General features: G+C 47.9%; 4 protein-coding genes and 2 pseudogenes across 8 annotated transcripts; 3 read left to right on the top strand and 3 right to left on the bottom strand.

Annotated features, from left to right (window-relative positions):
- Positions 1 to 27,630: 27,630 nt before the first annotated feature.
- Positions 27,631 to 32,074, bottom strand: LOC136335499 (dehydrogenase/reductase SDR family member 2, mitochondrial-like; annotated as a pseudogene).
- A 13,274-nt stretch (positions 32,075 to 45,348) lies between these two features.
- On the bottom strand, positions 45,349 to 46,022 carry LOC136335249 (THO complex subunit 7 homolog pseudogene; annotated as a pseudogene).
- A 32,035-nt stretch (positions 46,023 to 78,057) lies between these two features.
- JPH4 (junctophilin 4) lies at positions 78,058 to 87,815 on the top strand. The gene is made up of 6 exons (XM_066277495.1): positions 78,058 to 78,678; positions 79,202 to 79,751; positions 80,479 to 81,250; positions 84,292 to 84,410; positions 84,734 to 85,266; positions 86,194 to 87,815. The coding sequence occupies exons 2-6, from the start codon at positions 79,373 to 79,375 to the stop codon at positions 86,275 to 86,277; spliced, it is 1,887 nt and encodes a 628-aa protein (XP_066133592.1). The 5' UTR covers positions 78,058 to 78,678; positions 79,202 to 79,372; the 3' UTR covers positions 86,278 to 87,815.
- Positions 87,816 to 88,556: 741 nt separating this feature from the next.
- AP1G2 (adaptor related protein complex 1 subunit gamma 2) lies at positions 88,557 to 95,971 on the top strand. Of its 2 annotated transcripts, XM_066277493.1 has the most exons (21): positions 88,557 to 88,761; positions 89,179 to 89,303; positions 89,448 to 89,589; positions 89,711 to 89,807; positions 89,971 to 90,047; positions 90,166 to 90,261; positions 90,635 to 90,715; positions 91,008 to 91,106; positions 91,245 to 91,300; positions 91,468 to 91,581; positions 91,729 to 91,869; positions 91,954 to 92,008; positions 92,091 to 92,213; positions 92,866 to 92,955; positions 93,052 to 93,179; positions 93,436 to 93,540; positions 93,884 to 94,004; positions 94,086 to 94,221; positions 95,154 to 95,317; positions 95,525 to 95,623; positions 95,711 to 95,971. In XM_066277493.1, exons 1-21 carry the CDS (start codon positions 88,558 to 88,560, stop codon positions 95,810 to 95,812), a joined length of 2,355 nt encoding a protein of 784 aa, XP_066133590.1. In that variant the 5' UTR covers position 88,557; the 3' UTR covers positions 95,813 to 95,971. The 2 variants fall into 2 exon arrangements, with proteins under 2 accessions (XP_066133590.1, XP_066133591.1); XM_066277494.1 differs by lacking the exons at positions 88,557 to 88,761; positions 89,179 to 89,303; positions 89,971 to 90,047 and having other exon boundaries at positions 89,451 to 89,589.
- A 125-nt stretch (positions 95,972 to 96,096) lies between these two features.
- THTPA (thiamine triphosphatase) lies at positions 96,097 to 140,040 on the bottom strand. Of its 3 annotated transcripts, none has more exons than XM_066277497.1 (4): positions 139,897 to 140,040; positions 138,788 to 138,967; positions 98,098 to 98,649; positions 96,097 to 96,820 (listed from the first exon to the last, which is right to left on the bottom strand). In XM_066277497.1, the coding sequence occupies exons 3-4, from the start codon at positions 98,642 to 98,644 to the stop codon at positions 96,675 to 96,677; spliced, it is 693 nt and encodes a 230-aa protein (XP_066133594.1). In that variant the 5' UTR covers positions 98,645 to 98,649; positions 138,788 to 138,967; positions 139,897 to 140,040; the 3' UTR covers positions 96,097 to 96,674. The 3 variants fall into 3 exon arrangements, with proteins under 3 accessions (XP_066133594.1, XP_066133596.1, XP_066133593.1); XM_066277499.1 differs by having other exon boundaries at positions 138,788 to 138,943; XM_066277496.1 differs by lacking the exons at positions 138,788 to 138,967; positions 139,897 to 140,040 and adding an exon at positions 98,759 to 99,376.
- On the top strand, positions 101,743 to 132,811 carry ZFHX2 (zinc finger homeobox 2). Of its 2 annotated transcripts, XM_066277491.1 has the most exons (10): positions 101,743 to 102,041; positions 118,504 to 120,590; positions 120,793 to 121,310; positions 121,860 to 122,100; positions 123,346 to 123,420; positions 123,855 to 123,913; positions 125,549 to 125,749; positions 126,173 to 126,299; positions 126,471 to 129,935; positions 130,191 to 132,811. In XM_066277491.1, exons 2-10 carry the CDS (start codon positions 118,553 to 118,555, stop codon positions 131,159 to 131,161), a joined length of 7,695 nt encoding a protein of 2,564 aa, XP_066133588.1. In that variant the 5' UTR covers positions 101,743 to 102,041; positions 118,504 to 118,552; the 3' UTR covers positions 131,162 to 132,811. The 2 variants fall into 2 exon arrangements, with proteins under 2 accessions (XP_066133588.1, XP_066133589.1); XM_066277492.1 differs by lacking the exon at positions 101,743 to 102,041 and having other exon boundaries at positions 118,464 to 120,590.
- Positions 140,041 to 141,512: the final 1,472 nt, after the last annotated feature.

The following is a 141,512-nucleotide window of genomic DNA, read 5'->3' as shown; positions in this document are numbered from 1 at the left end:
GTATGCAGCCCATGGCAAGCCATCTGTTCTGTGTTTGGATGCTGGGACCTTTATGGGAAGGGGGCGTGCATTGACCTACGTTCATTTTTTACAATCAAAATGGAACTGTGTTTAACAGCACCTGGAAGGTCTCTGTAACACAATGGGAGGGAAATGACATCCTGAGCCCTAGGAGGAATTCCCTGTTTAAGACCCCTGTTTTGCCTGACCACGCAGTGGCACAGTGGATAGAACATCGAACTGGGATGTGGAGGAGCCAGGTTCAAGACCCCAAGGTCACCAGCTTGAGCGCGGGCTCATCTGGTTTGAGCAAGTCTCACCAGCTTGGACCCAAGGTCACTGGCTCAAGCAAGGGATTACTTGGTCTGCTGAAGGCCTGCAGTCAAGGCACATATGAGAAAGCAGTCAATGAACAACTAAGGTGTTGCAACGAAAAACTAATAATTGATGCTTCTCATCTCTCTCCATTCCTGACTATCTGTCACTATCTGTCCCTCTCTCTGACTCTCTGTGTCTGTAAAAAAAAAAAAAAAAGACCCCCGTTCTATTTCCTAACTAGTCAAACATTACAGAAGCTTGCCTCATTGTTTAATCCAGTTAATCTATTAGCATATAGTATAATAGATATTATAGTTGTTTTAGTTCTACTAGGGTTCCGTTGCATAATGCGTAGCATTCGGAAGCTACAACAACAGCAAACTATCATTCATCAAGTCCAATTGGCCCTAATTAAAAGAGAAGGGGGAAATGTGGGTGGAGCACAGAGCACATTCCTAGCAGCTGTGGCTGATACAATGCTGTGAGAACACTCCAGCACTTGAAACCCTCCTAGGCACACCCAGGAGGGAACTCGCCCACTATAAGGAAGTGACTCAGCACCAACCACGCAGCTCCCTGACCTTTTCAGCCATTGGCTTTGAGGACCACTCTGTAACACCCTATAGGCTGAACCTGTGTATATAAGCTGGCTTACTTCCTGAATAAAATGGATCTGCGTCACTGAACCTGGTCCCCAGAGTCGAGTCTTTGCATCTCTGTCGTCCTCACCCCCCGCAGGACTGATCCACAGCTTCCTAGCACAAAGCTGTTATAACAATATTGTGCACCTCATATAGTGATATGCTAGAGTTTTAGTATATGTCTGGCACATAGTAGAGATCCAAAAATATGTCAAGAAAAGGAGTGTTTTGACTTAGAGCCCTTCTACCCTGGGCTGGTTCTGTGTGTTCTCACCTCTGTTCCTTCCCTGTGGCCACCAGCCACTCCAGGTCCTTCCCATGGTTCATGTTGCCAGGAACTCAGCCCCACCTCCTGCAGCACTGCCAGTGTCATGCAGTGCATGGATCCAGAAGCGTCAACCCCTAGACCTCATGGTGGATGGAGTCATGATGCTAACAGCCCTGATTAAGACCCCTGTAATTGCTGTGTGTTGTCCCATTTCTGTTTTCAGCCAGGTCAAGCCAGAACAACACTTGTCTCTGTTTTGTAAGACCTTACTAAAAGCCGCAAGAAACAGTCAATGTCTTCTACCAGCCTGGTAGTTTTCTACTGTGTTTTCTAAAGCTCCAGCTTCAACAGACCTTTGGTCTGAGACAGTTAAGCTGCAGTAGGAAGAGTTTCAACAGCTACGTAACCATCACATAATAAGGAAAGAGGGCTTCTCACTCAGCCAATTTCACATTTTGGAGTCTTTACCCTTTTAAATCTTCATTTAACTGAGAGGTTCTTTCTGCCTTATTTTTAGAAATATGAAATAACTTTCAGTGCAATGAAATGTAGAATTTAATTGGACTTTAAAATTTAAAACCTTTTTCAAGGCAACGAGACAATGATGAACTTTGTAGATAGGTTGACTTTCATTGAGGTCCTGCATAGAATATTAGGTGGTGATAAGGGCTAGGAAGAAAAATGAAGCCAGGAAAAGGAACATGGTAGAGGGGTGTAGTTTTATATAAGGTGTCACTAAAAAGGTGATATTTAAGTAAACACCTGGATTGGGTAAAGTTGCAAACCATGCAGTTATCTTAGGGGGTGAGTATTCCAAGGAGACAGAAAACTAAGTGCAATTGTCCTAATGCTGGGCAAGGCTGGCCCATGCAGGTGACAGCACAGAGGACAGAGTGGTTGAAGTGAGGTGAGCAAGAGGAGACTGTCAGAATGCAGATAACTAACAATTTCCTTATTTGGGGGCATTCAAGCTATTTCCAAATTTTGACTTTATAAATCATTTTACACTCAATATTTTATAAATTATTTCTTTACTATTGACTCATAAGTAGAAATCCTAGATTAAATAAAGTTTTTGATTCATAGTGCCAAATTGATTTCCTGAAAAATTGTAACTCCCACTTCCACCAAAAATGTATAAATATACTTATATCATCTCTTGCATCATTATATTAGCCCTTTAATATCTTTGTCATTTTCTAAATTGTATTTATTGGGGTGACATTGGTTAATAAAATTATATAGGTTTCAGGTGTACAACTATATCAACTGTATATTGTATTGTGTTTATCACATAATGTCAAGTCTCCTTCCATAACCATTTATCTCCCCTTTACCCTCTTCTACCTCCCCTGTGTCCCTTCCCCTCTGGTAATCACTATGCTGCTATCTGTGTCTATGAGTTTTGTTTTTTTAAAATTTCTTCACTTTTTTCACCCAGTCCCGCATCATCCCTCTGCTCTGACAGCTGTCAATCTGTTCTTTATCTATGAGTCTGTTTTTATTTTGATAGTTTATTTTGTTCATTAGATTCCACATATGTGTAAAATTATTAGGTATTTGTCTTTCTCTGACTGGTTTATTTCACTTAGCATTATGCTTTCCAGGCCCTTCCACAGTGTTGCAAGAAGTAAGATATCCTTCCTTTTTAATATTGAGTAGTATTCCATTGTGTAAATGTACCACAGCTTTTTTTATCCACTCATCTACGAATGGACACTTGGGCTGCTTTCAAATCTTAGCTATTATAAATAACACTGCAGTGAACATAGCAGTGCACATATTCTTTCGAATTACTGTTTCAGGTTTCTTAGGCTATTACCAGAAATAAAATCGCTGGGTCATAAGGCAGCTTTATTTTTAATTTTTGGAAGTAACTCAATACTGTTTACCATGGTGGTTGCACCAATTTGTAGTCCCACCAACAGTGCACAAGCGTTTCCTTTTCTTCACACCCTTGCTTGTTGTTGATTTATTGATGCTAGTCATTCTGACAGGTGTGAAGAGATATCTCATCATGATTTTAATTTGCATTTCTCTGATGATTAGTGATGTTGAGCACCTTTTCATATGCCTATTGGCACTCTGTATGTCCTCTTTGGGGAAGTGCCTATTCAGGACCTTTATCCATGTTTTAATTGGATTATTTGGGTTTTTTATGTTTAGTTTAATAAGTTCTTTATGAATTCTGGTTATTAGCATCTTATCAGATGTATCATTGGTGGTATAATTCTTCCATTCTGTGAATTGTCTTCTTGTTTTCTTGATGGTTTCCTTTGCTGTACAAAAAAAGCTTTTAGAGTGATGTCACAGAAATGGCGCCGTGAGCAGCGTGTCCGACAAATCTCCCCAAAATCACAACAAATTTATCAACTAGAAACAGAAAAATTTATCCTCGGAGCATTCCGGAGTTCCACACAAACTGAAAGCGAAAGGACTGATATCACTTGAATCTGAGAGACGAGGGTGTGGAGGAAGCTAACTACTGCAGGGACGTTCATTCAAGCCGCAGAGAGAGTGCACCTGTGGTGAGTCGGCCCACACTCAGGGAGCGGCAGCCTAAGCGCTGCAAGCAGCCGCCAGCACGCGCCTGGTGCCGCGGTCCGGTCACAGAGCGAGCACCGCTAGCGTTCCCAGCGGCCCGCGCGCACTGCGAGTGAGAGTCCCCAGCCACCGGTGCCCGGAGCACCCCATTCGCGCGCCCAGAGCGCCCTACTGGCCCACACACCCAGGGTGGCCCATTATCCTGCGCCCGGTGCACCCCAGCCGCCAGTGGCAGAGCGAGTGGGAGAGGTGCCAGGGCGGTCCTTTCCTACTTGGGAGATTCTCTCCGTGGGCGGGGCACCTCACCCAGCCATTCAAGCTAACAATCAAGCATTGAGGGAGGGGCGCGCAGGCAGCCTGAAATACCTTTGGGAGCACAGCTGCGGACCCAATCACTGAAATTAGCTTAACCCATGAAATCTGCGCACCCACGGGGCTCTAATTGATAAGATCTCTCTCAGTTCAGCGATCCAAGACAAGAGGCGTGATATTTTTTAGTGCCTCTCGCTAAAGGGGCGGGGGCAACTTCTGATTGATAGAGCCTCCATATTCAGGGATAAACACTAACAAGAGGGACTTCGCAGATAAGATCTATACTACACTAGTCGCAAGCAGAGACTAGTGCCTCTTCTTCCCAGCAAAAACAGGCTACAGAGTGTGGAAAGCCTGGGTTGAGTGGTCCAACTGAATGCTAGGCACTGAACAGTCACCTTGACAACAATTAACTCCCACCCCCGCCTGATTACACTGGAGGCTCTGACTGCCAGAGCCTTTCCCAAAGCCTTGCACTGAGTGGGGATAGAGTGGGGATTTCCTAGCTCTTTGAGCCTCTTACTCCCCAGGAAGAAGCAGTAGCAGCCTTATAGCTGGATCACCAGGCTGCTAATTCAGGAAGGGGGGACTAGGAGAGAGACTCCAGGAAAGCAAACTCTCTCATCGTTGGACCCTGCAAACGCCAACAAGCCTTGATTACCAGCAAGACTAAAGCCAATTATATGACATTGCCATAGAATCCCATCAACTGCAAATCCCTACCTAAGTGTGACACAGGGGCAGAGCCTGGGGTACAGAGTCACCGACCAGGAAGAGGGAGAGAAAAGAAAAAGGAAGAAGTTAACCTCTCAAAATCAAGAAAAATCCACAGACTTTACAACTTGTTCCACTAATTTTTTTGTTGTTGTTGTTTGTTTCTTCTATCTTATTGCCTTTATTATTATTATTTCTATTTCCTCTACCTCGGTCCTTTTATTCTCTGCCCATCATATGCTTCCCTTTTCTTGAACTACACTACCCATGAGTGTTAAATTTTATTTCTTTTCTTCATCCTCACCCTCCTTTAAGGTTATAAAACACTTAAATCTCACTCTCTCCTCTTTTGGTTTTTTTTTTGGTTTGGCTTTATTTTGTTTTTTTCTCTTCCTTTTTTTTTCTTCCTTTGTTTTTCTCTTTTTCTTATTTTTTCCTTTCTATTCATTTTTTCTTTTCTCATTTTACTTTTCCTCCCATTTAATCCTCAATCACGAACAAATTATTTAATTTGGGACTCAAGGGTTTTTTTTGGTTTTATTTTTCTTTTTTGCTTTTGTTTTTGGTTTTTTTTGTTTGTTTGTTTATTTTTGTGGCATTTTGGGTACTTTTTACGTTGCTTTTTAACTCACTAGCATTCCTCCCAACCCAAGGTCTCCATTGTATTTAGTCTTTGCTCCACTTAATACAACAGATTTTTACTTATTATTTTTATTTTTTTCTTCTTTATTATTCTTTTTTTTTCTCTTTTTTTCTGGTTCCCTCTTATCCCTCTCATTATATCTCTTAGTCGACCATCACTTACAAGCAAATCATCTTATGCTTGTCTAAGATTTTCTTCTTTTTTTTTTTGCATTTAGTAGGTCCCTACTCCCTTTTTTTGCCCCTTGAACTCTTCACCCCAAATCAGGCCCTCCATTATAGGCACTTTTTGTTCCATTTAGCAAAATATAATTCACAGGTCATCACGATATTTCCCTGAGGAGGGGAGAGGAGGGAAAGAGAAGAGAGAAAAAAAGGGAAAAATAATAAATTATTACTGTTTTTTTTGGGGGGGGGTGTTTTACCTTTTTTTTTTTTTACTTTTTACTCTTTATTAATTCTAATTAGTGCTATCAACAAGACCACCCTCAGATGCCAATAAGAAAGAGGAAATCGAATATTATGGATACAAAAGAAAGAGAGGTAACACAAATAGATGTGGAAAAATCTATGGAGAAAAGACTTAACATATTGGAAGCCTTGGAGCTAAATGACAGAGAATTTAAAATAGAAATCTTAAAAATACTCAGAGATATACAAGAAAACACAGAAAGGCAATTTAGGGAGATCAGAAAACAACTCAATGAACACAAAGAATATATTACCAAGGAAATTGAAACTATAAAAACAAATCAAACAGAAATGAAAAACTCAATTCACGAGCTGAAAAACGAGGTAACAAGCTTAGCTAACAGAACATCCCAGATAGAAGATAGGATTAGTGAAATAGAAGACAAACAACTTGAGGCACAACAGAGAGAAGAAGAAAGAGACTCAAAAATAGTGAAAAACGAGAAAGCCCTACAGGAATTGTCTGACTCCATCAGAAAGAATAACATAAGAATAATAGGTATATCAGAGGGAGAAGAGAAAGAAAATGGAATGGAGAATATACTCAAACAAATAATAGACGAGAACTTCCCAAGCCTGTGGAAAGAACTAAAGCTTCAAATTCAAGAAGCAAACAGAACACCGAGTTTTCTTAACCCCAACAAACCCACTCCAAGGCACATCATAATAAAGATGACACAAACCAATGACAAAGAAAAAATTCTCAAGGCAGCCAGGGAAAAGAAGAGTACAACATTTAAAGGAAGGCCTATTAGATTATCATCAGATTTCTCAGCAGAAACTCTGCAAGCTAGAAGAGAGTGGACCCCAATATTTAAAGCCCTGAAAGAGAGGAACTTTCAGCCAAGAATACTATACCCATCAAAGCTATCCTTCAAGTACGAAGGAGATATAAAAATATTCACAAATACAGAAAAGATGAGAGAATTTATCAGCAGAAAGCCCCCACTCCAGGAAATACTAAAGGGGGTTTTCCAACCAGATTCAAAGAACAAAAGAAAACAACACCACAAGTAACAGCTCCACCAAGAACACAATAAAACCAAACTTAAACTGTGACAACAAAAGAAAAAAAAGGGGGGAGAGGATGGAGATTAACAGTAGCAAAGGACGATGAAGTGCAGAAATACTCATAAGATAGGGTACTACAATGAATATGGTAGGTACCCTTTTCATTACTTAATGGTAACCACCCTTGAAAAAACCACCACAAAAACACTTGACTTAAAAAAGGTAGCAACAGAGGAAAGAAGTATGGAACACAAACAAACAAAAACAAATGATAGAAAAACAAAAGAGAAGATTCAAACAAGATACAAAACTAACAGAAAGCAATTTATAAAATGGCAGTAGGGAACCCAAAAGTGTCAATAATTACACTAAATGTAAATGGATTAAACTTACCAATAAAAAGACACAGAGTAGCAGAATGGATTAAAAAAGAAAATCCAACTATATGCTGCCTACAAGAAACACATCTAAGCAACAAGGATAAAAACAAATTCAAAGTGAAAGGCTGGAAAACAATACTCCAAGCAAACAACACCCAAAAAAAAGCAGGTGTAGCAATACTCATATCTAATAATGCTGACTACAAGACAGAAAAAGTACTCAGAGACAAAAATGGTCATTTCATAATGATTAAGGGGAAGTTGAATCAAGAAGACATAACAATCCTTAATATATATGCACCAAACCAAGGAGCACCAAAATATATAAGACAGCTACTTATTGACCTTAAAACAAAAACTAACAAAAATACAATCATACTTGGAGACCTCAATACACCGCTGACGGCTCTAGATCGGTCATCCAAACAGAGAATCAACAAAGATATAGTGGCCTTAAACGAAATACTAGAACACCTGGATATGATAGACATCTACAGGACACTTCATCCCAAAGCGACAGAGTATATATTTTTCTCTAGTGTACATGGAACATTCTCAAGAATTGACCATATGTTGGGCCACAAAGACAATATCAGCAAATTTAGAAAAATTGAAATTGTACCAAGCATATTTTCTGATCATAAAGCCTTGAAACTAGAATTCAACTGCAAAAAAGAGGGGGGAAAAACCCAAAAAAATGTGGAAACTGAAAAACATACTTCTAAAAAATGAATGGGTCAAAGAAGAAATAAATGCAGAGATCAAAAGATATATACAGACAAATGAAAATACGACATATCAGAATCTCTGGGATGCAGCAAAAGCAGTAATAAGAGGAAAGTTCATATCACTTCAGGCCTATATGAACAAACAAGAGAGAGCCGAAGTAAACCACTTAACTTCACACCTTAAGGAACTAGAAAAAGAAGAACAAAGACAACCCAAAACCAGCAGAAGAAAGGAGATAATAAAAATCAGAGCAGAAATAAATGAAATAGAGAACAGAAAAACTATAGAAAAAAATCAATAAAACAAGGAGCTGGTTCTTTGAAAAGATCAACAAAATTGACAAACCCTTGGCAAGACTCACCAAGGAAAAAAGGCGCAGGACTCAAATAAATAAAATCCAAAATGAAAGAGGAGAGATCACCACAGACATCATAGATATACAAAGAATTATTGTAGAATACTATGAAAAATTATATGCCACCAAATACAACAATCTAGAAGAAATGGATAAATTCCTAGAACAATACAACCTTCCTAGACTGAGTCATGAAGAAGCAGAAAGCCTAAACAGACCAATCAGCAGGGAGGAAATAGAAAACACCATTAAAAACCTCCTCAAAAATAAAAGTCCAGGCCCAGACGGTTATACTAGTGAATTCTATCAAACATTCAAAGAAGACTTGGTTCCTATTCTACTCAAAGTCTTCCAAAAAATTGAAGAAAAAGCAATACTTCCAAACACATTTTATGAGGCCAACATAACCCTCATACCAAAACCTGGCAAGGATGGCACAAAGAAAGAAAACTACAGACCAATATCTCTAATGAATACAGATGCTAAAATACTAAACAAAATACTGGCAAATCGAATACAACAACATATTAAAAAAATAATACATCATGATCAAGTGGGATTCATCCCAGAATCTCAAGGATGGTTCAACATACGTAAAATGGTTAACGTAATACACCATATCAACAAAACAAAGAACAAAAACCACATGATCTTATCAATAGACGCAGAAAAGGCTTTCGATAAAATACAACACAATTTTATGTTTAAGACTCTCAACAAAATGGGTATAGAAGGAAAATATCTCAACATGATAAAGCCCATATATGATAAACCATCAGCCAACATCATATTACATGGCATAAAACTGAGGAGTTTCCACCTTAAATCAGGACCAAGTCAGGGTTGTCCACTCTCTCCACTCTTATTTAACGTGGTGCTAGAAGTTCTGGCCAGAGCAATCAGACAAGACAAAGAAATAAAAGGCATCCATATCGGAAAAGAAGAAGTAAAGCTATCACTTTTTGCTGATGATATGATCCTATACATCGAAAACCCGAAGGACTCCACAAAAAGATTATTAGAAACAATAAACCAATACAGTAAGGTCGCAGGATACAAAATTAACATACAAAAGTCCATAGCCTTTCTATATACCAACAATGAAATATTAGAAAACGAACTCAAAAAAATAATCCCCTTCACGATTGCAACAAAAAAAATAAAATTCCTAGGAATAAACATAACAAAGAATGTAAAGGACCTATATAACAAAAACTACAAGGCATTATTAAGAGAAATAGAAAAAGACACAATGAGATGGAAAAATATTTCTTGTTCTTGGATAGGAAGAATAAATATAATTAAAATGGCCATATTACCCAAAGCAATATATAAATTTAATGCAATTCCCATCAAAATTCCTATGAGATTTTTTTAAAGAAATGGAACAAAAAATCATCAGATTTATATGGAACTATAAAAAAACCCGAATAGCCAAAACAATCCTAAGGAAAAAGAATGAAGCTGGGGGCATTACAATACCTGACTTTAAACTATATTATAGGGCCACGATAATCAAAACAGCATGGTATTAGCAGAAAAATAGACACTCAGACCAATGGAACAGAATAGAAAGCCCAGAAATAAAACCACATATATATGGTCAAATAATCTTTGATAAAGGGGCCAACAACACAATGGAGAAAAGAAAGCCTCTTCAACAAATGGTGTTGGGAAAACTGGAAAGCCACATGCAAAAGAATGAAACTCGACTACAGCCTGTCCCCGTGTACTAAAATTAATTCAAAATGGATCAAAGACCTAAATATAAGACCTGAAACAATAAAGTACATAGAAGAAGACATAGGTACTAAAATCATGGACCTGGGTTTTAAAGAACATTTTATGAACTTGACTCCAATGGCAAGAGAAGTGAAGGCAAAGATAAATGAATGGGACTACATCAGAATAAAAAGTTTTTGCTCAGCAAGAGAAACTGATATCAAAATAAACAGACAGCCAACTAAATGGGAAATGATATTTTTAAACAACAGCTCAGATAAGGGCCTAATATCCAAAATTTACAAAGAACTCATAAAACTCAACAACAAACAAACAAAAAATCCAATAAAAAAATGGGAAGAGGACATGAACAGACACTTCTCCCAGGAAGAGATACAAATGGCCAACAGATATATGAAAAGATGCTCAGCCTCATTAGTTATTAGAGAAATGCAAATCAAAACTACAATGAGATACCACCTCACCCCTGTTAGATTAGCTATTATCAACAAGACGGGTAATAGCAAATGTTGGAGAGGCTGCGGAGAAAAGGGAACTCTCATCCACTGTTGGTGGGACTGTAAAGTAGTACAACCATTATGGAGGAAAGTATGGTGGTTCCTCAAAAAACTGCAAATAGAACTACCTTATGACCCAGCAATCCCTCTACTGGGTATATACCCCAAAACCTCAGAAACATTGATACGTGAAGACACATGTAGCCCCATGTTCATTGCAGCACTGTTCACAGTGGCCAAGACATGGAAACAACCAAAAAGCCCTTCAATAGAAGACTGGATAAAGAAGATGTGGCACATATACACTATGGAATACTACTCAGCCATAAGAAATGATGACATCAGATCATTTACAGCAAAATGGTGGGATCTTGATAACATTATACGAAGTGAAATAAGTAAATCAGAAAAAAACAAGAACTACATGATTCCATACATTGGTGGAACATAAAAACGAGACTAAGAGACATGGACAAGAGTGTGGTGGTTACCAGGGGTGGGGGGACGGAGGACATGGGAGGGAGGGAGGGAGAGAGTTAGGGGGAGGGGGAGGGGCACAGAGAACTAGATAGAGGGTGACGGAGGACAATCTGACTTTGGGCGAGGGGTATGCAACATAATTTAATGACAAAATAACCTAGACATGTTTTCTTTGAATATATGTACCCTGATTTATTAATGTCATCCCATTACCATTAATAAAAATTTATAAAAATAAAAAAAAAAAGCTTTTAGTTTAAGGTAGTCCCATTTGTTTATTATTTCTTTTTTTCCCCTACCCAAAGAGAAATATCATAACAATTATTTGTCATCTTGATGGACAAAAAGGTAAAGCATTGTTTTTATTTACAGTTTCTTGATCACTAAGTTGAACTTTTTCATATTGGCTACTTAAATTTTTTTATGTAATTTTTTATAGATTTTTCCCATCTGTCTACCTAGGCATTAGAATTTTTCTTACCAATTTGCAGTCTCTTTGTTGTAACTGCCATAACAGAGTTCCATAGGTTGTATAGCTTATAAACAACAGAAATTTCTCACATTTGTGGAGGCTGAAAGTCTGAGACTAGGACAAAGGCATGGTCAAGTTCTGGTGAAAACCCTCTCTGAGATTGCAGACTGCTGATTTCTTACTGTATCCTCATGGGGTGGAAAGAGAGTCAACTAGCTTTCTGGTTTTAGAGGACACTATCCCATCATGGGGGCTCCACACTCATAACCTAATTTCCTGCCAAAGGCCCACCTTTAAAATCATCACATTGGGGATTGAATTTCCACATATGAATTTGGGGAGAACATAAACTTCCAGTCCATAGCACTTATTAAATCTCATGTGTAATTTTTGCTGCATATTTTCAAATAATATACAGAAGCAACTTGAAGTCATTAGTATTCTTCTTCTCGCTGCTCCATCACCAAAGTAGGAGCCTGTAGCCAGGCACTGTGGCATGAAAGAATTCAGGCTCTTGAAGGATAAAATTTAGACTCGCTTGACAAAGTCTAATGCAGTAGATAAAACCGTCAACCTGGAACACTGAGGTCACCAGTTCAAAACCATGGGCTTGTCTGGTCAAGGCACATATGGGAGTTGATGTTTCCTGCTCCTCCCCTCACTCTAAAAAAAAAAAAAGAAAAGAAAAAACTTAGACTCTACACTTTGTCTCTCCCTTCTTAGCAGGTAAAACTTCTCTCCTTCCTCCGACTGCCCTTGCTGTCACTCAGTTTTCTGCAACAAGTTCCACTCTGTTTGCTATTCAACTTATTAGTCCATATTTTACAGCAATTTCCCTCATTATAATGTGATTTTTTTCCACAGTGAGGGTCTTGTTCCTGTGGTTATGCAAGAGAAAGTTCGTACAGAGGCGTTGCAGCTGGAAGGTTTCACTTACTTTAAGAGGTAAAAATGTTGATTGAGGTAAAGGGTCAACAGAGATTCTGAAAGTGCCCAGCAGAGGTCTAAACTTTGTGGGAAAGTCAAGTCAGTGGGAAAGCAGAAAGAACTCCTTTCTTGTTGTAATTACCTCCTATAGGCATAAAACTTTCACACCCCTCTAATATTAACTTCACCTATTCCATGATATTTTTCATGTATTGCCTTGGATTTGGTTTGAGAAAATTTTTTAGGCAAGTTAGACCTCTTTTTATTTATTTATTTTTTTTTTGGAGAGGCGATAGGGAGACAGACTCTCCACCCCCAACCAGGATTCACCCTGCAACTCTGGTCTGGGGCCAATGCTCAAATCAACCAGGTTATCTTCAGCACCCAGGGCCAACGCTTGACCCAACCAAGGTACTAGCTATGGGAAAGGGAGAGAGAGAGAAAGGGCAGCAGGAAGAGAAGATGGTCACTTCTTTTGTGTGCCCTGACTAGAAATTGAACCTGGGACATCCATATGCTGGGCCGACACTCTATCCACTGAGCCAACTTGTCAGGGCCAAGTTAGACTTCTTAAAACCACTTAATCAAATAAAAAGAAAGTATTATGTGGCACCTGCAGAATAATAAAAGATTACTGGAGAAATTTCTTTTTATAAATGAAAATTTAAATAAAGTTCACATGAAAGGTAAACAAATAAAAGGAAGTTCAGCAGTATAATTAATAAAAAATAGTTCTGCAAAGTCTAATAGCTTCTCCCTTTTGTTTACTCTTACATACAATAAATCAGTGTTTAATGTAATTTAAAAATATTGTGACTCATACAAATAAAAAATGAACAGATGTCAAAATCTTATTCAACTCAGTAATTAATGAGAGAACAAATAAGATGCTATGGCCAACACAAGAACATTTGAGAAGCTAGGTATTTATAGAAAATGTTAGAATAAGATTTTGGGCTTAGACAAAAATTAGTTAAAGAAGACAATAAATCATAACCTTTGGGGCCATTTCTGCTAGTAGAATGATTTGCATTGCTAAGAGACAAAAATCTAAAAAATTAAAAATTAAAAAAAAAGAGACAAAAATCTACACATTAATCTTTGCTCAGAGATGATAGAAAGTCAAGCCCAACACTGCACTGAAAATATCTGGAAGCTCTTCTGCCTACTTCCAAATTTCAGATGAATTTTCTGATGTAGAGTGAATGCCATTTTGTAAAAGAGCAGGGAGTACAAGTGGCTCTGGAAATAAGGGAGCCAAAAGGTCAGAAACAGTTCTGAGAGCCCACAAACTCTTCCTCCTGACTCAGGAACACAAGTGACTTGGCCAGCAGCCTCTCAAACCAGAATTGAGCAAGTAGTTACAGAACTGTCCTGCTTGGCCTCCTTACCTGGCTCTATCTCCAAAGGGAGCACAGTAATATAGGAACTAAGAGGGAGAGGTCATCAGGTGAGTCTCCTTCCTTTCCTACAGTGGAAGAAATGATTGCATGAAACATCTGCTCCAGGCAAGGAGCTTACAGCCAACAGCAGAATCCTAAATACAAAACAGCATGAAAATGACCTCTCCTGGTTGCACAGGCTCTTTGAGATCTGTGGGGCCAGACGTGGTAGATCAATTGTTCTGGTTTAACTTTGCCACTGAAGGTATTGAAGACACAAATAAGTTTAATGGAAGGAAAAGATTACTTACCATTTTAATTCACTTTGGATGTTTAGAGAACAATATAGTTAGATATACAAGTTAAAAAAGATTTAGCCAGGTAAATAAGAAGTACAAACTTCCAGTTATAAAATCAATAAGTCACACAAATGTAATGTACCATATGCAGAATAAAGTCAATAATATCATAATAACTTTGTACAGTGACAAATAGTTATTAGACATATTGTGATCACATTGTAAAGTATATTAGTGTAGAATCACTATGTTGTACATCATTATACATCTGAAACTAATATAATATTTTATGCCAGCTGTACTTCCAACTAATGAAAGAACCAAGAAAAGATCATGAATCTAATAAAGGCAAAAAAGGAGAAAAGGAAAAAAGAAATATAGAAGAAAACTTGATAAGAAGAAAAATGTCCAAATATATCGGGAATTGCAAAGAATGTGAACAAACTAAACTCCCCTGTTTAAACAAGGGGTGTCTCTGATCAGCTTTTTAAAAAATCAGCTAAATGCTGTTTGAAGAGACAGGCCTTAAACAAAGTACCTCAGGAAGGTTGACAGTGCAAAGCTCATTTATTCTTTTGGTTCCAACCATGACCTCCCAGAGAATGACAACCTTTAGGGAACCACACCATCCTCGTACCTGCAGACAGGTAATAGTGATAAGCCTACTGTTAGTGAAGGTCAGGGCAGATAATGCAAATAACACGTAAAGCTGATGAGTCAGTTCAGTTGATGCTTTCTTCTCTGTCTCGAGAGTGTAGCAACTTGAAGGTTTTGCTAAGGAAGGATGATTGATACTGGTCTGTAAAAAAAAAATGACGAGCACTGGTAAAAATCCATCTCTGGCAACATGGGAGACAATTTAGCACAGCAGTTAGGATGTGAGCTTTGTTTCATCTGGGTGTTAGCTCCCTGCACTTTAGGAATAACCTTAGCAAGTTATTTATCCACTCCAGGGCTGCTGCTTCACCCACAGAATAAAGTAAACAGTGTCTTCTCCTCCACGGACGTCTCCCTGTGTGAGACTCACTTTTCCTGTGTCAGGGAGTAGGACACTCCTGCCCTTACGAGAGCACAGCTGCACCCCCATTTCCCACACCTGTTCCCATTTCTCAGGCTGATCCTCGCAGGCAGAGCTCCTCTGCATGTGCTTCAGGGGTAGGAGGGGGCAGTTAGGAGTACCCTTGCCTGGGCCTAATCTCTGCTAGGAGTCAGTCAGGTCTGGGTATACTGGGCCATCCTGGGCCTTCTTTATAAGAGATTAGATGGTGAGGGCTCAAAAGAGCACTGCGCACAGTAGGAGGACAGTAGGAGCACAGAACAGCATCTCTCAGGAAGATTTACCTGTTGGCCCAGACTCGCTGTAAAGAAAGTGATGGTGTTGTCACGCTGACCTCCAGAGACACAGACTGTGCTCAGTAGAGCTTCAGAGTGACCAAGTACAACACTCAAACCCCTGGAGAAATTCTCCCCCACAGAATGCAGCTCTGTAGGGAAGGAATCCTTGAGACACAACTTACATTGACAGCTAATAGGACAGGCAGAATGACATCAATAGGTATGGTGGCCAGCCTCCAAGATGGTCACAAGGACCCTGCCTCTTGACATCACACCCTTCTCTCCTTTCACATGTACCATCGTTGATCTGTGTGACCAATAGCAGATGGCAGGAGCTATGGAATGCCACTTCCCTGGCTAAGTGATAAAGGACATCACAGGTTCTTGCTCCCTCTGCTCACTTGCTCAGGGGGAAGCCAGATGCCATGTCTTGAGCAGTCTATGGAGAAGCCTACCTGGTGAAGCACTGAGGTTTCCTGATAACAGCCTGAGAGAACTGAGGCTCACCATGTGCATGAACCCTCTTGGTAGGGGATCCCCCAGCCCCAGTCAAGCCTTCAGATGACTGAAGTCCTGGCCAACATTTAGACTGCAACCTCATGGAAGAGCCAAAACTTCCCAACGAAACCAGACCTGAAATCCTGACCCCCAGAAATTGTATGATGTCAACCGTGTTTGTTGTTTTAAGCCACGATAACAATGACATAACATTCTTTTAGCACAATTACAAACAAATAGCATAAGTCTTACATTGTAAATATGGGAAAAACTTAAATGCATGGAAAGCTAATGATTAATAATACTAAGATATATTCAGTATGATGGTGGAGAAAGTATATTATCCAAGAGCTATACTGGGAGGACCTATACGATTTCTTTGGAGAACGTTGATACCTTCCCAGTCCGTCATCTCCAGGGAGACGACAGGACACTACTCTCCAATATGAACCTATTGAGAGGCGCTTCCAGGGCCCACTGGAGAGCTCAGTGTGTGTTCTCTGCAGCTGGAGGGGGATCCTCCCCTGCCTATGTCAGGCCTGAGAAAGCTGACGCTGCCTGTGGCCACAGGACAGGGACTGCTTCTCCAGGGTTTGCTGGAGGGGTTGAGGGTTTTCCACGGAACAAGTGTTTGCCACTCAGCAGAGGGGAAGCTGGGCTGGAGCCATTTTAAGTTCTTCCTGAGAGGACCACATGGAGCAGGAAGAGGCTCTGTTAGTATATTGTGGACCACCAGACAAGGGCTGGGTGGGCTGGGGAGCAGCAGCCAGAAGAACAGAAGCCAGAGCGGGGTGGGAGAGCAAGAGGAGGGGAAGGAGGAGCAGTCTTAATCTATGAAGGAAGGGTCAAGTGTTATTGTATTGGTTGGACATTTCTTTTTTGCTTGTTTTGAGGGGTTTTGAGCATATAAGAAGGTGTCTATCACCTAGATTTAGTGATTGTTAATATTTATATATTTGATACATCATGTTTGTCCTAAGGTACTTTGGGATATACAGCAGACAGCTGGCCTTTCACCTTTCTGGGTATTTCAAACAGCCTCTTCAGGGAACAGGGATGTTTTATAAAATGCCACAGCAACACTGTCACATCAAGTGGGATTAATGGTGACTCCTCGGAGTGCCCTGGTACCTGATACTGACATCGTTTCCCTGTCTCCAAGATGACATATATACATATATATGTTTGTTCATGCCCAGAAAGATAAACTGGAAATATTTAACTTCTAAATTGAGGCTTTTGCTTGTGACGCAAAGTGACATAAAACTGGTTCCCAAGGAATGAGCAGAATTCTGTTCAGAACAGAGAAATATTAACCCTGCTGAGTAAATCTGAAAGAAAAGACAGAAAACAAGGGAGGAGATGTGTATTTTCATAATTTAAAAACGTATACATTTTGTGAAGGTGACAGACACTGGAAAGATGCTGCTCTAAATTTATTCACATCTTCGTAACCCAGACATTTAAGCACTGCATAGGAATCTCTCACAGTGCTGAAGTGCATGTCAGTTTTATGAACACTGCTGGATGAGGTGCAGTCTCTACCTAAATGTTAAAAGCACACATTCTTTGATCCAGCCGTCTCTTGCCTAGGAATTCATTCTGCACCTGCCCTTGCCATGTGAAATGAATAAGTAAAAGGATAGATATGCCTTGCAGCATTGTTTGTAATAGAGAAGATTGAAAACATTATTAAAAGTCCAACAGTGAGGAAATAGTTTTTTATACATTTATGTAAACATATTTATGATGTATATATTATTGTATGTTATATACAATATGTATTATATATTATATAGTTGGTATATATTAGTATGTGTCATACATGTGGTATATGTTATTATATTATATATTTTATGTGATATATAATAAATATTATATAATATGTGTTTATATATTGTATGTGGTATATATCATATTATATATTACATATGTGCTATATATTACATACCTTCTATATGTAATTAACGTGTGTCTTGAAGGGGGACACTGGCATGAACATGTGCTTAGAAAGTCTCTGGGATGCTGCACAGAGACTGCGACAGTGGGGACCACTTGGGTGGTGGGAAGTGAGGAACAAGAGGTGTATGATATATATGCGGTATAATATTTCACAACAGGAATACTATAGAATGCTCTAGGCCAGCTGAAACAATGAAGCTCTATGAACAGACAGACTGTTACAGGAAACAGCAAGTGCAGAACTAGGTGCCAGTACCTGTTCTGGTGCCATATCGCTGCTTGCTCTCCTTACTGCCCTCCCTCTCTTGGCCCACTCTCTGCCCCAGAGTGACCTCTGTAAACTACAACACACTGTCTTGTTCTCTGGCTCAGAGCACAGAGGAAGAGTGGAGGGTAAGGAGTGGCAGTTTATGCCCTGCTTCCTCCCAGGGATGCCCCAGCAGGCTGCTGGTCACACAAAGTCACTGTGCCGTCTCACTACCTGTCATGGATCCTGGTTGTTGCACTATCCCTGTGCTTTCCTGTCCTGCCCACACTTCCGTAAACAGTCCATTCAGAAAACCTGACCCACGTGACTCACTGTCTGAGGGCCATCTGTCCTGACTCTGACTGACACAGTATGTTAACACATAAGTAAAGACGTGTGTCTTGAAGGGGGACACTGGCATGAACGTGTGCTTAGAAAGTCTCTGGGATGCTGCAGAGACTGCGACAGTGGGGACCACTTGGGTGGTGGGAAGTGAGGAGCAAGAGGAAGGGTGCTCACTTTGACTACACATTTTTTATTCCTTTGAATTTTGTCCTAGATGCACGTATTATTGAAAGAAAATAAAATTTCATTTAATGCTTTAGAAAATAATAAAGACAAATATCGCAGCAGGAGCTGGTGCCTGAAGGCTGCCCGTGCGACTGACCGACTGACCGGATCCCTCCATCCCAGCAGCAGCTGCCGCTTCTGACAGGTGCTCAGGCTCAGCACCTGAACAAAGAACAAACAGCACAATTAACAAGCTTCTAGTACTATACACTACGGAAAAAAGGTGTAACATTTTGAAAAACAAATTGGGTGCATTAAGTTTTAGACCATTTTTTGATACTCATTGGCAGGCAAGGGCTTCATATTAATAGCAAAAAATTGCTATTCCATCAGCATTTGTCTGGCCACACCCTGTTCCTCCACTGTGGAGGTCAGAGGACAGGGCTACGGTCTGCATGACATTTTTACATAGGCCTACCTCTTAGTCCCTCTTTGAAATGCTTGCACCCTCTGGAGCTCAAACCCGCCTTGGGCTGTTGAGACACAGACACAGCAGGGAGTCTGGCTGGGAGACCACACATAAGGGCCCAGTCACCCTCCTCTAGGCTTGGCTTCTCTCCTGCTCCTCAACCATGGCCAGCCCATTACTTAGCAATGTCTCTGTTTTTATCATGCTCATTATACTGCTGTGCTCCTCATTTTCATCTCATCATTGATGGTACGGTCATCCGGAGGCTTTTGTGGCCAGAGACAGGGAGGAAGACTGCGGCTCACGCACAGCCAATCCATCATCTGACAACAAACTCTCTCTCCCACTTGTAGATCGGTCGTCCTGGGTCTTCCACCTTCCTGGAGTGTCTGGCTCAGTCACAGTTCCTTGCATTGAGCCTTCCCTGCTTCAACAGAAAGGAATAAAATGTGTATATTTCATAGATAGATATATAATTAATAGAGAAAACAGAACATCTACACGAATTGTCTGTGTGTCTTTCCGGGGAGAAAAATGTCTCCAGATAACTGACTGCAGTACTAGAAGCATATGGAATAAAACACTCCTGCCCAAAAGAACACTTGTCGCTGCTATTTCCCCAGCTAATGTGACACAGGGACTGTGGCTGGATGTCCTCAAAGCACATTTGCCTGAAGTCCTCAGTACTTTCATCCCAGATTCCACCATACTAACTTGAAGCCGCAACTCAAGGAGATGGTCACAGGGAAAAGAGTTGGGGGGAAGGGAGGTGCTGCTTTAGAAGAAGTGATGTTCTTGCTTCTGTCATCATCTGGTTTCCATGTGAGGGTCCTGCCCCTCCCTCCTCACACTCGGCTCTCCTAGGGCAGACACAGAGGACCCATGCCCCGACCCTCACTCCTGTGTCTTTCCCCATGTACATCTCTCTACTGGAGCGGCTCCTTCCCTTCCTGTGAAACCTCCATCTCAAATGTCACTTCCTTAGTGACCGCTTCCTGGCCCTGACCCTATACCCCTCTGGCGAAGTTAAATATGATTTCCTCAGAAGTCCCATGGCACTTTGTTCTGGGATTGTTATAGGGGGTTGTCCACTGACTGTCCCCCAGTGCTTTGATACCACTGGGTGTCTGATGCACAGAACATAGCTTAGTGGAACAGACTAAATCCAAGTTGATAATTGGAGACAGTTATGTAAGCAACTAATAATGGATGATTCACTTTGTGCCAGGCACTGTGTTAAAAACTTTCCACTTAATCCTCATCACAGCTCAAGAGGTAGTGCTATTATTTCCCATCCTAGAGAGGAGACTAGATGAGGGTAAGTAACTGACTCATGGACATATGGGTAGAAACTGATAAAAAATTGGACTTCTTTCCAAGTCTTCTAATTCCACAGTACTTAATCACTTCTTAAATTATTATTTTTTTATTTTTTTTTTGTATTTTTCCGAAGCTGGAAACGGGGAGAGACAGAGATACTCCCGCATGCGCCCGACCGGGATCCACCCGGCACGCCCATCAGGGGGCGATGCTTTGCCCCTCCGGGGCGTCGCTCTGCCTCGACCAGAGCCACTCCAGCGCCTGGGGCAGAGGCCAAGGAGCCATCCCCAGCGCCCGGGCCATCTTTGCTCCAATGGAGTCTCGCTGCGAAAGGGGAAGAGAGAGACAGAGAGGAAGGAGAGGGGGAGGGGTGGAGAAGCAGATGGGCACTTCTCCTGTGTGCCCTGGCCGGGAATCGAACCCCGGGACCCCTGCACGCCAGGTGGATGCTCTACCACTGAGCAAACCGGCCAGGGCCACTTCTTAAACTTTTAAATTGAAAAATAATGCCTGCATATCATGAGGAATAAAAAGAATCCAAACTACATTAAGGGATTAAAAAGTAAGTAACCAGGCCCTGGCCGGTTTGCTCAGTGGTAGAGCGTCGGTCTGGCGTGCAGAAGTCCTGGGTTCGATTCCCGGCCAGGGCACACAGGAGAAGCACCCATCTGCTTCTCCACCCCTCCCCCTCTCCTTCCTCTCTGTCTCTCTCTTCCCCTCCCGCAGCAAGACTCCATTGGAGCAAAGATGGCCCAGGCGCTGGGGATGGCTCTTTGGCCTCTGCCCCAGGCGCTAGAGTGGCTCTGGTCGCGACAGAGCGACCCCCCGGAGGGGCAAAGCATCGCCCCTGGTGGGCGTGCTGGATGGATTCCGGTCGGGCGCATGCGGGAGTCTGTCTGTCTCTCCCCGTTTCCAGCTTCAGAAAAAAAAAAAAAAAGTAAGTAACCACCCTATCCACATCAGCAATCCCTTTCGCAGCACCAACTACTATTGTCAACTTCCTTTGTCCTTCTAGTCATTCTATGCATATACCCCTCTATAGATTTGTTTTTACTATACATGCAATGGCACACTCTACTCATTGTTCTATATCTTGCTTTTTTCCCATGTAACTTATATTTGGAGACAGTTCATTATCATTAGTTGCAGACCTATATCCTATCTTTTTAAAAGATAAACGTGCCTGACCTGTGGTGGCACAGTGGATAAAGCGTCGACCTGGAATGCTGAGGTTGCCAGTTCAAAACCCTGGGCCTGCCTGGTCAAGGCATATATGGGAGTTGATGCTTCTTGCTCCTCCCCCCTTTCTTTCTCTCTCTCTCTCTCTTCTCTAAAATGAATAAATAAAAATTAAAATAAATAATAAAATAAAAGATAAACAATATTCCATAACTGGATATGCTATAACTTATTTAATCATCCCCCACTAATGGCCATTTCTTCTTTTATTATTTTTAAATTTCACTTTATTTAGAAAATTAACTTTAACAGGGTAACACTGATCAATAAGAGTACATAGATTTCTGATGAACACTTCCATAGTATTTGATTGACCTGTTGATTATGTTGTATACTCATCACCCAAAGTCAAATCATTTTCCGACACCTTATATTGTCCCTCTTTATACACTTAACCCCAACACCCCATTCACTCAAGTCCCCTTCTCCCTCCCATACACTCTCTTCCTGTGGTAACCCCTTCACTTTATGTTCATAAGTCTCAGTTTTATATCCCACCTATGTGTGAAATCCTGCAGTTCTTAGCTTTTTCTGATTTACTTATTGCACTCAGTATAATGTTCTCAAGATCCATCCATGTTGTCAAAGATGTCACTATGTCATTGTTTCTTATGCCTGAGTAGTATTCCATTGTGTGTGTGTGTGTGTGTGTGTGTGTGTGTGTGTGTGTGTGTGTATATATATATATATATATATATATCACATCTTCTTTATCCAATTCTCTATCGAGGGACAGTTTGGTTGTTTCCATGTTTTGGCCACCGTGAATAATGAATAATGCATATGAACATGGGGTGCATGTGTCTTTATGTATCAATGTTTTTGAGTTTTGGGGATAGATGCCCAGTAGAGGGATTGCTGGGTCATATGGTGATTCTATTCTTAATTTTTTGAGGAACTACCATACTTTCTTCCATTGTACTAATTTGCATTCCCACCAGCAGTGAATAAGGGTTCCTTTTTCTCCACAGCCTTTCCAACACTTGTTTTTACCTATGTTGTTGATAATAGCTAATCTAACAGGTGTGAGGTAGTATCTCATTGTAGTTTTAATTTGCATTTCTTGAATAGCTAGTGAAGAGGAGCATCTTTTTATATATCTGTTGACCTCTTGGGAGAAGTATCTGTTTGGTGTCTCTTCCCATTTTTTTTTCTCTTCCCATTTTTTAATTGAATACTTCCTTGTTTGATGCTGGGCTTTGTGAGTTTTTATATATTTTGGGTATTAACCCCTTATCAGAGCTATTGTTTGCAAATATCATCTCCCATTTAGTTGGCTGCCTATTTGCTTTGTTGTCAGTTTCTTTTACTGTGCAGAAGCTTTTTAGTTTGATATAGTTCCATTCATTTTCCACTTCTTCTTTTCAAACAGTGCTATGGTGTTCTTGGGGTATATTCCTAAAAGTAGATTCTATTTTTTGTAAGACTTTGAGAAGGATAGGTACCAAATGTTCTTTGAATGTTTGGTAGAATTCACTAGTGTAGCCATGTGAGTCTGGACTTTTGTTTTGGGGCAGGTTTTGGATAGCTGTTTGTATTTCCTCCCTGTTTATGGGTCAGTTTAGATTATGGGAACAGCTGCCCCCAAGAAAGGTGATGGGCATGTTTCACCCACTTTTGGAAAAAGCTAGAGACCAGGTGTCCTGGGAAGAAACTAGGAAAATGGCAGGAAAAACATAGCCTCCATGACAAGCAAGCGGGCTTGGATCCTACAACTCCTCAGGGGGCCACACCTCCCCACCCTTACGTCAGTTCTTAACCCTCAACAAGTGAAGCAAGGCAGGAAGGGCACTGAGCATTTTTGAAATTTTGCAATGAAGTGAACTGATAAGATTTAGGAGGGTGGGGAAATGAAGCGTTAAGGAGAAATCCAGAATGGTTCCATCTGATGTGGGCTGCTGGGGTCTGTTGTGAAACTGGGTGGAGGGGTGATGGTACCTTTTTCTTGACATCCCATACTCCCTCCTTCTGTTTAGTAAAAGGAACTCTTCAGATGTGGGCTAGCTGTGCTCTCAGTAAGGTGTTTAATTAACCAAGGGGACCACTTGCTTTAGATGGAAGAATAGATATCTTGGTAAAATCTGACCCATGACATTTAATACCCAAAATGCCTTGTGCTCTGGTGAGGTTACTGCTGAGGTATTCAAACACTAAACCTCAAGGACTCACATGTCAGCCCCACACCTGAGTGCTTCAGGTCACCAAGCACCCATTATTACCACCTTTGTCTTCTGTCAATTGTCTCACTCAGGTCACCAGAAGTGGGACAAACAGAGAAACTGAATTCCGCCCCTCACATTCCATCCTCACATTCTAAAACTGTCCTGACTTTTACTTTAAAAAGAACGAGAGTAGTTATTAAATTAATAAGTAAATTTTATGGTACTATTACCTTGAAAATACAATGATACCTTGAGAAACGAATTTAATTTGTTCTGTAACCGAGCTCTTAAGTAAGTCAACTCGTATACCAAACTGGCGATACTGGACCTGTGCGCCAATGCGCCAACTAGCAGCAGCTTCCCAAATCAGGACTCATATCTCAGAATTTCACTCAGATCTCGAACAAAAATACGGACCGAGTCGCAGCTCATATCTTTAAAAATTCATATGTTGGTCTCGTATCTCAAGGTACCACTTTGGTCTGTTTTTCAACAAGTAGATACCCGTTTGTTGAAAGATCCCAGCTCTTGTCATGTGATGAGTTTGTTAAGAGTTTCCTGATCTTTCTTACTAGCCTTCCCATCCATTCAAATCTCTGGTTTCTCCAGGGGAACCCCATGGAACAGCCATGTGGGCCATTCAAATCCTTAACCAGAGCTTTGAGATTTGGCAGCTTGAAAGCCTGCAGTGATAATTTCTGAAGGCTTATCACCTGGGGGAAATAGACTCATTGTCATTTTTGGAAGAGGAGAGATTGCTTTTCTCCTAGGGCCTCACAGGAACAATGAGTTGAGTTTTTTCCTATAAACATACTTGAGATCATGGACTGTTACTTCCTGTGAGCCTTGTAGGGCAGTGGTCCCCAACCTTTTTTGGGTCACGGACCGGTTTAATGTCAGAAAATATTTTCACGGACCAGCCTTTAGGGTGGGACGGATAAATGTATCACATGACCGAGACAAGCGTCAAGAGTACGTCTTAGACAGATGTAACAGAGGGAATCTAGTCATTTTTAAAAAATAAAACATCGTTCAGACTTAAATATAAATAAAATGGAAATAATGTAAGTTATTTATTCTTTCTCTGTGGACCGGTACCAAATGGCCCACGGACCGGTACCGGTCCACGGCCTGGAGGTTGGGGACCACTGTTGTTATAGAGGACATTTCGGTGTCCTGACTCACAGCCTCTTGCCGTCATCCTGATGGCTGACCTGGCTGGGTGAGACCTTCCTGAGAGCTCTGACTCATTGCAGAGTGGACAGCATCTTCCTCTTTGACTGGAAGTGTGGAGAGTTAATCATCACCAGGAGTACCCTCAATAGATGGGACATGAGAGCACACGGATCAATGCCACCCTTATGGAGGACACTTTAAGTCTGAGAGGCATTCCATACTCACCTTGGGCGATGTTGCATGTACTGGCTCCTGCCCTGTGCACCCCTATATTTCTTTCCCTGCTCCCCTCTCCCTCCCTTGCTTGTGTCACCTTGCATCTCCTGTCCAAAAGCTCTTGTCTTAGTCTCCACTTTCAAGAGAAACCAAATTAAGACAGACCTGCCAGAGAACTGGGCTGATGGAGCCCCAGCTACCACTTTGTCATGAAGGGTGGTTGTGACAGATGTGACAAACCTCAACCTTGCTTCTTACAAGTTACATATATGTAGACTAATTTCCCTGGAGCATGAAGAAATTAAAAACCATCAAGAGTCCCTGATAAAATGATCAGCAAAGGGATCATTTACTCACCAGGATTCATAAGAACCTTACTATATAGGGGCAGCATCTTTTGGTCTCTAAAGGCCAAAGGGACAGAAACTCTAAATGTGAGTCTGGCCACCCAGGGCCCACAAAACAGTCCCACCCTGCTCAGCTCTTTCAGCCCCACCATTACCTCCACACAGGGCCCCAGCGTGCCTGTAAAGAGGCCAGAGGGCGCACTAGTGCCTGTAAGCTGGTTCTGTTTATTCCTTTTCTCCATTTCCATTCCATTCCCAATCTTTCATTTATTCTGTTAAGCAACTAATGTTTACCCAGAGTTAACTGGCCAACAGGCTATTTGCTTCAGATGGAAGTGCTGTTTATCTTCTTGGTGAAATCTGACCAGGATCTTTACTGGTGAAGTCAATGGTGAATAAACACAGCCTTGGGCATTTGCCCATTTTTGTCCTCACCTCACCGCACAGAACCAGCTTCCATGAAACCTCACGTTTGACTCTTCAGCCCAGCTGCACTGCTTCAGGCTCCCCTGGGACAGCCCCTCCTGCTCTGAGGCTGCACAGGACCCTCCACCCTGACACCACCCCTCAAGCTGCCCTCCTGCCAGTGAGCCTGTCCCCTCAAGTGAGAGCAGGGCAGAGGCAGCTGGAGATCTTAATGCAGAAGTGAGTAGTACTGCAGTGTGCTGGGACAAGGGACCCACACCAGAGTGTCTGGAACAATCAATCAAATACAAACTGGTTAGAGTGCTAGAGCTTGTGGCACTTTTTATTCCTAGGGTCATAATATCCAAACAATGTGGAGCACCTCAGGGGTGATAAGGCAGAGAACCTTCAGGTTGCAATACCATCACCCCTGTTTTTGATTATCCTCACCTGCAGCCATCACTGGATGCCCTGGAATTCCCCACTACCCTGACACTTCTGTCCATATCTTTCACAGGAGATGAGAGATGAAAGGGTTAACTTGAAATGTATAAATATAGACAAAGTGGTCACAGGTGCAGCCAGATATGCCAAGTCCCAGGCCTGCTCACCCTCCCACAACTGTATAAACTAAACAGCCACACTCCCTGCCTGCCTCGCTACAGGGCCCCATCTCTTCCTCCCCATCCCTTCTAGCACTCAAATTCCCCCAAGCCAACAGAAACTCTCTGAGGTGCCAAACTTGGAGATTTTTTTAGTTTGATTTCCTTTTTGTTATTTATTACTATCAGCTCAGGAGGAATCTTCTCAGTACCACCCAAGGGCTTCTGGGATCCGTGTGAATCCTGAGGTTATTTATCCTGAGGAAGCACTTGTGTCCAGCTATTCACAATCCACTGACCAAGGCTGGAAATTTGACCTGAGAAAGCCTCTGGGGGGCGTAAGAGGAGGGAGACTGATATATATAGTTCAACCCTTGCAGGGAAGCAGGGTGACATCACAGGACTGAGCCTTTCACCTGTGGAATCTGACGCCGTGTCCAGGTAGACAGTATCAGGATTGAGTTGAACTGTTGGACATGTAGCTGGTGTCAGGGCAGCGACAGGTGGGACAGCCGAGGCCTAGCCGAGGCCGCATTAGCCTTGGTTCTATCCTTATCAAGAGTTTCCAGACTTGAGGATAAATTTGACTTTATTTTAGGGGAAAAATGTGTAAAGCATAGAGGACTGAAAGGATCCAGGATCCTTCAGGGACCTAAGCCTCTAGTCCTGTCCCTTATGATTCCTCCAAAGCACCAGCGCTATGAACTCCTTCAGTGCCACAGCCTCCCCACAAAAACCAGTATGATAGTGGAGCCCACAGCAGCCACACCTATTAGTGTCACGCAGAGGGTCCCAAGGATGAGACTATCTGGGGTTCTTCCTCAAGCCTGGCATGAGCAAGCCTCCAAATTGCTAGTCTATAGATCTCTGTCCCCAGACCTTAATAATCAACTACCTAGCCCACCCACCCTCAGGCTCCTAGGCCCAGACCCACAGCTCCGTGGCCCTCCAATGCTGTCACAGCCGACAGAAGAAGCCAGCCACCACGATGCTCTCGCCGGTGATGTAGCCAGCATCTGGAAAGCATAAGAAGGACACGACTCCTGCACATTCTTCAGCCTTCCCCAGCCTGGACAGAAGGAGGGAGGACAGAACACAACATCAGTGACCTCAGACTCTTGTTCTGCTGCTCTGAGGCTCACAAGCTACAGCGGGGAGCGGGCTTCATGGAGGGACAGGGTAGATTCAGCAGGGCAACTTGCACCCTACAAGGCTGTATAGAGCCCAGACATCAGCACAAGGAATGGCCCATAGAAGGGAGACGTCTGTGGCTGAGATAGATTCAGCCACCCCTCCCCTACTGTACCCAGACCACCAAAGCCCCAAACCCCACTTGCCTCTGGAGCTCATGCTTGTCTTTTAATTTCTTCCACAAAGACTCGTCCTGAAGCAACTGGGCAAAGGGAAGAGGTGAGAGAGTCAGTGCTGAGAAAACAAGGAGATGGCAGGGACCAGAGGGGGTCACATGGCAGGGCTGCCTTTCTAGGTTTTGATGAGTTCAGAGGACCATGATGATCTCAGCTACAATACAAAGGTGCTGATGCCCTTTATCCCTTACTCTGGGAAGGGTTTTCACTGAGCCAGACTAGGGGACAGGGGACACGCTCCAGTGTTCACCACTTGGCTGAAGTGAGTGGATTAATCCTGGAACCAGGCAGTTCACCCAGATGCCCTTAGGAACCAGCTTTCATGCCAGTGTCACGGTGAGGCCCAGCAGGGCTGTCTTACTGACATTGTAGGCACCCAGCTCCTGAGATGGGATTAAGAGAGATTAGGAGGATATGGGATGTAGAGGCAAGTATCAGCTAGATTTCTCACCTACAGGGGATCAAACTGGGCCAAGCCCAGAGCTCAGACATACTCCCCAGCCAGGCATGAGAACAGATGCTGGGTCTGAGTGACACAATGGCAACATGTACCCATTCAGCCCAGGGCAGCTGGGGTTTTAGGGGGTCTGTCCAGGCACCTCCCCTGTGGGACTTTAGGGAAAACTCACCCCCTCCCAACCAGCACTCACCATGTGTGGTATATAAGCTGAAGTGGGGGAGACCAGGATGACAGAACACCCCCTGAGAAGAGACAGACAGACACAGGAAGGAGAGGAAGCTAATAACTCAACATTATTGAAAGCATTAGAATGCAGTCACTGAATAAACTGGCACCAGATGCCGCCTCTGGGGCACTGTCATCAGTGAGGTCAACTGTGTCCTGTGACTCTAAGGATGAGACTGCACATCTGTAACTGACCAGGCCTGTCCATTGTCTTCTCCACTCATCCCAAGCCCCTCATCCCCTTGGATGTGGGCAGGGAAGAGTTTTAATAGAGTGCTGCTGAGGCCCACTTGATGACTGGTTTCCAGTGTAGGGGTGACCTCCCAGGACTACAAGAAGTGGCTCCACTGTTTAAAGGGGGACCAGTATGAAGTCCCCAAGAAGAAGAAATTGAGGATTAGTCTCAAAACAGAGACCCACCCAGAGGACAATTGACCTAAGCACCACGTGTGTCAGTTCCAAGGACGATGGGCTGAGGTGAAACCCCTCCCAGACTCAGGAACCAAACGTAAGCCAACAAACAGGTGCGAGTCCCACCCTTGCTGAGGGAAACGGCCCAATTAGCAAGGAAGAAAGCATAGCTCTGTGTGCCATGACATCTGGAGTAGGGACCATGAACCTGAAGAGATGGCACGCTGAGTGCCCCTGAGAAGGGGTGGAGGAGACAGAAGCAGGGAGAAGGTACATGGCAGGTTTCCTAACCTGCTGGACAGAATGGGGTCTGTCTGGGGTGGTGCTCACTCTGACCCAAAGATAAGATGGATGAACTGACCTGTGGTGGTGCAGTTGATAAAAGAATTTGACTGGGAATGTTGAGGTTGCCGGTTCATGACCCTGGGCCTGCCTGGTCAAGGCATGTGTGGGAGTTGGTGCTTACTGCTCGTCCCTCCTTCTCTCTCTCTCTCTCTCTCTCTCTCTATCTCTCTCTCTCTCTCTCCTCTCTAAAATGAATAAATAAATGCTTAATAAATAAATAAATAAAAATATTACAAAGATAAGATGAATGAGAAGAAATTCCCCTCGTAGAACACCCAAAGAAAATTGCATTCTGGTAAAAGCCGAGCATCAGGTAAATTTAAACTCACTTTGTAACCATCTTCCCAAGTGGTGGCAAGTATAACTGGGGGGCAGATTCTTCCCTGCGGTGCAGAACTGCATGTGCAATAGCAAGTCCTTGCAGGGGAGGGGAGAGGCAGAGAAAGCAAGAACGCTGTGGTCAGGAGCACCCACCTTCAGGAGAAAAGATTTCAAACAGCTCTGAGAAAAAGAGTCATGAGCCATGAACTTAGACACTAACAGGGCAAATGACTCGGGGGTTAGGAGACTGTCAGCAATGAAACCCCAGCTATCCAAACAAATGGTCCTTCAGAGGCATTGAGGAAGCTGGACAGCCTGGAGGCTGCTGGCAGCAGCTGTGGGAGCTCAGGTTTCAGGTGTCCTGAGGATGGAGGGAAGGACACCTGCCAAGGGCAGAGAGCAGGAGGGGCGGCCTGGGAGCATGGCCACAGAGTGCAGGGAGCTGGGGAGGGCAGAAGCAAATGCCCTGGCCCAGAGCTTGGGGCAGAGGGTTCTGCTAACGATGACAGGAGGAACCTGACTCCATCTGTCCATCTGTCCATCAGAGGGACAGGGAACAAAACACAGGAGTGAATGGAACAGGAGTCGTGGGAGAGTAATGAAGCCCAAGATGGACCTCAAGGCAAACTCAAGGTCTCTCCTGGACCCTTGTACACCAGGTGGCGGGATTGTTAAGGTGACTCGTATGGAGTTGGAACATCTGAGCCCACGGTCAGGTGATAGTTGGGTCCAGGCTTGACAGGTTCATCTGAGGATAGTGAGGAGTCCTGGTGCAGGAAAGGCAGAGACTCTCAACAGCAAGCACGAGTCACTACAGAGGAGCACCACCATTCATATAAGTCCCGCAGAAGGGTGTAAGAACATAGATTGTTGACAGAGAGGGGACCTTACGATTTGTGAGACCTGCCAAGAACAGTGACTCCCACAGCTCTGTGCCCAGAGCCTGGACCATGCCTGCTGCACAGCAAGTCCTCACTAAATATTCGCTGGATGAATAAATGCGAAGGGTGGGAGGAGAAAAGAAAGAGTGTAAGAACTAGCTTTAAAAACACAAACCAGAGCCTGACCAGGCGGTGGCGCAGTGAATAGAGCATTGGACTGGGATGTGGAAGGACCCAGGTTCAAGACCCCAAGGTCGCCAGCTTGAGCACGGGCTCATCTGGCTTGAGCAAAAAGCTCACCAGCTTTGACCCAGGGTCACTGGCTCCAGCAAGGGGTTACTCAGTCTGCTGAAAGCCCGTGGTCAAGGCACATATGAGAAAGCAATCAAAAAGCTCACCAGCTTTGACCCAGGGTCACTGGCTCCAGCAAGGGGTTACTCAGTCTGCTGAAAGCCCGTGGTCAAGGCACATATGAGAAAGCAATCAACGAACAACTAAGGAGTCACAACGCTCAATGAAAAACTAATGATTGATGTTTCTCATCTCTCCATTCCTATCTGTCTATCTCTCTCTCTGCCTCTCTCTGACTCTCTCTGTCTCTGTAAAAAAAAAAAAAAAACAACCCACAAACCAGAAAGCAGCCGGGGTAAGAGGAGGAATGGTCAGGTTGCCCCAGTGCCTGTGCTTACAATAAAGTTGGGAGGGTGAGGAAGGGTCTTTGTGGGGGCAGAGCCTCTGGAGCCAACATCAGCCCCTCAGCCAGCTCCCAGCAGGCTCTCACCTTGTCCCAAACCTCCTTACTGTCCACCAGGGTGCCCTCCACCAGGGGGTTGACTGCAGCATTACACACCAGGAAGTCAACACCCCCACTGTGCTCCAGGGCCTAATGGGAAGGGTGACATGAAGGGGTGTGTGAGTGTGGCGATGGTCTGAGGGTAGCATCCCAGGGGCATGGCGCATTGAGCCAAAGCCGGCAGAGCGCATACTGTCTCAACCATGAATGGTGACAAGGCTCCTGTGAGAACCCAACCTGCTGAAGGGAAGTGCCCTGGACAGGCCAGGGGCAGGTTCTCTGTGTGAGGGCCTCGGGGGCTCGAGGTCTTCTGCAGGAATCCCTCTGAGGCTAGGCATGGGGAAATTCCTTTAGAACCCCCTCCACCGTAGTTCTCTCAGTGTGTGGGGGGAGGGCTGAAGGGGTGAGTGTCCTCTCATGAACAGGCTATTTTCCAGAGAGCCGGTGTCTGCTCAGGAAGACTGAGAACAATCAAGATCTCAGGACCTGTTCTAGGGCCTTCAGGCCCCTGCTCCTCCCAAGGCTGAACAGTGAGAAAAAAGTTCTGCGTGTTGCCCTCCCACTGTGCTTCCACACCTTGACCCCTCACCATAACCATGAGCCACTCTCAGTCCATGGTCATCCCCACATGGTACACAGTGCCCGTCAGGCTCAGCCCCACCCCCTGCAGCACTGTCACCGCCTTGGTTTCCAATTTGTGATTGTATCTAGCCTTCTCATCTGCCCAGGTAGGTTGGAAACCACTGGAGAACCAGGACAGCTGTTTTTTTGGTGCCCCCAAGGGCTGATGCTGGGTTGAAGCATTAGAGCAGTTTTTGATTCCCAGACTGGGATGGGATGATTCTTGGAGACATATCAGAAAGACACACAGTAAAAGGATGCTGCTGGACTGGTGTGTGTATGCAGAACACACTTATGTCTTAGATAATAGTGCTGACATGGATCACACCAGTGTTGTCCAGGAAAGCATGGAAGGAGGCTCAGGCTGGCTCCCTTTTGCTACCTCCTGGGTCTGTGCCCATAACCTCGCTTCTCACCGTGGTCACCAGCCGCTCCCGGTCCTCAGCCTTTACCACAATTCTCCTTCTATCCCACCCTGGATATCAACAAGGCTGTGTCTTATTCTATAGTTGTGATAGGGTGTCAAGGAACTGCAAAACTGTTGATACTGGTATTTCAAAAAGAAAAGCCAGGCCCCCTTTACCCCTACCTTCTGAGGAGAAAAAAACCCAAGAGAAAGAGATTGAAGGGGCAAAAGTTGGTTAGTAGTTAATCATAATTTAACTACAGTTCTCTGGAAAGACTGAGGCCTCTACTTGCTAGACCAAGCAAAGAAGGTAGAACTTATCTTCCCCTCCTGAAGAGCCTTTAGGAGACAATGTTTACATATCTTAATTAAAAATTCCTATAACTCTTCCTCCCCTCCTGGAGTCATAAGAGTGATGTGTACCTTTAGACAAAGGGATCACGAGCCCACTCCCCTTGCTTGAAAAACCTGCATTCTATAACATTTTATATGCTTTCTAATATCATCCCTTTTGAAATTCTTTAGCCTGACCAGGCTGTGGTGCAGTGGATAGAGCATCAGACTGGGATGTGGAGGACCCAGGTTCGAGACCCCAAGGTCGCCAGCTTGAGCGCGGACTCATCTGGTTTGAGCAAAGGTCACTAGCTTGGACCCAAGGTCGCTGGCTTGAGCAAGGGGTTACTCGGTCTGCTGAAGGCCCACGGTCAAGGCACATATGACAAAGCAATCAATGAACAACTAAGGTGTCGCAATAAAAAACTGATGATTGATGCTTCTCATCTCTCTCCATTCCTGTCTGTCCCTATCTGTTCCTATCTCTGACTCTCTCTCTGTAAAAAAAAAAAAAAAAAATTCTTTATATGTATAAAACTTGTAAACTAAACAAGCAGGGACTAACTTATTAAGTTCCCTAATAAGCTGGCCCCAACACTTTTAGCAAAGGTAATTTCATTTAGCTTCTCTCCTTATCCTAAATTAAAACATTTTATTTCCCACTGTTGTGGCAACAAGGATAAGTGAAGATTTGGGAATGTCTGAAATGTAAAACATTTACTGTGTTGGGTATGTAAAACATTTATCACTACTGTGGTCTTGATGGCTAGGAATGTTTTCCCTTTTATTTTTTTTGTTTTTTTTGTTGTGTGTGTGTGTGTGTGTGTGTGTGTGTGTGTGTGTGTGTGTGTGTCAGAGACTGGGAGAGTCAGAGAGAAGGACAGATAGGGACAGACAGGAAGGGAGAGAGATGAGAAACATCAATTCTTCGTTGCGGTTTTTTAGTTGTTCATTGATTGATCTCTCACATGTGCCTTGACTGGGGGGCTACAGCAGACCGTGTGACCCCTTGCTCCAGCCAGTGACCTTGGGCTCAAGCTGGTGAGCCTTGCTCAACCAGATGAGCCCGCACTCAAGCTGGTGACCTCGGGGTCTCGAACCTGGGTCCTCCGCATCCCAGTCCAACGCTCTATCCACTGCACCACCGCCTGGTTAGGCTGTTTTTCCTTTTAATAGATCCTATAGATAAATGTTGTAAGCTTATCGGTAAATGACTTTTGTATCATGCTCCCCTCCTTTCCCCTCAAGTAGTATGTGATCATGTCTATATAACCAACCTCAGAGCTATGATCTAGGCTGCACAATTTGGGCTAGCTATACCCCGTGTAAGTCATCTGTAGCCAGCTTATTAATAAATCTCTTCCTAGAATTTCTTCTGTATCCTGCCTTGGTGTCTCTATGTAACCCACGGATTAAAAGTACAGTACTTTATAACATAATGTGAAGTTCTTCTGTGGAAGTGATGGTCCCTGTGAGAGAGGTAAAAACACACGAGGTAATCAGGGCACTCACTCATCAGTGGACCCCATGATGACAACTTCTAGATTGGCCAGGACACCCTTGTAGTTTGTCCCATTGCTGTTCATTTGCAAAGTAGGAAATAGGCCCCAGTTCCTGTAGGCTGCTACTGGGAGTATGGTGCTTTGTGCCTGGTCTGCTTCCTGCAGAACAGAACTTGGCCCTGGGAGAAAGAATGGATTTCACTTATCACTGCTGCCTTCAGAGAGATTGATGGTAATCTATTCAAACTCCTCCAGACAGACAGACCTGGTAACAGATGGTGGGAAAGAATCTGGCCAGTGTGAATTTCAAACACATGGGCCTCAGATCAGGAAACCTCTCTGTGAAGATTCTCTATTTATAGAACAGTCATTACATGTCATTAGCATGTCAGACCCAACATTTAATAGACAGAATTATTTTACCATTCATTCCATAAACAAGCACTGAGCACTTGCAATGTGTCAGGCACTGGGAAGTAGATGCCAGGACTTCCTGGTGAACTACAGCCTTTGACCCCCACCAATAGAGCTTCCCAGAGGAGGGAGGATGCCAAACACCAAACAAATAATTATACCCATTCTTTTTTATTATTATTAGTCTTAATTTTTTAAATTTATTGTGTTGACATGGTTTCAAGTGTCCCATTCAGTATAACACCATGTACACTCTGCATCGTGGGTCCCCATGCCCCACGCAAAGTCTCTTTCCACCCCATTCCCCTCTCCCCCCCACCTCTACCCCTCTTTCCCTTTGACTTTTTTTTTTTTTTACAGAGACATAGAGGGAGTCAGAGAGAGGGATAGATAGGGACAGACAGACAGGAATGGAGAGAGATTAGAGGCATCAATCATCAGTTTTTGTTGTGACACCTTAGTTGTTCATTGATTGCTTTGTCATATGTGCCTTGATCGTGGGCCTTCAGCAGACCGAGTAACCCTTTGCTTGAGCCAGCAACCTTGGGTCCAAGCTGGTGAGCCTTGCTCAAACCAGATGAGCCTGTGTACAAGCTGGTGACCTCGGGGTCTCTAACCTGGGTCTTCCGTATCCCAGTCCGACGCTCTATCCGCTGCACCACTGTTAAGCCTAATCCGGAGGGACTCGAAACATTGAAGACAGGAACAAAATCCATCGATTACACATCAAAGCTTTATTGTCTAGCTTGGCCAAGCGGCGGCAACTCTGACAGAAATCTGAGGGAGAGTGCGCCGGCCCTTTGTTCTACCTAGTTTTTATAGTTTTGTAAGTGGGAAGTACAGAAGCAAAAATTGCAATTAGGTGTCCTTTACCACTATTGGTTATAGTCATATGTCCTTAACATGATAGGACCATGTTCAATTTGCAAGCCATACATCATTTTGGAGAAAACAAAATTTACAAGTCAACACAATGGTAGAAAGATGTCTCTTTACATATTAAAAGGCATTCCTATATTATCTAGTGTTTATCCACCATCTCTCTGTCCAGAGTCACACATATTAACCATATACATTTACACAGGAGAGGTAGTTACAAATGCCCGCAAAAAGCTCATTACTATAAGAAAAGGTTTATTTTGGCTTTTCTCTTCCTGCACCTGGCTAGCCATTCACCCCTTCCCCCACAGGTGTTGTGGAATGTCTGGGAATCCATGTTTTTCTTCCCTTTGCATTTACAATACAATGCCAAGGGCCATCCCGGTTTTATGCCAACCACACAGTACAGAGACTATTCTCACAATTTCTCTGCACACCTTAACCCAAATTAATAAAATGTTCTTTAAACCTCTTAAAATATCAATATTGATTCTGTAGCTTTTGGTACTTTACAACACCTGTGGGTGAGGTGGCAGTGGCTCCTCAGCCACTGCATGGTCAGGCTCCCTTTGACTATTGCTACCCTATTGTTTGTATATATGTATTATCACCCATTCTTTTTTTTTTTTTTTACAGGGACAGAGAGAGAGTCAGAGAGAGGGATAGTTAGGGACAGACAGACAGGAATGAAGAGAGATGAGAAGCATCAACCATCAATCTTTCGTTGCGACACCTTAGTTGTTCACTGATTGCTTTCTCATATGTGCCTTGACCGGGGGCCTTCAGCAGACCAAGTAACTCCTTGCTGGAGCCAGCGACCTTGGGTCCAAGCCGGCGAGCTTTTTGCTCAAGCCAGGTGAGCCCACACTCAAGCTGGTGACCTCGGGATCTCGAACCTGGGTCTTCCGCATCCCAGTCCGACGCTCCATCCACTGCACCACCGCCTGGTCAGGCTTATCACCCATTCTTAATTTTAATGAACTGCTTCTTGTTGAGACAGTAGAAATCAACAGAAACTCCCATTCACAGCTTGAGGGAGTATAGCACATTGGGAAAATGGCTTGGTGATTTACAGGCAAGTAGAACACAAAACCATCCAATTCTAGTTTTACACCCCACCGAAGGGCAGCCAGGTGTGCACCTAGAGCCTGTGTGAGCATTCACAGCAGCACCCTTTGTAATAGCCTCATACTAAAAATAAGCCCAGGTATCCACTAATAGTAGAATGAATAAATGAATTGTGTTGCACTGATATCATGGAATACTATCGAGCAAGGAAAAGTAATAAACTAAAGCTACACTGCTCAATATTAAATGAATCTAAAAAAGGTATTGTTAAGGGAAAGAAGCCAGACACAAAAGAATAATACATTACCATATGATTCCACATATACAAGTTTCAGGCAAACAACTCTACATTGTTTAAAAATGAAAACAAGCCTGGCTAATGGCAGCACAGTGGATAGAGCACTGGGACACTGAGATCTCAGGTTTAGAACCCGGAGGTCACTGGCTTGAGCGTGACCTAGAGCACAGGGTCACCGTTTTGAGTGTGGGATCAGCCCAAAAGTCCCTGACTTGAAGCCCAAGGTTGCTGTCTTGAGCTCAAGATTGCTGGCTCGGTTGAAGTCCCCCAGTGGAGGCATGTACGCGAAGCAATGACTGAACAACTACAAGTTGATGCCTTTCATCTCTCTCTCTCAAAAAATAAAATAAGAGTGCAAACAAGTGATAAGAGAATAGCAAGGTAATTATTACAAAAGTCAAGATTGTATTTCTGGGGGCTATGATTAAGGAGAGGCCAACAAAGGGGCTTCTGGGATACTAGCAGTATTCTATTTTATGACTCAGTGACAGTTACATGGTATCCATTAAGATATGTGGGTCTTGTATGTGTATATCTATGCTTTTTAGGAATGTGTTATATTGTTTAATAAAAATGTTTAAAAAGTAAAGATTACCTGTAAAGCCAGTAGCCACGGCCACCATCACAGCCACCTGACTCATGCAGGTTTGCATCTGATTCAAACAGATGGTAATGAAACAACAAAGCCAAGAACTGATGGACCATTAGCTTTAATCCTAGCTTGCACCTGGTGGGCAGGAAATACACACACTGGGAAAACACTTCCCTTTCCATTCAGGGCTCCCAAAGCCACTGACTTATCTGAGTTTTTTAGAATCAAAAGTTTCTAGCCTGACCGGGCGGTGGCGCAGTGGATAGTGAGGAGCCACTGAGCCACTTCACCCACAGGTGTTGTAAAGTACCAAAAGCTACAGAATTAATATTAATATTTTGGGAGGCTTCAGAAACATTTTGTTGATTTGGGTTAAGATGTGCAGAGAAATTGTGAGAAATAGTCTCTGTACTGTGTGATTGGCATAACCAGGATGGCCCTTGGCATTGTATTGTAAATGCAAAAGGGAGGAAAACATGGATTCCCAGACATTCCACTATGCCTGTGGGGAAAAGGGTGAATGGCTAGCCAGGTGCAGGAAGAGAAAAGCCAAAATAAACCTTTTCGCATAGCAATGAGCCATTTGCGGGCATTTGTCCCCACCGAAACTACCTCTCCTATATAAATGTGTGTGGTTAACACGTCTGACTCAGGACAGAGAGATAGCAGATGAACACTAGATAATATAGGAATGCCTTTTAATATGTAAAGAGACATCTTTCTACCATTGTGTTGGCTTGTAAACTTTGTTTTCCCCAAAAGGATGTATGGCTTGCAAACTGAACGTGGCCCTATCATGTTAAAGGACATATGACTATAACCAATAGTGGTAAGGGGCTCCTAATTGCAATTTTTGCTTCTGTACTTCCCACTTACAAAACTATAAAAACTAAGCAGAACAAAGGGCCGGTGCGCGCTTTCCTTCAGATTTCTGTCGGAGTAGCCGCCGCTTGGCCAAGCTAGACAATAAAGCTTTGAAGTGTAACCGACGGACCTTGTTCCTGTCTTCAATGTTTTCGGGTCCCTCCGAATTAGGCTTAACAGATAGAGCATCGGACTGGGATGCGGAGGACCCAGGTTTGAGACCCCGAGGTCACCAGCTTGTGTGCAGGCTCATCTGGTTTGAGCAAGGCTCACCAGCTTGCACCCAAGGTCGCTGGCTCGAGCAAGGGGTCACTCAGTCTGCTGTAGCCCCACAGTCAAGGCACATACAAGAAAGCAATCAATGAACAACTAAGGTGTCGCAATGAAAAACTGATGATTGATGCTTCTCATCTCTCTCCGTTCCTTCTGTTTGTCTCTGTCTATCCCTCTCTCTGACTCTCTCTGTCACTGTAAAAAAAAAAAAAAAAAAGTTTCTAGCTCACCAGCCTCATTCACCTCTGTTTCCCATCTCCTTCTCTCTACACAAACTCTGCACAAACTGGCTTCTCTCTCAGCACTCCACCATCTTGGCTGTTTCTCCTGGCCTCCGCGTGGCCTTTCTCTGCTCTCCTTTCTCTGCTCTCTCCTCTAATGCTAATCTCAGGAACTGAGAGAGCAAGCTCCTGGTCTCCCCCCACTTTACAGTATAGAAACCAAAACCTTTAATCCAATATACAAACAAGGAAGTCTCTGATACAAAGTCACTTATCTGAGGCACAATGGGATCCCTCATGAGAGTGCACCACCCCACATCAAAAAGGGTGGGAAAGGCTTAGTCCCAAAACAAAGCCCCAGGCTACAAGGACCCTGCCTGCCCACAGCCCGCCCCCAACACACATTAATATAATCATGCCCATCCCAAGCAAGAAGGGCAACCAATACAATCACCTGGGTGACGGGCTTCCACGTGGGCAGCGCTATCTTTAACAAAAGTGAGCATAATATATTTTATCTGCCCAACATTACCTGTTCATGGTAAATTTTAAAATTCAAGCAGTTTGAAAGTGGTTCAAAAAACTGAACCTCCCAGTTCTCAGAGGCAAACTTTCCAGTGTCTTGAATACTTTGTTAGAGATGTCCTGAGTAAAGGGCTTTGCTTTAAACAGTATGTTCTGTGTATAAACACCCAATTCGTGCCCAACCAGGCAGAAGAGGAAGCAGTGGATCAGAGGGCAGCTCCACTCTCTCCCTCTCTGGGGCCTCAGAGCCCTGAGACCCAGGTGTGCTCAGGGAGGCTCTGAGTACAGGGACACACAGCTCGTTCTGATCAGGTTGGGAGAGTCACCGCTGGAGAAGGTACAGAAAGATGAGACCTGGAAAATGGAAGAAGGTCTCACAGAGGAAGTGGTGAGACAGATGCTCCAGCCTAGGGGACCAGACTGACAGGAGGATCAGAGGGGTGTGCCTGTCCAGGGTGTCTGGAGGAGAGGAGAGACATCTCTGTGGCTGGAATGCAGAGGACAGGGTGTTTGTGACTAAGGAAGGAGGCTGGGGCTTTGCATACTTACATTATGTCTCCACCAGGCTGTGCTGAATGAAGCATCCAAAGGGAGGCTGGGAGGTTCCTGGACCGGCCATAGCAGCCCCGAGCAAGGGGCAGTGTGGCAACCCAACCCATAGGATGCCCTCAGGAAGGAGAGGTATGGGTGTGCCCCTGGAGATATGCACTGGAATGAAGGCAGGATGAGGACCTCCCTGGTATGGGAGTCTCTGATGTAACGACATTTCCATTCACTGAAAATACATCAGAGATGATTGTCTAGTTGATCCTCTTTCACCTAAACCCCAAATTTCCCAGCCACTCGCTGTGAGCCAGGGTCTCCTGTCTCCCCCACGTGAGGTTCCCATGTACTTGCTCAGGGGCCTGCCTGGTCCTGAGTCCTGCGGAGGGAGGTGGGAAGAAATGGTTGGAGCAAGGGCTTATAGAGGATGCTCAGGAACGAGAGGTGTACTTTTTACGAGGGATGGTGCCAGGGAGCTAGAGAAGCAGGCTCTGGCAGCTCTGCGGCAAAAGGCCAACAGACAGGCACCTTCAGGAGGCTCAGGTGTGGGATGACTTTGTCTGCAGACATTCATCAGTTCCAGACCTGCTCTGACCACTCCATCATCAAAGGACTCCTAGTTACTAAGCAACCCCTGCTGTACCTACTGCATCTCTCCTTGTTCCTTAGCAACCCTTGCATAACCCAGTTCCAAGTTAAGGGGTTGGTATCTATAAATGATAAGTATCTGGGTGCTGCGACAGAATTGTTGAGAAATTTTAGATTAAATATCAGTCTGTATCAGTGTCATAATAAGGCCAAATGTTCTGCTTTGAGAGGGACCGCCTTGGTTTCCAATTTGTGTCTCTTCTGATAACCACATTTCCAAAACATCCTTTGCAGGTCTTAGACCTCCTCGCTGTTTTATGCTAGCTGCTTTCACTCTGTTCACTCTCGCTCTCTCCCACTCTCTCCCCTTTCTGCAAGGTCATATTTACAGACTTTCATTTCAAGGGGATCAGATGGGTTTTCACTGCTGATTGTTCTACCTTTCCTAAACAGGACACCAAATTCTAAACACTGTTATGACCCACTCCTCTGCCCTCCCCACCCCCCAGGACTCCTTTCCCCACAGCTTAGACACTGAATAACCCCATCAAGTGTCAGGAGAATTGGTCTCCTTGGCTGGGAGGGCAGCAAGAAAAACAGGACTTGTGTTTTGTAAAGACAGGCCACCCCCTGCTGGAAGACATGAGTTATTGCACCTCTGAGAAGTTGTTCACGTCTCAGCAAGTCTATGGCTGTCCCCTCTCGGCCTACAGTTCTAACCAAGCCCTGCTTGTCTAAACTTTTCATGAGGTGGTTTGCAAGAAAGCTGCCCTACTTGTAAAGAAAACCAGCTCAGGCCTGTTGCAGGTAAACTGTGAAGAGACGGGTCAGGCCTCATCAGAGTGAGGATCCCCTTCCCAGTCAAGGTCCCCCTTTCTCAGGGCCCAAGGTTGACCAGCTTCCCAGGGCTCAGGCTCCGGCTCCCTCTCCCCTCATTGTCACTTACACTTCACTCTGAAGCTGAGCCAGCTGGGCCAGAGTCGAGCGCAGGTCCGGGGAGTGGCACTCCTCACTGATTCCCCTTTCCACGCTCATCAGTCCAGAAGCCCACATGTGGAGGCGGGGAAGCCTAATGGACACACTGTCCATTTAGTCCCATCTTGGAGGTAGGTGGCCTTTGCCGCTGGGTCCAAAGAGAGAAGAGGAGAGAAAAGAAAAAAAGGAAAGAAAAGAAAAATTAAGGAGAGACTGAGACATGGAGTAGTTAGAAACACTGAAAAGCAAGAAAGGGACTTGGGAGAAGTCAACAGAAGCTGGGTGACCTTAGGCAAGTCTGTTCCCCTCTCTGGCTCCCTCTGCACTTAGGTAAGATGAGGAGCTGAGCTGAGTGGCCCTATGGGCTCCAGTAGCCTTATTATAAAAATCAGGAGAGAAATAAAGACTGAGCTGTGAACAGAGACAAGAAGAAAGGAACATCAATACCAAAGGTGAAAAGGAGGAAGCTGAGCAGTTCCAGGGTCCAGGACCCTGGCCTGGGCAGCCTCCCCTTGGGCCACACCGTCCCTGCCCTGGGCTGAGGTGATGCCAGCCTGACCTTCCCTGCCTGGCTCTCGGTAAGCCCCGGCTGCGCTGCTGTCTCTCCTGAGTGTGGTTCAGCAGCCCCTCTGCCACGAAGCTGCAGCTGAGTGCGAGGCTGTGGGCAGGCAGCAGGCTGGGTTTCAGGCACTGCTGCTGATTTTACCTGAAAAACTCTAAGATTCCTGAAATGTTCAGTTCTAGAATTAAGAAAGGTGGTGGTGATAAAAGGCCTCTTCCACAGCTGGAGAGGTGGAGAGGGGAAACTGGGGCACAGTGCTGGAACTGTCTGAGGCATACTCTGCACGATGCTGCGTGAACCATGTACCAAGAGCCCAGTCCTGTCAGTCCAGCTGTCCCCAGACCCTCATGTATAACAGAAACAGACAGACCCACAGGGTCAAGCAGGCTTCAGACCCCACACTGTGAAGAAGGAATGGGAAGGACGGGCAGCTTGCAGGTTCATCTGGCTGGAGAGGCAGAGCTGGGTACAAAGCCACAAAGACATTTCTACCAGCAACAAAAGAACCAAGGCCTCAGTCCCAAAGCCAGTGGGACAGCCCCTCCTTGCTGGATCAGGCCCTGGGCACGATACCAGGCTGATGGTTGGACAGCTCCAGGTGCCCTTCTGAGTCCAGGTGTCCACCTACCACCCAGGCAGTCACCAGGGCCCCAATATTGGATAAGTACCTACTTTGTGCTGGGCGCTGTGGTGAGTACTGTGAACAGCAAAATAAGGAAAGCACGGTTTCCACCCTCAATACATTTACAGTGTGATGGAGGTGTCAAATAAATGCAGTGCAGGGTGCTGTGTGTCAAAATGAAAGTACGTTTGAAGCTCGGGGGCATCCAAGGAGAGCATGGGACAAGCCACTGGAGATGCCTATGGGACATTTCAGAAGAGGCGCCCAGGCGGCTGGATAAATTGTTTTGACACTCAGGAAAGCAAGTGAGCTATCAGTAGAATAATTAGGAAATTACTAGTCATAGGTAGAAGCAGCTTTATAAAATGGGCAAGATACCCCTAGAACATGAATAAAGTGGAAAGAGAGGAGAGTCAGAGCTGGAAGTGTGGTAGCCTGCCTCCAAGACAGTCTCCGCGGTCCCGGCGAGCTGGTGGTCACCCCGTGTCGTCCCCTCCCACATCATACCAGAGCTGGCAGAAGTCATAGTATGTCACTTCTGAGGTTAGGAGATATAAACTGAGTGTTCCATCTTGGGCCCTCGCTGTCTCTTTCTTTGTCTCTGGATCGCTCCCAGCTGCCATGTTGTGAGCACACCTATGACAAGACCCATGTGCCTGCCACCAACCACGTGAATGAACTTGGAGACAAACCTCTCAGCACCAGCCTTGAGATGACTACAGCCCCACTAACAGCTGAGCCACCAACACATGACACAGCTACACCAGACCCACTCAGCTACACTGCCCTCGTTTCTGACTCTCAGGAGCAGTGGCATAATAAATTTTCAAGCTGCAGGCCCTGGCTGGTTGGCTCAGTGGTAGAGCATCAGCCTGGCGTGCAGGAGTCCCGGGTTCGATTCCTGGCCAGGGCACACAGGAGAAGCACCCATCTGCTTCTCCACCCTTCCCCCTCTCCTTCCTCTCTGTCTCTCTCTTCCCCTCCTACAGCCAAGACGCCACTGGAGCAAAGTTGGCCCCGGGTGCTGAGGATGGCTCTGTGGCCTCTGCCTCAGGCACTAGAATGGCTCTGATTGCAGCAGAGCGACACCCCAGATGGGCAGAGCATCACTCCCTGGTGGGCATGCCAGGTGGATCCCCTTCGGGCGCATGCGGGAGTCTGTCTGACTGCCTCCCCATTTCCAACTTTGGAAAAATACAAAAAAAAATTTTTTTCAAGCTGCTAAGTGTTAGGGTAACTTGTTATACAGCAATAGATAACTAGTACAAGAAACTCAGAGAAAATTAGCTCATTGAAGAGACAGAGCAGAAAATCCTAAAATATAAGATTTTTAAAAATAGTGTAGTCACAATTAAAACAGTTGTGCTGATATATGAACAAACAAACCAAAGGAACAAAGGGGAGATTCAGAAATAGATACAAACACACTTAATAATTTAATATGTGGTAAAGGTGGCATTTCTAACCAGTAACAAAAAAGATTTATCCATAAACAATATTGAGGCAACTGGGTAGCTCTCTGGAACAAAAGAAATTAAATTAGATCTGTGCCTTTCACACCACATACCAAAATAAATTTCAGATGGAGCAAAGATTTAAATGTAAAAAATGAAACCATAAAACCTGCAATAATTCTTTTTACTTCTGCATGGAAAATAAACTACCTAAGCAAAATCAGAATAAAAGTACAATTTATATAAAGTTGTAAATAAAACTAATATATGGTGATAGAAATCAGATTGATGATTGTTTGAACATTAGGGCACAAGGGAACTTTCTTGGGTGGGTGATGGAAATGTTCTATGTCTCAACTGAGATGGTGAATATTTATTTATTTATTTATTTATTTATTTATTTGTATATGTATATGTATATCCACTGTATATATTTGTCAAAATTCCAGGACCTGTATGTACACTTGAACTGTGTGCATTTTATTATATCTACAATATACTTTAATAGAGTTTATCTTAAATAGAAAAAAAAATAGGACAAATTGAGGGCAAACACCAGTAGGTCTAATGTCTTTTTTTTTTTTCTTTTTAGCTTGAAAAAGTTTTATTAAACATTTTTGGATATTGCTTGCTACCTTTTAAGTTTAAGAATGAAAAAGGTATTTCAATAAAAAGAAATCAATACTGAAATCACTTTCCCTTGTGTGAAGAAATATGAATGAACTGTATATTAATATTTAAAAGCCAAGTAGTTCACTGTCAAAATTTTATCTCAAGAGCAGAGCAAGCTCTAAACCAGGGGTCCCCAAACTACGGCCCACGGGCCACATGCGGCCCCCTGAGGCCATTTATCCGGCCCCCACCGCACTTCTGGAAGGGGCACCTCTTTCATTGGTCGTCAGTGAGAGGAGCCTAGTTCCCATGGAAATACTGGTCGGTTTGTTGATTTAAATTTACTTGTTCTTTATTTTAAATATTGTATTTGTTCTCATTTTGTTTTTTTACTTTAAAATAAGATATGTGCAGTGTGCATAGGGATTTGTCCATAGTTTTTTTTATAGTCCGGCCCTCCAACGGTCTGAGGGACAGTGAACTGGCCCCCTGTTTAAAAAGTTTGGGGACCCCTGCTCTAAACACATGAAGATCACATTGCTACTTCAACAGTCTCGGGAATGGCGAGCCTTAGCTTGTCTATGGCTTAGGATCTGCTTCCAAGCTTGTTTCCTGAGTTTTGTCTGCCTCTGAGAGCTTTTCGTTATTTTCCAGTGTTTGCTGAAGTTCATGAATGGTACTAAGAAGAACATGAAACTGTTTCCGTCTCAGTTCCAGCTTGTCTTCAACACTTTCTTTGATATGTGAAAGATGCTCTAATTCTTTGCCCAGAGCCTCTACTTCCTTTAATGTCTCATGCCTGTCTGGATGATGCTGAATCACTTTTGCCAAAGCATCATATTTTTGACGATTTTTTCGTATTCATTTTGCCTGAAGAATTTGCTTTTTGCACTCAGCAATTTTTTCATGTGCTCCAGCAATGCTACATTCTATTTCTTTATAATTTTTTTCATAATTTTCCATTTCTCTGAGATTCATATCATACACCAGCAAAGCTTTGCCCATTGAAAATTCACATTGGGACAGTGTACTCAGCATACGTTGGTACTGGCTATCTCCCTCTTCCTGGGATCCGGAGTTGCACCATTTAATGAAACTTTTCACGAGCAGATTAACTCTGCGATCATCTCCTGCACCATCCCCATCAATTAGGAGACGCTTCCGTATGACTTCATCGTCAGTCACAGCTCCCATGGCGTGCGCGGCGGCGGTGGAGGTCAAACTCCTAATGTCTTAAAAAAGAAAGATTTCTCCACGAGAACTGATAGCCCTGAATCCTGACCTGGACCCAATCCTTTTTCTTCTCCAGTGGTGATCCTTCCCCACCCTCTCCTGGGTAGAGATGATTCAAAGCTGATTTTCAACAGAATGAGAGGCTCTCCTCACAGAGCTGCAGTCCACGTGAAGCACAGCACCACTTTGCTTTGGCCTCTATAGCGGGTTGATGCATTTTGCAATCTTTGTAGTGTTATAAACTGAATGTTTGTATCCCCCTAAAATTCATATAGTTGAAACTTGATACCCAATGTGATGGTATTTGGAGGCGGGACCTTCAGGAGGTGATTAAGTCATAAGGGTGGAAACCTCGTAAATGGGAATATTGCTTTTATAGAAGAGACTCCAGACAGGTGCCTTGCCCCTTCTGTCAATGCGAGGACACAACAAGAAGACAGCAGTCTGTGAACCAGGATGCAAGTCCTCACCAGACATCAGTTCTGCCAGTGTCCTAATACTGGACTTCACAGCCTCCAAAACTGTGAGAAATAAATGGGTTGTTTAAGCCACCAAGTCTATGGCAACTTGGTATAGCTGCCTTAGCAGACTAAAACAGATAGTTTAGTCAGTTGGTTTAGTAGCTGGTTAATTGCTAAGAGATTTCTCTATGGACAAAATCTGAAAGAGAAAGGAAAAGAAGGGAGAAACCTAAAAATCTGTACATTTCAGGAAGCTATTGACCATAATAAAATGTAAGACAAAAAGTGAGGAAAAGAAGAAATAAGGAAAGTGATACAGTGGGACCTTGAGATACGAGTTTAATTAATTCTGTAACCGAGCTCGTAAGTCAGTCAACTCGTATATCAAACAAATATCTCCCATTTAAAATAACTAAAATAGATTTAATCTGTTCCAGCCCTGTGAAACATCCCCAAATCATCCTAAATTATGAAAAAAGACATGTTTTTAATTAAGAAACACACATGTATACTTTACCGATACATAACAAAATATATGAAATAAAAGAAAAAAGTGTTATTTAGTACTGTATTCTTACCTTGGAGACAGACAAGTGCGGCTAACGGAGGTGAATGGCGGAGGAGGAGGGAGGGAGGGAGGAAGGAATGCAGGCACTGTAGACATGTAAACTAAAACTGCACTTTCTTAACACTAAATGTAAACTAAAACTGCATTTTCTTTTTTCTTCTTTTAATAATTTTATTTTTTTAATGGGGTGACATCAATAAATCAGGATACATATATTCAAAGATAACATGTCCAGGTTATCTTGTCGTTCAATTATGTTGCATACCCATCACCCAAAGTCAGATTGTCCTCTGTCACCTTCTATCTAGTTTTCTTTGTGCCCCTCTCCCCCCTCCCCCCATAACTACCACACTCTTATCAATGTCTCTTAGTCTCACTTTTATGTCCCACCTACATATGGAATAATACAGTTCCTGTTTTTTTCTGATTTACTTATTTCACTTTGTATAATGTTATCAAGATCCCACCATTTTGCTGTAAATGATCCAATGTCATCATTTCTTATGGCTGAGTAGTATTCCATAGTGTATATGTGCCATATCTTCTTTATCCAGTCATCTATTGACGGGCTTTTTGGTTGTTTCCATGTCCTGGCCACTGTGAACAATGCTGCAGTGAACATGGGGCTGCATGTGTCTTTATGTATCAATGTTTCTGAGTTTTGGGGGTATATACCCAGTAGAGGGATTGCTGGGTCATAAGGTAGTTCTATTTTCAGTTTTTTGAGGAACCACCATACTTTCTTCCATAATGGTTGTACTACTTTACATTCCCACCAACAGTGTATGAGGGTTCCTTTTTCTCCACAGCCTCTCCAACATTTGCTATTACCTGTCTTGTTAATAATAACTAATTTAACAGGTGTGAGGTGGTATCTCATTGCAGTTTTGATTTGCATTTCTCTAGTAACTAAAGAAGATGAGCATCTTTTCATATATCTGTTGACCATTTGTATTTCTTCCTGGGAGAAGTGTCTGTTCATGTCCTCTTCCCATTTTTTTATTGGATTGTTTGTTTGTTTGTTGTTGAGTTTTATGAGTTCTTTGTATATTTTGGATATTAGGCCCTTATCTGAGCTGTTGTTTGAAAATATCATTTCCCATTTAGTTGGCTTTCTGTTTATTTTGTTATCAGTTTCTCTTGCTGAGCAAAAACTTCTTAGTCTGATGTAGTCCCATTCATTAATTTTTCCCTTCACTTCTCTTGCCTTTGGAGTCAAATTCATAAAATGCTCATTAAAACCCAGGTCCTTGAAAACTGCATTTTCTTTTCTTTAAACAAAACTAAAACTGCACTTTCTTTACTTAAAATGAAACCACAAAAACTTAATTGTAAAACAATGCACTTTTTTAACTTTAAACTTAACCTAAGCTTAACATTACATATTTTTTATTTAATCATCACCTGTTTTTGCATTTTTGGCTGCACTTTCGGCACTTTCACTTGCAGGACTTTTGAATAAAAATCTATTCAAAGAGGTTTGCTTTTGCCTGCCTTTTAAAATGTTATGGAAATGTGACAAACAAGTGTCATTAAAAAGTGCTGGAGCAAGACAGTTGAAACTTTTTCTGGATGTTTCTTTTCCATGAAACTTGAAAGCTTCTCCCACATTGCCAGCATGTCTTTAATTTCACTTGTAGAAATCACTCCCTCCGACTCTACCTCCTCCTCACTACTAATCCCTTGCAGAAGCTTCGTATGTTGCATCATCTGTAGCTCCTTCAACTCCTCAGTTGAGAGTTCCTTCCCGTGTTCCTCGATGAGCTCGTTTACATCACCCTCATCTACCTCCAGACCCATCGACTTTCCGAGGGACACAATCTCCTCCAATGCTTCTACCTCGGCCTCGGTCTTTGGTTCAAATCTTTCGAAGTCCCTGTCTGCAACAACATCAGGCCATAACTTTTTCCATGCCGAGTTCAAGGTTCTTCTTGTAACCTCTTGCCATGCCAAGTCAATAATGCGTAAACATATCACGATGTTGCAGTAATCTTTCCAAAACTCTCAAAGGGTTAGAATTGTATTCTCAGTCACCTCAAAGCAGCTGCAGAACAAATGCTTTGTGTAAAGCTTTTTAAAGTTGGAAATGACATGCTGATCCATAGGTTGCAAGATTGAAGTCGTTTTGGGTGGGAGGTAGAGGACTTTCACAAATTTGAACTCATTGAGAATGTCATCTTCAAGACCAGGTGGGTGAGCTAGAGCATTTTCAAGGATTAGTAATGCTTTCGTCGGGAGTTTATTTTCTTGAAGATATTTCTTTACTGCAGGACCAAAGACGAGATTTACCCATTCAATAAAAAACTGCCGCGTAACCCATGCCCTAGCATTGGCATGCCACATAACCTGCAGTTTTCTTTAAGAATCTTGTGAGTCTTGCCTGACCACGCAGTGGCACAGTGGATAGAGCGTTGGACTGGGACATGGAAGACCTGGGTTCAAGACCCCAAGGTCGCCAGCTTGAGCACAGGTTTGGGGCTCGAGCAAGGGGTCAGTCTGCTGTAGCCCCCCAGTCAAGGCACATATGAGAAATCAATCAATGGACAACTAAGGAACCACAATGAAGAATTGATATTTCTCATCTCTCTCCCTTCCTGTCTGTCCCTAAAAAAAAAAAAAAAAAAGAGCTTGACCTGTGGTGGCGCAGTGGATAAAGCGTCGACCTGGAGATGCTGAGGTTGCGGGTTCGAAACCCTGGGCTTGCCTGGTCAAGGCACATATGGGAGTTGATGCTTCCAGCTCCTCCCCCCTTCTCTCTCTCTCTCTCTCTCTCTCTCTCTCTCTTTCTGTGTGTGTGTCTTTCCCCTCCTCTCTAAAATGAATAAATAAATAAAAATTTTTTTTAAAAAAAGAGAGAGAATCTTGTGAATCTTAAAGGCTCAAGGATTTTTGGAATGATACACTAGCAGTGGCTTTACTTTACAGTCACCACTAGCATTTGCACACAATGCAAGGGTCAGACGGTCCTTCATGGGTTTATAGCCTGGCAGCTTCTTCTCCTCTGCGGTGATAAAAGTCTTCCAGGGCATTTTTTCCAAAACAATCCTGTTTTGTCACAGTTGAACACTTGTTGGGGGATGTAACCTTCCTTTGCAATAAGCGCAGCAAAACATGCAATGTACTCCTCAGCTGCCTTAACGTCAGCACTCGCAGCTCCATCATGCCTCACCACCAAGTGGATGCCAAACCTCTTTTTGAAATTTTCAAACCAGCTGTGACTTGCCTTAAATGTTATCTTCTGCCTCTTTTGAGGTTAATGGTTCTTTCTCCTTCAAGTCACTGTAAATAATACATGGCTTTTAGCATATTATAGTCTCCGTCACTGTATCTCCTGCCAGCTCTTTCTCTTTCACCCACACCAGCAGAAGCTTCTCCATTTCTTCATGGATATTTGTCCTTAATTGGGACAGAATTATAGTTCCTTTCACTGGATTTGTGCTTTTGATGGCATCCTTTTGTTTAAGGGTGGTACAAATTGTAGATGTATTGCAGTCGTACAGCCTTGCCAGTTCAATCACTCGTACACCACACTCATGTTTTTCTATTATTTCTTGCTTTACTTCTATCAATATCATTCTCTTCTTCTTCTCACCACTATCCTTTACACTCACTTTCTTTGGCCACATGATAGGACACAAAAAAAGTTAGTAAAAAATGCAAAAATGATGCAACATGAGTACAACGCATGAGATTCGACTTGATTCTGTGGGTAACATGTGAGAAAGAACAAGATGCTGGTGTTGTGCTGCCCATACTGGACCCGTGCGCCAACACGCCAACTAGCGGCAGCTTCCTGAATCACGACTTGTATCTCGGAATTTCGCTCAGATCTTGAACAAAAATACGAACCAAGTCACAACTCGTATCTTAAAAAAAAATAATAATAATAATAATAATAATAAAATAAAATAAAAAATAATTGTATGTTGTTCTGCTCATATCTATCTCAAGGTACCACTATATGTGTAATTCCCTTGAGGGGGAAGAAAAGAGATGATAGAGAAGAACATTCCAACAATGACCTTTTACCTTCTCAAAGAAAATCCTTAGTAGCCATGACCTTTGGTAGCCATGGGGTAATGTAATAGAAATACAGGGACCTAGCTAGAGCTCAGAGCACAGGAAATGTTACCAATATTCTGGTGGCTTACAAAAGAGTTTGCAAGCCTAATTCCAAAGAGTACATTTTATGGAAGCCTTATATGTGTTTTAAGACAAAAACAAAAATTCCCATTGCCATTCTTATAACCTCCCTCTCATACCTTTCACCACAGCATCTCACAACCTTGACAAGCTGCAAAGGTTTTTATGAGAAGAGTCAGCTTGACAGTATGACTTTGCCCCCAATATCTGGACATCCCGAGTTGTTTTATTTACTAAATTTAAATTTCAGATAAATGAAAACAATTTCTAGTATAAGTATGCCCAAATAGTGCATGGGACATACTTATATACTAAAAAACTTATTCCTGGTTTATTTGGAATTCAAACTTACTTAGGCGTTCTCTTACTTTACCTAGCAACCATACCCTTTACCCTAGCGGTGATGATTCTCCATAGAACAGTGACAACTGCAGCTTATTAATCAATCTGGAAAAAACAAAATTGTATAAATTTTGCATATCACCCAGGAGAAAGATAAAGAAAAACTATTTATTTAAATGACACTGGTAATACATGTATAGAGTCTCTTTGTGACAATTTTCTTAAAATACAGATAAAGCAAATGTTCTTTATTATTAAGCCACCAAATCCCCTTTCCAAAATTAACCACAGTTAATAGCCTGTTCTTCTAGAATTTTCTATGCATTTGCATACACATATATAAATATAGCATACATAAATCTGTGTTTTTATGTTTTACACTGTAAATACTGTTCCATTGTTCTGCAGCTTGTTACATAACAGTACATCTAGATCTACTCCATTGTCTTTAAAAGGTGCAGAATATTCCACAGGCTACACATTTCCCATCCAAGTACTAATCAGGCCCGACTCTACTTAGCTTCCGAGATCAGACGAGATCGGGCGCGTTCAGGGTGGTATGGCTGAAGACGGCTACACATTTCCTTAGTTCACCAATTCTCAAAGTGTGGTCTGGGAAATCCTTGGCGGGTCCTTTCGGGGAGTTTCTGAGATCAAAATTACTTTCTTTTTCTTTTTTTTTTCTTTTTTAGGTGAGAGGAGGGGAGATAGTGAGGCAGACTCTTGCATGTGCCCCAACCAGGATCCACCTGGCAGTCCTGTCTGGAGCTGATGCTCGAGTATGGAGCTCTTTTTTTTTTTTAATTTTTATTTATTCATTTTAGAGAGGAGAGGGAGAGACAGAGAGGAGAGACAGAGAGAGAGAAGTGGGGGAGGAGCTGGAAGCATCAACTCCCATATGTGCCTTGACCAGGCAAGCCCAGGGTTTCGAACCGGTGACCTCAGCATTTCCAGGTCGACGCTTTATCCACTGTGCCACCACAGATCAGGTGAGTATGGAGCTCTTATTAGCACCTGAGGCTAACATACTTGACTAGTTGAGCTATCCTCATCACCTGGGGCCATACTTGAACCAATCAAGCCACTGGCTGTGGGAGGCAAAGAGGGAGAGGAGGGGTAGAGGGAGGAGGGGAGAAGCAGGTGGTCACTTCTTCTGTGTGTCCTGATTAGGGATCAAACCAAGAATATCCATACACTGGGCCAATGCTCTATCCACTGAACCACTGGCCACAAAATATACTTTCAAAATATACTGATCACAAAAATTAGGGGATATTTTATCACTTCATGTTCATTTTGAAATATCCCCTAATTTTTGTGAGCAGTATAATAGTTAAGACATTATATGCTTTGCACCCTCACTTTCTTACAAACATACAGGGGAGTTTTCCAGAGACCCTGTGATGTGTGATGACATCATTGTTCTGACAGCTAATGAAATGTGTATGTGCATTTCTTATGTTTTCCAAAATATTCTAAAAAAGTAGATTTAGGGTATAAATATGTGCACTTACAGGAGATTAACTTTGTTCTTGGACTCCTACTGTTTTTCTTTCTAGCTGTTTTCCATTATACTTGCTGTAAGTTAATTATTATTGTCCAATAAACTGTTACTTTGAAATTCTGAAGTTGTCCTTGCATCATTATGGAAACATAAGATATAACCAAACTTTATCTAGTTTTTCAAAAATATTTTAAAATATTTTTAAATTTTGTAATTTTATCTAAAATTGTTATTTTTAAATGTATAATATTTTATTCTAACACATAAGATCATTTAACAATATTTTTTCTTTTTATGTTTAAGGATTCAACACTAGCTAGCTTAAGAAGGATAGAAGACTTGCTCCTTGACCCACAATTGCAGCACCTGTGTCTAAAAATACTAAAAAAAAGATGAAATCGACATATCAGAGAGTTCTCTAACTAGTGAAAAAGAGTGATATACTCCAAAGAAATTGAAAAGTTAGATAAGAAACAAAAATATGATGAAATCTATATTTCACTCAACTGTATAGATATTAATAGTTTATCTTACTATGTCTTGTGTAACAGAAAATTTTGAATAGTATTATAGCACTGAGTAAGTTGCATCATCATTTTCAGACCAATCATTGAGAGTTTAAAGAAAAATAACTGTCTATTTTAAATGTACATAAGATGAGCTTTTGGAAAGCTAAAACCTCTTTCTTACAGCTTACCAAAGTAGAAACGAAAAAGTTCCCAAAGCATCTTGCAGGGCAAGTTATCGTATTGCATTAGCTGGAGAAGTGCACACAATAGCTGAGGGATAATGTCACAGTGACATCGCTGAATGCCTGCTGGATGAAAAGTCAGTGAAAGAAATCCTGGGCTCTGCCACTTCCCAACAGTGCAATCACTCATCCAATTAAAGATTTAGCTGCAGACATGAAGACTGAGTTAGTCTCTTGCCTGAAGAACTGTACTTTTGCCTCATAAATGAATAAAACAACATACATGGGGGAAATATGCTGTCTGCTTGGACTTATCCTGTGTCAGGATAACCAATTGTTAAAGATCTTCTTTTATGTAAATACTTAGCAACGAACACGGGTGGTGGTGAAATGATCAGTGTTGACTAGCTTTTTTGAATCTCGTGATTTCTTCTGAGACAATGATTTTCATGTTTCCACTAAAGACAAAGAAGCAACAGTGGGTAAAGCAGCTGGCACTTAGCACCAAATTGTCCAAGCTATCATTATATTCTTCACTCTCAGGCACCTGCATCTTTAAAAAATGCCAGTTTCATTAAACATTATTTTTATTTAATCTTGATCCTTGAGAACACAGCTTTTTTACCTACTTTGTGAAGAAATGTGAAGTATACATAAAACACTTCTGCCACACACTGAAGAATGAAGGTATCTCAAGAAAAAGCACTGTGCAATCATCTGAGCTGCTTTTCTCGTGTAACACTATTTTTACTTAAAAGAATGACTGATGGACATACTATGATTATTCAGACCAGGGTATTTGGCAGATATTTTATCAAAAGGGGGGAAGGGCTGTTACTCCAAGGAAAATAATTGACAGTATTTACTGCCATTGATAAAATTTGAACTTTCCAGCACAAATTACAATTGTGGAAAATCTGTATCTGCCATCTTGATTTGACAACTGCCTGACACTACGAGATGTTCACAATGAGATCAGTGTTGATATTGATAACCATGTTCTCTTTATTTGTACAATGAAATGTGTCAACATTTGAAGAAAATGTGTATCTCAATGAACCAAAATTTTCCAGATGACCAATGCATGTTGTTACAAAATCAAGCATGGATAAAAGATCCACTCAAATTACAAAGATAGACCAAAAGAATTCTAATGTAACAGAGTACAAAAAATTCATTAATATGGTTTCAGATTTTACATTGCAACTAAATTTTAAGAAATCACCATTTTGGCCTGGCCTGTGGTGGCGTAGTGGTAGAGCACAGACTTATAACACTGAGGTTGCTGGTTTGAAACCCTGGGCTTGCCTGGTCAATGCACAGATGACAAGCAGTCAATGAACAACTAAAGTGAAGCAACTATGAATTGATACTTCTCATTCCCCCTACCTCTCTCTCTCCTCTCTCTGTAAAATAAGTAAATAAAATTATTTTTAAAAATTAAAAGGAAAAAAGAAATTACCATTTTGGCTCTGGCTGGGTAGCTCAGTTGCTTAGAGCATCTTCCTGATACACCAAGGTTGCAGGTTAGATCCCAGTCAGGGCACATGCAAGGGTTAACCAATGAATACATAAATAAATGGGAAAACAAATTGATGCTTCCTTCTTTTTTCTCTCTTTAAAATCAATAAATTAATATTGTTTTCAAAGAAAGTACTGTTTTGTGGGGATATAAAGTACAGCATAGGGAATAGTCAATAATATTGTAAAAACTATGTTTGGTATCAGATAGATAATTTATTGAGGGAATCACTTCGTAGGTTATACAGTGATACCTTGAGATACGAACAGACCAACGTACGAATTTTTAAGATACGAGCTGCGACTGGGTCCGTATTTTTGTTTGAGATCCGAGCAAAATTCAGAGATACAAGTGATTCAGGAAGCTGCCGCTAGTTGGCGCGTTGGTGCACGGGTCCAGTATCGGCAGTTTGATATATGAGTTGACTGACTTACCAGCTCGGCAGAACGAATTAAATGCATATCTCAAGGTACCACTGTATAAGTATCTAACCACTATGCATGTAACATCAGTATATGTTAACTCTAAAGGAAAAAAAAAGTTAAACTCATAGAAACAGAAGAAAAAAAGTTTCTAGCGTCTGGGGTGGGGGTGGGGATGGAGAATAGGAAGAGGTTGGTAAAAGGGTATAAACTTTCAGTTACAAGGCAAATGAATTCTAAGGATCTAATATATGTAAAACATGGTGACTATAGCTTATAAACTGTATTGCATAATTAAAATTTGCTAAGAGTGTAAAACTTAAATGTTCTCACCAAAAGAGAAAAAAGTATGTGAGGTGATGAATGTGTTAATAAACTCAATGGGGGGAATCCTTTCACAGTGTATACATTATCAAATCAATGCATTATACAAATTATCTTACAATTCCATTTGTCAATTATACCTCCAAAAAGCTGAAAATATTATTTATGTGAACATATAATAGGTTTATTATTTTTAATGAATAAATAAATATTTTTAATTTCTAGTTATAATTTCTATTATAGTAAATATTGACAGATGTAACTCAAATTTAAATTTTTTTTAAAAAAGCTCTTTGGAGTCCTCAATAACTTTTAGGAACATATAGGGGCCCTGAACAGTTTATTTAACTGTTCCCCTATTGATGGGCATTTAAATTATTCCTTTTTTTCCCAAAAAGCAATCCTGCAATAAGCATCTCTGTACATATCTCTCTGTGCACACTGTAAGTAAATCTTTTTAATCAAGGGAAACATTCTCAACCAGGGGGAGTCAGTGGTTATCATGGGTAGCTCTGATTCAAGAATAAGGGGCAAAGAGCAGGTAACAGCACCTGACACTGGGTACAGATAAAAATAGGAAGTCCCTGGGTTTGTCGTTTTCAGTAGAAAGCTTGGTCAGAAAGGCAATGCACCCACTATGACAAGGCCTACAGAATCAAACACAGTAACAGTTACATTGGCCGAGGCAAGCAGAACACACTGCTGACAGATGAGGAAATCCAGGCTGCAGCACATCAGTTTCCTCCTCTGCCAAAAGGAGGAGATGATACTATGCAGCATCGTTGCAGTGATTTAGTCAGGTAGTATCTGGGAGGTGCCAGGAAGCATGCTTGGAGCACAGAAGCATTGGTCAGAGGGTAACTCCCTTTCTCCCTTCTTCTCCCTTTCATTACATGGCTGGCCCCAATGCCTCTGGAAAGCCCATACTGGAGCACGGTCCAGTCCCCTGGGCCATAGGAATACCAGGAACATGCAGTCTCTTGCCCAGCAAAAGGTCAGAGAATAGAATCTGGTGCCATTGCCCCTGAATGCCTGCCCATTGAGGGAAGGGGTTTCATTTCCACTAAAGTCTTAAGCCCAGCCTGTACCTGCCTGAGACTACCCAAGCCACTCCCCTCCTGCCCTCCCACCCTCAGCCTCTCACATCTGAGAAGCCCACTCTGCAACCTGCCAGGCAGAGCAGTAAGCTTGCCATGACCCCAGGGGACAACCAAGAAAGACCCCTTGACAGAGTTCTCCTCAGATTCCTCTTACCCAGTTCCTGCCTAGGGAAAATTACCCAGCATGTTCCCCACACAGCTACCACTTCTTGCCATCCCGAAAGGGGCAAAAAGCTCCAACCTCCTCCAACTAGCAATCCCTATCTACACCCAAGGCCTCCCCAGTTGAGTACAGGTCAGGCTTCTAGAAATTCCAAGCTGTTCATGGAAGGACTGAGGGCATGTCCTCCAAGGCCGCATACTGATGAGGATTAACCTCCATCCTCCTCTCTCCTGAGAATCTATTCTGTCAATCCTAGATATTGACTCAACAAACTGTTGCTGAGTCATAAATTATTTTTTAAGAACCAGAAAGGTGTTCATTTCACAATATAATGTACAGACACTCCCAAGTCTCTGTTCACTCTCTATGCTCCCTCCCTCTCTCCCGCTCACTACTGCTCCTTCCTGAATTTCCAGATCCAGGTGCAAAGATTAAGTCAGCCTGCCCCTGAACTTCACACATATATCAAAATTAACGCAAAATGAAGCACAGATTTAAAAGTAAACATAAAATTATAAAAGTTTTAGAAGAAAACGTTAAGGAATCTTCTTTAGTCTATTATTATGGTAAATTACATGAATTGAGTTTTATTGGTTGGTGATGATGTTGATAAGATTTATTTATATATTGCTAAATTCTATTTGCTAATATTTTGTTAGGAGTTTTTGTGCCTATATTCATATTGGGCTGTTGTAGTTTTCTTTTTCTATTCTTTTTTTCTTTTTTTTTTTGGACTCTTTTTCTGATTTTAGTATCTAGGTAATGTTAGCTTCATAAAATGAATTAGGAAGTTTCTCTCCTGTTTATTTTCTTTTCTTTTTGAGAGAGAGCAGAAGGGAGAGGCGGGGGAAGAGAGAGATGAGAAACATCAACTTGTAATTGCTTTATCTTAGTTATTTAGTGGTTGTTTCTCATCATTTCTTTAAGAGATTATATAGAATTAATCAAATCTATCTAATATTCTCCAGAGGGGATAGGTTTTAACTTTTTATTTTATTGACTTTTAGAGAGAGGAAGGGGGAGAGAGAGATGGAAGCACCCATCTGTTCCTGTATGTGCCCTGACCAGGGATCCAATCCAGAGCCTCTGTAGGTCAGGATAATTCTCCAATCACCTGAGCTATCCAGCAAGAACAAGGCAGACAGGTTTTGACTTTCTTTATTTTCTTCTTTCACTCTCCTCTCTCTCTCCTCCCCCACCCCCTCTTTTCTTTCTTTCAAAGGGTTAACAATTATCTTAGGGAGGCAAGTCACTTATCTAAAGTAAAGTTTAATTTTGTCCTATTTGTTTTTATATATCTATAATCCTAGTAATTGCTTTTACTGTGTGCCAGAAACTATTCTAAGCACTATGTAAAAATTAATTATTTTAATCCTTATACAACCATTTGAGGTAAATACTATGTCCAGGCAAGAGGTAATGATGGCCCAACCCCAGGTAGTGGTTCTAGGAAGGAAAAGGAGGGATCAGTTGCAAAGTCTTACAAAACAAGATTTAGTCTTTCTAATTGTTTTGATGTGGGAAGGCGGAAACAGAGAGGGATCCATGAAGTCAGGGCTGGGTTCCAGCCTGTTCTGTGGAAGAATGGTGATGTTAGCAACAAAAATGGGGCCCTGGCTGGTTGGCTCAGCAGTGGAGTGTCAGCCTGGCATGCAGGAGTACCCGGTTCAATTCCTGGCCAGGGCACACAGGAGAAGCGCCCATCTGCTTCTCCACCCCTCCTCCTCTCCTTCCTCTCTCTCTCTCTTCCCCTCCCGCAGCCGAGGCTCCATTGGAGCAAAGATGGCCCGGGCGCTGAGGATGGCTCTGTGGCTTCTGCCTCAGGCACTAGAGTGGCTCTGGTTGCAACAGAGCAACGCCTCAGAGGGGCAGAGCCGGGTGGGCGTGCCGGGTGGATCCCGGTCGGGCGCATGCAGGAGTCTGTCTGACTGCCTCCCCATTTCCACTTCGGAAAAAATGCAAAAAAATAAATAAATAAAAATAAATAAAAGTGACTTCCACAAAAAAAAAATGGGTAACAGAGGAGAAGGAAGAAGTTGGAAAGGAAATACAAATTCTACCTATTGGACATAGTGGTTTTGAGATGAAGGGAAGGAAGGCTTCCGATTGAACTAGCCAGCAGGCAGTTGGAAATGAAAGACTGAGAAGTCCCACATGGGGTTATAGATTTGGGTTTTGGCTACAGAGATGTGGTTATTGAAGCCAAAGATGTGCACAGCATTGCTAAAGGAGAGGGTACACAGACAGAAGGGAAGGCCAAGGTAAGATACTTGGAAATTGTGCTGTTATTTACGTGCCATCTCTCAGGGCCGCAGCCACCTTATTCTGTAATGTTGGGGCTGAAAGTCTGCATACAACCTTTCCCAGATTCTTACCCCCTGGCTTCCTACTCAGTTCTACTAGTGAAGGGCACTGATGTGATTAGAAGAAAGCCAGGTGAAAGAAGGAGCTGCCATCCTGTTTCTGACTCCTCTCAATGTCCCTCCAGGTGACTCTAGCCCTGAGGTCAGCACACTCTTTCTGTAAAAGGCTGGATATGAAATAGTTTAGGCTCCGGACTATATGGTCTCTGTTACAACTACTCAGCTCTGCCGTGGTAGTGCAAAAGCAGCCACAGACAAACACAGTGAACAAGCATGACTGTGCTCCAGTAAAGCTTTATTTATGGACAGTGAAGTCTGGAATTTTAAAAATAATTTTTATGTGTCATGAATTTTTTTAAATGTAAAAATAATATTGTTAGCTCACAGTCCATAGAGAAACAAGTGGCAGCTAGTCTTGGCCTACAGGCTGTAGTTGGCCCTGCTCTGGCCTTCTGATGCTTCAGGCTGAACTTCACCTCTTTGGAGATTCCAGCAACAGTCATGCAGTGCCCGCCTCTGGGGCCCACACACCAGTCACAGTGAGTCCCCACTCAAAAGTCTGAGCAGGAGCCACCGGAGGCGGCTCCTCTGAACCTGGAGGTTCTGGTGACATTGTGTCCTCTCTCTGTGCCTCCAGCCCTGAGTAGCCGTGCTTCCTGTAGTGACCGTATCTGCTACCCCGTCCCCTACGCCGTGCTTCCTGTAGTAACCGTATCTGCTACCCCGTCCCCTACGCCCACACCTGCTGTGTTTGGGATGCCTTGCATGAACTCATTCTTCTGACTGAACCCAGACAAACATAAATCCTTTCATTTTAGGTGTGAGAAGAGGAAAAAGAAGCCCAAAAAGAGGAGTTAGAGAGGTCAGAGGCAAACCAAGAGTGTCTTGAAACTGAAGGGAAAAGAGGTACAAGAAAAAGGGCATGGTGAGCAGCCCTCAGTGCTGAGATAAGAGGCCACTTGAGAAGAAGCTGAGGAAGAACCCTATGACCCTCCAGAGGCAACCTCCAAGGATGGCAGGGCTCCAAGCAAGCGGAAGCCTGGTGGAACCTCATCCTGTGAGAGTATAAAGAGCAGGCAGCTTGAGTGCAGGGGTCTGATGTGCTGCCTGGACCGCTCACCCACGTAGGAGAGAGACTGGAGACAGTTGTGCCCGAGTGGGGACTGTTGTTCACTAACCCCCTGGCAAATGCATGGAATAGCAACCTTCAATAACCCACCCTACACTGTACCTCCCAGCCCTGCCTCTGACCACAGAACACATTTCGGTATCTAGCCAAGGGTCCCTGCTCCTGCAGATAGCCTCAGGATAGACTCAGCCCTCACAGGCAGGGAGGTAACGTGGAGAAGAGCGCTCAACCCCTGCAGAGGGCTGACCAGAGGACAACAGTCTCTGCAAGAGCTGTCGTTGCAGGTGCAGAGAGCTGTCGGTGTTTTCAAAGACTTCATGACTTTTAATTCAGCAAACATTTATTTAGCAGCTCTTATGTGCCAGGCATTTGTGTTGGGGATACAGCAGTGAATGAAAAAAAAACATTTGTGCTTTCACGGAGCCCCCATTCCTGTGAGGGGAGACAGGTAATCGACAAGGGCATATCAAGGGGCAGGTGCTGGCCAGTGCTCCAAAGAAAAATACAACAAAGTGAGGGGGCCAGGAAGTGTGCGGGGGGGGGGGGGGGGGGGGGGGGGGAGGAGGCTTGTTTCATCAAGGCCAGGTTAGAAAAGCAAAGGCCTGAAGGAAATGAGGGAATGCAGAGTGTTCCAGGAGGCGGGAAAAAGTAAGGTAGGAGGCTGTTTAGCGTCGCTCAGGAAGCAGCACAGAGGTCAGCATAGCTAGAGCGGACAGACTGCGGGGAAAGAGAGGAACAGAGCCAGAGGGCCAGGCTTCCAGGCCACAAGGAGGAATTTAGCTGTTGCGCTGAGGTTTGAGCAGAGAAGCGACACACTTGGTTTTCACTATAAAGGGTTTACTGTGACTACTGGGTGAAGGGATAACCTGTCAGGGGGCCAAGGTTATCCTTCCATTCTTAGAGCATTGTTATAAATAGGGATAGAAAGTCAAAACCCCACAAATAAAATATATATATATATATATATATATGTATATATATATACATATATATATATATAAAACCCCACAAATACAGGTTGGTATTCAACTGGCTGGGTACAAGAATTAAAGAAGAAAAGCTGTAGGTCAGAGTTGGTCACACTCTAAACATGCATTAGTAGTGTAATGCCATGGGACAAACTCAAAAGCCAGGTCACCTTGGAGTGTGTTCCTAGACATCTGACACCCAGACCGGAACGCTGACTCTGTGCCCTGTTTGGATACACGGGGCCTCCTGCCACGCAGTGTACAGTGCTTTCCACCTGCCCCACAGCCCAGGCTGCACTTGGGCCTGTTCCCTCCACAAGTGCTTCTCCCAGTGTCTTCCTGTCTCCTCTGGCCGTGCCTTTCATGCTGTCATCAATTCAGCAGCAACTATGTGTAAAACTTAATGAAGAGTGCCATGGGAGAGACTCTGATAAGAATATGAAGCTAGAATCTTTTGTTAATTGTGCCTGGAGAGCTTTGTCTGCTGTTGGCACAAATCACTCTTGTTGGCCCCTTCCGGTTTACCCTCTAACTGAGGGCTCTTCTCCACGTCTCACAGCCACACTCTTGGTGGATTTCCTATGCTGCTCACAAAATTAGGGCGGATATTTCAAAATGAATATGAAGCGATAAAATATCCCCTAATTTTTGTGAGCAGTGCATTTATGAAGCTGTAGGGGACATGTACTGCCAGACAAAGGTCTTCTCTGCAGCCAAGAATCACTGGATTTGCTTTGGGTCAGGACTGACAACCTAGTCTCTGTCTGCATACAAGTGAAGATGGGGCCAGAGTTGAACAGAATCACGCAGGAAGTCAACAGATCTTCTGTAACTCCTCCGCCCTCACATCCAAACACAGCCCTTTCTTTCCTTGCCAGCTCAAGCCTTGCCTGGTCAGAGCAAGGCCAAAGTTTGAGGGGCCCACAGCTATCCCTGTGACCTTCCCTGGTAAGTAATAGAGAAGAGAGTCCCTGTATGGCTTTGGGTCCAGAAAGAATGAAACCATGAAGCAGAAGGCTTTGGGTGGCTGAGTCAGGACAGGGTCCTGAGCCAGTTCCTGCCCTGCAGAGAGGCAGAAGCAGGCCCCTTCTCCCTCTTCCCAAGCTTGGAGATGGCAGCCTTGATGATTCCCAAGGGATTTATGGCTCAGCATCTAGCCTCCTGCTCCACAGCCCTAGGCGAAGACCTGGGGACTAGATACCACCGCATAAGGTTCCGAGAGACTGCAGTAGTGGGGGTGAGGCTTCTTGCCCAGAAACCATGACAGAGAGCCCCATGGAGCCCCCTGACTTCTAACTACATGGAGCTAGGGGGAAAAAAGGGGAAGCCCAAGAATTACTGGGCCAGTACTGGTGGCTCACATGCTGCCAGTTTTTTCCAATTGTGCAATTATTTCTCTTAGCAACTTGTAAGGCATGACTACACCCGATTCAACAGATAAGAAAACTGAGTCTCATTAACAAAACAACACACAATAGGTGCTGGCAAGGATGTGGAGAAAAGGGAACCCTCCTGCACTGCTGGTGGGAATGCAGACTGGTGCAGCCACTGTGGAAAACAGTATGAAGATTCCTCAAAAAATTAAAAATGGGACTGCTCTTTGACCCAGCTATCCCACTTTTAGGAATATATCCCCAGAACAACACATCAATGATTCAAAAGAAGAAATGCACCCCATGTTTATGGCAGCATTGTTTACAATAGCGAAGATCTGGAAACAGCCCAAGTGTCCGTCAGAGGACGAGTGGATTAAAAAGCTTTGGTACATATACACAATGGAATACTATGGGGCCATGAAAAAGAAAGAAATTTTACCTTTTGCGACAACATGGATGGACCTGGAAACTATTATGTTAAGTGAAATAAGCCAGGCAGAGAAAGAAAAATATCATATGACCTCACTCATTTGAGGAATCCAATGAACGATATGAACTGAGGAACAGAATAGAGACAGAGGCGGGATTAAAGGGTCCAGAAGGAAAGCAGACAGAAGGAAAGGGGATGATGGGAAGGGATCAGAAAAGGGAAAGAGATTGGTGAAATTATATGCACATAACGCTGTCGCGGTCCAGTACCCTGTTGGCTTATTCGGTCTCCAACATAACACAACGTTATAGAGAGCAGAAAAGCAAATCCGGGAGGGGAGGGGGGAGGGCTTTGTGGGGAGGGGGGAAAGGGAGATGTTGTGGGGAACGTGGGAGAGGGGAGGATGCAATCAGGGGAACACTAGAATCTATGTAAACACAATAAATTAAAATTTAAAAAAAAAAAAAACAGAAAACTAAGTCTCAGAAAGCTTATGCAACCTTCCTAAAGATACACAAACTACAGACTCCAGAGCTGGCTCAGACACCCATGCTACCAAGGAAGGGCTTCCGGCAGCCTCGTCATGGGCCCAGCACTTGTGCAGAACCTGTGGACAAACACAGGCCAAGTCACATCTACAGTGAGGAGAAGGTGGTTCCTGGAGAGTTGAATGTCAAGTGTTTTCAACCACCCCTTCAGGGGCCCCAAGGCTTCTGCCCTTCCACCCTGAGGCCTGTCAGATTGCAAACCTATCTGATAATGGTATTAATTAACATGAATTTATTCCAAAGGGAGAATGGGTCCAGCCCAGCTGGGGCTACCAGACGCACCTTTCCCACAACTGCTGGAGGCTCATCCCAGCTTCTAAGGTTTCAGACATCTTTGTCCCCTCCCACCAACATCCCTCTCCTTTCCGGGCCTCTGGGGCCTAGCATGAGGCAGGGTCCTCAGCGCCCATCGTGGTTCTGCAGTGTCCCACTCCCCGTCCTCTCCTCACCTGCCTCTTCCTTTCCAGAGCAGTGGTTTCGCTGGAGTTGCTTCAGATTCGAATTTCAGAACAAATGCAGAAAACCAGGCTTCTGGCAGTCCAGTGGGGCCTAGAAAGGGGTCATCAGCCCCCAGGATCATGAGCAGCCTTCACTTTTTATTGCCCCTTATCTGGTGTTGCCACAGCTGCCCGAGGCCCTGAGTGCTTGTGCTACTTGAAAAGTGATCCAGAAACTAGAGAAACTGTGACCAGACTTTGCTAGGGTAACCTAGCAAAGACGAGAGCCCAGAAATCAAATCTGAACTGAGAGCAGGAGCCAGAGGGCTTGGTGTGCTACCCAAGTGAAAACTGTCAGTCTTTCCAAAATTTTTCAGGAATCTTCTAAGTAGAGGCTAATACCACTGCCACCAACCCTTAAGATCATCCTTCTTGTCAACAGCCTGAGGTGAACACTGTCACTGGTGTCTGAAGACCAGAAAGAGAAATGAGACACTTGGCCTTGTAATGTGTTTCATGCAATGCTTGATTTATTACAGACGAAACAGCAGCCTTTTTTGGTGGCACTGGAGCTGCTGGATGTGGTGTCTGGGTCGCAACATTCATGTTGTCCCTACACAGTGTTTTCTGTATATAACAGAATCATACTACCTGCCTCCCCCCATTCCCACCCCGAGACTTTGCTCTGGTGGGGAAGAGAGGCTGGGATCACCACTAAATATCTGTACAATGCAAGTCAACTTTTTGCCATTTTCCTGTAGTTTATTAGCACAGGGACCCAGTGGTGGCTGAGGAAAAGAGAAGCCCATCTCCAAGAATGGGATTCTGACCTTAGACATATACCCTGGGAGATGAATGTCAGTCACTCCAAACATGTTCAGGGCAGCTCCTGCCTTAGCATAACAAGATGCTGTCCCTAACAGGCAGGGGCCCACCAAGATGCCAGTGATCAGGAAATCTGTACAAGAGAGGTCTCTCCATAAAGACCTCAGGCCAGGATCCTCAATCACTATTTGGTCTGGAGCATGAAGGGGAAGTCAGACCTGGAAGTGTAAAGGAGCACCCCCCCTTCCCCTGCCCCTAGCAACAGGATCACAGCAAGTCCAGCAACCACACTGCCTTGAAGTAAAGCTAGCAAATGACATTCGTTGCTCCTCCCATCCACTGGATAGGACCAGAACAGCTCCAGAATTGAGGACAGAGGAGAAGGTGAAATGATGTTGTTAGGCTGGTATTCCTGACATAGTGACAGAGCCACAGGGGAAAAGAGCTAGGAGGCTGGGACAAGTCTTCCCAGGTAGAGAGAATGCTATGGGTGTGAGCAGGATGTATAGAGAAACTGGTTAACCACCTCACCCAGTTCATCTTTTCCAACAGCAAGGTTCAGAGAATCTCCATGGAAAAGTCTATATTGAAACAATATGTGAAGCAGTTAAAAAATATAAGCTTTAGATATGAAAGGAATTGCTCTAAAGACATAACTCTACACTTGACAGCTGTATGGCTTTGGGCAGTAGTTCTCAAAGTGTGGTTCTTGGTCCAGCAGCATCAGCCTTACCTGGGAACTTACAGAAATGCAAAGTCTTGAGCACCCAGACTTCTGAAGCACACTCTGGAAGAGATGGTCCTGCACACTTTGTTGGATCAAGCTCACCAGGTGATTCTGCAGCATGGTAAAGTGTGAGAACCACTAAGCTAAAACAATTACCAAATGCTCGGAAATCACCTATGTTAGGCTTGCTTCCTTGCACTTTGCGTGATTAGTGCATGAGCACGTGGCAGAACCATGTGCGCATAGCTACGTGTATATGGCCTATGTAAGGCTATGGGTGCTTTGACTCAGGGCAGAATGCGGATTGCCTACCCACCACTGCAAGGGACCATTTTGCTATTCATTCACCTCTACCATGAAAGCAGTTTTCCGCTGCCTGTTTGTTCAGCTACCATTGCAAGACTCTCACAAACGGGAACAGTCCACTGCTTTCTGGCTCTGCAATTTCTCTACCATCTCCCCAAATCCAGTATGAACCTGCCTAGCTTCAGCCACCAGTGTTACATCTGGCATAGTGGGCAGGATTCGGATCAGATTAGTATGAAGCTGCCAACACCCTTGAAGGGTGGAATGGAGGAGTCATTGTTCTCCAGCATATGGTCCCCTGTGACTCTTCTTTTGGGGACCGTGGACTGGGTGCTTTTTATAGCCCTTCGAGAAGAAACGGAAAGCTCTGTGCAAGAGGCTGCTCCAGGTAGAAAGCTCCAGGATGAGCTGCAGACTGAGTGAGGACAACAGCATGAGCTGGAATGGTCACTGGAGAAAAAGTTGCTGATTCCAGAACTGCAGTTCAGGCTACAGGCTGAGAAACAACCTCTTAAACTGGAACAAGTGCGCCTGATCAGGCGGTGGCGCAGTGGATAGATCGTCGGACTGGGATGCGGAGGACCCAGGTTCAAGACCCTGAGGTCGCCAGCTTGAGCACAGGCTCATCTGGTTTGAGCAAAAAGCTCACCAGCTTGAACCCAAGGTCACTGGCTCGAGCAAGGGGTTACTCAGTCTGCTGAAGGACCATGGTCAAGGCACATGTGAGAAAGCAATCAATGAACAACTAAGGTGTCACAATGAAAAACTGATGATTGATGCTTCTCATCTCTCTCCATTCCTGTCTGTCTGTCCCTATCTATCCCTCTCTCTGACTCTCTCTCTGTCTCAGTAATAAATAAATAAATAAATAAATAAATAAATAAATAAACAAACAAACAAACAAACTGGAACAAGTGCTAGAGAAGGAGGCCAACCACTTTCAAGGGCTCCAGTGTGAAATGCAGGCTGAACACCAATGGTGCCTGGAAATGAACAGTCACTTGAGAAAGAAATATGGGTCCAAGAGTTACAGTTTGCCCTAGAGGCTGAATGTTGACAGAGACCATTGTTAGAGAAACAACTGTGAGTTCAAGAGATTGAGCTTCAGCTTCAGGCCAAGAGCTGGCAGCCACAAGAGCCAAAGTGATTGCTGAAGAAGGAGCTGCATTCGTGCCGATGGAGTGGCTCTGAGTTAGCAGTTATAGTTGTTTCTAACTCTTCTGAGGAGGAGGCAGTTTGAGCTGAAACTGCTGTCAGCAGACTCAGAGCCCAGCTCGTGGTCACCCAGAAGGTAAAAATCCAGCAGCCAAGAGTGCCTCAGGGGCAGGCACAACCCCTTCCACAAGTGGTTGAGCACTCTGTGGTCCGGTCCTATACCCAGACAGAGTTGATGAAGTTGGGGGCAAAATTCAGGCAGAAACTCACTGAGTCCCCAGCAGCTTGGTTGCTGTGGTTATGGGACATAGGGGTGGATGGTATTATGCTCTCTGGAACAGAGATGGAGAAATTAGCTGCCATTACCACACACTCCTCTTTGAAGCAGCATCTTCAGAACTTCCATGACAACCCAGAAAACAATACCTATTGGAATTGGTGATGGTTGCCATTCATACGGTCTGGCAGAATGCTGGAGACTTGCCCAGGGCAGTGAGACAGTGGTAGTATATACTGAGCTGCAGAAGGTCCTCTGGAACCAGGTATGAAGAATGCTGCTTTCAACCTGAGGTTTCATGGGCCAGATGAGGAAGTATTTATGGCAGGGATGAGGGATCTTATTCTCTGTAGCACCCCATCATCCCTTTTTGGGTCACTAGTGGCTATCTTGGGCCCCTATGTGGGGCAGCCCATCAACACGGTTAGACAGATGGTAGCAGATTTGGGAAGGGGGGATGGAGGCAGCACAAAATTATAAGGCTGTGTGGGCTGCTGCCCGTGCTGCCTCCCCTAACTAACAAGAGAAACGGACTTATAAAAATTACTCACACTGATGTTTCTTTATCTGCCTCTGGCAGGTCTAATAGAGTTAATGTTAGAGTTTTGGCGGCAGCTTAAGCCACAACAGAGGTTCCGGCCACTGAGAAAGCAGGGAAAGTGGGTGGCTCTGGCAGCTGCCAAGAAAATGGCTGGTGTTTGGGTTGCATGGTTGCAGGATTATATGATGGAGACAGCTGAGGGAGAGGAAGATCCCCAAGACCTGTTGTTCCAATTTGAATAGAGGGAAAGCCAAGAGATCCATCTAAAAGGTTGGGCAGGGACCAGAGGCCCCATGTGAAGTTGGGAATCCACTGGTCCCCTTTTAATGTGCAGCAAGTGCTGGCCTTAGAAGTGAACAGGTGCTTTCCTGCAGCAGCAGCTAAGAGAACTGTCAAGACGGCACAGGCCTTGACTGTGTTTGACCCTGCCAGGCCCTATAAGCTTGCGGAGGGGTTTGGACGGGGCTTGTGGCAATAGACAGAGCACTTATGGAAACTTGCTGAGGTCTGTTTTCAAAGAGCTGTATGGCTAGTTGCCTGTAATGGACTTTCACCTTGGGTGATTTGCACAGACAGCTGCGCTATCATGGACTGATCATTGAGCAGTGTAATGGACTCTTGAAGCAGGGACTTTAACAAGAGGTGGGCACTGGCTCCCTTATTGGATGGACATGCCGCTTGTGGACAATATGAGAGACCTTGATGGGGGTGGGCAGCACCTGTGGAGGCCCTCCTGCACCAGAAGCTGCTCTCACCCAGTTGTAGAGACTCATCAAGGACACTTTATGGCTTCAATGGACATAGCCCTGGACTAGACAGGCCCTCCCGCCTACTATGTGGCAGGGGGCTAAGTGGGCCTCCAGTTAACTCCCTGGAAAGAGTGCTCAGAGAGACATTGTGAAGGGCACCTTTGTAATTATTGTCATTTTGGGTATAGCTTGTGCCTTTGTAGTTCTGTTGCTGTAGTCTGTACTGTTTCTGTTTATGTAATGTATCTCACTCCTTGCACGGGGACCATCATGAAAGACACCTGTTGCATAGATTGTGAGGTGAGCAACCCTAAGGTTGGGAAGATGATTGTGTTAGGCTTGCTCACTTGCACTTTGCATGATTAGTGTATGAGTACATGGCAGAGCCACATGTGCATCCTATGTAAGGCTATGGGTGCTTTGACTCAGGGTGGATTGTAGATTGTGGATTGCCTTCCCACCACTGTGAGGGGCCGTTTTGCTGTTTGTTTGCCTGCTGTCACGAGAAGTGGTTTTCCCCTGCCTATTTGCTCGTCCGCTATTGCAAGACTCTAATAAACAGGAATGTCTCACTGCTTTCCAGCTCCACAGTTCCTCTACCGTCTGCCAGAATCCAGTATGAACCTGCCTGGCCTTGGCCACCGGCATTACACCAATCATTCCAATGCACAGTGTTCTCACCTATAAAATGCAAATAACAGTGCCTACTTCACAGGCTTATTGTGAGGATTAAAAGAGACACTGCAAATACAGAGCTTAGCGCTTGGCTTGGTACATAGTAAGCCTTCAGTGAATGTCAGTTATTATTACTATTATCTCCGACCTAATCTAGAAGAAAAAAAGTCCAAGGCCCAGTGTTGCCCTCTTCCTCGGCCACCTAGTCAGTCTCATTTGCAAAGCACCCCAGTGCTGACAGGAAGATACTGGGTGCTCCTCCCCCTGGGAGGGGAAGGGGGCTTTCCATATAGCCAGGGAAGGAGAGGTGCTAGGAAGGTGCCATGGTTCAGGCCCCAGCTGGGTACTACCAACTATGTGCAAGTGGCAGGTGTGAAGCTCCCCTTTGTATCTCCCACACCACAGACAGGACGTGCTAGCTGCTCAGTCCTCACTGAAAAGGGAAATCAACCTCAACTTCTCTGTGTCTCATGATCACTACTTATTCCAGGGCTGTTGGAAAGCTATGAATCCAAATAGATTGGACAGGTAAAAGTGCTTGTGCAGATGGAGATTTATGCAAACATAGAGCCCATGAGGAGCTAACCTCATGGTGTGAACGCCCTTCTTCCTCCAACTAACATTGTGCAGGGACACATTCTGGTCTCTATGGTAACCAAGAGCAGCCTTGCCCAGGAAGAACTGGAGTGTAAACAGCAGTAAGTGAGCCTGTGGTTGCCGTGTCTGGAAGGAGGCACAGTACAAGAGCAAGGGAGGAGGGGGTGGAGCATCTACCAGCTCCCTAGGGCAGATGGAAAAGCCTCTTTACCTGAAAATGAAGTTCACAGATACAGAAATCCTCTTGTATTTATTCTTGAATTTTGAACAGTCATTCCCATTTTTCTTCAAAGATGTCATTTTTTAAATATTTTTTCAATTTTTCTATTTTGATCAGACTGAGTCAACTTGATGCTAATCTGTCTTTAACACATGCTAATTTCCTCTTTAAAAAGTGAGTTCTGGCCCTGGCAGGTTGACTCAGTGGTAGAGCATCGGCCCAGCATATGGATGTCGCAGGTTCAATTCCCGGCCAGGGCACACAGGAGAAGCACCCATCTGCTTCTCCACCCCTCCCCTTCTCACTTCTATCTATCTATCTATCTATCTATCTATCTATCTATCTATCTATCTATCTGTCTATCTCTTTCTTCTTCTCTCCTCCTGCAGCCATGGCTCAATGGAGCGAGTTGGCCTGGGTGCTGAAGATGGCTCCATGGAGCCTGACCAGGTGGTGGCGCAGTGGATAGAGCATCGGACTGGGATGCGGAAGTACCCAGGTTCGAGACTCCGAGGTCCCGCGCGGGCTCATCTGGCTTGAGCAAAGAGCTCGCCAGCTTGGACCCAAGGTCGCTGGCTCCAGCAAGGGGTTACTCGGTCTGCTGAAGGCCCACGGTCAAGGCACATGTGAGAAAGCAATCAATGAACAACTAAGAAGTCGCAACGCACAACGAGAAACTGATGATTGATGCTTCTCATCTCTCTCTGTTCCTGTCTGTCTGTCCCTGTCTATCTCTGCCTCTGTAAAAAAAAAAAAAAAAAAAAAAAAAAAAAGATGGCTCCATGGCTTCCGCTTCAGGCTCTAAAACAAATGGCTCCAGTTGCAATGGAGCAAATGCCCCAGATGGACAGAACATCGTCCCCTAGTGGGTTTGCTGGGTGGATCCTGGGCAGGGCACATGCCTCCCCTCCTTTCACTAAATTAAAAAAAAAAAAAAAGTAAGTTCTGTGATAATTAGCAATTGCAGTTGCAAGAGTGAAATTCCTCCCTGGAAAATAAAATGGGTGAACTACTACATCCAGAATGAACATCAGAAACAAAGAAGCTTAAAGCTGGAAGTTCTATATTCACATACATCTAATAAGTGTAGCTTAAAAACTGGGTGCCAGCCAACTGCCTCCTCTTCATGCAGCTTCCAAATAGGGATGTGGGTAATGATCACAATTTGCTGTTATCTTCCAGTTATCTTTTTGTACAAATATACACCATTATTGTGAGATAAGACAGAGGAGTTGTGTGGGATTTAGAAATGATCAGGTTTGTTTCTTTATACTTGATGTTCTGGATGATTCTGGCCTTGACCTGTCAGCCTCTCCTAGTCTCAGCTCAACTTTGCACTGTAGGGCCAGCCTATACTGCTCAGAGAATCTTCTGATACCTCACCTCCCACCCACCTGTGCACAGGGGCTATGACTTGGAGCAAGTTGTGATAACAGACTTAGAGCAGTAGCATAGTCAAAAGTAACCTGGTCAAAAGTAACCTAGTCAAAAGTTACCCCTGCTGCCACCCACAGCTCAAAGGTAAGGGTTCCTAGACCACTGGTCTGGGATCAACCTCTCCTCCCCTAATGCCCTGATCTTCTGTTCCCTATGCCAGTTCCTTAAAACATACAAACACGTCCACCCCAGTGTGAATGAAGCAGGGTACCTCAGTGTGTATCCAAATCTAGTACAGCCCATGACTGCCCAGGTGATTAGAGTTCTTGCCCATTCTATCCCATCCCAGGGAACATCCAGGCTCTTTCTCTCAGCTCCATTGGATGATGCAGAAGGCCCAACCCCTTAGACCAGGGGTCCCCAAACTACGGCCAGCAGGCCGCATGCGGCCCCCTGAGGCCATTTATCCGGTCCCCACCGCACTTCCGGAAGGGGCCCCTCTTTCATTGGTGGTCAGTGAAAGGAGCATAGTTCCCACTGAAATACTGGTCAGTTTGTTGATTTAAATTTACTTGTTCTTTATTTTAAATATTGTATTTGTTCCTGTTTTGATTTTTTACTTTAAAATAAGATATGTGTAGTGTGCATAGGGGTTTGTTCATATTTTTTTTTATAGTCCGGCCCTCCAACAGTCTGAGGGACAGTGAACTGGCCCCCTGTGTAAAAAGTTTGGGGACCCCTGCCTTAGACCAACCCCCAAGACCACCTCTGTTTCAATCACCAAATTGCTCTCTTCACAGCCACCACAGGAAACAAATGGGCTTAGGAGGGAGGAGGGTGTATTAGAAGAGGCTGGGGAAAGAAAAGAAGATGCTAGACTTTGAGGACCATGAATACGCCATTTCAGAATCTCGCAAAAGCTATTGTCTTTTCCCCAGGAGGAAAAAATGGACATCCATGCTCCATTTTCATCCATGCTCCCTAGGGATTCACGGTCCCTAAGGCCTGTCTGTGGGTCCTTCAGTCCATGGACCTCAAGTTAAAAATCTTTGCTCCACAGTGAACCTAGTCCCACAGAGAATGTGGCGAAAGAAGCAGAACAGAGTTCTCAAACACTGTCTCCCTTTTCAGCAAGCCAAACCCAGGAGCAGCGAAGGGCGGGGGAGCTCAGGCAGGGAAGGACAGCCATCCAGAACATTCGGGAATCATGCTATAATGAACAGAGGGGAGCTGTGTGTCCAGCCTGCAGTGGTCAAACAGAGGAAATGCAGTGTCTGGCTACTTGCCTGCCTTACCCTCTCTCCCACCATCTGGATCTCTGGCCCCATTCTGACCTCTGGTGGCTGCCCATGGGATGAGGTGGGAGGTCTGCCCAAGCTCTTCCCTGGGAGGCTAGCTGTCCCAGCACTAGAGGAAGATGAACTCCCAACCCCAGAGGCCACACCTGGGGTCCCCAGGAGGTATCAGCATGTTTCCTAGGGGTCCTTCAGGAGGGTTCACTCCACTACAGTCACCAGATGCCTTAATATAAGTGCAGCAATCAGTCAAAGACATGTACATGAAGAAAGCATTTTTTTTACCTGTCAAGTTGCCAAAAAGGGAGGAGTGTGTGTGTGTGTGTGTGTGTGCGCGCGCGCGCAAAAACTAAAAATCAATGCCGATTAGGGTGACAAATGTCACAGGGATGTAAAGTGCAGCACGGGGAGTATAGTCAATAACATTGTGATAACTATGTATGGTGCCAAATGGGTATTGGATTTATTGGGGGATCACTTCATAAGTTATATAAATGTCTAACCACTATGTATACATCTGAAACTAATATGGTATGTCAACTGTAATTAATTTTTTTAAATCCTTTAAGTAAAAATTTAAAGGCAGGTCAGAGCGCAATGAGACCAACATTCTTATGCACATTGATGAGAGTATAAATTTGTGCACTCATTCTGGAAGTGATTCCAGCAGAGTAAATCCAAAATTTTTAAATTATTTATTGATTTTAGAGAGAGAGGAAGGACAAGAGAAACAGAAATATCAATCTGTTCCTGCATGTGCCCTGATCGGGAATTGAACCCACAACCTTGGCATAGCTGGACAATGGTCTAGCCAACCTAGCTATCTGTTCAGGGCCCAAAATCTTACAAAGTGTTTCTATCCTCTGACCCAGTAATTCTGTTAAGAACCTAACTTCAAGAAATCAATGGTCTGAAAGAACATGAAACCTGGAATTTGAAACAAACAGCAGAAGAGAAAACAAGACTAGCCAAAAGGGATCATTGCTGAAGCTAGGGAATGGTTATATGACAGTTCTTGGTTCTATTTTTTGTTTCCTTTGGTATACACTTGAAATTTCCATGATACAACATTTTTTAAAGAAAAGCATCAGAGATGCAAAGATTTGCATAAAAGACAGCAAATTTTAATAGCAAAAACTGTGCAAGTGGCATAAAAATGCTGTGCTAGAATGGCTAAACAGATTAAGCTGCATTCAAACAGTGGAATATTATGCAGTCATTAAAAATTCAGAGATGTTTTAATGATATGGAAAAATGCTTACAGTGTAATGCAAAGTGAATAAGTGGGATGCAAAATTGTATATGCAACATTTAACTAATTATGTTAAATAAAAAGTGCATAAAAGGAAAGACTATATGAAGACACACTAGAGTGTTTGTTATGCAGTGAGACTATGGATGATTTTTATTCTTGAGACTGTGTTTTATTTTCCTTATCCTTTAACGAGCATTTTATTTTTATAAATAGACCCAATAAGTGGCATTTGTTAAAGCAATACTAACATGGGAGTCTGATATATATTCAAACCAAAGGCTGCCATATATTAGCTGTGCAACATTAAGCAAATTAATTAACTTCTGGGTCTCAGATTCCTCAACTATAAAACTGGAAAAATGCCATCATATTTTTCAAGCAACCATGTACTGGACAATTACTATGCACTTGGCAGGCACCATGCCAAGTGGTTCCTACCCCACTCCCATATATTATCACACATACTAATCAAACATGATCCTTCCAATCCTCACAATAATTTCTGGAATAGGCTATGATATTCCCATCTTAGAGATATACAAACTGCAGCTCAGAAAAGTTAGGGAATATGCTCAGGCTCACCTGGCAAGTCAGCAGCACTGTCAGGGTTCAGACATGAGCCTATCCATCCTTGAAAGCCCAGCTCTTGGGCTGCTTACAGTTACAGTTTTGTTGGCAAGGATTGGTGAAGGGATGCAGGTAGAGTGCCCCATACAGTGCCTAGATCCAAGCACAAAGCTGCTCCATTCAATGTTGCCTTTCTTGTCTATGACCCCCAGACTTCAGTAAACTGTGGCAAAACAAACCAGTGTACCCTCCAAGAAAAACGGATTCTTCCCCAAAAGAAGAGGACCTGTAATAACAGACCAAGGAGGAGCTGAATGGCTACCTCACTCAAGAAGACATGAGGGGCTGGGACTGTGCACCCCAAAAGTTCCAACATAGTTCTGTCGGTGACTTCTTCAGGGCTTCCTTAGACCCCATACCTTGAATTGCAGCTGAGAATTCAGTACAGAGTCACTCTACCAACAAGGCATCAATCCCACCTCCCACTTACCCTGCCACCTTTCCACCCTAAAGAGCAGGGCACAGGCCTCACCAGGCCCAGGGACTGGGTTTTTTTTTTTTCGTTTTCCCTTTTCTCAGAGAAAAGGAGAATATTGAGGGCTGAGTAGGACAAGGAAGGCACTGTGTGGAGAAGGCTTTAACATCTAGGGGTGAGTGGTGTGATACAGCTGGGACTGCCCGAGAATGCCCTTCTGGGTTTACCTTAAATGCCTCTTGCCCTGGGAGCCAGCCTAAGTTAGGTTCTACCCCAATTCCCTATTTCTACCCCCTTGCACTATCATAGCACTAACTATACTAGAATGGCTTGTTAGTTGTCTGTCTTCTCTACTAGATGGTAAGCTGATGAAAGTAGGCACCACTGTGTTCACCATTGTATCTCTAGCCCCTAGCAATGTGCCTGGTACACAGTAAACCATGTAAATGAAGAATGGAGGGAAGAAGGAAGGAAGAAAAGGAGGGAGGGAGGGAGGAAAGGGAGAAGAGAAAACCTCTTCACCACCCATTCTGCCAAATGGACCCATAGCTGCCCTATTCCATACTAAGCACTAAGATGTGGTCCCTGCCCTAGAGGCTTAAAATTTACATGTTTCTAACCTCGTATCTACCTTTAAGGAAAGGAAGTGCAGGGAAAGTTCTGTTGATTCCAAACCTCATAACAGAGGTGTGGGCCTCCCCAGAGCCCTGCAGCACCACTTCCAGCCCTCCAGCCTCTGCTTGGGCTCTGCCTGCCTGGATTTCTCTGCCCATGTCTGTTCTTTGTTTTACCAAAATATTCAAAATGGAGCTCCTGAATCTAAGAAAGGTTCTCAAGTCCATGGAATCCTGGGAGGAATTACAGAACTCAAAAGGTCTGAAGTCTTGTGCTCTAAGCCTAGCTTTGCCACCTCTGCTGTGTGACCTCCAGTGAATGACTTCCCCCTTTGGGCTTCAGTTGTCTTCTTTGTAAAATGATGGATGAACCAGACATTGTATGAAAACCAAAGCAAGTGAGTGCATTTGACTATTTATACCGTTGGGCGTAATCATACGGTGTCCTCTTCCTAGATGTTTTGGGGCACCATGGATGCAGCATCTGTCACCTGATGGGGCAGGAAAGACAGTATGTGCCTATTTCCAGCTGTAAACAGTAAGGCCCAGAATGTGCTACCCCTCTGGTAAGTGGTCAGGGAGGGGTGGCAGGCTGCAGGGGAACTTGCCTCAATAAAGGCCCACCCTGCCTGATTTCTGGTGGCACAGTGGATAAAGCGTACACCTGGGATACTGAAGTCCCAAGTTTGAAATCCCCAGGTTGCCGGCATAAGTGCAGGCTCATCTGACTTGAGCACAGGCTCATCAACATGACCCCATGGTCACTGCCTTGAGCCCAAAGGTCACTGGCTTGAAGCCCAAGGTCACTGGCTTGAGCAAGGGGTTACTGGCCCAGCTTAAGGCCCCTGGTCAAGGCACATATGAGAAGCAGTCAATGAAAAACTAAAGTGCTACAACTACAAGTTGATGCTTCTTATCTTCCCCCCCCCCCCCATCCTCTCTCTCTGTCTCTCTTCCTCTCCCTCAAAATAAATAAATAAATAAATAAATAAAGTCCCACCCAAACATGCCTATCTGGTTCTTGCCTTTAGGTTTGCAAAAGAAAAGACTCTGAAGCCCCAGGACGTTCAAGGCACCACCAAGCATGATCCCCTGGTCCCCAGTCAAAAAACAATATACTCTCCTGCCAGCCCTCTCCCTTCAGAGGGGCTGGCTTCTCAGGGAGAAATGGTTGCTGGGTGTGGGAGGGGGTGGAAGATGGTGAGGCCAGAAAAGCACTGGTGGTGCCAGGTTTCTAGCCTCATTTCAAGCTTCCTCAGAAAGTGCAAGTGGGGAGCCTCCTGGTACCCCCACAGTGGTGTCTTAGGAAAGGCAGTGGACTTGGTGAACACAGGCATCGAAGGCCTCCTGGCTTCAGTCCAAGCAGCTGGCAGGTTCCTCCTTCTCCTCAGAGCCCACACCACCACTTCCGACCCTCCTGCCTCTGCTTGGGCTCTGCCTGCCTGGATTTCTCTGCCCATGTCTGCCCTTCCCTGTGCAGAGCTTTCTCTTTTCCTTCACAACCCTTATTTTACTCTCAATCTCCATGTATTTATATTTTTTTTTCTCCCTCCTTTTCCTCCTCCCCTGCTCCTCTCCTCCTTGCCATCCTTCACCAGACCCAGAATGGATTTCCCTCCTTCCCACCCTCTCTGCCAGCACCTCCCGCCTCGGCTCTCACCCCTGCACCTCTTCCTTTGTATTCCTCTCGCTCTCTCCCGGCCTCACCAGCATCTTTCCTCCCCCGCCTGGCTTCGGCTTCCCCCAGCCTCCCCATCTTCAGCTCCTCCCCCTTACTCCTCTCCCCTCCCTCCTGCCTCACCCCATTCCCAGCCAGAATCTCGGGGGTTTTTTCCACCGTGGGGGTCTATACGCCTCTCACTCTCCCGTGTACCTGCCTCTTCCTTCATGGCAGGCTTATCAGGCATCCACCCTTTTCTGCTTGGACATCCCCCTACCACCGTTATCATCGCCACTGTCTCATCTTCTGTCTCCTTTCCCCACCCTCTCCTCTCTCTCTTCTCCCTGCCCCTTTAAATCTGCCTGGCCCAGCCTCCCCCGTGATGCTGGGATGGAGCAAACATTGATTTGTGCTGGGATGGAATCGGAATTTTGATATATTTTTTTTCCCTCTCCCAACCATAAGAAGAAAAAACATAATAAAAACACCCCCTCTTGGTAGCCCCCTCTCCCTTCCCACCCAGCTCCTAGCTCCTCTTCCCTATCTCCATCCAGGGCAGATTTTTTTTCCCTACACTATTCTCATCCCCCCCCCCCCCGCAACCCTTGCCACTACTCGCCCCCTCCCTCACTGCCTGGTTCTCCAGCTGGGGAGAGGGGGACTCTTCTGCGGCTCCCCACCTGCGCTCTCTCTGGGTTGGAGCAGTCTCTCCGGAAGGGGTGGGGGCTTGGCTTGTCGGGGCGCGGTGGGAGTGGAGCTACCCTGCCATGGACGCCGTGCCCGGGAGGCAGCCCGAGCCCCAGCCCACATGGTGAGTAACCTGCCCACTCCCTCCTGCCTGCCTGCCCCGTCCCCACCCTCGCGTCTGCCCTGCAGAGCTCCCCGCATCCCCATTCTTTCCGACACCAAACCCTCTGCCCGCCTTGCTCAGATCTCCCCGCTACATTTCCAACATCCCTCCTTTGCCTGGGAAGCCACAGAATCGGGAGAGGGGCCCTGACAGCACCCAAGGAAGCGGATGACCTAAGACTCTACCCGGCTTCTTCTCAGGACCCTCCTCCCGAAAACTGCCATCCACGCTCGACATTTGGGGGTTCTAGATTGGAGAAGTGGGACTCCTGCTTGGGATTGGGACCCCAAGTCATGGGAGAGGCCCTCTACAATAATGGAGGGGTGGGGGAGCCCCTGTGTCTCCAAAGCTTAGGAGCCGCTGTAAAACGCTGCTGAATGTGGGGGGTTGGGGGGCGGTGCTGATGCCCCGGAGCCACTGGGCCTGAGAGCCGCGGGCAGAGAGGAGGGGCCTCGCTCACCACTTCCCCCCTCTTTCTCCGCAGCCACTCAGGATGAGGGTCCGGCCCTGCCAGCCTGCGCTGGGGCCCCCCCGCCCGGCCCCGGTTTAACTGCCCCCGCCCCCAGGCCTCGCCCGGCTCCCAGGCCCCCAGCCGGCTCTCCAGCCCCAGGATGCGCTGAGCCGCCGGGGGGCTGAGGCCGCGCCAACTACATGCATGTCCCCCGGGGGCAAGTTCGACTTTGACGACGGGGGCTGCTACGTGGGGGGCTGGGAGGCGGGGCGGGCACATGGCTACGGCGTGTGCACGGGGCCCGGCGCCCAGGGCGAGTACAGCGGCTGCTGGGCGCACGGCTTCGAGTCGCTGGGCGTCTTCACGGGGCCCGGCGGACACAGCTACCAGGGCCACTGGCAGCAGGGCAAGCGTGAAGGGCTGGGCGTAGAGCGCAAGAGCCGCTGGACGTACCGCGGCGAGTGGCTGGGCGGGCTGAAGGGGCGCAGCGGCGTGTGGGAGAGCGCGTCCGGCCTTCGCTACGCCGGGCTCTGGAAGGACGGCTTCCAGGACGGCTACGGCACCGAGACCTACTCCGACGGAGGTGCGGGGCCCTGCCCACTACTGTCTGTCTGCTCGTCTGCGTACGCCTCCCAGTCCGTCTGGCCCACGTATGCCTTTCCCCGCCATGGTTCCCCCACCCCCCATGCCCCGCGCTTTTCCCATACGCCATCCCCATCGACATGCACCCTTGCGCCCATCTTTCTGCCCTCTCCTCCCGCCATCGCACACGCCTTACTCATTTGTCTGCCCCCTGCCTGCTTTTCCCTGTCCCCAATCTACCTGCTCCTCCCCGCCCCTCCCCCCAGTCTACCTGACCCTCGCACACCCCGCCCGCCAGCCCCTTACACCGCTCCTCCCTGCCGGGCCTGCACACCTCCCTCTCCTCCTACTTGCCCCTAACACCTCTGCTCGGCCTGGCCCCTCACATTTCTGCGGTCGGCTTGCCCCTCCTAGTTCTGTTTGCTTGTCACATGGCTACCTTATTCACCCCGTCAGCCTGTCCGTCACACCCTCCGGACTGCCTGTCCTCCACACACCCAAGCCTGCCTGCCTCCCTTTCCTTCGTCTACGCACTGCCAAAAATCCAGGTGTTCTGCTACTTGTCTGTCTTCACTCAGCTTTTCCACACCTTCCGAACCAACCTGGCCTGTCCCCAGACCTAGTGCCCTTCCCCGACCTCCACGCTAAGGCTTCCAGGGATGCTTGGGGCCTGGGGCGCAAGGAGCCGCAGGTCCTGACTCTTCCTCCCTACCCTCCCCCGCCCGCAGGCACCTACCAGGGCCAGTGGCAGACCGGGAAGCGCCACGGCTACGGGGTGCGCCAGAGCGTGCCCTACCACCAGGCGGCGCTGCTGCGCTCGCCCCGCCGCACCTCTCTGGACTCGGGCCACAGCGACCCCCCGACGCCGCCGCCGCCCCTGCCCTTGCCTGGCGACGAGGGAGGGAGCCCGGCGTCCGGCTCGCGGGGCGGCTTCGTGCTGGCCGGGCCCGGGGACGTTGACGGCGCGTCCTCCCGTAAGCGCACCCCCGCGGCCGGCGGCTTCTTTCGCCGCTCGCTGCTGCTCAGTGGGCTCCGCGCGGGCGGGCGCCGCAGCTCGTTGGGCAGCAAGCGGGGCTCCCTGCGTAGCGAGGTGAGCAGCGAGGTGGGCAGCTCAGGACCCCCGGGCTCTGAGGCCAGCGGGCCCCCAGCCCCAGCGCCTCCCGCCCTCATCGAGGGCTCTGCCACTGAAGTGTATGCTGGCGAATGGCGCGCCGACCGGCGCAGCGGCTACGGCGTGAGCCAGCGCTCCAACGGGCTTCGCTACGAGGGCGAGTGGCTAGGCAACCGGCGGCACGGCTACGGGCGCACCACCCGCCCCGACGGCTCCCGTGAAGAGGGCAAGTACAAACGCAACAGGCTGGTGCACGGAGGGCGCGTGCGCAGCCTCCTGCCTCTGGCCCTTCGGCGGGGCAAAGTCAAGGAGAAGGTGGACAGGGCTGTGGAGGGCGCCCGTCGAGCTGTGAGCGCTGCCCGCCAGCGCCAGGAGATTGCCGCTACCAGGTGGGCATTGGGTGCAGGAGCCAAAGCTGGGCTACGGGGAGAAGGTACTCTGGAGACAGGAAAGGGGATTGGTGCCTAGAGAAGGCCTAGGCCAGGCAGCTGTAGCCCTGGGAGTTTGGAGCGTTTACATCTGAGGCTACTGGTGGATGTAGGTGTAACTGTGGGTGGCTGGGTGTTTAAGGGAAGCCGGGTGAGACTGTGTGTCTCAGTGTCTTTTCTGGAGACTGTCATTGTGTGTGATATTAGCAATGAGCGCTGCCTTGTGCAGGCCCAGAAACCTCTTAGAACTCAGACATGTCCCTAGTCTTCCTCATTTTACAGCTGATCCAGCCTCCAGGCCTCAGGCGGGGAGCCGCAGCCCTGGGCAGGGAGCTGGAGTGTGCCTTCCTCAGCACAGCACAGCCTGCCCACAGTCAGATACCATTCCAGCCTGGGGGACTTGGGGAGGTCTGCTTTGTACAGATGACCTATCCCCTAAAAAGATGACCCCTCTCAGCTTTGCCTCCTCTGCCTCCCATTCTTTACCCACTGATAAAGATTTGAAGGGAGGAAGGAGGCTTGCCAGAAAATGAATTTTTCTTTCTTTTTTTTTTTTTTTTTTTTTTTGTAGCTCAGATTACGTTTCCATGCATCAGGGACCTTGTTATTTAAAGCAGCACTGTCCGGTAGGAATTCTGTAGCAAATACATAATTTTAAATCTTCTAGTAACCATATAAAAATAAAAAGAAACAGATGAAATGAATTTAAATAATATATTTTATTTAGACCACTATAGCCAAAATATTATCCTTTTAACCTCTAATCAAAATAAAACTATAAATGAGATATTTTATATTCCTTTTCTTCCCCCCCCCCCTTTTTTTTACTAAGTTTTTGCAACCTAGTGTGTAGTTTACATTTACAGCACATCATTTCAATTCAGGCTAGCACATTGTAAGTGCTTAATAGCTACATCTGACTTGTGACTGCTGGAGAAGATAGCCCAGATCTAAAGAAAGCCAAAAAGCCATCTGTAATGATATTTACAGACCCCAGATTTATGCAACTGACACATGAATTTTTATATATTGGATTTTATTTAAAGGGGAGGCTACAGCTGAAGGATTTTGTTTAATTTTGAGACTGTTTCAGAGGATCATAGGTCAAGATATGTCTAAATATGCTTCAGTGGGTTTGTATATTGAGTGACAAAGGGTGTGTGTGTGTGTGTGTGTGTGTGTGTCGTGTCATATTGAGTAGATGCCTGAGCCAGAGAATGTGTATCTATACACATATCTGAGCATCTAATAGTTAGAGCCCAGGGCTTAAGCCAGGGAAGAGGGAAGGCAAAGCACCAGGCAACATTTTAGGCTAGATGGGTAATGGGCATGTGCAGGAAAAACTGATCTTAGTAGCTGTAAGATCAGGCAGTGGGAGGAGGCTGGTTGGTCTTCCCAGCAACAGGCCTGGCAAATCTGATTGGCTGCAAGCTGCCATGGAAACAGCAGAGCCTCAGCAGGTTCCTCTGCCAGGTAGCCTGAGCCTGGCCCATTGCCTAAGCACAGACTGGGTCTACTGCCTAGGACTTAATCATCCATACCCTCTCCTCTCAAAAACACACTCTCTTGTTAGTGTTGCAGGGGTTTTTTTACTGACAATAGACCTCAATGTAACCCAAGACTGCATCCTCATCCTCTGCCCTAAATCCTGAGACCAGCTGAGTTTCAGGACAGCTAAACATATAGAGTCTGAAAGCCCTAAGATGGAAGAATAGCATTATCCAAGGTTTCTCCAAGCAGGCTCTAAAGGTCCTTTAACCACCAGCTTTGATGGGAGAAGGCTGACCAGATCTTCCAAGGTACATACAAAGCAGATAGACCTAAGTCTGCAGTGGATACCACCACCTTCCTCACTATCCCCATACCCAGACTACCTTCTCGGGCCAGGTTAAACAGTCCTGGGAACAGAGGGAGTCATGGGTCGATCCATTCAGTCCCGCGGCAAGTATATCAGTCAGGATTTTCCAGAACTATAATTTAATGATAACAAGGCATCGACCATTAACAGCAGAGGCTGAAAGGGAAGGAAAATTTGAGGAAATGTCTGACATCAGAGGGAGAATTGGGAACCACAGTAGGGAAAGGATTGATAATGCTTCAAGGTAACCTGTACCTAAGGAGCAGGGCAGGATGGGACGGGGGCTGTAGAAGAGAAACGAGGAGCTTACCCAGAAGATATAATCACCGTGTTGAGAAAGCCTGCACGTTGGCAGGAAGAGGGAAGAGATAACAGCAGAAAAAGGGGACCCCTCCTTACTCTAGTTCAAGTTCAGAAAGTATAAGGAGGGCAGTGGCAGTGAGGCAGGGGAAGAGCAATGCAATAACAGAAGAGGCTTAGGAATAGCAAGATGTTAGACTCCCACGGTCAGGAAATCTGCAAGGAGAGGCAGGATTCGATAAGGGCTGACAGTGGTGAGGAGAAAAGAGGAAGAGGGTGGCTCAGAGCAAGGGCAGGGGGTGAAACTGTTAGCAGGGCAGGACTGAGGTACAGGAAAACACCCTGAACCCCACAGAGAGCTAGCTGTGTGACCCCAGGGAATGTGAAAGGAATTGATAATGACAGGAGCTACCAACAGCAAACAGGGCAGCAGGCGCAGCTTGTAAACACCAAGCAGGTGCGACTGCAGAGGGATGTGCTAAGTGAGTGAGGTCTCAGTTGTCATGGGAAGGGAGCAAGACAGGAATGGAATACCAAAGCTGATGGAAGCTGGGGAGGGCCTGGACCTGTAGCTTGAAGAAGGGAGGTGTTACTACAGGGTATAATGGTGGAAGGCTGTGAGGAGACCAGGAAGGTGTGATGACAGCCCAGGTCTAGGAGAGGAAAACAAAGACCAGCTACCCTGCCGGGTCGGGGACTGGAAGCAGCTGGCAGAGTGTGAGCAAGAGCGAGGGACTCCCAGGGGTGGGCTCAGATCTGGAGGGTGTGCTCTGGGTGGGGACAGGAGCCAGGGGCTGGAGCATCTGAGCAGGTCTGCTCAGATCCTGTACTTGGAACCTGACAGGGCAGCAGACGCTCTTCTAAAGGCAGTAGCAGCCAGCAGCGTTGCCGAGAAGGCTGTGGAGGCTGCTCGAATGGCCAAACTGATAGCCCAGGACCTGCAACCCATGTTAGAGGCCCCAGGTGAGGCATGGGCAGCCTGGGGGGTGGGGATATGGATCTCCTGGGGAGCTGGAAGGGAAAGGGGAAGGGAATCCCAACAGGGAACAGGGAATGGAAAAGTCAAAGCATGAGGGTCTCAGGGCACCAAGGGTGGCAGGGTAAGGAACAGAACTGAGAACTGATGAAATAGGTAAGAAGGACAAGGGGTTGGAGTTTTGCAATGAGAGGTTGTAAGTCTGGGAATACCAAAGTCCTGGGAGGTGCCCAGTCAGGGGGATAAGGCTGTAGCTTTTGCGGTTCAAGGCCAGTGAGGCCCCTCTGATTCTTAGCTATCCCTGCCCCAGGCCGCAGACCCAGGCAAGATTCAGAAGGTTCCGACACAGAGCCTTTGGATGAGGACAGCCCTGGGGTGTACGAGAATGGACTGACCCCCTCAGAGGGTTCCCCTGAACTGCCCAGCAGCCCTGCCTCTTCCCGCCAACCCTGGCGACCCCCTGCCTGCCGGAATCCACTGCCTCCTGGAGGGGATCAGGGTCCCTTCTCCAGCCCCAAAGCTTGGCCCGAGGAGTGGGGGGGCCCAGGTGAGCAGGCAGAGGAACTAGCTGGCTACGAGGCCGAAGATGAAGGTGGGATCCAAGGCCCAGGACCCAGAGACGGTTCCCCACTACTTGGAGGCTGCAGTGACAGTTCCGGCAGCCTTCGAGAGGAGGAAGGGGAAGATGAAGAGCCCTTGCCTCCCATGAAGACCCCAGGGGCCCTGGAACCTGAGCCCATGTCCACACTGGTCCTGAGGGGCCTGTCCTCAAGAGGGCCTGAAGCTGGGTGCCTGATGGAAGAGCTTGAGGAGCCAGCTGCAACCGAGAGGCCTGCCCAGCCGGTGAGACAGACACCCCCTTCTGGCCTTGTGCCCTCTGAGTCTCAGCTCCTTTCTGACCCCTGTTCTCCTCAAAGTGTTGCTTCTCATCCTTTCCAGAGCTCTCTCTGGTCCCCTGAAGGACTTTGATTTGGATTCAACTTTCTCTCTGCTTGCCCAGTCTTAAACCATATCCTACTTCAAAATAATTTAAAAACTTGAGAGCTCAAGAAACTTTAGGGACCTTCATGTCCAACTCCCTCTTTTGACAAAAAGGGAAACTGAGGCCCAGAGCACTTAAAGTAACTTGCCCAAAGTTACAAATGAATAATTAATGGTAGAGCCAGAACATCTTTCCCTGTTCTCCTTCCAGATCATTTCCATCTCTCAGTTTCCTACTCCACCCCCACCACCTCCACACTTTCTGTCTCTGGTGCTCAGAAATAAAAAAGGAAAAGCTTGTTCCCTCCCTACCCTGACTCTCCCTCCCTCTCCTGGGAAGAAGGGAAATAGGAAAGAAGGCAGAAAACCAGGAGGGGTGGAGTTTCCCTAGAACCCTCTACTCTGATTGGACTCCAGGCCTTCTGTTTCCTAGCAACCACATCCTCGCCCCTTCATCCCTTTCTGCTTTACTGCAGTACCAGCTGCTGTTGCCAATGCATGCTACTAAGGCCAGGCACCTTCTGCCTGAGCCACGTGACATGCTGGTGGGAGTGGAGTGAAAGGAGGTGGGAGGAAGGGCTGTTCCTGACTTCAGGGAGCCAGAGGGAAGGTGGGGCCCTGGCTGGAGGAAGTGGAGTGTTTTGCAATACAAAACAAAGGTTGGCAATCCCTCTACTCTGACCTCTGAGGACAGGTGCTTGGGACCCTTCAGTTTTTCCATCGCAGCCAAGGAAGAAAGGTGGGACCTGGTCGTCAGGGACTGAAACTGCATTTCCCTTGTCTCTCTAGGGACCTGCCAACCCCCTGGTGGTGGGAGCCGTGGCCCTCCTGGACCTCAGCCTGGCGTTCCTGTTCTCCCAGCTCCTCACCTAAGGCTCCTGCCTGGCCTAATTCTGGCTTTGGTTGCTGCCTCTTCACTCCTTTGACCTGCCTTTTTCTCTTTTCCTCCTTCTGATTGTTTGTTCTCCTTTCTTTCTCTTCTCCCTTTCCTTTCTTCTCTGTTTCCCTTTGTTTTATTCTCTTGCTTTTTCTATCCTGGTCTCTTTCAGATTCTCTCATTTATTGTCTTCCTCACTCCCTCCCCACCCCAACCCTTCCTTTCTCTAGATTGTTTACATATGAAGGGCTTTTCTTGCTCAGAGTTGCTATCTTCTCTGAGACACACAAATCCAAGTCAGACCATTGCCCCACACCCTCCCCACCTTTTCTTTAGACCTGAACTTGGATGAAGGTGGGGGTTTGATGTCCTGAGGAGTCTCCTGAAATGAGGAACAAAATGAAGGAGTGACTATACTGGGCAAGCTCCTGGGCAAGCTGCTGTGGCTCCCTAACCCAGGGGCCTGGAGTCCCTCTGAGACGTAGTGAAAAAGTGGGAAAGTGTGCAGCCACCATCTCTGACTGTGGAGGATCCTATCTCCCCTCCAAGCACTGAGATAGGTTCTTGCCTAATTCCAGCCTTTCCTGAGAGAGAAATGAGGGAAATGAAAAGTAGAATGACTCCCTAGCATCTCTCACTTTCTTTCCTCAACAGCCAGCCACTTGTCCAAACCCCTAGGGTGGCATACCATGTCAAAAGTAATGTGCAAAGGAAAGAGCCCAATGCAGCCAAGTCCACCCACTGACCTCTCCCACCCTTATTTCTCCCCTAAAAGTTTATTTGGCTGGTCTGGACTCACTTGTGGCCTTTGATTAAATTTCTAAGGGGCCTAAAGAAGACATTCCTACAGCAGAGGGTTAGAGGTGCTTGAGCAAGGACCCCACTCCCCAACTCTGGCAGCTGTGTTGGGGGAGGCAGTTTTGGGGAATGGAACCAGATCAGTTAAAAGGAGCTCATAGGGCAGCAAAAGTTGCAACAACCTTAATTTCTAAGTGGGTTATCTCTTCCCGCATCATATCAGAATCTTGCGAAATGGGTAAACAGAAGGAGAGGATCACAGGAAGACAATCTATCACACACTTTCCAGGCAGGGCAGAGCTGGATGTCCAACTGGGGTGAGAGGTAGTTAGAGAGCCCTGTTTGAGGTTGTGGCTGATCCCTGGTACTAACTTTTCCCCTGGGGGCAGGAAACCCTAGGAAGAGGGGACTGTAAGGTCCCCAGGGGATCTTTCCTCCCTCCCCTGCATGAGGCAGAGGCAAGCTGCCTGTCAAACCCCTTCCCTCAAGGAATGGCCTTGCCTGGGAATGCCCACTACACACACCTCTTTTTTTTTTTCTAGTCCAACTCTGTTTACTCCTTGGCCTGCCTCCCTCCTTCCTCCCCTCTCAACCTTTACTTCTGATTTCTATTTCTTGGAATTTGGGATTGAAGTTAAACTACAATAGTGCCGCCAACACCAAGTCTTGCAGGAAAAAAGTACAAAGAAATTTAACAAAAAAAAAAATATATTAATAAAAAAGTTCAAAAAGGGGGGGGACTGTCATCTCCTTTGGAGTGCGATGGCTTCAAACCCAAGCTCTCTGAAGATTCCGGGGCGGCGAGAATGTACGAGGAGCCCTCTTGGGGAAAACAGGCTGTGAAGCGTCTCCAGGACCCTGTGTAGCTGAGCCCTTCCCCTAAACTCCGAAGCCCGAGGTCAGAGAATCAAGACTGCTCAGCGGGGCGGCCCGGGGGCGGGGTCCCGTGATGGGGGCGGGGAGAGGGAAGGAGTAGACCAAGGCACCCACCCCCGCCCGGCCCTGAACCAGGAAACGCCGGGGGGAGAGGAACGGAGTTGAAACAGAAGCCAGGTGAGGCCGGCGCCCTGTTGTGGGGAAGCTGGGGCACCTAAGATGTGAACGTGGGGAGTATCCCGCGGGAGAAATAGCGCAGGGCCCTGGAAGGAAAGGAATGACTGAGCTACCGATGAGGAGCCAGGTGGGGCCGCGGGGGGCAAATAGGCGGGGTCCGGGCGCAGGCTCAGTAAGAACTGATGCTGGGTGGGGCGGGGACGCATGCGTAGTAGGGATCTCCTCGGCCCCAGAGAAGGGGGCGGAGTTTGGAGGCTCACGTGGGGAAAGGTGAACCCCGTGGGCTCGGTTTTAGAGTAGTGAGACGTCGGCCATCAGGATCTTAGCACAGGGCAAGCCTGGGCAAAAGGCCAGACACCCCGGCCAAGGAAAAATTACAGCCCTCTCCATTCCCGGGAATGTCCCCACCCCGCAACTCCTCCAGGATGGTGGTGCCTTCGCTGAAGCTTCAAGATCTAATCGAGGAGATTCGTGGGGCCAAGACCCAGGCCCAGGAGAGGGAAGTGATCCAGAAGGAGTGTGCCCACATCCGGGCCTCCTTCCGCGATGGAGACCCGCTGCATAGGCACCGCCAGCTGGCCAAGCTGCTCTATGTGCACATGTTGGGCTACCCCGCCCACTTTGGACAGGTATGAGTCAGGGTGTCTCCCTTCTGAGTTTGATAAGGGAGGCTAGTGGGGCTGGGTCTTGGACCTGCTCACCTATTTGTGCCCCTGTTATTTAATTCTACAATGTTCACAGCATGCACTGCAGACTTCCTTCCCTATTGGTCATCAGCTGGACTGAACCCTTCATTCTCTAGCCTGCCCCATTCAGGACACCTCCTTCTCTTCTTCCCCATTCTCCTCAACTGCTGTTTCCTTGAAACTACCCACGAACCGTGAATCTTCTAAGCCTCTCGTTTTGTTGAAGGAAGTGTGATGAGATATGGTGTCCCCACAAGGTGTTAGAGAGGTTAACCTGGTTTTAAGGAGGAAGATGGAAATAACGATGTTGTGTCTCTGGTTTCACTCTTACCCCTTTCTGGTCTGCCCCTTTCCCTATAGATGGAATGCCTGAAACTGATCGCCTCCCCCAGGTTCATAGACAAGAGGGTGGGCTACCTGGGGGCCATGCTTCTACTGGATGAGAGGCAGGATGCCCACCTGCTCATTACCAACAGCATCAAGAAGTGAGAGTGTTCTGGGAAGCATTTGGAATCAGGGAGATGGGAGAGTGGGGAACTGGGAAATCCCAGGGGGGGCTACCTGCTGTAGGGACTGAAAGGACTGGATTTCTCAGAGGCTTGACTGACTGTCCTCCCAAAACTCTGCAGTGACCTGACCAAGGGTATTCAGGCAGTACAAGGCCTGGCCCTGTGCACTCTGAGCTGCATGGGGTCTGCTGAGATGTGCCGAGACCTGGCCAGTGAGGTAGAGAAACTGCTCCTGGATGCCAGCCCCTATGTGCGCAAGAAGGTGAGATGGCAGGACCTAGGCACTTGCCCCTTCAAGAAACTGTCCCATTTGCCATGTGGCAGAGATGGGGGGGTCCATTCTAGTAAATCCCTGCCCTCTCTGAGCCCCCTGACCTCTGCAGGCTGTTCTGACTGCAGTGCACATGATCCGAAAGGTCCCTGAGCTCTCTGACATCTTTCTCCCAGTCTGTGTCAAACTGCTTCATGAACGTCACCACGGTAAGGCCATGGGGCTTCCCATCCCCTGCCTCAGCTCTGGCTATGGCCAGAGGTGGAAAATGAGACTGGAGCCTTAGCTCACTGGAGAAGGGTAGTATGTACACACACAGTAGATTCTCCTGTGCCCCTGGCCCACCATTCACTTCCCCTGCCCTGACACCAGGCGTCCTGCTGGGCACCATCACGATGATCACAGAGCTCTGCGAACGAAGCCCTGCAGCCCTCAAGCACTTTCGAAAGGTGGGCTGGTGAAGGAATAGGCCCTTGGCCAGGAAAAGCGGGGCAGTGGGGTTGGAATGGAGCTGCAAGTTGAGGCGATTGGGAAGAATGCCCAGATAAGGCTGTGCCCTCCTTCCAGGTGGTACCCCATCTAGTACAGATCTTCCGGACTCTGGTGATGACGGGATACTCCACAGAACACAGCATATCTGGAGTCAGTGACCCCTTCCTACAGGTGGGCTGGCCTTCTCTGCTGTACCCCTGGAACATAGAGCGAAAGAGCTTGGCAGTCAGTCCATGGTCAGGGTGGCAAGCACAGGACTTCCCGGGTCATCCCAGAACCAGTATGGGGAAGGAATACCTGAAGGTCAGAAAATCCAGTTTAGTAACAATTAGCAAAACAGCCTGTCCCCAAATCCCGTAGCTTATATACCTCTGATCCCCTCCCAGGACCTAAGAGACCCGTGGAGGGGAGGCAGAGAGGCAGGGAGGCTCTAGACTAGCCTGACCCATCTCAATGCTCTCCTCAATATCAGATCTTTCTCCTCAGCCCCATGATTCCTTACCCTAAGAACCCCTCCGCCTCTCAACTTTTAACCCAACCGTAGGTCCAGATACTTCGTCTGCTTCGGATTCTGGGCCGAAACCATGAGGAGAGCAGTGAGAACATGAATGACTTGCTAGCCCAGGTGGGAGACTGGGCGGGGCACTGGTTAAGTGTGTTGCTGTCTGATTCCACGAGCCCTGGGCATCCCTCACATGACAGCTCACCATGAGGTGGCCATATCATCACGCCTCCATTTCCCTCCAGACTGATCTCCATGAGGACAGGGACACAGTCTACCTCAGTATGGGGGCCCCTGGCACATAGTGGGTGGGGGCTTAGGGAACTTTGTTAACTGGGTGAGGATTGAGTGACATCCTGGAGACCTGAGGAAAGGACAGAGCCCCCTTTACACACATCTTCTCTCATCCACTCAGGTGGCCACTAACACAGATACCAGCCGAAATGCGGGCAGCGCAGTCCTGTTTGAGACTGTGCTCACCATCATGGACATCCGCTCTGCAGCTGGCCTGCGGGTATCATCTCGTGCCTCTCCCACTGTGGCCCTTCCCATCCACCCCAGCAGGGAAAATAGGTCCTGTGCCAGGCTGTCCCCACTTTTAAATGAGCAGATTGTTCCTTCCCTGACTGTCCCCGACCTCTGCCTCCTATAGGTTCTAGCTGTCAACATTCTTGGTCGCTTCCTACTCAACAGTGACAAGAATATTAGGTAAAAATTCCAGATGTCTGGTTGTGCTGTGCCACCGAACCCCTGGTCCTCTGCCTTCTTTCTCCCAGAGCCTCCCAATTCACTCCTATCCCTGCACCCAGGACAGAACAATATAGGGAGGGGGACTACAGGCCATGGCATGATGGGACCTCTCCCATTCTGTTCAGGTACGTAGCCCTGACATCATTGCTGCAACTGGTGCAGTCTGATCACAGTGCTGTGCAGCGACACCGGCCCACTGTGGTGGAATGTCTTCGGGAACCTGATGCCTCCCTCAGCCGGTGAGCAGGACAGAGAAGCCCAGCTCCTGGTGACCAAGACCTGGGCGAGCTCAGAGAAGCTGGAGTAAGGGGACTAGGAGACAAGTACTTGGGGAAGGGGAGGGCCCAGTCTACCTCATCTAGACACACACAGCTTTCTCCTACCAGGCGGGCCCTGGAACTGAGCCTGGCCCTGGTGAACGGTTCCAACGTGCGAGCCATGACTCAAGAGCTTCAAAGCTTTCTGGAGTCCTGCCCCCTTGATCTACGGGCTGACTGTGCCTCAGGCATCTTGCTGGCAGCAGAGAGGTGAAGTGACAGCGGCCCAGGAGGCAGAGAGGGTGGAATGTGGGGAGGGTCAGTGCCAGGACTGAAATGCCATATGTCCCCTAGGTTTGCCCCATCCAAGCGATGGCACATAGACACCATCCTGCGAGTGCTGACAACGGTGAGGCAGGGGCTGGTCGGAGAGAGCTGGGCAGGAGTGGGCATGGGTCACCATGCTGACTTGGCCACATTTGCCGCTCTAGGCAGGTGCCCATGTTCGGGATGACGCGGTGGCCAATCTGACCCAGCTGATTGGAGGGGCCCAGGAGCTACATGCCTACTCTGTGCGCCGCCTCTACAGTGCCCTGGCAGAGGACATCTCCCAGGTAAGTTCCCACCTCCGGGCTTGGGGCTGCCCAGCCCTTCTAGCCCTTCCTGGGCCAGCTACTCCTTAATACCTAGTCCCCAGCGCTTTTACCCTCGAAATAACAACCATCTACTTAGTGGAGGAGACACTCAAGGACAGAGTGCTGTCCTGGTTCTGGTACCTACTGGCTCTGTAACCAGACAACTAATTTAACTTTCTTTATGTTCAGCGCACTCGACTTTCTATCTTGCCCACCTCCTGGAGCTATCTTGAGATCAAAAAAGCTCTTTCTGCATGTACTAGGTTTTATTATTACCTAAATGCTGAGTGAATTAACAGATGCCAGCCAGTATCTACAGCCCCCTTTCCATATTTCTTAAGGAGGGTGGGCAGAAACCATCCACCCCTTCTCAAGGAAGGGACCCCTCACTTCATCCTAGCAGCATCCTTTGTAGTTAGTACATGTAGTTCTGATGCTTGGCCACCAGAGGGCAGAGGAAGCCCAGGAGACAGGACAGTGAGGAAACAAACGCTAACCTAACTGCTGCTTGTGCGAAGGCCCTTCCCTTTCCCCACCCCTCCAAACCCTACCACATCTAAAGGGAAGTCACAGAGTCTGCAGGTGAGGAGGGGACCCAGACATTGGCCCAGCAGTTTCTTATCCCACACAGCAACCACTGGTGCAAGTGGCAGCCTGGTGCATTGGGGAATACGGGGACCTTCTGCTGGAGGGGAGCTGTGAAGAAACTGAGCCACTTCCGGTAAGACCTGCACTGAGGGTAGACTGAGGGAGGACTTGTCATGTGAAGCAGGGCTGGCCCCAGGGTCACAACCTGTGTCCCTTTCCCCCTGCAAAGGTGGAGGAAGAAGAGGTGTTGGCATTACTGGAAAGGGTACTACAGTCCCATATGTCCCTGCCAGCCACCCGAGGATATGCCCTCACAGCCCTCATGAAGCTTAGCACCCGGCTTCGTGGGGACAACAAGTAAGAAGTGGTCCAGCCCCTCCCTGAAACCCTCTTCTTGGTGCTTCCAGTGAGGGATGTCCCTTCACTCATGCACCAGTTTCTGAGTTTATCTCCAGACACAGGCCCCCAAGCCCCCAATCCTTAGGTTCTTCCTTTCAGCCAAGTGCCATGGGTGTCTGCTGGCTCTGTGGGGCCTGTCCTTTCCCTGCCACCTCGTGGAGTCGAAGGGCAAGGCAGATTGCCATTCCCACTCACACACCATCCTGCGGCCCAGCCGCATCCGCCAGGTGGTGTCCATCTACGGAAGCTGCCTGGACGTGGAGCTGCAGCAGCGGGCTGTGGAGTTCAACACACTCTTCCGGAAGTATGACTATATGAGGTATGATTGGCACTCTGCCACAGCACAGGGCCCCAACTCCTGCCCTCTCCCCAAATGTCCTCTTCCCAAAGTCCCTTCCTGGGTATGAGGGTCTCAACCTCATTTTGTGTCCTCCTCATCTACAGTCAGAGCCTCCCACCCACAGTTCATCAGAGCCAAGCTGGCTTCCAAACCTCCTTGCTCATCTGAAAACCAGCAACAATGTGCCACCTTAGGAAATCAGAGCACTTCTGACCTACCATGTGTCCAGGGTCTCCATGTTCTTACCCCTCCTCCTATATATGCCTCTTGTAAAAAGCACAGGGACCACCCAGAGGGACACACCTGCTTTCTTTCCTCTCAGGGCTGCCATCCTAGAAAAGATGCCTCTTGTGGAACGAGGTGGGCCTCAGGATGAGGGAGCAAAGGAGAGCAAAGAGGCAGCCCAGGTTTTGGAAGCAGCCCCTGTCCCCACAGAGCCCCAGGTAAGGAGGCCAGAAGTCCCAGGGAGAAGAGGACGTGGTCAGGCTTTCCTACCTAGCCTGGTCCTTCTGCCTTTCCCTCAGGCTTCCAAGCTTTTGGATCTGTTAGATCTCCTGGACGGCACTGCTGGAGATGTCCAGCAGCCTCGCCCTGTGGACCCCTCTCCAGAAGGCACTTTAATACATCTGCTGGACCTTCCCTGTGCTCCCCCAGCCCCAGGTAAGCCCCAGGAAAACAGAGGTGTCTTGGGGGGTGGGGTAAGTATAGAAATGTGCTCCTTCTCCTTAGCCAAGGACTGAGGTTCAGGCACCCTCTTCTCTGCATGTGCCATCATATCCCCATCTTAGGAGGTAAAAGCAGTAATTAAGTCATATACAGTGGTACCTTGAGATACAAATATAATTCGTTCTGTAACCGAGCTCTTAAGTCAGTCAACTCGTATATCAAACTGCCGATACTGGACCTGTGCGCCAACGCACCAACTACTGACAGCTTCCCGAATCATGGCTCATATCTCAGACTTTCGCTCAGATCTCAAACAAAAATACAGACTGAGTCGCAGCTCGTATCTTATAAAAAAAAAATTCGTATGTAGGTCCGTTCGTATCTCAAAGTACCACTGTATTCCCTTCCTGAGCACCCTTCAATGTCTTCCCTTTGTTCCAGATGTCTTACCTGGCCTGCAGGTCCTGCTTCCTCCCAGCCCACCTCATATACTTTTCTACTGCCCACTCCACTGGTCCCTTCTTAGCTCCCCAGACCCTCACATCTCAAACCCTTGGCAATTCATGTTCTTTTTACATGGAATAGCCTTTCCCCAGCACATCAAATGATTGGCGTATTCTCATTCTTGAAGCCTTGGCTAAAAGTCTAATGCTTCCCCTACCACTCCTATTTTAGTTAGTTCCTCTCAGTTATTCTGGCTTAGTTTATTTCCTTCTAGCACCAATTCTAGTTTCTGATCATCTTGCTTTTCTTGTTTATCTCTCCCCCAACTAGAGTAACAGCTCTGGCTTCTTGTCTGCTTTATCACTAGCATCTCAGATAGTGCCCTGCACCCAGTAGGTCAGTGGGTGCACACTTCATTTTTGTTGACTAAATGAACTCATCTTTGGCCCATACAGTGAGCTGCTTCTCTCTCCCTACTCTAGCTCCCATCCCAAATCTCAAAGTGTTTGAGCGTGAAGGACTACAGCTGAATCTGTCTTTTGTCAGACCCCCTGGAACCCCTGCTTTGCTCTTAATCACTGTGACTGCTAGCAACACCTCAGAGGGTGATGTCACCCGTTTCATCTGCCAGGCCGCTGTGCCCAAGGTTCGTAGAAGACCAAAGTTCAGAGCTGGCCTGGGCACTCCAGGAGAAAAGGCTGCTATGTAGAGGTGGGTGGGAGAGAGAATGAATAACAAGGGGACTGATGTGCAGAGATGAACACTAGGGGAATTATGGGAAGAGGGTTTGAAACTATTGGGTGTTCAGGGCTTGCCTGAACCCAGCTAGCTCTGCCCAACCTCCTGTGTTCAGAGTTTCCAGCTGCAGCTACAGGCCCCCAGTGGGGACACAGTTCCAGCTCAGGGTGGCCTACCAATGACCCAGCTCCTCCACATCCTCAATCCTAACAAGGTGAGCTCCAGGAGCCCCGAATGGATAAGAGCCAAGGAAGGGAGAAGTCATCTGTGCTAAACCTGGTCTCTGCTCTCCTATTCCTAGGCCCCCTTACGGTTAAAGCTGCGCCTCACCTACAACCACTTTGGCCAGTCAGTGCAGGAGGTCTTTGAGGTGAACAACTTGCCTGTGGAGACATGGCAGTAACTCGAAAAACGTCGTGTCCCAAATCCCTGTGTTCCCAGCTACTTGGTGCTTGTATCTGAGGACTGCCAGCAGGTGGCACTCTGGTCCTGTGCTTACCATTGCAAAACTGGAGACGGCCTTACACCTCTCCCCCACGAATAAAGAAAGCCCAATAAAGCATGAGGGTGGGAGAGTCATATTTGTGTATAGTTGACGTAGAAAACATATGAATAATAGCAAGGAAAAAGTCTTAACAGGATGTATGTATTTTCCCTTGGCCTTAGGAACCTGTTTCAACAAAGGAGAGGTTTCTTTCTACCCTTCTTCAGGCTGGAGAACAAATTTGACCCCACAGGAAGCACTCTACCGCCTGGGCCAGAGCAGAGCAGAGTGGCAATATCAAACCAGAACTAGATTTCTAGCAACAATTCCCACCCTCTTCCCAACCTGCCTCCATTCCCCACACACCCAAGGCGGGGAAATCCCTGCTGCCTCCCCTCATCTCTAACTCAGCTGTAAGGTGGTTTAGGAGCCGCTGGCAGAATCAATGCCATCGACCAAGGGAGGGGGGGTGGCAAGGGATTTTCCTGTGCTTAACTACTGATCACAGCTAAGTGGAAATCCTATAAACACGAGCGGAAATCAATGGAGGCTGCTTAGCAGCCGGGGGAGAGGGGCGGCCCACAGATTGCATCTGACAGATGAGGGAGAGGAGGCAGCCTGGGAGGGCTCGACAAAGGATAGCCGAGGGTAGAGTGAGTGAACAGGCAGCTGGTGAGAGCCGAGTCACGGGACAAAGGGCAGCCAGGGGAACCGGCACAATGAGTAAAGGCATGAACCACCTCAAGCTCAGAGTTCTCTTCCCTGTTGAGGAAGTGACACCCTAGCCCAGGCTATTCTCAGTGTCTTTAGTCCCCTGTGGCTTCTCTCTGGAGCTGTGTACTTCTAGCAGGCGCTGGTAGTCCTGAGGCCGGAAGCGCTGTAGGTATACAATCAGCTTGGCAGGTGCCCTCTCCCGTGCCAGCACACCTATAGGCAAAAGGAGAATAAGGAGAGAACCAGACAGCTGCAAATGCTTTGACAGCTGGACCCCAAAGTTGTTTCCAAGGCAGCAATTGGGATTCTGAACACCACCCAATCAGCTTGTGTAACCCACTAGCCCACTCCCTGATTGGCCTGTAGAAGTGGGGCCAAAAAGGGCCCTTCAGGCAGGAATGGGGCTGGGAAGCCACGCATGAGCTTCTCCAGTGAGGAGAAACAGCGGAGAGGCTCTCAGATGCCCTGAAGACAGAGGCTGCCTGCGTATCAGGCTCATTTCAATTATTGCTCCTGTCCCCCAGTCAAGATTAAAATCCATCTAGGCCTGACCTGTGGTGGCGCAGTTGATAAAGCATCTGAGGAATACTGAGGTTGCCTGGTCAAGGCACATATGGGAGTTGATGCTTCCTGCTCTTCCCCCTGCCCTTCTCTCCCCTGCCTTACCCCTCTAAATGAATATGTAAAAAAAAAAATAAAAAAAAAATTTAATTTAAATTCTATCTAGGAGTCCAAAGCTCATTAGCTTGGTAATGTGAAGCACATGCAGAGATGCATGCAAAGAAACCCAAGGATGTAGAAGGAAGAGAGAAGCAGCTATAGCCATGGGGTAGGATTCACAGAATTCTAGCTTCTCCATGGTAGAGCCATGATGAACCAGTGTGTTAATAGTAGTACCTGACAGCATGCTGGGCACATAACAAGGAACTCAGTGTATGTTTGCTGAGGAGGTGAGAACAGCATTCCAGGGCTGTAAGGCCCCATGGGATGCACAACCCCATACTTTGTGTGGATGGACTGTTTACATGGGTGCTACACCTGGGAACAAAAAAAAAAATTGTCAATGCTTACCCTGCTGTCTGTCCCATAAATACAACATTACTGCCTTTGACTCAAAGCTACAGGACAAATTAAATGAAAATCAAGTTGTAAAAATGAGGGGATAGGAGTTGGGGGAAGGAAAGATGGACTAAAGCAGAGAACTGAAAAAATGGAACTGAAGGACACCTAGAGTGGCTAGAGGTATGAGAACTAAATTAGATAGAATAACTGAAATAGATTAGAGACGCTTGGAAGAATTAAATCCAGACTAGGCAGCTACTGCAAAAAAAGGAAACTGGATTTGACAGAACCTTAAGCAACTGGGTCCTCTAGAAAATTGCTAAAACAATTCCCAATAGAGAATAACCCTGAGACCCTCCCTGCTAACTGGCCGGGTGGGTACAGCCAGAAGAGGAATGGGGAAAGCACAGAAGGGCCTGTCCCCTCACCAAGCATGCTGCTGAGCTTGTTGATCTTCTCTAGGGCAGGTGGGACTTCGGCCTCCTCGTGCACCAGGGCCTCTATCTCACCCACAGCATAGCCAAAGTCGGCTGTATCCAGGTCCACCCTGAGCGGAGGCTCCTCTTTATCAGCTGTGGATAGCACCAGTTTCCAGGCACTACGATTAGTCACAAAACTAGCTACTTCCTGTAGCCCCAGTGTACCCAACACAGCAGTCACACCTCCAGCCCCCAAGACTTCAGCCCCCAGCACCTCATAGAGCCGGGCCACAATTGCAGGCTCAGCTGTGAGTTCCAGGTACTCAGTGTGAAGTCCTGAGACACCTGTTGTTGCAGGACATTTGAGCTCCCATCCACTATTTTCTCGCTGCCGCAGCCAGTGATCAGCCCTCATGAGGCTCAGCTCAGGGGTGTCATAGTAGCTGTCTCGGAAGGTGACTCGGTGCTCCAGGGTGCCCCCCAACTCCTGCAGCCGCTCCTCTGTTTCGGGCCAAGGAACAAACTTTCGCTCCACCTCAATCATGCCTCGAGCCATACTACCTGCAATCAGTCAATCAACAAACATTTGCTGAGCTCCCAAGCGTGCTCAGCCTTGGTGGGTAACAGCTAAGCAGAGACCCCACCTCTGGAAGGACTATGAGACACACACACTGTCACAGAGCTCTGTTGGTGCTGCAGCCTTTTCTCCCTGCCTCTGTGATGGAAGGCTTCGTCTGTCTGATGTTTTAAGACTGCAACAGTGACAGGTCTCCGGTAAGATCCCAGCTGATGATGTCCTCAATCCAAAGGGCTCCTCAAAAGCAGGCTGCGTGGCTGGTGTCCTTTCAACGCTCCCCTCTACACCTTGTTACCCTGGAAGACCGGTGGCTCATTGCCTGGGATGACTCCGCCTGACCTAGCCCTTCGCGTCCACAGCGCAGTCCAGCGGAGCTTCGGGTCTCACCCCAAAGCCCGAGTGTCTCCTTCTCGCGGGACCTGGAGATGCGGGACGAGAGCCCACGCCACGCCCGCGAAGAATGCCGGGAACAGTCCCTGGCCCCGGGCCTTGGCGGTTCTCACCGCACCCGGCCAGTCCCAGTGCGAGCGGCCATATTAGGTTCGATGAGGTGGTGCCACGAGCAGGCCGGCCTGAGAGGCCTGCTAGGTTTTAAAGGAACAGGACCTCCGCAGTGGGCCGGGAGCAAGGCGGTCCCGCTGTGCTCTGCTCCTTATCCCAGACCTTTCCAGGCTCCCGGGGGTCGGCCTGGGTCTTGGGCTTCAGGCTGAGACTGGCACCCTGGGGCCTGGGCGCATGATGGGAGATGTAGTTCCGAAAGGAGACTTAGCGCTCCACCCCACCCCACCCCACCCCCCAATACCGTCGCTATGGTAACAGGAAAGCTGCGATTAGTGCCTGGGAGACTAAAGTTGAGCTGGAGCTGTGTGGAGAGTAGGGTGAGAGGAGCTGAGGCCCCAGTCCTGTCTCCAAACCTGTCACTCCATAAGCAAGTGGGCCAGGAATACAAGCCACTCATTCAGACATTGTCCCGCAGATAGTTTATTGACTTTTAGGGCAGCCCACTAAATGCTGGCCACTGGCAAGGAGCTAGGGGGACGGAGCGTGGGAAAGCATAACTAAGACCAGTTGAGCTATTCCAGAATGTTAGACGGGATTTAATACATTCTGGCATTAGGGTGAGCGGAAACTTTCTGTCCGAGGAGGAAGTGATATTTTGGATGAGAACTAAAGCCATGAGATTTCAACAGTTGGAGACTCAGATGGAGACAGGAGCAGCCTACAAAGACCCAGAAGCTGGAGAGCACTTGGCCAGTGTGGAAGATGAAGCTAGAAACACAGTTGAGCAGAATGGAAAAGATCTCGAGTGCCAGACTGAGGAGTTTGTCACTGAGTTTCCAGTGGTCCCTGAGCAGGCTTTGTCAGGAGTAGGAGAAATATTCGTGGTCATTTAAAATACAAGAAGACATGGGGGTGGAATTTTTTTACTGCTTTGAGAGACAAACTAGAGAACCCTCCATCTCCTTACTCCCTCTGAGGACTACGATTACCTGGAGGAGTCAACCGAATGTCTGACCCTCTGAATGTGGTAGCTTGCTGAGGAACAGTGGCTCTTACCAACTCCTGGACTCCTTTCTATGATTGGTGAGAAGTGCCAGGTTCTCAACACCTGTCCTCTCCCCAGTATGTTTCTGAAAACACATGACCCATGATAAGAATTGTGGGGAGGACACTGGTTTACAGACAAGGTATTTTGAACTTGTTTTGGATGCTTCCCCCACCCCCACCCCCATGCCGTGACAAGCACCATGGGAAGGGAAGGGAGAAACCCCAGTCTTTACCTCCTCTAGCCCACTCTTCATCTGTCCATTGCTTTTCAGATTTGTTGTCCGGGGAAAGAAGACCTAATCTCTTCCCTGAATTATAAAACCCAATCCCAGTGGGCAGAGGAAGTGGCTTAATGGAAAGGAAAGACCAGACTTCAGAGCCAGCCAGACCTGGAGTTAACTCCCAGCTTTACTTTCTAGGTGTTTGTCTTTGAGCAAGCTAGCTACTCTGCCTCCCTAAACTTCTCTTTTCTCATTAGCAAAATGTGGACTGCCTTTTAGTTATGTGAGGATTCAATGACAAAATTGTCACATAATAGTGATTCCAAATATGTTAGTTTCTCCTTCGTTTCTTCCTATAAACTCCAGGATTTTTTCTTTTCTTAAGAAAAGTAGGTATAGCAGCTAATGTGAGCTGTGGAGCTGGACCATTAAGGTCTGAATCCTGGTTCTGTCACTTATTGATGGACGTTGTGACCTTGGGCCAGTTAACTTGTTTGTGCCATGGCTTTTTCTCAACTGTAAAATGGGGACTAGGTGTGAGAAGTAAATAATATATGTAAAAGTGCTTGGAACTGTACCTGTACATTACATAAATCTTAGCAATGATTGTTAGAATATAGGAGAGCTTACCAAGGAGGTATAATTTCCCTCCCCAACTCTGGGTACTCTGTGACCCTGTGGAGAAGAGCAAGCAAGCTCTCAGAGACTTCAGAGTAACTGCTGTTGAAGAGAAGGTTCTAGCACCAGTTGGAAGGGAGGAGGACTAATAAGGCAGGAAGAAGAGAGTGGAAAAAAGCTTCAGGCAACTATAGGCAGCTGGTAGAAGCCAAGGCTTGTTCTCGAGATGATATAAAACAAAAAAATGCATATGGTTTCTGTGGGAGAAGATGGAAGTTTATAGGAGCCTTTTCTCTTCACAGGCACCAGCTTGGACCTGGCACCAGAGTCGAGCAGGTGGCCTGGCTCACTGGCCAGCCTTGCGGTGGAGCCTGGGATCCTGCCCACCGTTCAGTGAGGCCGCAGGATTCCGCGCGGGCTGGCAAAGGCGGACTACAACTCCCGGCATTCACTGCGGCGGGCCAGCCGCTGCACCTGCTCAGTGGGGCTGCCCCGGGCGCCTGGGTATTGATTATTCCATTGTGTGGGACGCCTTGGCTCCAGCCAGTGAATGAGGCGGAGGAGTGAGGGCGAGGAGGAGCAGGAGGAGCAGGAGGAGCAGGAGGAGCAGGAGGAGGAGGAGGAGGAGGAGGAGGAGGAGGAGGAGGTGGAGGTGGTGGGCGAGAAGGAGGAGGAGGAGGCAGGGAGCGAGCGAGTGCCCTGGGTGAATCAATGGAAACCCCCTCACGAAGCCGGGAAAACACTTCAGCCGCAGCCAAATAGCATTGATTATTTTCCTTCACTTCCCTCACCGCCGTGAATTTATTTATTTATTTTTTCCATCTCCGTCCCCGACGCCCCGGAGCGAGCGCTGGAGGGAGGGAGGAGGAGGGGAAAAAAAAGGAATCAACACATCGGAGAAGTCCCTTCCAAGAGCCGCCCCCTCCCCTCCCCGCCTCGCGCTGCTCGGCGGCCGCGGTTCGACTCCCGTCCCTGCTTCCAGCTGAGGTGTAAGTGCATCGATTTCCGATGCTGCTGGGTTTTTTTTTTTTTTTTCTTCCCTTCTCTGTCTTCTTCCCTTCCTTGCTCTTTGGAAGCTTGAGACGAAGGGGAGAGAAAGCGCTCGGAGACTGCCGCTGGAGGGCACGGAGAGGGACGGGAAGGGGCTGGGGGAGGGGACCCGGACGGACGGACTGACAGACCTAGAGCCTGAGGAGGAGGGGCAGGGGTGTGGGAGGGAGAGGGCTTGCAGGGATGGGGGGAAAAGAGAGATGCAGGGATGGAGGAGAGATGGGGAAGGGCTGGACTGGGAGCCAGCCGGACATACGGAGGGTAACGAGAGCCTAGACGGACCGCGCCGAGCTGTGCGGGGAGCAGGGATCCCGGAGGGCAGGGGAGGCCGGGTGAGTGCGAGGGCTCGGAGCTGTCAGCCCCGAGGAGCCTGGGTCTCGGCGGCCCCCCGCCGGTGGCGGGATGGGTGAGAAGCCGTGGCTGGCGGGCAGGCTGATCGATGGGCTAGCGCGCTGTTGAGTGGGGGTGGATGGGAGGGAACGTGGATATCTTTAATCTTCTTCTTCATTTTTGCCTGAAGTTGAGTTTTGGGTTTTTTTTGTTTGTTTTTGGCAAGGTGCGAGGTGAAGGGAGGCCACTGCTCCCATTCAAGATGAAGCGTGTCTGTCCTGGCCCTCTAAGTCTCCATCTGCTCTGTCAGCCCCTCTGAGTAGCCCTATCATTTTTGAGCACTTGACCACGCGTCCTCTCGCTGTGCCTGTAACCCAGCTGATCCCTGTCCATTTGTCCCTGCCTCTTGATTTTGCCATTCTTCACCTCATTCATTCTCCCCACCCATCCATCTCTGGGTCTGTATGTCACTTTCTCTGCATGTGATTTTTCCCATTCAAGTGATCCTCTCCCTGTGTGTCCTCATCACTATGTGTCATGTCCTGGCTGCCTGACTATTCATTCAGCCCGCTAGGACTCCATGCTCTCTCCTTCAGGGTTCTTAGGATTTCTGTGGCCTTTTCAGGCTACTTTGGAGTTTGCTTATCAGTCAGAATTATTGTAGTTACTGGTCAGGGGTCTGGAAGTCAGGGGATGGAGAAGACATGTCTCCCCCAAGGACGCCCATACCCTTTCAGCATGACCAGGACATCCTCCACTTCCGCCTTCACCGGGAAGCTTTGGAACTTGGTAGCATTGTTGACTGTCCCCTTTGCCATGTGCTTGTCTCCATCAGAACCTTACCTCTTGGTCTCTTGTCATCTGCCTCTGCAGGAGCTTCCCACCACAAACCTCTTCTTGCTGACTCCCTACTTTTACTTTGCCATTGTATATTTTTTAATTTCCCCATTTTGTTTCCTGCCTTTTTTTCCATCATCATCTCCCATGAACTCCTTTGCCTATTCTCTACCTTCTCCCATAATCTGCAGTCTACCTTTTCTCTGTGGTTACCCTAAGTTCCTTTTATCCCTTATCCTCTCACCCCGCCATAGAAGGTACCAGAGAGCAAGGGTCTGGGAGAGGTTGGGAGTATGGTTTGTAAAGGCACATAAACAGGCCAAGAAATCAATTTAATGGGTTTCCAGGGGCATATAACCCCTTCCGCAGTCAGGACCATATGTCCATAACTATCAACTATGATTTTGGAAGGGGACATTCTCTAGCACTCTGAGCTCCACCTTGCTTGGTTGCCTCTTATCCTTCAGTCTATTCTAGTGGCTTCTTCACTTTCCAGTTTATCTTCATCCTGCGGCCAGGCTATTATATTTGGTTTAGCATTTCTTCCGGAGGCAGTTTTGATTAGTGTAACAGAAACTATCTTATGTGGGGGGCCAGGTTCAGTTAGCCTGAAGAAAGGGAAAGGTAGATAGAGCCTGGAAAGTTTACCTTGTTTTAAGCCCATCATTGTTTTCCCAGACATCAGGAGCTTGGAAGGGTAAAAGGAAGAGGTAAATATGGACAGAAGATGGACGATTACAGAGATGAATAGAATTACAGAAAGGAAGGAGAGGCCGGCTACAATAAATGTGTAGGGTAGAGAAATGCATGCCATGAGGAACATGCAAAGGAAAGGAAGAAAATCCATGTGGAATGAGAGGCAAGGAAGAAGTAAGGGGTGATTAATAAAAAACTAGAGGACTGAAATAAAAAAATGATTTAATAGTGATACAGAAGGAAAGAGGGAGAGAAATAATAGGATAGTCCTAAAGAAGAGGTCAACAGAAAAAGCAATATGAAATGAAAACAATGGTAAAGTGGGGGAAGGGAGGAATTGGAGAATAAGATGAGTGTAGTACAAAGAAGTTAAATGGGAGGCAAACGAGGAGTGCTGGAGCAGATCAGAGCTGTACAGAGCCTGGAAGGGAGAATGAGGAGAGGGTGAGGTATCAAAGGAAACAAATGCCTCTGGTGTGAGAAGGACACAGCGTGAAGGATGCAAAGAGAGCGCGCTGCAGGAGGGGTGATTTGGAAAAAATGCAGAGCAGAAATACCACTGGGCGAAGCCCCAAAAGACTGATGCCAAAGGAGAAGGAGAGAGAGCACGCAGAGCTATCTGGTGAAGAGAAAGGGAGAGAATGCCTCACAAGCTTCCATTCCTTTGGCCAAATCACTCAATATCCCACCAAAGGCCTTTGCATTTCATTCCTAAGCCAGGTGAACACAAGCAAAGAGATGAAAAGTAGAATTCCTGTTTACTTTAGCTGACAGGAACTTGAATCTTTCTAGCCCCCTGAGAACCAAAGACCTCAAGCCTCTGATGTCATAAATTGCTGGTGTTGCCTTGGCAACCTGACAGGTTTCCTCTCTCCATGATGTCAGAGCAGCTGGTGTTACCTTGAAACCCACAGATAGAAGAACAACTTGCTGCTCTGCTGGGGAGCTTTACATTTACTGGCTGGGGCCTGAGTCAAATCTGTAGGATTTCTGGGTCTGGTAGCTTGGCCTTGCCTTCTTGGAGCTGTACCCAGCTCAGGCAGAATGAGGTCTTGTTTGTGAGTGCCTGAGGTTCACTAGGCCCTATAGGAGCAAGAGGAAGGAACCTGGGGAGATGGGGACATGGTGAATGGGATGAGACTGAAAGGCAGGCAAAGAACTGGAAATTGCAGTCACAGAATGTGAAGGAGGGGCTTTGTGAGCAGGGAAGAGACTTATCAAAAAATGTAAACTGCACCTCTCTGGTTTCGGAATGGAGACTAAAGCTGGAAATGCAGAGAAGCTGGGATCAGAGCTGTGTGAGAGTGTAAATTGATGCAGCAATAGAGAAAAGGGAGGGTTCTGAATTGCCAGGGGGCACGTTGGAATTTGTAGAGGAAGGAAAAAAGGGACTCTGTCAGATAGAGCTGTTCAGTGACAGCCCCTGTGTTAGCCCTGATGGCTGTATGGGCAGGGGCTGCACCTGATTTCTTACTGTTTTTCAGCACCTCGCGTGGTGTCTGTCACACAGCAGACGTTCAGTAAATGTCTGCTGATCAAACGTTGAGTTAATAGGAAGAAGCTAAGGGAAAGAGTTGCTCGCCTTCCTCTTGCTCCACTCTTCAGGCCTGTGTCTGCATAAATGGGCAAGTTGGGAGGTCAGAAACTGGAGGAGCCCTGGTGGGCTCGGTTAGTTACAGTGTCATCCCCACGTGCAAAGGTCGTAGGTTCGAACCCTAGAATGGATCGGTATCTCTCTCTACCTCCCTCCTTCCCTTCCTTTCTCTCTAAAATCAATAAATAAAAATTTTTTAATCCTTAAAAAAAAAAACTGGAGGAAAGTTAAGCAAGCAACAATGAGATCTGAGCAGACTGAGAGGGCACACTTGGAGGCAGCTAGGGCATGAGCTGGGGAGTCTTACAGAGAAAATGGGAGGAAAATATGAATGAACAGTGTTAGGAACCCAAGACGAAGACACAGAGAAGGGGAGAGAAAGAAGGTGGTTTCCCGAAAAGGTTGAGTTATTTCCAAAGACGGAGTCGGCAGATTTGAATTTGGAGTAGCATCACCACCCTTCACCATCCCCAGTCATGGCATGAAACCACAGTTGAATCAGTCATACCCATAACTTATACACAAGTCACAAATAAAGAGTTCATAAATCAGTACCGGGCACATCCTAAACACCCTGTCCTAATCCTGGCAATTACACGGAAGTCAATTTTGGCCAGTGGGCCAAAAGGCAGAAGCATAAACCTGCATGTAAGGAACGCTGTGAGGGATGGCCTTGACAATGACTGTCCTTGTTGAATGAGTTCAGAGGTACCTAGGAGAAGAGGGGGAGGCAAGAAATGCAGAGTTCACCATAACTCTGAGTGAAATCTGCAGACAGAGAGCGATTCTAAATACACAGAAGCCATAAAGAAGAGAGATGCATGCAGTCGAGGATTAGAACCCATCCTGTTCCTCTGGTGATGAGTCAGACAGACCCTGAATGAGTTGAGGACTCGAGGAAGAAAGAGCCAGCTGGGGACCCCAGGGACTATAATAAGAAAGGCCAGGGCAGCTGGAGAAGGGGCTGGTGGGCGGGTGCCTGAAGGGAGGACAGTGGCGGCTAGATGCACTGTCAGCGGCCGCCTTGGACTTAGGCAACTCATATTTTGCAGCAGGCGACAGGCTGTCGACACGGCAGTCCTTTACCTCACCGTTAGAAACTCATTTCATTGATTTTTCCATCTTTCTTCTCTGGTTTCTCAGTCATCCCACCACTCATATTCCCAGAGCCCCTTGCCTCTCTGGGGAAAGCCCCAGGGGACCACGACCACCCTTCCTCCACCCCAGGCTGGTGAGACAGGGGTAAAAGATTTAGAGGTGCCTTCTAGTACTCTAAGATACTCCCATTGGTTCTCAGTGTCCCCCTCACATAGGAACTAGTCCAGCGACCAGGGCCTTTGTGTAGGGTTGTTTAGGGTGCCCATTTAAAGGGTGATAGGGCAGACAGAGGTCCATCTGGTCTCCCGTCACCAAGCTGTACAACTGCATACACTTGGAGGAAGACATCTCTTACTAACTCCTCCTGAGACAGCTCAGCACCCCTTGAATTTTTTTTTTTCAAAGTCAAATGAGAGAACAGGGGCTCACCTCTGTGTTTGGTCAGGAATATGGGATTGCATTAAAGCTACGGGTTCCAGCCTTGAAATCACAGCAGGGGAACTCACTGGGATGTTATGCAGTCTGGTCCTGTGTAGCTTCTTGACATGCAGTCAGTGGAGCAGGGCGGGTGTGGGTCAGAAATTTTTGCTTCATGTGTGCACATTTCCCTAGTGCCTTCTCCAGTCACAGCCAACTACCCCCAGCTTCTCCCTTCGGGGCTGGATTGGGCTGAAGGTCAAGAGTCAATTGCCAGTCATTTGGCTTCTCAGTGAAGGAGGGCAGAGAGTGGGACAGGAGTGTTAAGAGTGTTTCCCTGAAGAACTGATGGCGTAAATGCCATTTCCAGCCACAAATTTTTCATTCCTTGTTTTGCTGGTGACCACCTCCCACCTCAGTCTCAAGCCCAAGGCCTTCTGGCTCTGTGCTCTTTTCCTCTGGTCTTGGGAAAGCTGTTTCTCTGTAGCCCAGTGAATCCTTCAGTCTTGGATGCCCAAGTCTAGATTCTGCTAATTCCCCTGACCTCGCAGTTGTCTTCCTTTCTATCCAGCCACTTCCAAGTTCTGTGTCCTGGTCTGTTTGGGTCATAAATGCCATCTTCCTCCCATTTCCAGCTTTTTCAGGCTATGTGGTTTCTGAAACCTGGAGTTAAATCCTGGTGCTTTAGGGAAAGGAGTGCACTTGAGGTTAGGAAGAGAGAAGAAAGGAAAGGCCAAGAAAGAGGTTCAGGATGGATGCAGCAGAGAGAAGTGGGAGAAGCCAGGCAGGCAGAGGATGAGGACAGTCTAGGTAAAAACCATATGACTTCCAGCCAGCCAGGGGGAGAAGGCCACAATTTAAATGAAAAAAGGAGGAGGGCTGTAGGCTGTGAGGATTGTGCACAAAATGGAAGGAAGAGAGGAACCCGTAGCCTGAGCTCCTGCAGGGAAATGAAGGCCAGGAGGAGGATGTGTGTTTGTAGGGGAAGCCTAACACTGCAAAGGCAGGTGGTGGACTCAGCCTCCCTGTCAGTCCTGAGTTCAAGCTGTGCTGGCTTTGACCTCTGTGGGAGGAACTGAAGTGGCAAATTAACGACAATAATGAAGTCACTGCTCCTTGTTTGTCTTTGCTGGTTTCCCCCTTGAGATTTGTCCCTTTGGCCAGACGGGGCAACGTGGGGGAGGGAAGGACAGCGTGGAGAAGGGCGGGGGAAGGGCGCGGAGAGGAGGGCAGGAAATGGAGATGGGGAGGATGGACAGACCAGCCGAAGGAAGAGGGTGCCGAGTGTAGGAAAGAGAGACCAGGGGTGGAGGAAAAACAAGGGAGATGCAGAAAGAGGAAGAAAGGGAAAAGAACAATAGGGAACAGGAGAGGGAAGCCTGGAAGGAGGAGCCGAAGAACAGGGAGGAGAGGAAGAGGTGGACTGGGGAAATGGCGAGCTGGAGGGACAGAAAGTGAACTGGGCTGAAAGAGCTACAGCTGGTGGGGCCAGGGGGCGGGGCCTCATCTCCATCTCTAATGGCTGTGAAATGAGGTTAGCTCCATTAGAGGCGGTGAGAGTGTAACGAGATCACACTCATTAAGGCTGGGCCATCCCAGTAATTACCACCACCCCAAACAAGCCTGCCCATGCCATCGGGCCTCAGAGCACAAACAGGCACACAACAGGACACCCCAGGGCATCCCGCTGCTCAACAGAAGCCCAGGGCCCACATGGGTATAACCTAAGGCTGGAGGGGACAAGTCCCAGGCCTGAGAGCCAGCACCTTCCTAACCTGAAAGAGGTATTTAGACACAGGGCTACACCCAGGCCCTCAGCCACACACAATCAAAAAGCAATAAACATGCACGTATACCCCAACTCAGAAAATAAAGCATGTGGTTGAATAATTATTGTTTTTATTTATTAATCAGACAAAATGCCAATCTCAATAAAGATTATCTCAGTGGACGCAGCTCCACAAGGAACTAGTCCCCCTTCTAAATCTGCAGGAACAGGCTTTTTTTTTTTTTTTTTTTTTTTTTTAAATTTTTTTATTTTATTTATTCATTTTTAGAGAGGAGAGAGAGAGGGAGAGAGAGAGACAGAGAGAGAGAAGTGGGGAGGAGCTGGAAGCATCAACTCCCATATGTGCCTTGACCAGGCAAGCCCAGGGTTTCGAACCGGCAACCTCAGCATTTCCAGGTTGACGCTTTATCCACTGCGCCACCACAGGTCAGGCCTGCAGGAACAGGCTTTAAGTGACCCACTTGAGGTTATTTACATAATAAGGAATAGAACTAAATTTGATTCCGGGTCTGTCTGGCCCTAAAGGCTGTATTTTTAATACCATACCACTTGCCTGATAAAGTTCATATTCTTTTATGGATACACATGTATAGACTTTCAGCTTTAAGAGACATCACAAATGAGTACACATATCATCAGCCAAATAACTCAACCTTTGATATCTCCCCTCACCCCAAACACACACACACAATGGCCATGGCCCCTGCATAAATGATAATATGGATGGCACCCACTGGAGTTGCACAAAATAGTGGGCCTGTTCTGGCCCATCTAACACCTTCAAGCCCAAAGAGTAGCATGACAATCCATATGTATAAGGGCAGAGTAACAAACTCAAAGTCTTCATTCAAAATGCCTGCCAGCTGGAGTTTAAAAGCTTACAAATTGCCTGGCCTGTGGTGGCGCAGTGGATAAACCTTCGGCCTGGAATGCCAAGGTTGCCAGTTCGAAACCCTGGGCTTCCCTGGTCAAGGCACATACAACAAGCAAGCAATGAACAACTAATATGAAGCAACTATGAGTTGATACTTACCATTCCATGCTCCCCTTTCTCTCCTGTCTCTGTAAAAACCAATAAATAAAGTATTTAAAAAAAAAAAAAAAAAAAAAAAAAAAAAGCTTACAAATTAACCTAAGAGCAGAGTTCTGGAGTCAGGCTACTTGAGTCCTATCTTGATTCTACTTATTTCCAAGTGTAAGACCTTAAACATTACTTAACCCATCTAAGTCTGTTTCCATGTTTGTAAAATGGGAATGAATAGCTGTATCTTTCATTAGATTGTGGTGAAGCGTTAGGTGATGATACTTGCAGAGGGCTCAGCTCAGTGCCTGGCATATGGTAAACATTTAAAGATATTGTTGTATTACTATTACTAGTTATTGTAATAGTATTTAAATGGAGTCATTACCATCACAAGGGGTCATATAGAATCAAAGAACTAGAAGGATTTATTTATAGACACAGTCACTTACAATGGTGTCCTTCCAAAGAATTCTAGAAGAATTGCATGTGATTCCTTTCAAGCTCAGGGAGATCAAAGGTCTTTTACAGAGGTCCCCATGCCTGGGTCAGGTAAGATCCTGAATCTGAATTCAAGAGGACAACTTTCCTGTCCCTCACTCCCAAGTGCTCATATACAGTGTGTCCGTAAAGTCACGGTGCACTTTTGACCGGTCACAGGAAAGCAACAAAAGACGATAGAAATGTGAAATCTGCACCAAATAAAAGGAAAACTCTCCCAGTTTCATACCTATTCAGTGTAGTTTGATGTAGGCTCACGCACAGATTTTTTGGGGCTCCTTAGGTAGCTATCCCATATAGCCCCTACAGACTCGTCACTGACTGATGGCCTACCAGAGCGGGGTTTCTCCACCAAACTGGCGGTTTCCTTCAACTGCTTATCTTCGTTATAAACACGCCGATACTCACATTGCACTTTGGTCACGGATTCGAATTTAGCGAGCCACAGAACACACTGAACTTTCCTCTGTACCGTCCACATCTTGACTGGCATGGCCGTGGGCTGCTCCACTGTATACAAGGTGTTATGTCATCATCTGTGCATGCGCACATGCTGCCACATCATCCTACAGAAACTGAGAGGGTTTTCCTTTTATTTGGTGCAGATTTCACATTTCTATCGTCTTTTGTTGCTTTCCTGTGACCATTCAAAAGTGCACCATGACTTTACGAACACACTGTAGAGATGAAGGGTTCAGAACTGGCTTTGTGTCATTGTCAAAGCCTGTGTCTCTTCACTGCTCCACATTGGTGTCCTAACACTTGTAGCCTCACTGAGGGAGATGCATGGGCAAAAGTCTCCATTCCTCCTTGCTGCATACCTCAACAAAGCCGTGCAAATGTGGATGGATGTCCAACTCACTGGTTGTCATGTTAGTCCATAACTTCCTTTTTACTCCTCTCTGCTCCCCTGTCTGCTCCCTACCCATCCCACATCTTCTTCCTCTCTGCCTCTCCTCTCTCCTCACCCAGTTCCCTCATGCCTACCTGAAGCATCTTATAAGATGCAAAACAGCCTCCTTGCTCTGTCCCTCTCACTGGGGATAGACAACTAGTTCAATCTGATGCCAAAGCAGGGAGGCTTCAGTGAGTCAATATTTACATATGCAGATCAGGAGCCAACACAGCTAGGCCCCCCTACTTCCCTCCCTCTCCTCCCTCCCTTCTTCCCTCTTCTCTGCCTTAGCACTCTCTTTCTTTACCCTCTATGACACTCATTTTCCTGCCATTCTCATTTTCCTCTTTGGACAAAATTTATCTTGCACAAAGTAAGCACTGCAAATATTTTAGAGGGAGAGGTAGAGAGGTTTAGGAGAGATAGGTAGAAGTAAAATGGAAGGATCTTTTGTTTTCTTTTTAAATGTCGAAGGTAAGATTTACGAGAAAATGATACTTTTAAATGCAGGGAGATGTCACACTAGTTTTATCCAAGTATTAGCTGCTTCTGCACCCAGGCAGAGTGAGAGCCTGGGCCCAGCTTCCAGTCTCTGCTCTGGGACAGTGGATGTCTCTAGGCCCAGCAGTCAGGAGGGCCAACTGAGAAATGAACTCTGCTGCTGGGCAGATTAGATTTAAATTCTGCCCACTGAAGAATCTACCCTCAATTGAAAAGGGCAGAGATCAGAGGATGAATCCTGGTCAAGAAGGGGCAAGGCAGAAGGAAAGTTACCAGCCTACCTGCAAACACCTTGCTTCATTCTGTGGGAGGATATACACCAAGAAAGGAAAAGAACTAACCCAAGTGAACACCCATACTTGCACTTTCACAAGTCACCTAGTCTGGTCTTCACCACATCTGGTATGGAAGGTACTATTATTCCCATTTTTCTCAGATAAGGAAACTGAGACTCTTGGTGAGTATCTTACTGAGGTGGCACAGCTGGTGAGTGGGGGAGCCAGGACTGACCCTGGGTCTGCATGAAAACAAAGCCCAGGTTCTTCCACTGCCTTAAAATATATAGCTCGTCTAATTAGTCTGTTTGCTGTTTATACCAAACACTCCCAGCTATGCAGGGTGCACATACTCCATCTTTGTTCTCTTCCCCTCCTCTCCATGGCTGTTTACTCTTGAAAGCAACAGGTTTGAGTCAAAAGGGGGGGAGAGACAAAGGCAAAGTGAGTGTGGAAATGAGCAGTGCCTTAGGCAAGAATTTCAGAGAGGAAAGAAAAAAGGTCCTAGAAATTGGCTCTGAGTTAGGATAGCCTGAAATGGTGGAAAAGTGAAAGGCAGAAATGTTTGGAAGGCTCTGATGTGAATATCATTATATGCAAATCTTAAGCTAACCACTTGGTGCCCTCTATTAGACTTTGTTGGGAAAGCTTTTGCCTTGTTAGGTTTGGAAAAATGGAGGAAAAGGGGATTTTGGTATTTGCTTTAAGAAGAGGAGTCCAGCCCTGGACGGTTGGCTCAGCGGTAGAGCGTTGGCCTGGTGTGCGGGGGACCCAGGTTCGATTCCCGGCCAGGGCACATAGAAGAGGCGCCCATTTGTTTCTCCACCCCCCCCTTCCTCTCTGTCTCTCTCTTCCCCTCCCGCAACCGAGGCTCCATTGGAGCAAGGATGGCCTGGGCGCTGGGGATGGCTCCTTGGCCTCTGCCCCAGGCGCTGGAGTGGCTCTGGTCGCGGAGGAGTGATGCCCCGGAGGGGCAGAGCATCACCCCCTGGTGGGCGTGCCGGGTGGATCCTGGTCGGGCGCATGCGGGAGTCTGTCTGACTGTCTCTCCCCGTTTCCAGCTTCAGAAATAAAAAAAAAGAAAAAAAAAAAAGAAGGGGAGTCCAGCCCTGCCAGGTTGGCTCAGCCCAGCATGTGGAAGTGCTGGGTTCAATTCCCAGCCAGGGCACAGGAGAGGCACCCATCTGCTTCTCTACTCTTCCCCCTCCCCTTTGTCTCTCTTTTCTCCTCCCACAGCCAAGGCTCTATTGGAGCAAAGTTGGCCTGGTCTATGAGGATGGCTCCATGGCCTCAGCCTCAGGCACTAGAATGGCTCCAGTTGCAGCGGAGCAATGACCCAGATGCACAGAGCATTGCCCTGTGGTGGGCTTGCCTGGTGGATCCCAGTTGGGCGCATGCAGGAGTCTGTCTCTCTGCCTCCCTGCTTCAGGAAAAAAAAGAAGGGAACCCAGAGGAAAAAAGCCAATCCGTTCCCCTCAGGCCTGTTCCTCCTAGGTGATGTTCCCTCCTTAACCACTAGGGGGCAGTCGTGTTTCTTTTGCACTCCTGGTTGACTGGAGGTGAGAGGGGACTTCACCCAAGGGGAGTCCTGGTCTTGCTGGGGTCTCTAAAGGGTAACTCCCTCCCTAGTTTTGCCTTCAGTTCTACTGGCCAACCTGAACCCATGCCCTGGCTTCTCCTTGGTGAGGAGCAAAGTCTTTCCTTCCTCAGACTTCATGTTTTTGGTCCTTCATTTGCCCTTGTCTATTTGGCTTCTGCAATTCTCCAGTTCTGAAGTCTCCCTATAATCTCCCTGGCTTGTGTGGTCTCAGAGCCTGCCTTTTCAGCTGTCCACAACTTTACATCCAGCCTTTCTGTCCACCTCCTAGCATCTCTTATCTCAGGAGCTTTCTGGGTCCTACAGTCCATCTTGGAGCCTCCTGGCTTCTTCCTGTTCTTAGTACTATGTATCTGCCCTTTGAACGGGAAGCACATATCAAGAATAGGAATTCTTGACCAGCTATTTAGGGGGTGCCTTTCTGTCCACCACCCAAAGAATATTTGCAGTTCAGTGATTATGTTCAGTGATTAGGCAACAGTTCCCTAGCTGAGCTTTGAAAGTAGCCTTTCCATACTTCCGTTCCCATCTGGGAGGTGGAAGAGGGCCATACCAAAAACAATAAAAAAATCTCTTCTTTTTCCGTACCTTTCTCCTCCTCACCCTGTAAGGGCAGGACGCATTAGGGAAGGAGGTGGGGTGAAGGGGCAGCAAAGGGTGCTCTGCTGACAAGAGCCTTTTAGGTTACAAGTTGGAAGATTCATCTTGGGGGCTGACTGCACCCTCAGAACTCTCCAACCTCCCTTGGCTCCAGGCCTGTCTCCTCCCCTCCCCCTCGGTGGCAGCAGCCTTGTAATTTAAAGCTCTCTCTGTCGCCTCTAATGTGATCCTCTCGTTTTATTGACTCTCTCTGCCGTCTGTGGCGCCCCTTCACATCAATCTCCGTTCTAATCACACCGCCGCCACTGCCTGCTGTCTCCCCTCACCCTCTCCTCGTGGGCCCCTAGTCCTTGCCTCTACCCAGCTTTCCTTTTCACTGTCCCCCCACCTCCACCCTACACCTGGTCCACCCTCTTCCTCCTTCCCTCCTCCAGAGACGAATGCCAGGGCCCTTGCGGGATTGCCTTTCCCCTTCCCCTCTGCTAAGATGTGCCCTGAGGGAAAAGAGAGGATCTCAAGGAAGCCCTGAACTCAAAGAGGAATGGCAGTGGTCTGAGGGGGGACAGGACCCTGGGTGGGCTGTGACTTTTAGGCTTGTCGTCTGGTTCTGCATCATCAAGGAAGGAAGGGCAAAGAAAGGGACATGGAGATTCAGAGAGAGAAGGAAGAAAGATGGAGGAAGAGGAAAATGGAAGGAGGAAAAGAAGTGAAAAAATAATTGCTGCAGTTAAAGATTTGTAACAAATACCAGGTGATGGGGAGAAGCACAGAGAAGGAAGGGGGAGGGGAACTGGGGGTGCACTGAGGCAGAGATAAATTTGCAATGGAAATTCTTTCCTGAAGAGGAGCAGGTTGGGAGGTAGGGAAGAGATCTGCAAGTTTAAACAGCTGCCCTAGTGATCTGGGTCTCAGGCTTGCCCAAAGCAAACCTTTTTTCTTTTCTTTCTTTCTTTTTTTCTTTTTTACAGAGACAGAGAGAGTCAGAGAGAGGGACAGACAGGAACGGAGAGAGATGAGAAGCATCAATCATTAGTTTTTCGTTGCACACTGCGACACCTTAGTTGTTCATTGATTGCTTTCTCATATGTGCCTTGACCGTGGGCCTTCAGCAGACCGAGTAACCCCTTGCTCGAGCCAGCGACCTTGGGTCCAAGCTGGTGAGCTTTGCTCAAACCAGATGAGCCCACACTCAAGCTGGTGACTTCGGGGTCTCAAACCTGGGTCCTCCGCATCCCAATCCAACGCTCTATCCACTGTGCCACCGTCTGGTCCAGCAAACCTTTGGTTTCTAACTACAAATCAGGTAGGGTTTCTCCCTCAGTCTTAGGAAGTAGCAGCTTTGGAGAGAAGATTTGGGGCTTAGGTCTTCCTAGCCCTCCTCTGAAGTGTGACTGAGACTTGTGAGGGGGAGCCAGGAGATGGAGCAGATCAATGAAATATAGGCAGGGTGGGTGAAGGGAAGACAGCACCCACCCAGGTCAGCCCTCAGCGACAGGGCCCAGGAGAGGCCCCTCCTGCCTGCCCTCAGTCTCCCCATTAGGTGGGACAGTGAGCGGGCACTGGGCCCTGCTGCTGCAGGACAGGAAACAGTGGGCTGTCAGGTCTCACACACGTCATCCTCCGTATCTGTCCCCCAGGGTTCTGTAAGAGATGAATACCTTTCTCCCACAACTTCACAGCTTCTTTATGGTCATTTAGGATAGACTCGACTCCATCTAATTCCTTTACTACCTTCTTGGTTCTCTTGGTTCTCCAACTCCCTCCCTCCCACCATTTTCTCAACCCCTTGCCCAGGTGCTGATTTGCATTCATTAGCGCACTGATCCAGCTCCACTTGGAGCTCCGTCATGGGTTTGACTTTACATTTGGCTAACCCCAAGAGGGGGGAAAAATTGGGGATAGGGTCTTCAGGCTGGGTGGGGCCAGACCAAGGAATCTGGAGGTGAGGGTTAGAGATGGCCCAGGGAAGGAGAGGCCAAATACCTCATCCCTTCCTTGAAGCACTCTGGCCTGAGCACTCAAGGTTTAATCAATAGAGATCGCTGATATTAGGAACTGCAGAGCCTGACCTGTGGTGGCGCAGTGGATAAAGCGTCGACCTGGAAATGCTGAGGTCGCCGGTTCAAAACCCTGGGCTTGCCTGGTCAAGGCACATATGTGAGTTGATGCTTCCTGTTCCTCCCCCTTCTCTCTCTCTGTTTCTCTCTCTCTTCTTCTCTCTAAAAATGAATAAATAAAATTAAAAAAAAAAACTGCAGAGGTTGTAGGTCACTTGGGACATTGGAAGAAGTATGGGATGGTGAGGCCTGGAGAATTGGGGAGTTTGAGAAGGGGTGTCAAGATAAAAAGTTTGGGAGCAGCATATTGAGGCTTGGTACTTCTAGTCAGCTAGAGAGAGCTCAGGAATCCTGATTTCTAAACCTCTGGAGGCCCATTTTTGCCGGTAGTGTGTCTGAGGGACAGTCTGATTGGATGGAGGACCCCAGGCCAGTCTTGGGGTACACCTCTGCCCCACCGGTCCTTTTCTGGCTTCACCGCCTTGGAGCTGAGTGACCATCAGCGGCTCACTCAATTTCTCTGTGTCTCTTGGCTACCTCATCTGTAAAATAAGATTGTTGTGAGATTAAATGAGATGAAGAAAAGCATTTAGCACAGTGCCTGGACCAACCAACCATGGTATATGTACCTTTATAGTTATTAGTAATGTTATTACTATTATTTATTATCTTTTTTCTTTGGAGAGGAGGAGGCTAATCTAGTAGAAGCTGTTGTCTTTCAACTGGCCAGGGAAGCTCCCACCAATTCCACATACTTGTGACCAGAGATGGATCTGGAAGATGCCTGCAAGCAGCCTGGTGCCTACAAGCCAATGGAAATTTCACTGCAGCCTCTCTGGCAAGAGGACCTTGACTTATGGAAATTACCTCTTTAGGGCTTGGAAAACCTGAGGGTCTTGTCCAGAGCTCATTCATTCAGCAGATGTGCATTGACTATGAGACAGGCATCTTTCTGTATGCTAGCAGTAAGGCAGTAAGTGAAGCAGATGGTCCCTGGTCTCATGGAACTTCCCTTCTAGGAAGGAGACATCAGTAAAGCAGGAAATATCACATAGCATTAAATCCCTAAGAAAGTAAACCCCCAGGGTTGTTTAGCATCTGTAGAGAGGGAAGGCCTGTTAATAGAGGATACATTTAAACAGAGACTTAGATGACAAGAGCCACCAGACACAGGTCTGGGGAAGAGGATTCCAGGCATAGTAAACAGCGTGGGCAAGGCTCTAAGGCAGGAATGCACTTGGTGTGTTTGAGAAACAAGGCCAGTGGTTGGAGCTGGCCGGCCAGGCGGTGGTGTGGAGCACAGGCAAGTGCATGTCAGATTAGGCCCTTTTGCAAATCAGGGAAAGGAGTTTGGATTTCATTCACAGGATAGTGAGATATCATTGATGGGTTTTAAACAGAGTACAGTATCATATACATTTTAAAAGATGATTCTTTATGATACCTGAAATTTGCTTTAAAACCATGCAGGAAAAAGGAGACTTGGCTTGGGGTGGTGGACACTCAATGCAGTGTGCAGATGATGTCGTACAGACTTGTGCACCTAAAACCTGTGTGATTTTATTAACCAGGGTCACGCCAATACATTCAATAAAAAATTTAATTGAAGCCATACAGGAAAAGGGGGAAGTGGATAAGGATTTAGATGAAATAAGATTGGCCATGAGTTGGTGACAGTTTGGCGTTTTTCATAATTGAGAATTAAATTAAAATTTCTGGCTGCTGTGGAGGAGGGAACTGGATTGGAGGCAATGGTGGAAGCAGAGGCCAAGGTGGAACCCACTGCATTCGCTCAGGAGAGAGAGGGGAAGGCGAGGCCAGGATGGGGCTGGTGCAGAGGAAGGTAAAGGAGGGACGGACACACGTTTGAGAGGCTGCTGTTGAACTGCATATGTTGGGGCAAGAGAAAACTTTTAGGTTTAGGTTTTTATACTAAGCGACCAGGTAAATGGTGGTACCAAATTGAGGTAGGAAAAATGGGGAAAAATAAATTCAGGAGAGAAATAAAGAGTTCTGATTTTAGACATGTTAAGTTCAAAACCTATTAGACACTAACGAAGCTTTAAGTTGGCAAAGGGGTACCTGAGTCCGGTGCTCAGGGAAGAGGGTGGGGCTGGAGTAGCAGGACAGTCGGCTGCCTGCCTGCCTCCCCGGCTACCTGACAGCACAGCTCTCTCCGTGTTTCCCCCGCAGGGCACTGGCTGTCAGGCTGAAATGAACCCGCTGCACTCCTCCGTCTGCCATGGCCACCCTTAGCTCATCCTCTGCTGCTGGCACCACCCCACCCCCTGGGCACAATGCCTCGTCCCCGCCTCCGGACACCTCCTCCTGCCACAATCCCCCTGATCCTGTCACCAAAGAGTCCCCTGCTGCCCCTTCCACCTCTGAGACCATGAGGCCCTCGGAGCCAGGCGGACAGCCTCTAGAGTCAGGCTGTGGCCTTGTCCCACCAAAGGAGACTGGGGGGCCCCAAGAAGAGCCTCGCTGCGGTGGTGGCTTCCCACCAAAGGACCTGGAGGTGGAAGAGGACAAAGCGCAGGAGGAGGGAGGGGGAGGGCTCCCTCCTGTGGACCTGAGCAACCATTTATTCTTCACAGCTGGCGGTGAGGCCTGCCTAGTGGCCAAGCTGCCCCTGCCAGGTGGCAGTAAACTGTTGTTACCAAAGGGCTTTCCCTGGGGGGAGGCAGGCATCAAGGAAGAGCTCGGCCTACCCCACCCGCCCCCCGCACACCTCACTGTCCTTCACATCCAACATGGCTTTGACCCAATCCAAGGCTTTAGCTCTTCTGACCAAATTCTGTCCCATGATACCTCAGCGCCACCTCCGGCTGCCTGCGAGGAAAGGGATGGAGCCTTCTGGAGCTACCAGCTGGCTCCAGTCCCACCCGGAGATCCCAAAGATGGCCCCACTGGGAGCAGCGAGGGAAACCCCAGGGCACTGTTCTGGCTCTGCCTCCTGTGCCGCCTGGGTTTCAGCCGACCCCAGGCCTTTATGGGTCACATGCGGTTTCATGCAGTGAAGCTAACCCCTGCTCAACACCAGGGCCTGCTGGGCAACCCAGCTGTGCTCCAGGAGGGGGATGAGAGCTGCATCGCTCTCCTAAGCTTTTTGGAACCAAAACCGCCTGCTTGCCCCACTTCAGAAATACCCCTTGACAACAGCAGCAGCGTGAACCTGGAGGCGAATGCAGCCCAGACCCACGATAGCCCCCCTGAGGCAGAAACCCAGGCCCTCGTCCTGCCCAGAGAAGTCATGGACTTCAGTCCACCCTCCCCATCCACAACCCCAGCCACCTGGGACCCCAACCCAATCCAAGCCAAAGAATTGCCAACGAAAGCAGGCGAGGCAGGGCCAGATTGGTTCCCCGACGGGCAAGAAGAGGAAGGAGGACTCTGTCCCCCACTCAACCAAAGCTCACCCACCTCCAAGGAGGGGGGCACTCTCCCCGTCCCAGTGGGCTCTCTCGAAGACCCCAGCGACCCACCGCAACCCTACCGCCTAGCCGATGACTACACCCCAGCCCCTGCCGCCTTCCAGGGCCTCAGCATGTCCAGCCACATGTCCCTGCTACACTCACGCAACTCCTGCAAGACGCTCAAGTGTCCCAAGTGCAACTGGCACTACAAGTACCAGCAGACCCTGGATGTGCACATGCGGGAGAAGCACCCTGAGAGCAACAGTCACTGTAGCTACTGCAGTGCCGGGGGGGCCCACCCCCGCCTTGCACGCGGAGAGAGCTACAACTGCGGCTACAAGCCCTACCGCTGCGACATCTGCAACTACTCCACCACCACCAAGGGCAACCTCAGCATTCACATGCAGTCTGACAAGCACCTGGCCAACCTGCAGGGCTTCCAGGCGGGGCCTGGTGGGCAGGGAAGCCCCCCAGAGCCATCTCTCCCACCCTCTGCGGGGGACAAGGAGCCTAAGACCAAATCATCTTGGCAATGCAAGGTGTGCAGCTATGAGACCAACATCTCTCGCAACCTGCGTATCCACATGACCTCCGAGAAGCACATGCAGAATGTTCTCATGCTTCACCAGGGGCTGCCGTTGGGCCTGCCACCGGGGCTGCTGGGTCCAGGCCCTCCACCCCCAGCAGGGGCTGCCCCCGCCACCCCCCCTGAACTCTTCCAGTACTTCGGGCCACAGGCCCTAGGGCAGCCCCAGGCTCCCTTGTCTGGCCCTGGGCTGAGGCCAGACAAGCCCCTAGAAGCCCAGCTGCTTCTCAACGGCTTCCACCACCTCGGAGCGCCTGCCCGCAAGTTCCCCACTCCTGGTAAGCTCCCTGGGCTTTGCACCTCTTCCCTTTCCCTCCACCTTCCAGCGCCAAACTCAATTCCCTGCTCTCTCCCAAGGGTTAGCCCCCCACTTAGGTAACCCTAGTGCCCTCAGACTTATCCTCATTTACCCACCATCTACATTCCCACAGACCCTGCTCCACTCCTTCCTTAGGCCACTAATCTGCCTCTGTCCCCTAGCCCCAGGCAGCCTCTCCCCAGACACCCATCTGCCTCAAAGTCAGCTCCTGGGCTCCTTGTCCGATGGCCTGCCCACCTCGCCGCCCCCCGATGACAGCCCATCTCTGAAGGTGTTCCGCTGCCTCGTGTGCCAGGCATTCAGCACGGACAACCTGGAGCTGCTACTCTACCACTGCAGCATGGGCCGCAGTCTCCCAGAAGCCGAGTGGAAGGAGGTGGCCGGTGACACCCACCGCTGTAAGCTCTGCTGCTATGGCACCCAGCTCAAGGCCAACTTCCAACTCCACCTCAAGACTGACAAACATGCTCAGAAGTACCAGCTGGCAGCCCACCTGAGGGAGGGGGGTGGAGCCATAGGCACTCCCGCCCCCATGCCTATGGGAGATGGGACTCCTTATGGGTCTGTGTCCCCCTTGCACCTGCGCTGCAACATCTGTGACTTTGAGTCCAACAGCAAGGAGAAGATGCAGCTGCATGCCCGGGGTGCAGCCCACGAGGAAAACAGCCAGGTCTATAAGGTGAGAGGGGCAGGGGGACCTGGGCTTTGAAGGGCAGAGCAGACAGCCTTTGGTGAGGAAAGAGGGGATGGGGATGGAGATGCAGAATGGGAAAGTGGGAAAACCCAGGACCGCAGAATTGGACAAAAAGGCATGTATGCACAAGGGTAATACTGTTTAGAAAAAAGATGTGGAGAAAGAGACCAAGGATGGTAGACTCGGATGAAGTGAATCCAATACTTTTATTCAGCTTTTCTGGTGTTTGGGCTGGAGGGAGGAATCTGCCTCTGCTTAGTCCATCTTATCACCAGAAGGTTGAGGACAGAACCAGATTTCACTCACAAACTAGGAGAGTCCAGGATGGGTAGGAGGAAGAGAAGACAGGAGGAAAAGCAGTAATGCTCAGATGGCCTCCGGAGGGAATAGAGGGGCTTGAGAGGGAGGAAGGACTGGGTGGGGAGGGTGCTGCTGGTCAGGCTTCCTTGGGGAAGGCAAAGGAGCCCCCCCCCCCCCCGAGATCTGGAGGCATTGGTTCCTTGTGGCCTGAGCAACCCCTTTCTGTTTTTCCAGTTTCTGCTGGAGATGGAGGGGGCGGCGGCAGGGGCAGAGCTGGGGCTGTTCCGCTGCCTGTTGTGTGCCTGGGAGACACCCTCCCGCCTGGCGGTGCTGCAGCACCTGCGAGCGCCAGCCCACCGCGATGCCCAGGCCCAGCGGCGCCTGCAGCTGCTACAGAGTGGCCCAGCAGCTGAGGAAGGGCTCTCAGCTCTTCAGAGCATCCTGAGCTTCAGCCATGGGCAGCTCCGGATGCCAGGTGAGGAGAGGAGGAGTGACTGGAGGGGAAGGCTGCGCAGAAGGGCAGCTGGCACAGGAGTCAGAGGCTGAGAGCCGTACGAGGAAGGAGGGATGGGTCTGTGGCCTCTCAATAGCAACTGGAAAGGAGCTGTGAAGGGGTGACAGAACCAGATTTCAGGAATAGTGGGACTGCCAAGCGAAGGGGGCAACAAGAGACTATGGCTGGAAGAAGCAGAGAAGTGCAGGGACTTTGCTGGATAGAGAACAGGAAGAGAGATGAGGAGTCACCCACTGATTCCAAGCAATAACCAATGTCCTAGAAATAGGCAAGAGTTGGTCAAGAAGGACAGAGGCACAAAGACAAAAGAGTGGGCCAGGACATGTGGGAAACAGGTGGGAGCTGTGGGTGTGGCCTGAAGACAGCGTAGATGGGAAGTCCTTGACAAGCTCCCCAGCCTTTTCTTGTCTTTTCTGAAGGCTGGGCTGAGGGTCCCGCTCAGGCAGCTCAGGGTATACCTGCAAACGCTGGGAAGGGCCGGCAAAGTGCCACTGACACTGAGGGTGCAGGAGAAGGGCCTGGGAGGGGTTGTCAGAGGTAGGCATGGGCATCCAGGCTTCATAGAGGCCAGGGGCAGGTGAGGATGAGGGCACGGGCAGCAGGAACCAGGAACAGGCAGCATTGACTGGTGCTAATTGAATTGCCAATATGCTGGCTGGAGTTAAGTGCCGGAGGGGCCCAGATCAATAGCTAACGATCCTGGCGCAAGGCTGAATGGAGTTAAGGAACTTTAACACTTTAATTAGGCTGCTACCGAAAATAAATTCCTACACATCTGTCAATTCTTAGTTGAGTGGTAATCTCCTCTCCCAGTTAGACCTGCCGCCTCCTGCTCACCGCAGCTGCTTCCATTCAGCCTCACTTCCCTTCTTCAGCGCCCCTCCCTCCAATTTCTGTGCTCCTTGCTCCCAGGAACAGTCACGACAAGGAGCCAATTTTGGCCCTGTTTCGGTCACCTACCACTGGCTTGTTTGCTCATCTTTAAGTGACAGGAGCTGGACTCCCAGAGATGATTTCTTAGGCCCTACTGGTTTTAACATTGTGATCTCCCCTCATCCTCCGCATTTCCTTTTGTCTTCCCCTGCCTGTTGATTCATCCATCCACTTTCTCCCTCACTGCCTCACTGCATGTCCTGCTTTCACTGCCGTCTCCTCCCACCCCTGATGATTCATCCTGTAAGCTGACTCTCCCCTCATTCTACACAGGGAAGACTTCTGTCACCCCCTTCGCTGAGCCACCCACCTCTGAGAAAGATGCCCAGAACAAGACAGAACAATCAGGTGAGTTGCACATCTGGTCCTTCCCTTCATCCCTTGCCCTCCCTACCTCCAATCCTAATACATTCTGAGATGCTTATGGGACCTTGTAATAATCCAGACACCCAGCAAGGCCTGGGATGAAAGACCCAAAGTAATCAAAAGAAAGGAAACATCAGAGGGAAGGGATGCAAAGCCGTAGAAGGCTAGGCACTTCTGTTCTCTTTGAGGACCCAAACCTGGCCATTCTGCTAACCTGGGGTCAGCCCTGCTAAGCCAGCCTCCCCTCGTGATACTCAGTATAGCTCTGTGCTTTCCTGCCCTCTCTCCCTTTCCTCAGAGCCCAGCCCCCTACCCTGGAAGCTCTGTGCTACAAATCAGGTCATCTTAAGGGTTGGGGGTCTGTAAAAGGAAGGAGGTGTGTAGAGTCTCTTAATCTCCTCTCCTTTCATCTTCAGCTTCTGAAGAGGCAGAGAATAAGACTGGCCCTCCTGGAGATGGTGCCAATCAGACCACGGTCAGAACTGGGGTAACTGGGAAGAGCTGAGGGGGGTCCAGTTTTACTGAGACTTATTCATGTTCTAAAGGCTGAAATTCTAATCAGCAGAGCTTTACAGAAATTTCAGACCAAAGGTAGACCTAATTTTGTTGTGCTTGTGACTTATTTCACTCAGAATACAACATTAAGAAATTCCACAGAGGCCCAGTTACGGATGTTCAGCACCAACAGGGGGCAGAGCTGGTCCCCAGGGTGGAGCACAGAGGGAGATGACAGGAAGGGACAGCACAAATTTGAGGGAGAGGTGAACAGAGAAACTGTACTGAGGGCAAGAAAGACTGGAGGTAGGGGAGGGAGGACGGGAGGAAAGTGAAGAAATGAAGAGATAAGGAAACAAAAACTAGCTGCTGCCCAGTTCTTTATTTTCGTTATGAGCAGAAAGACAACTAGACCTGGATGTTCATCTCCTTCAGAAAGCCCTGAGCCTGTGGAAGGGGCTTGGCACCTCCTCCCTGAGGGGAGCCGCACCAACCCAGATGATTGACAGACAGAAAGCTCTGCAAATCTCTTAAGTCTCCAGGATCCTGGCCTCTTCCTGACCTCGGCAGGCCCCAGGAGCAGTGTTGCTCTGCAGCCTGAAAGTGTTGATTTTGAGCCTTTGGTCTTGAGGTGCCTTCCTGTGCCTCACAGCTCTCCAAACTGGACTGCAATAGGCAGAATTTGTTACGACTGCCTTCCTGCAAACGGTTGCAGTAACAGCTTATGTCCTCAGCTTCCCCTCCGCTTAACTTGCATTCCCTCCACAAACCCACTCCAGATGTCTGCTCCTAGGCCTAGGTGCATGCAGATGCGCATCACCTTCCCTGGACTGACAGCACAGGGGGAGGAGAGGTAGTGAGTCAGGGAAACAAATGCAGGCTGGAGGTCAGTCAGGTGATCAAGGCGGAAACAGGGGGCCTCCGACGCCCCACCCCAGGCTCCCCAGAGCCACCCTCCAGAGATGTGGGTGGGAACGCACTACTAGAGCCAAGCCAGAATTTCCTGAGCCACAGGGGGAGCTATGGCATTCGTTTACATTAAGAGGGAAGAAAAATAAAAGAAGGAAAAGAAAGTGGGAACTGTTGAGCCTCTAAGGGAAAATGAGCTGGCCTCTGAGCAGACACGTAGGGGGCCCCTACCAGAACCACTTAGTTCAGGGACCTTGGGGATGCACAATGGGCCGGGACAAAGGAGAGTCTGGGTCCAGCAAGTTGCAGAGGGAGGGGAAGCCATGTCAGGAAGAAAATACAGGCACTGTGGGAGTGGTAAGAAAAGAAAACCAAATCCCAGGGAGGCAGGCACAGGGCCATACTGTCAGCTGGAGAACTGAGTAGCGCAGCAGAGATAGGGAAAGAGAGAGGCCAGGATAGAGGGAGAGGGCCAAAGAAGGAAGGCAAGGTGGTGGCCCAGCTCAGCCTTTGTCCCAGTCCATGGAAAATGAGGGAGGAGCCAGCTTTCAGGACTGGGGCTGGGCCCACAGTGATACCCTCTCCTTTGGGCTCATTCTTCTTTTATTGGTGTGAGGGATTGTGCTATGACCGGGAACCCAAAGGCTAAGTGATCATTGGTCCCGCCCATCCCTGACACCCCCTCCACCGCCCATGTGCCCCCCAGGTATACTGCTGTCCATATTGCAGCTTCCTGAGCCCGGAGTCCAACCAGGTGAGGGTTCATGCACTCTCCCAGCATGCAGTGCAGCCCAAGTACAGGTGTCCGCTGTGCCAGGAGCAGCTGGTGGGCCGGCCGGCTCTGCACTTCCACCTTAGCCACCTTCACAACGTGGTGCCTGAGTGTGTTGAGAAGTTGCTGCTTGTGGTAAGTACGGGTTGGGTGAGGACCCATCCAGGGGGCCTGTTGGCTGGGGAGGTGGGGGAAGAGGGGAGGCAGAAACAGGGATATCAGCAAGTGTGTGTTGGAGGGAAGGTGTTGGTGAAGGAAACAGCATTTCAGAGTTGGAGGGAACCTCAGCGTGGAGCTTATCTAGCTGCCTCTACTTGCCTGTGAAGAAGCTAAGAACTGCCTTCACTTCCCTGAGGTCCTGAGAAGAGCTGTTCCACAGCAGGCCCAGGCTGCCAGAAAGGAGAGGTGCAGCCCAGGCCCTCACATCTGCGGGAAAAACAGCAGTTAGGTGGGAGGTCTGTCCAGAGAGGACACTAGAGCCATGACAAGGGGCTGAGTACAGGCACAGGAGTGAGCCAAGGTGTGGGGAGGAAGTCACCGCCTTTTCTTCCATTACAGGCCACAACTGTCGAGATGACCTTTATGACCAAAGTACTGCCTGGGCCCTCTCTAAGCCCTCTGGGGGATAGCCCAGAGCTCCTGGCTCCTGGGCCAGAGCCTACGCCCAAAAGAGACCAAGTAGCAGGTAAGGAAGGGGATGGCCAACCTCCTGAGGGGGCAGAAAAGGGGGTCGAGGCTCCACAGACCAAGAATGTCTGAAGGCAGCTGAGGCAAGGATCAGTTGCCCTAGGTATTAATTGGGTGGGGTCTGACTTAAAGTTCCCTTCTCATTGCAACCCCTTCTCTCCCTTTGAAGGCCCTCACCTGACCCCAGAAGCCAGTCCCGATCCTCTTCCTGAGCCTACCCTTCCCTCAGCTGAGGCCCTAGACAAGCCCACAGGAAGCCCTGACCAACCCCCCTCCCCAGCCCCATCTCCAGCCTCACGATGTGAAGCCCAGGCTGAAGAAATGGCTCCTCCACCCTCCATGGCTGAGGAGGAAGAGGGGACTGCTGGAGAGCCCCGCCCTGCAGAACCAGCTCCAGCTGACTCTCGCCACCCTTTGACCTATCGGAAGACCACCAACTTTGCCCTGGACAAGTTTCTCGATCCTGCCCGACCCTATAAGTGCACTGTGTGTAAGGAGTCCTTCACGCAGAAGAACATCCTCCTGGTCCATTATAACTCTGTCTCCCACCTGCACAAGATGAAGAAGGCTGCCATTGACCCCTCTGGCCCTGCCCGGGGGGAGGCTGGCACGGTGCCTGCCACCACTGCTGCCACAGACAAGCCTTTTAAGTGCACAGTCTGCCGAGTCTCCTACAACCAGAGCTCCACCCTGGAGATCCACATGCGCTCAGTTCTGCACCAGACTCGCTCACGGGGGGCCAAGACTGATGCCAAGGCTGAGGGGCCAGAGCGTGGCCAAGAGGAGCCCAAAGAAGGCGAGACCGAGGGGGAGGCAGGCACTGAGAAGAAGTGCCCCGACTCCAGTGGCTTCATATCTGGACTGCCCTTCCTGTCCCCTCCTCCCCCTCCCTTGGACCTGCACCGATTCTCAGCCCCTCTCTTCACCCCACCAGTCCTGCCTCCCTTCCCTTTGGTACCCGAATCACTGCTTAAGCTCCAGCAGCAGCAGCTGCTTCTGCCCTTCTACCTCCATGACTTCAAGGTGGGGCCCAAGCTGGCACTGGCTGGGCCGGCACCCCTGCTTTCCCTGCCAGCTGCCACCCCTCCACCCCCACCCCCACCCCCAAAGGCTGAGCTGGCTGAGCAGGAATGGGAGCGGCCCCTCATGGCTGAAGAGGGAACTGAGGCAGGGCCAGCCTCACCCCCACAACCAACGCCCAACGAGGCAGCCCGCACTGCAGCCAAAGCCCTTCTAGAAAACTTTGGTTTTGAGCTGGTGATCCAATACAATGAAGGGAAGCAAGCTGTGCCGCTTCCTCCCACCCCACCCCCACCAGAGGCTCTGGGGGGTGGGGACAAACTGGTCTGCGGGGCCTGTGGGAAACTCTTTTCTAATATGCTCATCCTCAAGACACACGAGGAGCATGTCCACCGCCGCTTTCTGCCCTTTGAAGCCCTGAGCCGCTATGCTGCTCAGTTTCGGAAGAGCTATGATAGTCTATACCCACCCCCTGCAGAGCCCCCTAAACCTCCTGATGGGTCTCTGGATTCACCTGCTCCCCAAGTGGGTCCACCCTTCCTGGTGCCAGAGCCTGAGACAGGGGGGACCCATCCCCCTGAGGAGCGAAGCCAGGCAGGAAGACGCTGGCCCTCAGAGGAGGAAGAAAACTCCAGAGGGAATGTTCCCCCGCTAGTGCCTGCAGGCCGCCGATTCTCCAGAACGAAGTTCACCGAGTTCCAGACTCAAGCCCTGCAGTCTTTCTTTGAGACCAGTGCCTACCCCAAGGACGGAGAGGTAGAGCGGCTCGCAAGTCTCTTGGGCCTGGCTAGCCGTGTGGTAGTAGTGTGGTTCCAGAATGCCCGCCAGAAAGCCCGCAAAAATGCCAGCGATGGGGGCTCTGCACCAACCACAGGAGGCACTGGGGGAGTCTCTGGCTGCAGACGCTGCCACACCACCTTCTCCTGCGTTTTTGAGTTGGTGCGACACCTTAAGAAATGCTATGATGACAAACCCCTGGAAGAGGCAGAGGCAGAGAGAGGGGAAGAAGAGGAAGAGGTAGAGGAGGAAGACGCAGAGGAGGAACAGGGCCTGGAATCCCCAGCAGGGCCTGAAGGCCCATCACCAGAACCTCTAGAAAGGGAAGAGCTGAGCCAAGTAGAAGCAACAAGGCCCGAAGGCAGAGAGCCCGAGAGGAGGGCTCCTCCCTCGCCTTCCCCAGTCCACACCTGTGACCAGTGCGCCATGTCTTTCCCCAGCCAGGACCTCTTGACCAGTCACCGCCGGCTACATTTCCTGCCATCTGTGCAGCCCAGTGTTGCCCCCCATCTTGTAGATCTGCCCTTGCTGGTGTTTGGGGAGCGAAACCCCCTGGGGGCAGGGACTCCACCAGTGCCAGGGCCACCTCTGAAACGGAAGCATGAGGACGGCAGCCTGTCTCCCACAGGCAGTGAAGCAGGGGGTGGGGGGGAGGGTGAGCCCCCCAGGGACAAGCGCCTGCGCACCACCATTCTGCCCGAGCAGCTGGAGATCCTATACCGCTGGTACATGCAGGACTCCAACCCAACACGGAAGATGCTGGACTGCATCTCCGAGGAGGTGGGGCTCAAAAAGCGAGTGGTACAGGTCTGGTTCCAGAATACCAGGGCCCGAGAGAGGAAAGGCCAGTTCCGAAGCACTCCTGGAGGAGTGCCCAACCTGGCAGCCAAGCCCCCTGTCACACCCACCCCAGCACCCTTTCCCAAGTTCAACCTCTTGTTGGGCAAGGTGGATGACGGGACTGGGAGGGAGGCCCCAAAAAGAGAAATACCTGCTTTCCCCTACCCCACAGTCACCCCTCCTGTGGGGCCCCTGCCTTTCCTGCCTCCTGGGAAAGAGGTCACCACCACAGCAGAGCCACCTCTACCTCTCCCACCCGCTCCTCCCCCCAGTGAAGATGAGGGCCCAGAGGAACCTCCAAAAGCTTCTCCAGAGAGTGAGGCTTGCAGTCCATCAGCAGGGGATCTAAGCGATTCATCTGCTTCCAGCCTGGTCGAACCAGAGTCCCCTGGGGCTGGAGGGACCAGTGGGGGACAAGGAGGTGGGGCTGGGGTTCCAGATGGAATGGGGCAGCGGCGCTACAGGACCCAGATGAGCAGCCTGCAGCTGAAGATCATGAAAGCCTGCTATGAAGCCTACCGCACCCCCACCATGCAGGAGTGTGAGGTGCTGGGGGAGGAGATAGGGCTGCCCAAGAGAGTCATCCAGGTCTGGTTCCAGAATGCGCGTGCCAAGGAAAAGAAAGCCAAATTGCAGGGGGCAGCAGTTGGCGGGACTGGGGGCAGCAGTGAGGGCCCTTTGGGGCCCCAGCGTACCGACTGCCCCTACTGTGACGTCAAGTACGATTTCTATGTCTCCTGCCGAGGCCACCTCTTTTCTCGCCAGCACCTGGCCAAGCTCAAGGAGGCGGTCCGAGCCCAGCTGAAAAGTGAAAGCAAGTGCTACGACTTGGCCCCAGCACCTGAGGCATCCCCGGCTCCAAAGGCCCCACCTGCCTCCACACCGGCCTCTATGCCCCTTGGGGCTGCCCCAGCCCTGCCGCGTCTGGCCCCGGTTCTCTTGTCTGGCCCAGCTCTGGCCCAGCCTCCACTGGGCAGCTTAGCTTCTTTCAATTCAGGTGAGTGGAAGGTTGGGAGGAGTTGGAGTTCAGAGAGCATTTCCCTCTAATACATGCCCTTCCTTTACCTTTTGACTCTTCCTATATCCAATCTCCTATGGCCTTCCTTTGTTTGGGGCTCTTGGGAGAAAGAAGGGAAGAAAGGGAGCATGGAAGATAGATGGTAGAAATGGGTGATGAGGCTGGAGGTGGCCTATCGCAGGAAGGATGAAGGCCCAGGAGGAGGCTAACCCTTCATCATTCCTTTTTTCCTAGGCCCTGCAGCCTCCTCCGGCCTCCTTGGCCTCGCCACTTCGGTCCTGCCTGCTACCACAGTGGTCCAGACTGCTGGCCCAGGCTGCCCCTTACCTCACAGACCTGTGCCCGACCAAACAAACACCTCCACAGCAGGCACCTCTGATGCTGCCCCAGGCCTGCCTGCCGAGGCCTCTGGGGACAAGGTCTCTGGTGAGCGAAAGCCAACTACAGCCCCCACCAATTCCTCTACTGATGCCCTCAAGAACCTCAAAGCATTGAAGGCCACTGTCCCAGCCCTATTAGGGGGCCAATTCCTGCCCTTCCCATTGCCCCCAACAGGAGGGTCCACATCGCCAGCTGTCTTTGGTCCCCAGTTACAAGGGGCCTACTTCCAACAGCTTTATGGCATGAAGAAGGGGCTATTTCCCATGAACCCCGTGATACCTCAGACCCTCATTGGACTGCTCCCCAATGCCCTTCTCCAGCCACCGCCCCAGCCCCCCGAGCCCACAACCACAGCACCTCCAAAGCCTCCTGAACTGCCCACGCCAGGGGAGGGGGAGGCCGGGGAAGCTGACGAGCTCCTGACAGGCAGCACTGGCATCTCCACTGTGGATGTGACCCACCGCTACCTGTGCCGCCAGTGCAAGATGGCATTTGACGGGGAGGCCCCAGCCAGTGCTCATCAGAGATCCTTCTGCTTCTTTGGGCGGAGCTCCGGGGGTTCTGTGCCCCCCCCACTGCGGGTGCCCATCTGCACCTACCACTGCCTGGCATGTGAGGTGCTGCTGAGTGGGCGTGAAGCCTTGGCCTCCCACCTGCGCTCCTCGGCCCACAGGCGCAAGGCGGCCCCACCTCCTGGGGGTCAACCCATCACCGACGCCACCACTGCCACGAAGGCTGTGGCTTTTGCCAAAGAGGAAGCAAGATTACCTCACACGGATTCCAACCCAAAAACTACTACTACCTCTACACTTCTAGCTTTATAAACAGATAAACCAAGATCTGGGTAGAGAGGGAGGGCCTCAGGGCACCCTCTCTTCCCCTAAGGGGTGTTTGGTGGGAGTTCAGATCCCTCACCCCAACCTTCAGCTCTGCCCATTTCATGGGAACCTTTGAATTCCCTCCCTCAGTGGGCTTCACACACCCGACCTCCAGCAGAATCCTGCCTCCTCCCTGACCCAGGCACATTCTTCCTCTACAACTCCTCGTCCTATGTCTTCATAGCCACATAATCTCATCTTGTCATCCTGATTACTCATTCATGTCTGCCCCGCCAACCATAGAGTCTAGCCTTGATCTTCCTACCTTTTCCCCACTGAATTCCCCTCACCCTTCAACTCCTATAAACACACACACATATACATTCTCCCCACGCTGTTCCACTGACTAACACCAAAAAAAAAAAAAAAAGAAAGAAAAAGAAGAGGAAAGAAAAAAAAAGGAAAAAGAAAACCCAAGACAAAGAAGAAGGAAGGAAAATAAACTGTCACTTCCCCTTCCTCCTGTCCTGCTTCTAGAGCACCATACTGCTCAAAAACTTTCCAAATACCCAGTTGGCTTCCAAGGCTGGAGCCTGGGATGGGCAGGGAGCCCACAAAATAACCAAACTTTAGGTTGGTGGAGGGGAGATGTGATACCAGCTCACTCTCCTCATACCCCTCTGTCCTAACATCCTTGCCTGGCAGGGAAGCCCCTAAGGCCTGGACTCGAGGGGAAGCTGCCACCAGGAACCCCTCTGCCACCCCACCCTGCACCCTGGGAACGGCAGTAACTTACTCTCAAAGGCTTTAAACACAGAGATCCTCTCAGCAGCCGTGGGCCTGCTCTTGTCCCAGCCCTGCCATGTGGGGGTCCATCCTCTGGGACTGGCGCTGCCCACTAACGGCAAATCCAAAGTTCTTTAAAAAAAACTGAAATAACACACACACACAACCAAAAATGAGAGAGAGCACATACGTGCACAGGAGCAAAAGATGGAGAGACCAGAGGAATGGACTAAAGAGAAAGAAACTTGGAAAATACAGGGAAAAAAAACCCTGAAAATTCTCCCATCAAACAAGTGGTTTATTCCTGTTTGTGTCACCCCCATCCTAAGGGTTTCTTTAAAGCACCTCATCTTTGGAAGATCAAATGTCTTTAAGTGCTTGCCTGGTTATGGTAATCCTGGAGACAGCAGTGCAGCCTTGCCCTGGTCACTCCCAGCCTCGGGTGGGGGCTGGTAATGGGGAAAAGAGCTGGAGACTGGGGACACACAATGCCCCTGACTCAGTATTTATCAGGAGAGGCAACACCCCTCACTCCCAGCTGTGAGCTAGAAAAGTAGGTGCTACGAAAAATATCTTGGCAGTGCCAGGAGGAAAGGGGGTAGACAGGGCAGTTTGATTTCTAAATCTTGGGTAAGCTTCCTTTCCATGTAGCTAAGCACCACTTCTTCTCATTCACTTCTTTCACAGACCCCTACTCATTTCTCTCCCTAGTAACCCCTTCACATGTCTGGTTACTTCTTAAAATTCCTTGCTTTTGGGGACCCTTGTTCCCCATCTGCATTCTCCCCCTTGTCCTCTGCCCTGGTGCTCTTCCCTTCGGCCCCGCCTCTCCTGTGAACAGCAGCTGCTGTGGGCACCCTCAAAGGAGTCACGGCCCGCTGTGAGGCCCATGGGGGCCAGAACTGATGACTGCGGAGGGGAGGGGGGCAGGGGGCAAGGAGATGACTGAAGCACAAGGTGAATCTCTAATAGGGTGATATCACCAAGGGCACCACCAGAGAGGAGTGAGCAGGGACAGGGTTCCCGCCTCTATCCTAATTGTCTGTCAGCATCAAGTGGCAAGTAAGTGTGGCAACCCCAAAGCCCAGCTAAAGTGGCATAGGATGAAGAAGCGGGTGTTTTATTTTAGCAAAGAAAAGCCTACAAAACTTTCCCAGTCCTTCAGATAGTTTCTCCTACTACCCTTGCCTCTGAAAAGCCCTTGAAGGAAATCTGCTTCCAGACTTTCTCCCTCAGGCTTCTCCCACTCCCTCTCCATCCCACATGCACACACATGTTCAGCAGCCCTGGGTTTAGACTTCCCAGTCTGTCACTCCACTCTGTGAGCATGTTAATACCAAGCGGTAGCTCATGTGCAGAGAAGATGGAAGGGGAGAGGGGATGAGAAATGCCTGTCCCTAGTCTTCAGATGTTCTGTGAGTCTCACTCTGGTCCTCTTCATTTCTAAAAAGCTCTAACTCCAAACTCTAGCAGACCAGGGTGGGGTGGAGTTAGTTATTCTGATGATGCCAAAAATGCCAGTTACAAGTGCAAGTAGGAGAGAAACCGCCCTACGGCGGTCTCGCTCTTGCTGCCGCCTTCCCCCACCTCTCACCATCTCCAATGCACCCCTTCCTCCCTCCCTGTCCTTTTTCTCCTGTTGAAATTCTGTGTATAAAACTATTTTCTTAGCAGCATGTGTATGAGGAAACAAGCTTTTTCATTCTGTGTCTTCTGGGAATGTGATTGATATAAAAGCTGAAAACAAAACAAAACAGAAAAAGAAAGAAAAAGGAAACATTTAAAAGAAAACCTTGGCAAACACCTCACATGGGATGACTGGGTGATTAGAGGTATGGCATCATGCATTTGAGGGGTTTACAGCCAGCAAAGGTTGGCTTTAGTTCTAATCATGATTATTTTCACCAGGACTTAATATAGCCAGAAATCCCTCCTCCTCTGGCCCTCCAACATATCCACTCACATCCATATACCGTGGCCCGGAGACACCAGGTGCACTTGCACTCAGTAGTAGACAGGTGCAGCTGTCCTTGCCAGGAACCCTGTGAGTTAGGGAACAAGAGCCTGGCTGACTGCTGACTCAGGTCACTCAACATGCTTCTGGCGGGGACACCATTCCATGTTCCCAGTGACTGGATGCATTCCCTCCAACTCCTTTCTCAGACAGGAGACCTCAGCTTGAGAGATGCACAGTAGGCTGCTCTGATGGGCAGAAGGCTGAGTCAGCACAGCCCTACACAGAATGCTTCAGGTGAACTCCAAGCCATCTGGGTTAAACCCTTGAGTTAAGTCACCTTGCTTCTCTTGAGGAGTAGTAAACCCAACTTAAGCGTCTGACAACACCTATTTTGTAAAACACTCTACTGCCTTAAAGTGAGCCTGAATCGATGGTTCCTAAGATTGGTCTTCCACGGCTTGGGGCAAAGACCAAGATTTCTGACATACATGGGTCCTAAAACATCCAAATTCTGTTCCATCATACTTACTGCCAGGGTCAGTACCAGAAGGCAGGAGGTGGATATGATCTTGGCTGCCTTTGCTCTAAAGCAGTCTGGGTCGGGATGGCTTAAGGTACCCAATTCTCAAGTAGGAACAAAAAAAATCAAAGAATATGAGAAAATCTGAAGCCTTACTGAGCAAATGGAGCAGAGTCTTCAGTAGGACCACGAAAATAAACTTGTTCTTCCCTTGACTCTCCAGCCCCTTGAGTACATTTACAAAAGCATGCAGGAGAACAAAGAAGTCAGTATTCCAGGTACAGTAGCACCTCCCTCCTTAATTCCTTGTATTTGTTCCTTAACCACTTTCAGGGCTTATAGACAAGATTACTGATTCTCCAAATCTTCACCACCCTGATCTGTTTTAAGTGACATTCGCTCAGGCAACCATTCACCCCTGTATAGATTCACACCTGAAGTATAGAGCTCTGTATATAACTGCACCAATGAAACAAGCAGGGCCTTATAGAGAAAGCTGCAGGGATACACAAAAATGCCAGCAAGTACAGGCCCTGTGGGCATAGAGGCACAAAGGACATGTCCCAGACCCATCACCAACATTCTCCTAAGTGGAAACACCCTCCAATACATACTAATTTCCTTCACATAACAGTAGGTAGGAAAAGCTTATATATACAGAAGTGTAACCATTGTAGAAAAGGTGACCAAATGTTGAACATTAATCCATGGGGAGAGGACCTTACATTCCTTTGGAATGTGACACTAGGGAGGGGAGAAAAGTAGGAGAGAAATCAGGAGGAAACTTTGGGGAAAGTTTATATGCAACAGAGAAGTGAACGGGGCTGGGATATTGTGCTATATATAGGAAGGGCCAGCAACTGGGGAGTATTTCTCTCTAGGTTGTGATGCAAAGCTCAAACCACCAGTGGAGAACAATAGTGAGAAACCTGTAAGCCAGGAGGATGACATTTCTAGAGGACTGAGTAAGGAAAGAAATGCCTCTAATTCCATGGAAACTTTCGCTACAAGGTGTTGTAGTGCCTGACCTGTGGTGGCACAGTGGATAAAGCGTCGACCTAGAATGCTGAGGTCGCCGGTTCAAAACCCTGGGATTACCTGGTCAAGGCACATATGGGAGTTGATGCTTCCTGCTCCTCCCCTCCTCTCTCTCTCTCTCTCTTCCTTCTCTCCTCTCTAAAATGAATAAAGTCTTTAAAAAAAAAAAAGGTGTTATAGACCCAGCATCAGGGTCTACAGGATGAGCAGGTGGATATATTGTATAAAGGTCAGATGAAAGAAAAGCAAGGTAGAGGACATGGGTAGAAGACCTAGCCTATGGCTCATCAAGCTTTTGGAAAGGGCCCTCCCTGGCTGGATAGCTCCACTGGTAAGAGCATCGGCCTGAAGCACTGAGGTTGCCAGTTCAATCCCTGGTCAGGGCACATACAGGAACAGATTGTTATTCCTGTCTTTCTCTCCCTTCCTCTCTGGCTAAAATCAATACAAGAAAAAAAATTTTTTTTTAGAAAGGTGGGAAGTGAGCCCCTGGGAACGTCACTCAGGGAAAAACTGATTTTATGGGAAGAACGTATATATAATCGGGTGAGGACCCACCCCATCATTTTCCATATAGACGACCCAGGCAACCTTCCACACAAAGGATAGAGAAGGGGTAAACAGCATTATTCCTCGTCAGTAGTGTAAGCCTGGTGTTTCTGGTAGTTTATCTGGCTAGAAGCTAGTGGAGAAGCAAGTTGATTATCAGCGGCCTAGAAAGAAGGTGAGGGGGAAGCATGTCCTGAGATTGACTCATAATTCTGCCCATCCATACACACATTCTTACACAAACATTGGCTAAACACTGAAAAAAATCATCAGCAGGAACTCAGCATTGCCTCACATCTACAGCTCCTCCCTGATACCCAAACCTGCATCACGTCTTCTCAACTGGAAGGACCCTGCACTGTGCTCACTCCTGAACAGTCCACCAGGTGCTCAAATGACAGCATCATTTGCAACTCGATGAGTATCGGCAGCAGGGTAGGCCCTGCATAATGCTCACCTGCTTCCGTGAGTGGGACCCTGACCTGCCTCAAGAGAGAAGTGTAACTAGGACCCACCCTGTACTGAGCCACGGAGTGCACACCAATCTGACCGGACCACAGAGAGCAACTTCCCAACAATGCTCCTCACCTAGAGGTTCTTAGTGGGGAGGTTTCAGAAACACACGATAGCCAACCATCAGAATCCAACATTTTGAAAGTGTTCCCTAAGGGAGTCTTCTGTGACAATTACTGTCAATGGGAAGCATAGTTCTTACAAGTTAAATCTGCCCAATTTGACCTCACAATCAATCACCCCTTTTCCTCCTCCTGCCCCACTTAGAACACACATCCATACATCCCACAACATACATCCATATTTCACATGTGTGATGACATAAAGACATGATTATGGTTAGGGAGGTAGAAGAAAGATTCAAAAGGCTTAATGATAACTCCCGACTAGAGCAAATGTCCTACAAAGTGGCTGTCATCTCAGAACAATGTTTCTCAAAGTTTCATCCACCTGTGTCATGGTCACCTGAGTGCTTATTCCTGGCCCAGACCACTGACCCACTGAATCAGAAACTCCTGAAGTGATTCTGTGCTCTCTGGAGTTTGAGAAACACTAATTTAGACAATTCAGCCCCATATACATCTGTGACCTGCCTCCAACTCTCTAGCATCCAGGGCCCATCTCAGTCCCTGTTATACCAGGGACTGTCACACAGGAGCCTAGCATTACCTCAGACTGTCTTCTTCATTACCCTGACAACCCCCACCTCTAATGTCTTGGAAATCTGTCTTCTGCTTATGTCGGCTGCTCCTGCACAGGAGAAAAGTTATAACCATTGTCCACTCACCCCCTTGGTGAGCACTTCATTGCTTTCCCTTCTGCTGTAGAAACCATGTTGCTTCTTCTGAAGCTTCATTCCACTTCCAGAAGATGCTGAAATCAGAACCTGCCCAGCTCCAAGTAGCTCAGCCCAGCTCGGGCCGTGGCTTTATCTCCCTTTGGGCATCAGAGCCACCCAGCCTCCCCAACACACCTATAGCCAGTTCTACCCAAAGAGCTTCCCAGACACTGCCCCACAGCCTCTGGCTACCCAGAAAGCAAGGAAAGCCCCACCTTCTACAAGGTCTTCCAGATGGAGGCCCAAGGTCCAGTTTTGTGGGACTGCCGACCGTACTGCCTGGAGACAGAGGTCTGTCACCACAGACGCTGGGGATTCTGCTCCTGGGGCCTTCCTCTCTCCCGGGACTCTGTTGATCCATGGTCTCTCTTCCAGGAGTAAATTTTCAAAGATATGGACTCTAATTCTAATTGGGGTTTCATTAAAATAATTCGTAAACACAAAATCTCCTTGAATAGTCTTTCTGGAGACAAGTCTGAGGTGCCTTTGTTTTTCTCACATCTGCCTGTCTTTCTAGACCTAGAGCACCTCTCCATCTTTCTAGGACTGTTATTGACTATGGAGCTTTTAAAAAGGGAGAAAGAACTGCTTCATCTCAACCACAGCTCAGCCAATTACAAGGCACAGGGCAGAACAACATACATATAGGAACAAAACACCTCACCACCCAATAGCAAAGCCGGAGGTTCTCTCCTTCTTCCCTTCCCATCTCTTCTGGCACCATCTTTGTGACAACATAGCTGGCTGTCCCCTCGCCAGGATCTCATTTCTCCCTCTAGGAGTCTATCCTTGCTGACTAAAAAGTATCTAGTCCACTGCCCTGGAGCCTTGGGTGTGGCTTTCACCTATGCCCTGGTCCCTCTGTGCTCCAGCTTCTGGTGGAATAGCTGCTTAAACCGAGTGTGGCATCTAAATCCCTTTAGATTGGGGTTGTGAGTGTAGGTGGGAGGCAGCTGTCTAGTGGGAGGAAGGCGGAGTGGGATGGGCTGGAGAGCACTGACTCAGCCTCACTGATGGGGCATCTTCTGATGCCCATCCCCAGCACAGAGCTCCACCCAACACTTGGCAGTGCTGCCCCTCGTTCACTGCCTCCAAGGGGTGGTCATGAGTATGTCTGGTGGCTTTGGGCTTGCCGCAGTGCCAGGATCTGAGACGCTGTTCATGTGCCAGTGCAGCACTGCCAAGCGTGGCAGCATCTAGTCGGCTGGGTGCCAAGCAGTAGGACCCAGGTGGTGACAAAGAGATGAAAGAGGGGTGGTGCAGAGGAGGGAGGAGGACAGAAAGGCCCCAGGGAGAAAATCAGACAGCTCACTTGTTAGAGTGGAGAGTCCAAATGGGAGCTGCAAAGAGGTGCCCTTCCCATTCAAGACGCCTGTTCAACAAGCAAGCCCTTCCCTTCCCCACCCCTCCTGCATAGTAACATATACAGACCAGGCAAGAGGACTGGGCCATCTTCAGCAGGAAACTGGCCGGGGGCCAGGCAGGACTGCCAGCCTTTCCGTCCTTCTTCCTTGGGGTCCTGGCAATGACGTGCTTCCTCCTTTGTGTCCTCATGCCTCTCTCCATCTGTCGCTCCACTCCCCGTGCCTAAGAGGGCATGGGAAGGAGGTCCTGGCAGAAAAAAGTCTATCTCCCAAATAACTCACACACACACACACACACACACACACACACAAAACATCTTGCCTCCTCCCTTCCCAGTTCTGGCACAACCCTCTCAACCAGATTGGCAAGAGGTACTGCCACCCTCCCCCATTCCTCACAATGCCAGATCCTGTGTCAGGCTCCTTAGACAGTGCCAGCACCCACCCACCTCATACTTTTGATACCCAGGTCTCCTTGCCTCTCCTTCAGCGCTCTGACAAAGGGCGAGACTGCTAGCCCCAATGAGCTCTCCCTGGGAGCAGTGGCACAGTACCTCCTGCTGGCTCTTAGATGCTTTCTTGACACTTTCCTGGCTAGTCTCTCTACCACTTCACTTTCCCAGACTAGAAGAGGACTAACTACCTCATAGTCCAACCATTTCCCAGAGCTGAGCTCTAGAGGAACAGCAATATCAGCAACATACCCCTGCCCCTCCTCTGTACCTCCTGGGGCCTGTTTCCACTGCCCCAGCTCAAGGCATGAGTCTGACGATGTCATGCCAATGGCTCCTGGGTATCAAGCCTTCCTTCCAGAGCACCAGGACTCCTGCCGCTGTTCCCCTCCCTACTCGCCTCCTGCCATCTCCGTGGGCACAAGGGTGGCAGCTGTAATGCCAATGCCTATAAGCAGGCAGCACGAAGCAACTTATACACCTTCTTCTGCCCTCCCAGGCCCCAAACCTCTCCCGTCCTTCTACTCCATCCCCCTGTCCTTCTGGTTGGACACTAGGTTGGCAACCGCAGTGTCAACCCCCACCCATGCCCAGGAGGCTCACATACAGCACGCGCTTATGCGTACATGTACATGCACGTACACACACACGCGCGCACACACACATGGCCCCATGAGTGCCAGGCAGCGGTGGCAGACACACAGCAATGCAGTGGCTGGTATACCCGAAGAGTCAGCCAGATTCGGCACCTGATCCAGCACCCATTTGGGATTGGGTGGGTAGGTGGGCAGGCAGGCGGGCGGAGGGGTGATGGAGGCAGACGATGGCCCTAGGTTGGCAGCCGATGGAGCTGGGAGAATGGAGGGAACAGATGCTCTTTGCCCAGCCTCCCTCTCTTCCTCTCTGAGATCAGTGCCAAGCTGGGGGGATGGGGAGTGGGGAGGATGGGGGAAGGGTGGCATTTGGAAAGCTGGCAGGCGGAGGGGGGGAGCTGGGTCCGCCCAGGCTGGGCAGTGCCGGCACTGGCTGCCGCCTCTCCACTCTGCCATCTGTCTCGCTTCTCTCCCCACCCCCTTTCTCTCTTTTTCTCTCTCTCTCCTTCATCCACAGCAAAATGAAAAGAGGAAAACAGGGTGCTCATTCCACCCACCCCCAACCTCTACCAGACCCCCTCTCCTTTTCCCCACAACTCACCACACCATACCACCACCAAGCCATCTGTGCTTGCTCCTCCTGGCTCGGCCACCTTCTTTCATTCGCTTCACCCTCACACCAAAACGGGTGCAATGTTTTAAAAAATATATAAATATATATTTTAAAAGGCAACTTAAAAGAAAAACTCTTTTCTTTGGGAATGTCCTGTCCTTCTAAAGTCTGGGTCCTCGGTGCCAATGTTTATGGCAGGCAGAGGGAGGGAACCCTGTCCTCAGCCGGTGCCCATGGATCCCATGCCAGGGAGGAGGGGTGGCTGGGGTAGGGTGGGGGTGGGGTGGGGTATCGGGAGAGCGCTCTTCTCTCTGCGCCTGTGGTGGCTTCTTTTTTTTTCTTCTCTTCCACTTCCGGAGCAGATTCAAATAGATCTAGAGCCTTCCCCACCCCCAGTTCCCAGGGCCCCTGTGCCCTTCTCTCCCTGCTTTTGATTTTATTCCTCGATCACCCTTTCCTTTTTGCGTGTGTGTGTGTGTGTGTGTGCGTGTGTGTGTGTGTGTGTGTGTGTACGTGTGCGTGCGTGCATTTGCATCCATGGTGGTGGGCACCGTGCCAGCCACTGCACAGCCATCTGCGATGCCTTCTGCAGCCTCTGCTATTTCTCCCTGCCATCTCCAGCCCAACTCCCCTGCACCCCAGCTCCCCACCCCCCAGTTCCCAATCATTAATTAGCTACTGAATTAATTAAATCGAGAATGCTAATTAACATTCCTAAAGGGCAGGCTGCCAGGTTTGGGGTGGGGTGGGGTGGGCAGCACATAGAGGGGATATAAAGAGGAGGCTGGGATGGGGGAGGAGGAAGGAGATCCTGTGTGCTTAGGAGGAGAGGGAAGAGATGGAGAGAACCCAAAAGAATGAAGGAGAAAGAGGGCAAAGTGTTGAGACAGGGCATGGAAAATAGGTAAAAACTGCCCAAGTCCAAGATGGGTGCAACCCAGCCTTTCCTGCCCAAATAAGATACAGCCAATTCCTAGTCCCTAAACTCACCTTCCCTCCCGGCTCAGCCAGGAAAAGCATATATTCCTAGGGTGGGGGACTCCAGTAGCTTTTTTCTGTCTCTTAGAGAAAGTCAACCCCAAACAAGAGTCAACAGCTACTACCTGTCAATCCAACCACAATGACCCTGGGCCC

Source organism: Saccopteryx bilineata, chromosome 4 (assembly GCF_036850765.1).
Source record: "Saccopteryx bilineata isolate mSacBil1 chromosome 4, mSacBil1_pri_phased_curated, whole genome shotgun sequence".
Classification (NCBI taxonomy): domain Eukaryota; kingdom Metazoa; phylum Chordata; class Mammalia; order Chiroptera; family Emballonuridae; genus Saccopteryx; species Saccopteryx bilineata.
This window is presented reverse-complemented; position numbering and strand designations above follow the sequence as displayed.

Excerpts from the sequence above, each read along its gene's own strand:
- JPH4 (XM_066277495.1), top strand. The coding sequence starts at position 79,373 with ATGTCCCCCGGGGGCAAGTTCGACTTTGACGACGGGGGCTGCTACGTG. Across the intron at positions 79,752-80,478 it reads CGAGACCTACTCCGACGGAG|GCACCTACCAGGGCCAGTGG; the intron begins GTGCGGGGCCCT and ends CCCCGCCCGCAG. Across the intron at positions 84,411-84,733 it reads ACCCATGTTAGAGGCCCCAG|GCCGCAGACCCAGGCAAGAT; the intron begins GTGAGGCATGGG and ends TCCCTGCCCCAG.
- AP1G2 (XM_066277493.1), top strand. The coding sequence starts at position 88,558 with ATGGTGGTGCCTTCGCTGAAGCTTCAAGATCTAATCGAGGAGATTCGT. Across the intron at positions 89,304-89,447 it reads ATTACCAACAGCATCAAGAA|TGACCTGACCAAGGGTATTC; the intron begins GTGAGAGTGTTC and ends AAAACTCTGCAG. Across the intron at positions 90,716-91,007 it reads TGAATGACTTGCTAGCCCAG|GTGGCCACTAACACAGATAC; the intron begins GTGGGAGACTGG and ends TCATCCACTCAG.
- THTPA (XM_066277497.1), bottom strand. The coding sequence starts at position 98,644 with ATGGCTCGAGGCATGATTGAGGTGGAGCGAAAGTTTGTTCCTTGGCCC. Across the intron at positions 96,821-98,097 it reads CAAGCTCAGCAGCATGCTTG|GTGTGCTGGCACGGGAGAGG; the intron begins GTGAGGGGACAG and ends TTTTGCCTATAG.
- ZFHX2 (XM_066277491.1), top strand. The coding sequence starts at position 118,553 with ATGGCCACCCTTAGCTCATCCTCTGCTGCTGGCACCACCCCACCCCCT. Across the intron at positions 123,421-123,854 it reads GAACAAGACAGAACAATCAG|CTTCTGAAGAGGCAGAGAAT; the intron begins GTGAGTTGCACA and ends TTTCATCTTCAG. Across the intron at positions 126,300-126,470 it reads CAAAAGAGACCAAGTAGCAG|GCCCTCACCTGACCCCAGAA; the intron begins GTAAGGAAGGGG and ends CTCCCTTTGAAG.